Source organism: Cynocephalus volans, chromosome 2 (assembly GCF_027409185.1).
Source record: "Cynocephalus volans isolate mCynVol1 chromosome 2, mCynVol1.pri, whole genome shotgun sequence".
In the NCBI taxonomy this organism is placed as follows: domain Eukaryota; kingdom Metazoa; phylum Chordata; class Mammalia; order Dermoptera; family Cynocephalidae; genus Cynocephalus; species Cynocephalus volans.
The window spans coordinates 38,944,049-39,079,278 of NC_084461.1; the positions used below are offsets into that span (position 1 = coordinate 38,944,049).

The following is a 135,230-nucleotide window of genomic DNA, read 5'->3' on the forward strand; positions in this document are numbered from 1 at the left end:
CGCAGGTTGAGACCGCTGCATGTGGAGCGGTGACAGCGCCGCTCTGTCGCATTCCCGGGGTTGCGTTCAAACGGCCTTTTCAAGCGGCAGCAACCACTACTTGGGGACGCGTTCTTCAGTGGCCGCTCTGTCCCTTGCACCCTGTCCTCGGCTCCTCATCAGCACTTTGCGATCAGCGTCGACTTGACAGTTTTCTGGCTGCGTCCATCGCTGGTTGTGGCAAGAGCAAAGTTCCGCGGTCCCTCCATGCGGTTGCTTTCTCAGTCCTAGGACCCCTAGTGCCGTTTTGACATTTGCAGAACCTGGTTTGTTCCGTTTTGGTCTAGGGCCAGCATCCCAAACCGGCACACTTCTCTGTCATCGCACGTATGTACACCGAGTCTCTCACTGTTCCTGAGTGTCTCGATTTTCTCCGACTCTGCCCAAACGGGTGTGCGTTGTTAGCGATACCGCTAGTGGCCGCCACTTGCAGGATCCCTGTACTTTCGTTTTCCCGGAATCCCGTCGTCTCCGCGACCGCACATCCCGCTGTTGGGCGTCCACATTGGCGCATCGGCAGCACCACGGATCGCACCGATCTGGCCGTTCCGAACCTGCAGCTCCAGACTCCCCGGGTGCGCTGAGCACCGTGTTCCTGGGGGGCAGCACCGCTGCGAGGGTCGCCCCGCCGCTTCTCGGGAGCGTTGGGCATAGAGCTGAGCCAGCCAGGTGGCACTTTTTCTTTCCCTGCGTCCACAGCCATCCGGATCGTCTCTGTCTTGTCCTGACAAACGAGTCTCGTTGCCTGGGCGGGTCGCGTCTCTGTCGCAGGACCCCGCGCTCTCACCGAGTTTCGGAGTCTACCTCCCAGCACGTTTTCATTTCGCCCTGCCTGCGATGTCTTCTTAGTCTCAGGAAGTCACCGCTTAACCCTAACGAGTCAGGGACTGGCCGTGCGACGGTGACGTTTACACGGAGCACGTCCAGCTTTAGGGACGTCTTCGTGTAGGAAACCGGCATTGATTCCCCGCCGCGGTTTCTAACCTTAACTCCGAGTCCCGCGGTGCGTGTGGTTCTTAGTCACGGAAGTTTGTCTTCACACTCGAGGAGTCCCCCGTCACTTATGCTGGTGACTTTTAAACTCCCCTCGAGGTCAGGATGTGCAGGCCCACGTGTCTCCCGAACTGTCGTTTGGACAAATCCGGCGAACGTGATGTTTTGTCATTTGGGTGCACGGGAAGGTGTTCCACCTGCCCCTCTTAGTGGCGGCTCCTGTTCCCTCCCCCGCCCTTTTCCCCGTTGTGATCTTCAGCCCTAATGACATCGATCTTCTGATCATCGTTGGCTAATAGGCCCTCCCCCCAGAAAAGTAAAATGGCGGTAAAGACCCAGATACACAAAACGGCGCCTGAGAAAGTTTCCCGGAAACCCCCACGCAGAAGAGTCCCCGAGCCGCCACTCAACTTCCCCCGCGCGCGCGATTTTGCAGCCAATGAGAAGGTCCCAGCTCAGCTTCAACCCCGCTCGCTCCCCGCCCCTTCCTCCTTAGCCAGTAGGAACCGTCCAGCTCAGCCTAACTGGATATAAAAGGCCACCCCGAGTCCCCCTGCGGCTGCTCCCACGTTCCCGAGGGCACCCGCTTGTTCATCTTGCCTGCCTAATACACTTCGGTTGAGTCCCTGTCCCCTGGTGTGTCTTATTTTGCGCTCGGGCCAAGGTTTTAATTTTCAATCCTCGCAGCTGTCTGTGGAGTCACATCTCCCCAGTCCCGTGTCCACGTTTGACTGTCGTGGTTCACGTGGAGCCAGGTTTTGTGGACACTTGATGGAGCTCAGTGGACCCATCATTGCCGTCTTTCCTTAGACACTATTTCGTTCCTTAGGAAGACCTGCAATACCAAACGTTGTAATAAAAGCCATTTGTCCACGTTTTCTACGAGTCATTCATGGTTCCAGTCATGCAGTCCGCGGCCTCCCGAGCCCCGCAGACGCTTCGGAGTCTGCCCTGGGAGCCCGGGACCCGCTGCAGCAGCCACGTGGGGAGACTCTGCGGGGCAGGGCGGCCTGGTCTACTGGCCGGCGTCCCAGGAGAAGTTGTCCACGTCCCCTCGTCCGGAGCTCGGCGTCCACGCAGGAGTCGCGTTGGGAGTGTGTGTGACCCCGAAGGGGGTCGGCGGGCAGGTGTGCAGGCCGAGAAACGCGATGCGAGGTGGGGGAGGCTGGGCGGGGCGGTCGGGCCGCCTCTCACCGGGAGATCCAGCTCCTCCTGCTGACGTTCGCTCCGGCTCTGGGGCTCCCCCTGGCGACCGCTTTCGTGTCGTTCTCGTGTTCGGAGCCTCGGTGGGGGGAGGACAGCGAAGGCACCGGACGTGGCCCCAGTGCCAGAGGAACAGTCTCAGGAGGCTTCAGCACTAGCAGGACTGTCCTGGGTGCACCAGGGCATCCTCGCGTGCTCGGCCTCCTCGGAGATTAAACGTGCAGGGATGGGGGTGGCGAGACTGTCGCTGCGCTCCCGGGCTCACGCGAGGTGTGCGGGTGTGTCCGTGCGGGTCAACCGGCACGCTCCGGGCGTTTCCGTCCGCGGGCACCGACCGCGGACGAGGCAAGTGAAAGGGAGAGGGTGTCCTGCGGCCGTACGCGGTCCCTCTGGTGGCCCAGACGTCGCCTTCAACTTTTCCTTTCATTTTACCGACTCGGCCTCCGGAGGTGGGGACCAGCCTCGAACGCAAAAGGAGCAGGGAGGGGATGCAGGGCTCGACCGGGGTCCGCGTGCACCCGGTCGTCCAGGCGGCTGCCGGGAGATTTTCACCAAGTCTCAGTCCTGAGCCCGCACACACGCCTAAGCCTGCGGATGGCGGGAGGGCTACGTTTACCTTATAAAACGTAAGGGATGTGACACGAGAGTAAATGAAAACAAACGACGCATACATCAGAAAACACAACAGGAAGAAAAACAGTAAGAAACCAATTGTACTTTAAAATCAATTTGGGAAAATTCTAAAATCATAAATTACAATTCTGAAAGCTCGAAAGCGTACAAAGACAATTATTAGGATCACATTTTGAAATGAAGATGAATGCCTAGAAAACTTGCAAGTGGTAAGAGACCTGGAAAACTCAAGGAGGAAACAGTCCGGAGAATAGGCAAGGAACACGGAACGTCCGTTTTAATGCACTTTTATTTGCCACGTGGACACGTTTTGAAAATGAGAATCTTCTTCAGATAGGAAGATCCCAAAAGGCTCCTGCTGCTGCTAATAGTCTCTAGTGCCAAAGATGAAAGGGCAGCACCCCCATGACATCATGGAGACGAGGGCGCCAGCAATGTGACGAATCCACTCCAGACCTCCTGCCAGAAGTGCGTGGCTGCTCCACCGGTAGGGGGCGGGAGGTCGGCGACACTCCACAAGGGGCACGCTGTCAGAGGCCCCGGGGTCCTGCTGTGTGTCCCCAGGGTGGGGCGTGCCTGCCCAAGGAGGCTGCTGGATGGCCTGTCTGTCGACTTCCTCTACACGGTCCACCGCTCCTATCGGACCTCCTGGCTTGTCGTGTGTCCCAGTCCGAGGAAACGCAGTGGGCTGGGCTCTGCTGGTTTCCGAAGTGCTCCGGACCGTGGGACCGAGCCCGTCTGGCAGGCCGACCCAGCGAAGGCGCCAAGGACTGGAAAGCAGATTCCCACAGCCATCACCGCTGTCGCACGAGAGCTCTACTAGAACAGGGTACACGGGGACAGGCCACGGACCGCGATCTTCTGAGCTCAGGATCGTCGGAGGCTGGGACTCTGACGTCACCTCTGGGCAATCCCAATCCTGCTTCAGACAGCCGGGGAAGTGCCGCTCCATGGCTTCAGCCTCAGACCAGCAGGACGCTGCGAGCGGGGGCGCTGATGGACCAGGCACAATGGTCAGCAGGACACCAGCCTCGCTATTTATGCTCTCCAGGGCTCGGGGCGGAGCCGAGGCAAAGATGACAGACCAAGGGAAAACGAAAGTTTGAGAGACTCCGTAAGACCCAGACATTTCGAATAGAAAAACGTAGCTGAGAAATCAAACGGAAATGAAATAAATGTACAACAACAGCAAGTTCTGAGAACCAGCCATACAGACTCCGCAAAACGGAGTTTTTTCCATATGCTACGATTAAGAGACCGCTGAGAACTAAGCTGGTACGTGTAACGCTTCGGCTCCATTTTCTCAGGCCAGAAGAACCATTTAAAACGCTCCCAAGTACCCGACCGTCCATGGACTTCTAGGTGAGTCAGAAATCACGTCCGCGTGGGTCGCGCTGCGCGCCGAGCGTCCCTCTGTCCCGTGGTCGAAACCCTTCCCGCGGCACCGCGCGCTCAGGGTACGGTCCGCGACTCCAGAGAGGCACTTGGGAACAGTTCCTGCCAGCGTCTGCGGCAAACGGACACCCTAAGGCAACGTGAAAGACAGGGCGCACCCTCATTGTCTGTTTTATGGCCACTCGAACCGGTCCCCGTCTCCACATGTGGATTTGGACAAAATTTCTGACGGACACGCGCGCGGACCCGCGGCCCGGCGTGAACGGTTTCACAGCCCCACCACATCCTCAGCGGACGCGTCATATATGACTCCAGAGGGCATCGTGGTAACAGCTGTGGCGGGCTACAGAAAAAACAGAAAGACCGTGTACGCCGTTCACGGCCACACACACACCGAAAACAATACGGAATCGGGAACGGCACGTTGGAAAAAACACCGGCAGGCGCCCGCTAATGCGAATGGAAAAACGGCACTAGCGGGCCGAGGACGGAAACGTGTGCCGGGAGGGGCGCTGGCCCCAGACCAAAACGGAGCACGCCACATACTGCGAATGGAAAAACGGCACTAGCGCGCCTCGGGCTGAAAAGTGTGCGGGGAGTGGCGCTGGCCCCAGACCAAAAACGGAAGACGCCCCATAGTACGAATGGAAAAACGGCACTAGCGGGCCTCGGAGGGAAAAGTGTGCCGGGAGGGGCGCTGGCCCCAGACCAAAACGGAGCACGCCACATACTGCGAATGGAAAAACGGCACTAGCGGGCCGAGGATGGAAAAGTGTGCCGGGAGGGGCGATGGCCCCAGACCAAAACGGAAGACGCCCCATAGCGCGAATGGAAAAACGGAACTAGCGGGCCTCGGAGGGAAAAGTGTGCCGGGAGGGGCGCTGGCCCGACCAAAACGGAGCACGCCACATCCTGCGAATGGAAAAACGGAACTAGCGGGCCGAGGATGGAAAAGTGTGCCGGGAGGGGCGCTGGCCCCAGACCAAAACGGAAGACACCCCATAGTACGAATGGAAAAAAGGCACTAGCGCGCCTCGGGCTGAAAAGTGTGCCGGGAGGGGCGCTGGCCCCAGACCAAAACGGAGCACGCCACATACTGCGAATGGAAAAACGGCACTAGAGCGCCTCGGGTGGAAAAGTGTGCCGGGAGGGGCGCTGGCCCCAGACCAAAACGGAAGACGCCCCATAGTGCGAATGGAAAAAGGGCACTAGCGCGCCTCGGGTGGAAAAGTGTGCCGGGAGGTGCACTGGCCCCAGACCAAAACGGAAGACGCCCCATAGTGCGAATGGAAAAACGGAAATACCGGGCCTCGGAGGGAAAAGTGTGCCGGGAGGGGCGCTGGCCCGACCAAAACGGAGCACGCCACATCCTGCGAATGGAAAAACGACACTAGCGGGCCTAGGATGGAAAAGTGTGCCGGGAGGGGCGCTGGCCCCAGACCAAAACGGAAGACGCCCCATAGTGCGAATGGAAAAACGGCACTAGCGCGCCTCGGGCGGAAAAGTGTGCCGAGAGGGGTGCTGGCCCCAGACCAAAACAGAAGACGCCCCATAGTGCGAATGGAAAAACGGAACTAGCGGGCCTCGGAGGGAAAAGTGAGCCGCGAGGGGCGCTGGCTCCAGACCAAAACGGAGCACGCCACATCCTGCGAATGGAAAAACGGAACTAGCGGGCCGAGGATGGAAAAGTGTGCCGGGAGGGACGCTGGCCCCAGACTAAAACGTAACCCGCCCCATACTGCGAATGGAAAAACGGCAACTCCGTATTTCCTTTAGGAAATGGGTGTTTAGTGTCAGTTTGGCAAAAAGGGGCGAGGGGAAGGCTCAAGCCCTGGAAAGTTCTCCCGCGGTGCATCCAAGCACTTTTCTTTTAAGGCACGTTTGATGGGTCGCAGAGCTGCTGGTTTCCTCGTGCGGACTGTGTCTCACACTCAGTGTCGCTCATTTCTCCCGGCAGACGGAAAGTCCGTGGCAGGAATACCGATTGCTCCAAAGGGCCCTTTGCCTTGGCACCAGCACTGCCCTTGGCCGGGTGCCAGCGCCGCTCGATTCTCCAATGGGCGGGTCCCGCGCGCAGCGGCCACAGGCGAACCGCGCCGGGGGACTTGCCTTGGCCCTGTGCCAGGAGCGCCCGGCGCAGCTGGTGCCGTTCGCGATCGCCACGATGGGTTCCCCGAGTCGGGTGTTTCTCGGTACCTGCACCGCTCTATGCTCCCTGCTGACCCAGGCTGGTCCCGGCTCCGTTAGGGGCTCCGCGAAGGCGTTTTGTCAGCCGTGGGTACAATAGGGGCACGGGCCGTTGTTTTTGGTTGCAGTTTCTAGTCCAGCTGGACTAGCGGTTTGTAGGTCGCTGCACGCAGGTTGAGACCGCTGCATGTGGAGCGGTGACAGCGCCGCTCTGTCGCATTCCCGGGGTTGCGTTCAAACGGCCTTTTCAAGCGGCAGCAACCACTACTTGGGGACGCGTTCTTCAGTGGCCGCTCTGTCCCTTGCACCCTGTCCTCGGCTCCTCATCAGCACTTTGCGATCAGCGTCGACTTGACAGTTTTCTGGCTGCGTCCATCGCTGGTTGTGGCAAGAGCAAAGTTCCGCGGTCCCTCCATGCGGTTGCTTTCTCAGTCCTAGGACCCCTAGTGCCGTTTTGACATTTGCAGAACCTGGTTTGTTCCGTTTTGGTCTAGGGCCAGCATCCCAAACCGGCACACTTCTCTGTCATCGCACGTATGTACACCGAGTCTCTCACTGTTCCTGAGTGTCTCCGACTCTGCCCAAACGGGTGTGCGTTGTTAGCGATACCGCTAGTGGCCGCCACTTGCAGGATCCCTGTACTTTCGTTTTCCCGGAATCCCGTCGTCTCCGCGACCGCACATCCCGCTGTTGGGCGTCCACATTGGCGCATCGGCAGCACCACGGATCGCACCGATCTGGCCGTTCCGAACCTGCAGCTCCAGACTCCCCGGGTGCGCTGAGCACCGTGTTCCTGGGGGGCAGCACCGCTGCGAGGGTCGCCCCGCCGCTTCTCGGGAGCGTTGGGCATAGAGCTGAGCCAGCCAGGTGGCACTTTTTCTTTCCCTGCGTCCACAGCCATCCGGATCGTCTCTGTCTTGTCCTGACAAACGAGTCTCGTTGCCTGGGCGGGTCGCGTCTCTGTCGCAGGACCCCGCGCTCTCACCGAGTTTCGGAGTCTACCTCCCAGCACGTTTTCATTTCGCCCTGCCTGCGATGTCTTCTTAGTCTCAGGAAGTCACCGCTTAACCCTAACGAGTCAGGGACTGGCCGTGCGACGGTGACGTTTACACGGAGCACGTCCAGCTTTAGCGACGTCTTCGTGTAGGAAACCGGCATTGATTCCCCGCCGCGGTTTCTAACCTTAACTCCGAGTCCCGCGGTGCGTGTGGTTCTTAGTCACGGAAGTTTGTCTTCACACTCGAGGAGTCCCCCGTCACTTATGCTGGTGACTTTTAAACTCCCCTCGAGGTCAGGATGTGCAGGCCCACGTGTCTCCCGAACTGTCGTTTGGACAAATCCGGCGAACGTGATGTTTTGTCATTTGGGTGCACGGGAAGGTGTTCCACCTGCCCCTCTTAGTGGCGGCTCCTGTTCCCTCCCCCGCCCTTTTCCCCGTTGTGATCTTCAGCCCTAATGACATCGATCTTCTGATCATCGTTGGCTAATAGGCCCTCCCCCCAGAAAAGTAAAATGGCGGTAAAGACCCAGATACACAAAACGGCGCCTGAGAAAGTTTCCCGGAAACCCCTACGCAGAAGAGTCCCCGAGCCGCCACTCAACTTCCCCCGCGCGCGCGATTTTGCAGCCAATGAGAAGGTCCCAGCTCAGCTTCAACCCCGCTCGCTCCCCGCCCCTTCCTCCTTAGCCAGTAGGAACCGTCCAGCTCAGCCTAACTGGATATAAAAGGCCACCCCGAGTCCCCCTGCGGCTGCTCCCACGTTCCCGAGGGCACCCGCTTGTTCATCTTGCCTGCCTAATACACTTCGGTTGAGTCCCTGTCCCCTGGTGTGTCTTATTTTGCGCTCGGGCCAAGGTTTTAATTTTCAATCCTCGCAGCTGTCTGTGGAGTCACATCTCCCCAGTCCCGTGTCCACGTTTGACTGTCGTGGTTCACGTGGAGCCAGGTTTTGTGGACACTTGATGGAGCTCAGTGGACCCATCATTGCCGTCTTTCCTTAGACACTATTTCGTTCCTTAGGAAGACCTGCAATACCAAACGTTGTAATAAAAGCCATTTGTCCACGTTTTCTACGAGTCATTCATGGTTCCAGTCATGCAGTCCGCGGCCTCCCGAGCCCCGCAGACGCTTCGGAGTCTGCCCTGGGAGCCCGGGACCCGCTGCAGCAGCCACGTGGGGAGACTCTGCGGGGCAGGGCGGCCTGGTCTACTGGCCGGCGTCCCAGGAGAAGTTGTCCACGTCCCCTCGTCCGGAGCTCGGCGTCCACGCAGGAGTCGCGTTGGGAGTGTGTGTGACCCCGAAGGGGGTCGGCGGGCAGGTGTGCAGGCCGAGAAACGCGATGCGAGGTGGGGGAGGCTGGGCGGGGCGGTCGGGCCGCCTCTCACCGGGAGATCCAGCTCCTCCTGCTGACGTTCGCTCCGGCTCTGGGGCTCCCCCTGGCGACCGCTTTCGTGTCGTTCTCGTGTTCGGAGCCTCGGTGGGGGGAGGACAGCGAAGGCACCGGACGTGGCCCCAGTGCCAGAGGAACAGTCCCAGGAGGCTTCAGCACTAGCAGGACTGTCCTGGGTGCACCAGGGCATCCTCGCGTGCTCGGCCTCCTCGGAGATTAAACGTGCAGGGATGGGGGTGGCGAGACTGTCGCTGCGCTCCCGGGCTCACGCGAGGTGTGCGGGTGTGTCCGTGCGGGTCAACCGGCACGCTCCGGGCGTTTCCGTCCGCGGGCACCGACCGGGGACGAGGCAAGTGAAAGGGAGAGGGTGTCCTGCGGCCGTACGCGGTCCCTCTGGTGGCCCAGACGTCGCCTTCAACTTTTCCTTTCATTTTACCGACTCGGCCTCCGGAGGTGGGGACCGGCCTCGAACGCAAAAGGAGCAGGGAGGGGATGCAGGGCTCGACCGGGGTCCGCGTGCACCCGGTCGTCCAGGCGGCTGCCGGGAGATTTTCACCAAGTCTCAGTCCTGAGCCCGCACACACGCCTAAGCCTGCGGATGGCGGGAGGGCTACGTTTACCTTATAAAACGTAAGGGATGTGACACGAGAGTAAATGAAAACAAACGACGCATACATCAGAAAACACAACAGGAAGAAAAACAGTAAGAAACCAATTGTACTTTAAAATCAATTTGGGAAAATTCTAAAATCATAAATTACAATTCTGAAAGCTCGAAAGCGTACAAAGACAATTATTAGGATCACATTTTGAAATGAAGATGAATGCCTAGAAAACTTGCAAGTGGTAAGAGACCTGGAAAACTCAAGGAGGAAACAGTCCGGAGAATAGGCAAGGAACACGGAACGTCCGTTTTAATGCACTTTTATTTGCCACGTGGACACGTTTTGAAAATGAGAATCTTCTTCAGATAGGAAGATCCCAAAAGGCTCCTGCTGCTGCTAATAGTCTCTAGTGCCAAAGATGAAAGGGCAGCACCCCCATGACATCATGGAGACGAGGGCGCCAGCAATGTGACGAATCCACTCCAGACCTCCTGCCAGAAGTGCGTGGCTGCTCCACCGGTAGGGGGCGGGAGGTCGGCGACACTCCACAAGGGGCACGCTGTCAGAGGCCCCGGGGTCCTGCTGTGTGTCCCCAGGGTGGGGCGTGCCTGCCCAAGGAGGCTGCTGGATGGCCTGTCTGTCGACTTCCTCTACACGGTCCACCGCTCCTATCGGACCTCCTGGCTTGTCGTGTGTCCCAGTCCGAGGAAACGCAGTGGGCTGGGCTCTGCTGGTTTCCGAAGTGCTCCGGACCGTGGGACCGAGCCCGTCTGGCAGGCCGACCCAGCGAAGGCGCCAAGGACTGGAAAGCAGATTCCCACAGCCATCACCGCTGTCGCACGAGAGCTCTACTAGAACAGGGTACACGGGGACAGGCCACGGACCGCGATCTTCTGAGCTCAGGATCGTCGGAGGCTGGGACTCTGACGTCACCTCTGGGCAATCCCAACCCTGCTTCAGACAGCCGGGGAAGTGCCGCTCCATGGCTTCAGCCTCAGACCAGCAGGACGCTGCGAGCGGGGGCGCTGATGGACCAGGCACAATGGTCAGCAGGACACCAGCCTCGCTATTTATGCTCTCCAGGGCTCGGGGCGGAGCCGAGGCAAAGATGACAGACCAAGGGAAAACGAAAGTTTGAGAGACTCCGTAAGACCCAGACATTTCGAATAGAAAAACGTAGCTGAGAAATCAAACGGAAATGAAATAAATGTACAACAACAGCAAGTTCTGAGAACCAGCCATACAGACTCCGCAAAACGGAGTTTTTTCCATATGCTACGATTAAGAGACCGCTGAGAACTAAGCTGGTACGTGTAACGCTTCGGCTCCATTTTCTCAGGCCAGAAGAACCATTTAAAACGCTCCCAAGTACCCGACCGTCCATGGACTTCTAGGTGAGTCAGAAATCACGTCCGCGTGGGTCGCGCTGCGCGCCGAGCGTCCCTCTGTCCCGTGGTCGAAACCCTTCCCGCGGCACCGCGCGCTCAGGGTACGGTCCGCGACTCCAGAGAGGCACTTGGGAACAGTTCCTGCCAGCGTCTGCGGCAAACGGACACCCTAAGGCAACGTGAAAGACAGGGCGCACCCTCATTGTCTGTTTTATGGCCACTCGAACCGGTCCCCGTCTCCACATGTGGATTTGGACAAAATTTCTGACGGACACGCGCGCGGACCCGCGGCCCGGCGTGAACGGTTTCCCAGCCCCACCACATCCTCAGCGGACGCGTCATATATGACTCCAGAGGGCATCGTGGTAACAGCTGTGGCGGGCTACAGAAAAAACAGAAAGACCGTGTACGCCGTTCACGGCCACACACACACCGAAAACAATACGGAATCGGGAACGGCACGTTGGAAAAAACACCGGCAGGCGCCCGCTAATGCGAATGGAAAAACGGCACTAGCGGGCCGAGGACGGAAACGTGTGCCGGGAGGGGCGCTGGCCCCAGACCAAAACGGAGCACGCCACATACTGCGAATGGAAAAACGGCACTAGCGCGCCTCGGGCTGAAAAGTGTGCGGGGAGTGGCGCTGGCCCCAGACCAAAAACGGAAGACGCCCCATAGTACGAATGGAAAAACGGCACTAGCGGGCCTCGGAGGGAAAAGTGTGCCGGGAGGGGCGCTGGCCCCAGACCAAAACGGAGCACGCCACATACTGCGAATGGAAAAGCGGCACTAGCGGGCCGAGGATGGAAAAGTGTGCCGGGAGGGGCGATGGCCCCAGACCAAAACGGAAGACGCCCCATAGCGCGAATGGAAAAACGGAACTAGCGGGCCTCGGAGGGAAAAGTGTGCCGGGAGGGGCGCTGGCCCGACCAAAACGGAGCACGCCACATCCTGCGAAGGGAAAAACGGAACTAGCGGGCCGAGGATGGAAAAGTGTGCCGGGAGGGGCGCTGGCCCCAGACCAAAACGGAAGACACCCCATAGTACGAATGGAAAAAAGGCACTAGCGCGCCTCGGGCTGAAAAGTGTGCCGGGAGGGGCGCTGGCCCCAGACCAAAACGGAGCACGCCACATACTGCGAATGGAAAAACGGCACTAGAGCGCCTCGGGTGGAAAAGTGTGCCGGGAGGGGCGCTGGCCCCAGACCAAAACGGAAGACGCCCCATAGTGCGAATGGAAAAACGGCACTAGCGCGCCTCGGGTGGAAAAGTGTGCCGGGAGGTGCACTGGCCCCAGACCAAAACGGAAGACGCCCCATAGTGCGAATGGAAAAACGGAAATACCGGGCCTCGGAGGGAAAAGTGTGCCGGGAGGGGCGCTGGCCCGACCAAAACGGAGCACGCCACATCCTGCGAATGGAAAAACGACACTAGCGGGCCTAGGATGGAAAAGTGTGCCGGGAGGGGCGCTGGCCCCAGACCAAAACGGAAGACGCCCCATAGTGCGAATGGAAAAACGGCACTAGCGCGCCTCGGGCGGAAAAGTGTGCCGAGAGGGGTGCTGGCCCCAGACCAAAACAGAAGACGCCCCATAGTGCGAATGGAAAAACGGCACTAGCGGGCCTCGGAGGGAAAAGTGAGCCGCGAGGGGCGCTGGCTCCAGACCAAAACGGAGCACGCCACATCCTGCGAATGGAAAAACGGAACTAGCGGGCCGAGGATGGAAAAGTGTGCCGGGAGGGACGCTGGCCCCAGACTAAAACGTAACCCGCCCCATACTGCGAATGGAAAAACGGCAACTCCGTATTTCCTTTAGGAAATGGGTGTTTAGTGTCAGTTTGGCAAAAAGGGGCGAGGGGAAGGCTCAAGCCCTGGAAAGTTCTCCCGCGGTGCATCCAAGCACTTTTCTTTTAAGGCACGTTTGATGGGTCGCAGAGCTGCTGGTTTCCTCGTGCGGACTGTGTCTCACACTCAGTGTCGCTCATTTCTCCCGGCAGACGGAAAGTCCGTGGCAGGAATACCGATTGCTCCAAAGGGCCCTTTGCCTTGGCACCAGCACTGCCCTTGGCCGGGTGCCAGCGCCGCTCGATTCTCCAATGGGCGGGTCCCGCGCGCAGCGGCCACAGGCGAACCGCGCCGGGGGACTTGCCTTGGCCCTGTGCCAGGAGCGCCCGGCGCAGCTGGTGCCGTTCGCGATCGCCACGATGGGTTCCCCGAGTCGGGTGTTTCTCGGTACCTGCACCGCTCTATGCTCCCTGCTGACCCAGGCTGGTCCCGGCTCCGTTAGGGGCTCCGCGAAGGCGTTTTGTCAGCCGTGGGTACAATAGGGGCACGGGCCGTTGTTTTTGGTTGCAGTTTCTAGTCCAGCTGGACTAGCGGTTTGTAGGTCGCTGCACGCAGGTTGAGACCGCTGCATGTGGAGCGGTGACAGCGCCGCTCTGTCGCATTCCCGGGGTTGCGTTCAAACGGCCTTTTCAAGCGGCAGCAACCACTACTTGGGGACGCGTTCTTCAGTGGCCGCTCTGTCCCTTGCACCCTGTCCTCGGCTCCTCATCAGCACTTTGCGATCAGCGTCGACTTGACAGTTTTCTGGCTGCGTCCATCGCTGGTTGTGGCAAGAGCAAAGTTCCGCGGTCCCTCCATGCGGTTGCTTTCTCAGTCCTAGGACCCCTAGTGCCGTTTTGACATTTGCAGAACCTGGTTTGTTCCGTTTTGGTCTAGGGCCAGCATCCCAAACCGGCACACTTCTCTGTCATCGCACGTATGTACACCGAGTCTCTCACTGTTCCTGAGTGTCTCGATTTTCTCCGACTCTGCCCAAACGGGTGTGCGTTGTTAGCGATACCGCTAGTGGCCGCCACTTGCAGGATCCCTGTACTTTCGTTTTCCCGGAATCCCGTCGTCTCCGCGACCGCACATCCCGCTGTTGGGCGTCCACATTGGCGCATCGGCAGCACCACGGATCGCACCGATCTGGCCGTTCCGAACCTGCAGCTCCAGACTCCCCGGGTGCGCTGAGCACCGTGTTCCTGGGGGGCAGCACCGCTGCGAGGGTCGCCCCGCCGCTTCTCGGGAGCGTTGGGCATAGAGCTGAGCCAGCCAGATGGCACTTTTTCTTTCCCTGCGTCCACAGCCATCCGGATCGTCTCTGTCTTGTCCTGACAAACGAGTCTTGTTGCCTGTGCGGGTCGCGTCTCTGTCGCAGGACCCCGCGCTCTCACCGAGTTTCGGAGTCTACCTCCCAGCACGTTTTCATTTCGCCCTGCCTGCGATGTCTTCTTAGTCTCAGGAAGTCACCGCTTAACCCTAACGAGTCAGGGACTGGCCGTGCGACGGTGACGTTTACACGGAGCACGTCCAGCTTTAGCGACGTCTTCGTGTAGGAAACCGGCATTGATTCCCCGCCGCGGTTTCTAACCTTAACTCCGAGTCCCGCGGTGCGTGTGGTTCTTAGTCACGGAAGTTTGTCTTCACACTCGAGGAGTCCCCCGTCACTTATGCTGGTGACTTTTAAACTCCCCTCGAGGTCAGGATGTGCAGGCCCACGTGTCTCCCGAACTGTCGTTTGGACAAATCCGGCGAACGTGATGTTTTGTCATTTGGGTGCACGGGAAGGTGTTCCACCTGCCCCTCTTAGTGGCGGCTCCTGTTCCCTCCCCCGCCCTTTTCCCCGTTGTGATCTTCAGCCCTAATGACATCGATCTTCTGATCATCGTTGGCTAATAGGCCCTCCCCCCAGAAAAGTAAAATGGCGGTAAAGACCCAGATACACAAAACGGCGCCTGAGAAAGTTTCCCGGAAACCCCCACGCAGAAGAGTCCCCGAGCCGCCACTCAACTTCCCCCGCGCGCGCGATTTTGCAGCCAATGAGAAGGTCCCAGCTCAGCTTCAACCCCGCTCGCTCCCCGCCCCTTCCTCCTTAGCCAGTAGGAACCGTCCAGCTCAGCCTAACTGGATATAAAAGGCCACCCCGAGTCCCCCTGCGGCTGCTCCCACGTTCCCGAGGGCACCCGCTTGTTCATCTTGCCTGCCTAATACACTTCGGTTGAGTCCCTGTCCCCTGGTGTGTCTTATTTTGCGCTCGGGCCAAGGTTTTAATTTTCAATCCTCGCAGCTGTCTGTGGAGTCACATCTCCCCAGTCCCGTGTCCACGTTTGACTGTCGTGGTTCACGTGGAGCCAGGTTTTGTGGACACTTGATGGAGCTCAGTGGACCCATCATTGCCGTCTTTCCTTAGACACTATTTCGTTCCTTAGGAAGACCTGCAATACCAAACGTTGTAATAAAAGCCATTTGTCCACGTTTTCTACGAGTCATTCATGGTTCCAGTCATGCAGTCCGCGGCCTCCCGAGCCCCGCAGACGCTTCGGAGTCTGCCCTGGGAGCCCGGGACCCGCTGCAGCAGCCACGTGGGGAGACTCTGCGGGGCAGGGCGGCCTGGTCTACTGGCCGGCGTCCCAGGAGAAGTTGTCCACGTCCCCTCGTCCGGAGCTCGGCGTCCACGCAGGAGTCGCGTTGGGAGTGTGTGTGACCCCGAAGGGGGTCGGCGGGCAGGTGTGCAGGCCGAGAAACGCGATGCGAGGTGGGGGAGGCTGGGCGGGGCGGTCGGGCCGCCTCTCACCGGGAGATCCAGCTCCTCCTGCTGACGTTCGCTCCGGCTCTGGGGCTCCCCCTGGCGACCGCTTTCGTGTCGTTCTCGTGTTCGGAGCCTCGGTGGGGGGAGGACAGCGAAGGCACCGGACGTGGCCCCAGTGCCAGAGGAACAGTCCCAGGAGGCTTCAGCACTAGCAGGACTGTCCTGGGTGCACCAGGGCATCCTCGCGTGCTCGGCCTCCTCGGAGATTAAACGTGCAGGGATGGGGGTGGCGAGACTGTCGCTGCGCTCCCGGGCTCACGCGAGGTGTGCGGGTGTGTCCGTGCGGGTCAACCGGCACGCTCCGGGCGTTTCCGTCCGTGGGCACCGACCGGGGACGAGGCAAGTGAAAGGGAGAGGGTGTCCTGCGGCCGTACGCGGTCCCTCTGGTGGCCCAGACGTCGCCTTCAACTTTTCCTTTCATTTTACCGACTCGGCCTCCGGAGGTGGGGACCGGCCTCGAACGCAAAAGGAGCAGGGAGGGGATGCAGGGCTCGACCGGGGTCCGCGTGCACCCGGTCGTCCAGGCGGCTGCCGGGAGATTTTCACCAAGTCTCAGTCCTGAGCCCGCACACACGCCTAAGCCTGCGGATGGCGGGAGGGCTACGTTTACCTTATAAAACGTAAGGGATGTGACACGAGAGTAAATGAAAACAAACGACGCATACATCAGAAAACACAACAGGAAGAAAAACAGTAAGAAACCAATTGTACTTTAAAATCAATTTGGGAAAATTCTAAAATCATAAATTACAATTCTGAAAGCTCGAAAGCGTACAAAGACAATTATTAGGATCACATTTTGAAATGAAGATGAATGCCTAGAAAACTTGCAAGTGGTAAGAGACCTGGAAAACTCAAGGAGGAAACAGTCCGGAGAATAGGCAAGGAACACGGAACGTCCGTTTTAATGCACTTTTATTTGCCACGTGGACACGTTTTGAAAATGAGAATCTTCTTCAGATAGGAAGATCCCAAAAGGCTCCTGCTGCTGCTAATAGTCTCTAGTGCCAAAGATGAAAGGGCAGCACCCCCATGACATCATGGAGACGAGGGCGCCAGCAATGTGACGAATCCACTCCAGACCTCCTGCCAGAAGTGCGTGGCTGCTCCACCGGTAGGGGGCGGGAGGTCGGCGACACTCCACAAGGGGCACGCTGTCAGAGGCCCCGGGGTCCTGCTGTGTGTCCCCAGGGTGGGGCGTGCCTGCCCAAGGAGGCTGCTGGATGGCCTGTCTGTCGACTTCCTCTACACGGTCCACCGCTCCTATCGGACCTCCTGGCTTGTCGTGTGTCCCAGTCCGAGGAAACGCAGTGGGCTGGGCTCTGCTGGTTTCCGAAGTGCTCCGGACCGTGGGACCGAGCCCGTCTGGCAGGCCGACCCAGCGAAGGCGCCAAGGACTGGAAAGCAGATTCCCACAGCCATCACCGCTGTCGCACGAGAGCTCTACTAGAACAGGGTACACGGGGACAGGCCACGGACCGCGATCTTCTGAGCTCAGGATCGTCGGAGGCTGGGACTCTGACGTCACCTCTGGGCAATCCCAATCCTGCTTCAGACAGCCGGGGAAGTGCCGCTCCATGGCTTCAGCCTCAGACCAGCAGGACGCTGCGAGCGGGGGCGCTGATGGACCAGGCACAATGGTCAGCAGGACACCAGCCTCGCTATTTATGCTCTCCAGGGCTCGGGGCGGAGCCGAGGCAAAGATGACAGACCAAGGGAAAACGAAAGTTTGAGAGACTCCGTAAGACCCAGACATTTCGAATAGAAAAACGTAGCTGAGAAATCAAACGGAAATGAAATAAATGTACAACAACAGCAAGTTCTGAGAACCAGCCATACAGACTCCGCAAAACGGAGTTTTTTCCATATGCTACGATTAAGAGACCGCTGAGAACTAAGCTGGTACGTGTAACGCTTCGGCTCCATTTTCTCAGGCCAGAAGAACCATTTAAAACGCTCCCAAGTACCCGACCGTCCATGGACTTCTAGGTGAGTCAGAAATCACGTCCGCGTGGGTCGCGCTGCGCGCCGAGCGTCCCTCTGTCCCGTGGTCGAAACCCTTCCCGCGGCACCGCGCGCTCAGGGTACGGTCCGCGACTCCAGAGAGGCACTTGGGAACAGTTCCTGCCAGCGTCTGCGGCAAACGGACACCCTAAGGCAACGTGAAAGACAGGGCGCACCCTCATTGTCTGTTTTATGGCCACTCGAACCGGTCCCCGTCTCCACATGTGGATTTGGACAAAATTTCTGACGGACACGCGCGCGGACCCGCGGCCCGGCGTGAACGGTTTCCCAGCCCCACCACATCCTCAGCGGACGCGTCATATATGACTCCAGAGGGCATCGTGGTAACAGCTGTGGCGGGCTACAGAAAAAACAGAAAGACCGTGTACGCCGTTCACGGCCACACACACACCGAAAACAATACGGAATCGGGAACGGCACGTTGGAAAAAACACCGGCAGGCGCCCGCTAATGCGAATGGAAAAACGGCACTAGCGGGCCGAGGACGGAAACGTGTGCCGGGAGGGGCGCTGGCCCCAGACCAAAACGGAGCACGCCACATACTGCGAATGGAAAAACGGCACTAGCGCGCCTCGGGCTGAAAAGTGTGCGGGGAGTGGCGCTGGCCCCAGACCAAAAACGGAAGACGCCCCATAGTACGAATGGAAAAACGGCACTAGCGGGCCTCGGAGGGAAAAGTGTGCCGGGAGGGGCGCTGGCCCCAGACCAAAACGGAGCACGCCACATACTGCGAATGGAAAAGCGGCACTAGCGGGCCGAGGATGGAAAAGTGTGCCGGGAGGGGCGATGGCCCCAGACCAAAACGGAAGACGCCCCATAGCGCGAATGGAAAAACGGAACTAGCGGGCCTCGGAGGGAAAAGTGTGCCGGGAGGGGCGCTGGCCCGACCAAAACGGAGCACGCCACATCCTGCGAAGGGAAAAACGGAACTAGCGGGCCGAGGATGGAAAAGTGTGCCGGGAGGGGCGCTGGCCCCAGACCAAAACGGAAGACACCCCATAGTACGAATGGAAAAAAGGCACTAGCGCGCCTCGGGCTGAAAAGTGTGCCGGGAGGGGCGCTGGCCCCAGACCAAAACGGAGCACGCCACATACTGCGAATGGAAAAACGGCACTAGAGCGCCTCGGGTGGAAAAGTGTGCCGGGAGGGGCGCTGGCCCCAGACCAAAACGGAAGACGCCCCATAGTGCGAATGGAAAAACGGCACTAGCGCGCCTCGGGTGGAAAAGTGTGCCGGGAGGTGCACTGGCCCCAGACCAAAACGGAAGACGCCCCATAGTGCGAATGGAAAAACGGCACTAGCGGGCCTCGGAGGGAAAAGTGTGCCGGGAGGGGCGCTGGCCCGACCAAAACGGAGCACGCCACATCCTGCGAATGGAAAAACGACACTAGCGGGCCTAGGATGGAAAAGTGTGCCGGGAGGGGCGCTGGCCCCAGACCAAAACGGAAGACGCCCCATAGTGCGAATGGAAAAACGGCACTAGCGCGCCTCGGGCGGAAAAGTGTGCCGAGAGGGGTGCTGGCCCCAGACCAAAACAGAAGACGCCCCATAGTGCGAATGGAAAAACGGCACTAGCGGGCCTCGGAGGGAAAAGTGAGCCGCGAGGGGCGCTGGCTCCAGACCAAAACGGAGCACGCCACATCCTGCGAATGGAAAAACGGAACTAGCGGGCCGAGGATGGAAAAGTGTGCCGGGAGGGACGCTGGCCCCAGACTAAAACGTAACCCGCCCCATACTGCGAATGGAAAAACGGCAACTCCGTATTTCCTTTAGGAAATGGGTGTTTAGTGTCAGTTTGGCAAAAAGGGGCGAGGGGAAGGCTCAAGCCCTGGAAAGTTCTCCCGCGGTGCATCCAAGCACTTTTCTTTTAAGGCACGTTTGATGGGTCGCAGAGCTGCTGGTTTCCTCGTGCGGACTGTGTCTCACACTCAGTGTCGCTCATTTCTCCCGGCAGACGGAAAGTCCGTGGCAGGAATACCGATTGCTCCAAAGGGCCCTTTGCCTTGGCACCAGCACTGCCCTTGGCCGGGTGCCAGCGCCGCTCGATTCTCCAATGGGCGGGTCCCGCGCGCAGCGGCCACAGGCGAACCGCGCCGGGGGACTTGCCTTGGCCCTGTGCCAGGAGCGCCCGGCGCAGCTGGTGCCGTTCGCGATCGCCACGATGGGTTCCCCGAGTCGGGTGTTTCTCGGTACCTGCACCGCTCTATGCTCCCTGCTGACCCAGGCTGGTCCCGGCTCCGTTAGGGGCTCCGCGAAGGCGTTTTGTCAGCCGTGGGTACAATAGGGGCACGGGCCGTTGTTTTTGGTTGCAGTTTCTAGTCCAGCTGGACTAGCGGTTTGTAGGTCGCTGCACGCAGGTTGAGACCGCTGCATGTGGAGCGGTGACAGCGCCGCTCTGTCGCATTCCCGGGGTTGCGTTCAAACGGCCTTTTCAAGCGGCAGCAACCACTACTTGGGGACGCGTTCTTCAGTGGCCGCTCTGTCCCTTGCACCCTGTCCTCGGCTCCTCATCAGCACTTTGCGATCAGCGTCGACTTGACAGTTTTCTGGCTGCGTCCATCGCTGGTTGTGGCAAGAGCAAAGTTCCGCGGTCCCTCCATGCGGTTGCTTTCTCAGTCCTAGGACCCCTAGTGCCGTTTTGACATTTGCAGAACCTGGTTTGTTCCGTTTTGGTCTAGGGCCAGCATCCCAAACCGGCACACTTCTCTGTCATCGCACGTATGTACACCGAGTCTCTCACTGTTCCTGAGTGTCTCGATTTTCTCCGACTCTGCCCAAACGGGTGTGCGTTGTTAGCGATACCGCTAGTGGCCGCCACTTGCAGGATCCCTGTACTTTCGTTTTCCCGGAATCCCGTCGTCTCCGCGACCGCACATCCCGCTGTTGGGCGTCCACATTGGCGCATCGGCAGCACCACGGATCGCACCGATCTGGCCGTTCCGAACCTGCAGCTCCAGACTCCCCGGGTGCGCTGAGCACCGTGTTCCTGGGGGGCAGCACCGCTGCGAGGGTCGCCCCGCCGCTTCTCGGGAGCGTTGGGCATAGAGCTGAGCCAGCCAGGTGGCACTTTTTCTTTCCCTGCGTCCACAGCCATCCGGATCGTCTCTGTCTTGTCCTGACAAACGAGTCTCGTTGCCTGGGCGGGTCGCGTCTCTGTCGCAGGACCCCGCGCTCTCACCGAGTTTCGGAGTCTACCTCCCAGCACGTTTTCATTTCGCCCTGCCTGCGATGTCTTCTTAGTCTCAGGAAGTCACCGCTTAACCCTAACGAGTCAGGGACTGGCCGTGCGACGGTGACGTTTACACGGAGCACGTCCAGCTTTAGGGACGTCTTCGTGTAGGAAACCGGCATTGATTCCCCGCCGCGGTTTCTAACCTTAACTCCGAGTCCCACGGTGCGTGTGGTTCTTAGTCACGGAAGTTTGTCTTCACACTCGAGGAGTCCCCCGTCACTTATGCTGGTGACTTTTAAACTCCCCTCGAGGTCAGGATGTGCAGGCCCACGTGTCTCCCGAACTGTCGTTTGGACAAATCCGGCGAACGTGATGTTTTGTCATTTGGGTGCACGGGAAGGTGTTCCACCTGCCCCTCTTAGTGGCGGCTCCTGTTCCCTCCCCCGCCCTTTTCCCCGTTGTGATCTTCAGCCCTAATGACATCGATCTTCTGATCATCGTTGGCTAATAGGCCCTCCCCCCAGAAAAGTAAAATGGCGGTAAAGACCCAGATACACAAAACGGCGCCTGAGAAAGTTTCCCGGAAACCCCCACGCAGAAGAGTCCCCGAGCCGCCACTCAACTTCCCCCGCGCGCGCGATTTTGCAGCCAATGAGAAGGTCCCAGCTCAGCTTCAACCCCGCTCGCTCCCCGCCCCTTCCTCCTTAGCCAGTAGGAACCGTCCAGCTCAGCCTAACTGGATATAAAAGGCCACCCCGAGTCCCCCTGCGGCTGCTCCCACGTTCCCGAGGGCACCCGCTTGTTCATCTTGCCTGCCTAATACACTTCGGTTGAGTCCCTGTCCCCTGGTGTGTCTTATTTTGCGCTCGGGCCAAGGTTTTAATTTTCAATCCTCGCAGCTGTCTGTGGAGTCACATCTCCCCAGTCCCGTGTCCACGTTTGACTGTCGTGGTTCACGTGGAGCCAGGTTTTGTGGACACTTGATGGAGCTCAGTGGACCCATCATTGCCGTCTTTCCTTAGACACTATTTCGTTCCTTAGGAAGACCTGCAATACCAAACGTTGTAATAAAAGCCATTTGTCCACGTTTTCTACGAGTCATTCATGGTTCCAGTCATGCAGTCCGCGGCCTCCCGAGCCCCGCAGACGCTTCGGAGTCTGCCCTGGGAGCCCGGGACCCGCTGCAGCAGCCACGTGGGGAGACTCTGCGGGGCAGGGCGGCCTGGTCTACTGGCCGGCGTCCCAGGAGAAGTTGTCCACGTCCCCTCGTCCGGAGCTCGGCGTCCACGCAGGAGTCGCGTTGGGAGTGTGTGTGACCCCGAAGGGGGTCGGCGGGCAGGTGTGCAGGCCGAGAAACGCGATGCGAGGTGGGGGAGGCTGGGCGGGGCGGTCGGGCCGCCTCTCACCGGGAGATCCAGCTCCTCCTGCTGACGTTCGCTCCGGCTCTGGGGCTCCCCCTGGCGACCGCTTTCGTGTCGTTCTCGTGTTCGGAGCCTCGGTGGGGGGAGGACAGCGAAGGCACCGGACGTGGCCCCAGTGCCAGAGGAACAGTCCCAGGAGGCTTCAGCACTAGCAGGACTGTCCTGGGTGCACCAGGGCATCCTCGCGTGCTCGGCCTCCTCGGAGATTAAACGTGCAGGGATGGGGGTGGCGAGACTGTCGCTGCGCTCCCGGGCTCACGCGAGGTGTGCGGGTGTGTCCGTGCGGGTCAACCGGCACGCTCCGGGCGTTTCCGTCCGCGGGCACCGACCGGGGACGAGGCAAGTGAAAGGGAGAGGGTGTCCTGCGGCCGTACGCGGTCCCTCTGGTGGCCCAGACGTCGCCTTCAACTTTTCCTTTCATTTTACCGACTCGGCCTCCGGAGGTGGGGACCGGCCTCGAACGCAAAAGGAGCAGGGAGGGGATGCAGGGCTCGACCGGGGTCCGCGTGCACCCGGTCGTCCAGGCGGCTGCCGGGAGATTTTCACCAAGTCTCAGTCCTGAGCCCGCACACACGCCTAAGCCTGCGGATGGCGGGAGGGCTACGTTTACCTTATAAAACGTAAGGGATGTGACACGAGAGTAAATGAAAACAAACGACGCATACATCAGAAAACACAACAGGAAGAAAAACAGTAAGAAACCAATTGTACTTTAAAATCAATTTGGGAAAATTCTAAAATCATAAATTACAATTCTGAAAGCTCGAAAGCGTACAAAGACAATTATTAGGATCACATTTTGAAATGAAGATGAATGCCTAGAAAACTTGCAAGTGGTAAGAGACCTGGAAAACTCAAGGAGGAAACAGTCCGGAGAATAGGCAAGGAACACGGAACGTCCGTTTTAATGCACTTTTATTTGCCACGTGGACACGTTTTGAAAATGAGAATCTTCTTCAGATAGGAAGATCCCAAAAGGCTCCTGCTGCTGCTAATAGTCTCTAGTGCCAAAGATGAAAGGGCAGCACCCCCATGACATCATGGAGACGAGGGCGCCAGCAATGTGACGAATCCACTCCAGACCTCCTGCCAGAAGTGCGTGGCTGCTCCACCGGTAGGGGGCGGGAGGTCGGCGACACTCCACAAGGGGCACGCTGTCAGAGGCCCCGGGGTCCTGCTGTGTGTCCCCAGGGTGGGGCGTGCCTGCCCAAGGAGGCTGCTGGATGGCCTGTCTGTCGACTTCCTCTACACGGTCCACCGCTCCTATCGGACCTCCTGGCTTGTCGTGTGTCCCAGTCCGAGGAAACGCAGTGGGCTGGGCTCTGCTGGTTTCCGAAGTGCTCCGGACCGTGGGACCGAGCCCGTCTGGCAGGCCGACCCAGCGAAGGCGCCAAGGACTGGAAAGCAGATTCCCACAGCCATCACCGCTGTCGCACGAGAGCTCTACTAGAACAGGGTACACGGGGACAGGCCACGGACCGCGATCTTCTGAGCTCAGGATCGTCGGAGGCTGGGACTCTGACGTCACCTCTGGGCAATCCCAATCCTGCTTCAGACAGCCGGGGAAGTGCCGCTCCATGGCTTCAGCCTCAGACCAGCAGGACGCTGCGAGCGGGGGCGCTGATGGACCAGGCACAATGGTCAGCAGGACACCAGCCTCGCTATTTATGCTCTCCAGGGCTCGGGGCGGAGCCGAGGCAAAGATGACAGACCAAGGGAAAACGAAAGTTTGAGAGACTCCGTAAGACCCAGACATTTCGAATAGAAAAACGTAGCTGAGAAATCAAACGGAAATGAAATAAATGTACAACAACAGCAAGTTCTGAGAACCAGCCATACAGACTCCGCAAAACGGAGTTTTTTCCATATGCTACGATTAAGAGACCGCTGAGAACTAAGCTGGTACGTGTAACGCTTCGGCTCCATTTTCTCAGGCCAGAAGAACCATTTAAAACGCTCCCAAGTACCCGACCGTCCATGGACTTCTAGGTGAGTCAGAAATCACGTCCGCGTGGGTCGCGCTGCGCGCCGAGCGTCCCTCTGTCCCGTGGTCGAAACCCTTCCCGCGGCACCGCGCGCTCAGGGTACGGTCCGCGACTCCAGAGAGGCACTTGGGAACAGTTCCTGCCAGCGTCTGCGGCAAACGGACACCCTAAGGCAACGTGAAAGACAGGGCGCACCCTCATTGTCTGTTTTATGGCCACTCGAACCGGTCCCCGTCTCCACATGTGGATTTGGACAAAATTTCTGACGGACACGCGCGCGGACCCGCGGCCCGGCGTGAACGGTTTCCCAGCCCCACCACATCCTCAGCGGACGCGTCATATATGACTCCAGAGGGCATCGTGGTAACAGCTGTGGCGGGCTACAGAAAAAACAGAAAGACCGTGTACGCCGTTCACGGCCACACACACACCGAAAACAATACGGAATCGGGAACGGCACGTTGGAAAAAACACCGGCAGGCGCCCGCTAATGCGAATGGAAAAACGGCACTAGCGGGCCGAGGACGGAAACGTGTGCCGGGAGGGGCGCTGGCCCCAGACCAAAACGGAGCACGCCACATACTGCGAATGGAAAAACGGCACTAGCGCGCCTCGGGCTGAAAAGTGTGCGGGGAGTGGCGCTGGCCCCAGACCAAAAACGGAAGACGCCCCATAGTACGAATGGAAAAACGGCACTAGCGGGCCTCGGAGGGAAAAGTGTGCCGGGAGGGGCGCTGGCCCCAGACCAAAACGGAGCACGCCACATACTGCGAATGGAAAAGCGGCACTAGCGGGCCGAGGATGGAAAAGTGTGCCGGGAGGGGCGATGGCCCCAGACCAAAACGGAAGACGCCCCATAGCGCGAATGGAAAAACGGAACTAGCGGGCCTCGGAGGGAAAAGTGTGCCGAGAGGGGCGCTGGCCCCAGACCAAAACGGAGCACGCCACATACTGCGAATGGAAAAACGGCACTAGCGGGCCGAGGATGGAAAAGTGTGCCGGGAGGGGCGATGGCCCCAGACCAAAACGGAAGACGCCCCATAGCGCGAATGGAAAAACGGAACTAGCGGGCCTCGGAGGGAAAAGTGTGCCGGGAGGGGCGCTGGCCCGACCAAAACGGAGCACGCCACATCCTGCGAAGGGAAAAACGGAACTAGCGGGCCGAGGATGGAAAAGTGTGCCGGGAGGGGCGCTGGCCCCAGACCAAAACGGAAGACACCCCATAGTACGAATGGAAAAAAGGCACTAGCGCGCCTCGGGCTGAAAAGTGTGCCGGGAGGGGCGCTGGCCCCAGACCAAAACGGAGCACGCCACATACTGCGAATGGAAAAACGGCACTAGAGCGCCTCGGGTGGAAAAGTGTGCCGGGAGGGGCGCTGGCCCCAGACCAAAACGGAAGACGCCCCATAGTGCGAATGGAAAAACGGCACTAGCGCGCCTCGGGTGGAAAAGTGTGCCGGGAGGTGCACTGGCCCCAGACCAAAACGGAAGACGCCCCATAGTGCGAATGGAAAAACGGAAATACCGGGCCTCGGAGGGAAAAGTGTGCCGGGAGGGGCGCTGGCCCGACCAAAACGGAGCACGCCACATCCTGCGAATGGAAAAACGACACTAGCGGGCCTAGGATGGAAAAGTGTGCCGGGAGGGGCGCTGGCCCCAGACCAAAACGGAAGACGCCCCATAGTGCGAATGGAAAAACGGCACTAGCGCGCCTCGGGCGGAAAAGTGTGCCGAGAGGGGTGCTGGCCCCAGACCAAAACAGAAGACGCCCCATAGTGCGAATGGAAAAACGGCACTAGCGGGCCTCGGAGGGAAAAGTGAGCCGCGAGGGGCGCTGGCTCCAGACCAAAACGGAGCACGCCACATCCTGCGAATGGAAAAACGGAACTAGCGGGCCGAGGATGGAAAAGTGTGCCGGGAGGGACGCTGGCCCCAGACTAAAACGTAACCCGCCCCATACTGCGAATGGAAAAACGGCAACTCCGTATTTCCTTTAGGAAATGGGTGTTTAGTGTCAGTTTGGCAAAAAGGGGCGAGGGGAAGGCTCAAGCCCTGGAAAGTTCTCCCGCGGTGCATCCAAGCACTTTTCTTTTAAGGCACGTTTGATGGGTCGCAGAGCTGCTGGTTTCCTCGTGCGGACTGTGTCTCACACTCAGTGTCGCTCATTTCTCCCGGCAGACGGAAAGTCCGTGGCAGGAATACCGATTGCTCCAAAGGGCCCTTTGCCTTGGCACCAGCACTGCCCTTGGCCGGGTGCCAGCGCCGCTCGATTCTCCAATGGGCGGGTCCCGCGCGCAGCGGCCACAGGCGAACCGCGCCGGGGGACTTGCCTTGGCCCTGTGCCAGGAGCGCCCGGCGCAGCTGGTGCCGTTCGCGATCGCCACGATGGGTTCCCCGAGTCGGGTGTTTCTCGGTACCTGCACCGCTCTATGCTCCCTGCTGACCCAGGCTGGTCCCGGCTCCGTTAGGGGCTCCGCGAAGGCGTTTTGTCAGCCGTGGGTACAATAGGGGCACGGGCCGTTGTTTTTGGTTGCAGTTTCTAGTCCAGCTGGACTAGCGGTTTGTAGGTCGCTGCACGCAGGTTGAGACCGCTGCATGTGGAGCGGTGACAGCGCCGCTCTGTCGCATTCCCGGGGTTGCGTTCAAACGGCCTTTTCAAGCGGCAGCAACCACTACTTGGGGACGCGTTCTTCAGTGGCCGCTCTGTCCCTTGCACCCTGTCCTCGGCTCCTCATCAGCACTTTGCGATCAGCGTCGACTTGACAGTTTTCTGGCTGCGTCCATCGCTGGTTGTGGCAAGAGCAAAGTTCCGCGGTCCCTCCATGCGGTTGCTTTCTCAGTCCTAGGACCCCTAGTGCCGTTTTGACATTTGCAGAACCTGGTTTGTTCCGTTTTGGTCTAGGGCCAGCATCCCAAACCGGCACACTTCTCTGTCATCGCACGTATGTACACCGAGTCTCTCACTGTTCCTGAGTGTCTCGATTTTCTCCGACTCTGCCCAAACGGGTGTGCGTTGTTAGCGATACCGCTAGTGGCCGCCACTTGCAGGATCCCTGTACTTTCGTTTTCCCGGAATCCCGTCGTCTCCGCGACCGCACATCCCGCTGTTGGGCGTCCACATTGGCGCATCGGCAGCACCACGGATCGCACCGATCTGGCCGTTCCGAACCTGCAGCTCCAGACTCCCCGGGTGCGCTGAGCACCGTGTTCCTGGGGGGCAGCACCGCTGCGAGGGTCGCCCCGCCGCTTCTCGGGAGCGTTGGGCATAGAGCTGAGCCAGCCAGATGGCACTTTTTCTTTCCCTGCGTCCACAGCCATCCGGATCGTCTCTGTCTTGTCCTGACAAACGAGTCTTGTTGCCTGTGCGGGTCGCGTCTCTGTCGCAGGACCCCGCGCTCTCACCGAGTTTCGGAGTCTACCTCCCAGCACGTTTTCATTTCGCCCTGCCTGCGATGTCTTCTTAGTCTCAGGAAGTCACCGCTTAACCCTAACGAGTCAGGGACTGGCCGTGCGACGGTGACGTTTACACGGAGCACGTCCAGCTTTAGCGACGTCTTCGTGTAGGAAACCGGCATTGATTCCCCGCCGCGGTTTCTAACCTTAACTCCGAGTCCCGCGGTGCGTGTGGTTCTTAGTCACGGAAGTTTGTCTTCACACTCGAGGAGTCCCCCGTCACTTATGCTGGTGACTTTTAAACTCCCCTCGAGGTCAGGATGTGCAGGCCCACGTGTCTCCCGAACTGTCGTTTGGACAAATCCGGCGAACGTGATGTTTTGTCATTTGGGTGCACGGGAAGGTGTTCCACCTGCCCCTCTTAGTGGCGGCTCCTGTTCCCTCCCCCGCCCTTTTCCCCGTTGTGATCTTCAGCCCTAATGACATCGATCTTCTGATCATCGTTGGCTAATAGGCCCTCCCCCCAGAAAAGTAAAATGGCGGTAAAGACCCAGATACACAAAACGGCGCCTGAGAAAGTTTCCCGGAAACCCCCACGCAGAAGAGTCCCCGAGCCGCCACTCAACTTCCCCCGCGCGCGCGATTTTGCAGCCAATGAGAAGGTCCCAGCTCAGCTTCAACCCCGCTCGCTCCCCGCCCCTTCCTCCTTAGCCAGTAGGAACCGTCCAGCTCAGCCTAACTGGATATAAAAGGCCACCCCGAGTCCCCCTGCGGCTGCTCCCACGTTCCCGAGGGCACCCGCTTGTTCATCTTGCCTGCCTAATACACTTCGGTTGAGTCCCTGTCCCCTGGTGTGTCTTATTTTGCGCTCGGGCCAAGGTTTTAATTTTCAATCCTCGCAGCTGTCTGTGGAGTCACATCTCCCCAGTCCCGTGTCCACGTTTGACTGTCGTGGTTCACGTGGAGCCAGGTTTTGTGGACACTTGATGGAGCTCAGTGGACCCATCATTGCCGTCTTTCCTTAGACACTATTTCGTTCCTTAGGAAGACCTGCAATACCAAACGTTGTAATAAAAGCCATTTGTCCACGTTTTCTACGAGTCATTCATGGTTCCAGTCATGCAGTCCGCGGCCTCCCGAGCCCCGCAGACGCTTCGGAGTCTGCCCTGGGAGCCCGGGACCCGCTGCAGCAGCCACGTGGGGAGACTCTGCGGGGCAGGGCGGCCTGGTCTACTGGCCGGCGTCCCAGGAGAAGTTGTCCACGTCCCCTCGTCCGGAGCTCGGCGTCCACGCAGGAGTCGCGTTGGGAGTGTGTGTGACCCCGAAGGGGGTCGGCGGGCAGGTGTGCAGGCCGAGAAACGCGATGCGAGGTGGGGGAGGCTGGGCGGGGCGGTCGGGCCGCCTCTCACCGGGAGATCCAGCTCCTCCTGCTGACGTTCGCTCCGGCTCTGGGGCTCCCCCTGGCGACCGCTTTCGTGTCGTTCTCGTGTTCGGAGCCTCGGTGGGGGGAGGACAGCGAAGGCACCGGACGTGGCCCCAGTGCCAGAGGAACAGTCCCAGGAGGCTTCAGCACTAGCAGGACTGTCCTGGGTGCACCAGGGCATCCTCGCGTGCTCGGCCTCCTCGGAGATTAAACGTGCAGGGATGGGGGTGGCGAGACTGTCGCTGCGCTCCCGGGCTCACGCGAGGTGTGCGGGTGTGTCCGTGCGGGTCAACCGGCACGCTCCGGGCGTTTCCGTCCGTGGGCACCGACCGGGGACGAGGCAAGTGAAAGGGAGAGGGTGTCCTGCGGCCGTACGCGGTCCCTCTGGTGGCCCAGACGTCGCCTTCAACTTTTCCTTTCATTTTACCGACTCGGCCTCCGGAGGTGGGGACCGGCCTCGAACGCAAAAGGAGCAGGGAGGGGATGCAGGGCTCGACCGGGGTCCGCGTGCACCCGGTCGTCCAGGCGGCTGCCGGGAGATTTTCACCAAGTCTCAGTCCTGAGCCCGCACACACGCCTAAGCCTGCGGATGGCGGGAGGGCTACGTTTACCTTATAAAACGTAAGGGATGTGACACGAGAGTAAATGAAAACAAACGACGCATACATCAGAAAACACAACAGGAAGAAAAACAGTAAGAAACCAATTGTACTTTAAAATCAATTTGGGAAAATTCTAAAATCATAAATTACAATTCTGAAAGCTCGAAAGCGTACAAAGACAATTATTAGGATCACATTTTGAAATGAAGATGAATGCCTAGAAAACTTGCAAGTGGTAAGAGACCTGGAAAACTCAAGGAGGAAACAGTCCGGAGAATAGGCAAGGAACACGGAACGTCCGTTTTAATGCACTTTTATTTGCCACGTGGACACGTTTTGAAAATGAGAATCTTCTTCAGATAGGAAGATCCCAAAAGGCTCCTGCTGCTGCTAATAGTCTCTAGTGCCAAAGATGAAAGGGCAGCACCCCCATGACATCATGGAGACGAGGGCGCCAGCAATGTGACGAATCCACTCCAGACCTCCTGCCAGAAGTGCGTGGCTGCTCCACCGGTAGGGGGCGGGAGGTCGGCGACACTCCACAAGGGGCACGCTGTCAGAGGCCCCGGGGTCCTGCTGTGTGTCCCCAGGGTGGGGCGTGCCTGCCCAAGGAGGCTGCTGGATGGCCTGTCTGTCGACTTCCTCTACACGGTCCACCGCTCCTATCGGACCTCCTGGCTTGTCGTGTGTCCCAGTCCGAGGAAACGCAGTGGGCTGGGCTCTGCTGGTTTCCGAAGTGCTCCGGACCGTGGGACCGAGCCCGTCTGGCAGGCCGACCCAGCGAAGGCGCCAAGGACTGGAAAGCAGATTCCCACAGCCATCACCGCTGTCGCACGAGAGCTCTACTAGAACAGGGTACACGGGGACAGGCCACGGACCGCGATCTTCTGAGCTCAGGATCGTCGGAGGCTGGGACTCTGACGTCACCTCTGGGCAATCCCAATCCTGCTTCAGACAGCCGGGGAAGTGCCGCTCCATGGCTTCAGCCTCAGACCAGCAGGACGCTGCGAGCGGGGGCGCTGATGGACCAGGCACAATGGTCAGCAGGACACCAGCCTCGCTATTTATGCTCTCCAGGGCTCGGGGCGGAGCCGAGGCAAAGATGACAGACCAAGGGAAAACGAAAGTTTGAGAGACTCCGTAAGACCCAGACATTTCGAATAGAAAAACGTAGCTGAGAAATCAAACGGAAATGAAATAAATGTACAACAACAGCAAGTTCTGAGAACCAGCCATACAGACTCCGCAAAACGGAGTTTTTTCCATATGCTACGATTAAGAGACCGCTGAGAACTAAGCTGGTACGTGTAACGCTTCGGCTCCATTTTCTCAGGCCAGAAGAACCATTTAAAACGCTCCCAAGTACCCGACCGTCCATGGACTTCTAGGTGAGTCAGAAATCACGTCCGCGTGGGTCGCGCTGCGCGCCGAGCGTCCCTCTGTCCCGTGGTCGAAACCCTTCCCGCGGCACCGCGCGCTCAGGGTACGGTCCGCGACTCCAGAGAGGCACTTGGGAACAGTTCCTGCCAGCGTCTGCGGCAAACGGACACCCTAAGGCAACGTGAAAGACAGGGCGCACCCTCATTGTCTGTTTTATGGCCACTCGAACCGGTCCCCGTCTCCACATGTGGATTTGGACAAAATTTCTGACGGACACGCGCGCGGACCCGCGGCCCGGCGTGAACGGTTTCCCAGCCCCACCACATCCTCAGCGGACGCGTCATATATGACTCCAGAGGGCATCGTGGTAACAGCTGTGGCGGGCTACAGAAAAAACAGAAAGACCGTGTACGCCGTTCACGGCCACACACACACCGAAAACAATACGGAATCGGGAACGGCACGTTGGAAAAAACACCGGCAGGCGCCCGCTAATGCGAATGGAAAAACGGCACTAGCGGGCCGAGGACGGAAACGTGTGCCGGGAGGGGCGCTGGCCCCAGACCAAAACGGAGCACGCCACATACTGCGAATGGAAAAACGGCACTAGCGCGCCTCGGGCTGAAAAGTGTGCGGGGAGTGGCGCTGGCCCCAGACCAAAAACGGAAGACGCCCCATAGTACGAATGGAAAAACGGCACTAGCGGGCCTCGGAGGGAAAAGTGTGCCGGGAGGGGCGCTGGCCCCAGACCAAAACGGAGCACGCCACATACTGCGAATGGAAAAGCGGCACTAGCGGGCCGAGGATGGAAAAGTGTGCCGGGAGGGGCGATGGCCCCAGACCAAAACGGAAGACGCCCCATAGCGCGAATGGAAAAACGGAACTAGCGGGCCTCGGAGGGAAAAGTGTGCCGGGAGGGGCGCTGGCCCGACCAAAACGGAGCACGCCACATCCTGCGAAGGGAAAAACGGAACTAGCGGGCCGAGGATGGAAAAGTGTGCCGGGAGGGGCGCTGGCCCCAGACCAAAACGGAAGACACCCCATAGTACGAATGGAAAAAAGGCACTAGCGCGCCTCGGGCTGAAAAGTGTGCCGGGAGGGGCGCTGGCCCCAGACCAAAACGGAGCACGCCACATACTGCGAATGGAAAAACGGCACTAGAGCGCCTCGGGTGGAAAAGTGTGCCGGGAGGGGCGCTGGCCCCAGACCAAAACGGAAGAAGCCCCATAGTGCGAATGGAAAAACGGCACTAGCGCGCCTCGGGTGGAAAAGTGTGCCGGGAGGTGCACTGGCCCCAGACCAAAACGGAAGACGCCCCATAGTGCGAATGGAAAAACGGCACTAGCGGGCCTCGGAGGGAAAAGTGTGCCGGGAGGGGCGCTGGCCCGACCAAAACGGAGCACGCCACATCCTGCGAATGGAAAAACGACACTAGCGGGCCTAGGATGGAAAAGTGTGCCGGGAGGGGCGCTGGCCCCAGACCAAAACGGAAGACGCCCCATAGTGCGAATGGAAAAACGGCACTAGCGCGCCTCGGGCGGAAAAGTGTGCCGAGAGGGGTGCTGGCCCCAGACCAAAACAGAAGACGCCCCATAGTGCGAATGGAAAAACGGCACTAGCGGGCCTCGGAGGGAAAAGTGAGCCGCGAGGGGCGCTGGCTCCAGACCAAAACGGAGCACGCCACATCCTGCGAATGGAAAAACGGAACTAGCGGGCCGAGGATGGAAAAGTGTGCCGGGAGGGACGCTGGCCCCAGACTAAAACGTAACCCGCCCCATACTGCGAATGGAAAAACGGCAACTCCGTATTTCCTTTAGGAAATGGGTGTTTAGTGTCAGTTTGGCAAAAAGGGGCGAGGGGAAGGCTCAAGCCCTGGAAAGTTCTCCCGCGGTGCATCCAAGCACTTTTCTTTTAAGGCACGTTTGATGGGTCGCAGAGCTGCTGGTTTCCTCGTGCGGACTGTGTCTCACACTCAGTGTCGCTCATTTCTCCCGGCAGACGGAAAGTCCGTGGCAGGAATACCGATTGCTCCAAAGGGCCCTTTGCCTTGGCACCAGCACTGCCCTTGGCCGGGTGCCAGCGCCGCTCGATTCTCCAATGGGCGGGTCCCGCGCGCAGCGGCCACAGGCGAACCGCGCCGGGGGACTTGCCTTGGCCCTGTGCCAGGAGCGCCCGGCGCAGCTGGTGCCGTTCGCGATCGCCACGATGGGTTCCCCGAGTCGGGTGTTTCTCGGTACCTGCACCGCTCTATGCTCCCTGCTGACCCAGGCTGGTCCCGGCTCCGTTAGGGGCTCCGCGAAGGCGTTTTGTCAGCCGTGGGTACAATAGGGGCACGGGCCGTTGTTTTTGGTTGCAGTTTCTAGTCCAGCTGGACTAGCGGTTTGTAGGTCGCTGCACGCAGGTTGAGACCGCTGCATGTGGAGCGGTGACAGCGCCGCTCTGTCGCATTCCCGGGGTTGCGTTCAAACGGCCTTTTCAAGCGGCAGCAACCACTACTTGGGGACGCGTTCTTCAGTGGCCGCTCTGTCCCTTGCACCCTGTCCTCGGCTCCTCATCAGCACTTTGCGATCAGCGTCGACTTGACAGTTTTCTGGCTGCGTCCATCGCTGGTTGTGGCAAGAGCAAAGTTCCGCGGTCCCTCCATGCGGTTGCTTTCTCAGTCCTAGGACCCCTAGTGCCGTTTTGACATTTGCAGAACCTGGTTTGTTCCGTTTTGGTCTAGGGCCAGCATCCCAAACCGGCACACTTCTCTGTCATCGCACGTATGTACACCGAGTCTCTCACTGTTCCTGAGTGTCTCGATTTTCTCCGACTCTGCCCAAACGGGTGTGCGTTGTTAGCGATACCGCTAGTGGCCGCCACTTGCAGGATCCCTGTACTTTCGTTTTCCCGGAATCCCGTCGTCTCCGCGACCGCACATCCCGCTGTTGGGCGTCCACATTGGCGCATCGGCAGCACCACGGATCGCACCGATCTGGCCGTTCCGAACCTGCAGCTCCAGACTCCCCGGGTGCGCTGAGCACCGTGTTCCTGGGGGGCAGCACCGCTGCGAGGGTCGCCCCGCCGCTTCTCGGGAGCGTTGGGCATAGAGCTGAGCCAGCCAGGTGGCACTTTTTCTTTCCCTGCGTCCACAGCCATCCGGATCGTCTCTGTCTTGTCCTGACAAACGAGTCTCGTTGCCTGGGCGGGTCGCGTCTCTGTCGCAGGACCCCGCGCTCTCACCGAGTTTCGGAGTCTACCTCCCAGCACGTTTTCATTTCGCCCTGCCTGCGATGTCTTCTTAGTCTCAGGAAGTCACCGCTTAACCCTAACGAGTCAGGGACTGGCCGTGCGACGGTGACGTTTACACGGAGCACGTCCAGCTTTAGCGACGTCTTCGTGTAGGAAACCGGCATTGATTCCCCGCCGCGGTTTCTAACCTTAACTCCGAGTCCCGCGGTGCGTGTGGTTCTTAGTCACGGAAGTTTGTCTTCACACTCGAGGAGTCCCCCGTCACTTATGCTGGTGACTTTTAAACTCCCCTCGAGGTCAGGATGTGCAGGCCCACGTGTCTCCCGAACTGTCGTTTGGACAAATCCGGCGAACGTGATGTTTTGTCATTTGGGTGCACGGGAAGGTGTTCCACCTGCCCCTCTTAGTGGCGGCTCCTGTTCCCTCCCCCGCCCTTTTCCCCGTTGTGATCTTCAGCCCTAATGACATCGATCTTCTGATCATCGTTGGCTAATAGGCCCTCCCCCCAGAAAAGTAAAATGGCGGTAAAGACCCAGATACACAAAACGGCGCCTGAGAAAGTTTCCCGGAAACCCCTACGCAGAAGAGTCCCCGAGCCGCCACTCAACTTCCCCCGCGCGCGCGATTTTGCAGCCAATGAGAAGGTCCCAGCTCAGCTTCAACCCCGCTCGCTCCCCGCCCCTTCCTCCTTAGCCAGTAGGAACCGTCCAGCTCAGCCTAACTGGATATAAAAGGCCACCCCGAGTCCCCCTGCGGCTGCTCCCACGTTCCCGAGGGCACCCGCTTGTTCATCTTGCCTGCCTAATACACTTCGGTTGAGTCCCTGTCCCCTGGTGTGTCTTATTTTGCGCTCGGGCCAAGGTTTTAATTTTCAATCCTCGCAGCTGTCTGTGGAGTCACATCTCCCCAGTCCCGTGTCCACGTTTGACTGTCGTGGTTCACGTGGAGCCAGGTTTTGTGGACACTTGATGGAGCTCAGTGGACCCATCATTGCCGTCTTTCCTTAGACACTATTTCGTTCCTTAGGAAGACCTGCAATACCAAACGTTGTAATAAAAGCCATTTGTCCACGTTTTCTACGAGTCATTCATGGTTCCAGTCATGCAGTCCGCGGCCTCCCGAGCCCCGCAGACGCTTCGGAGTCTGCCCTGGGAGCCCGGGACCCGCTGCAGCAGCCACGTGGGGAGACTCTGCGGGGCAGGGCGGCCTGGTCTACTGGCCGGCGTCCCAGGAGAAGTTGTCCACGTCCCCTCGTCCGGAGCTCGGCGTCCACGCAGGAGTCGCGTTGGGAGTGTGTGTGACCCCGAAGGGGGTCGGCGGGCAGGTGTGCAGGCCGAGAAACGCGATGCGAGGTGGGGGAGGCTGGGCGGGGCGGTCGGGCCGCCTCTCACCGGGAGATCCAGCTCCTCCTGCTGACGTTCGCTCCGGCTCTGGGGCTCCCCCTGGCGACCGCTTTCGTGTCGTTCTCGTGTTCGGAGCCTCGGTGGGGGGAGGACAGCGAAGGCACCGGACGTGGCCCCAGTGCCAGAGGAACAGTCCCAGGAGGCTTCAGCACTAGCAGGACTGTCCTGGGTGCACCAGGGCATCCTCGCGTGCTCGGCCTCCTCGGAGATTAAACGTGCAGGGATGGGGGTGGCGAGACTGTCGCTGCGCTCCCGGGCTCACGCGAGGTGTGCGGGTGTGTCCGTGCGGGTCAACCGGCACGCTCCGGGCGTTTCCGTCCGCGGGCACCGACCGGGGACGAGGCAAGTGAAAGGGAGAGGGTGTCCTGCGGCCGTACGCGGTCCCTCTGGTGGCCCAGACGTCGCCTTCAACTTTTCCTTTCATTTTACCGACTCGGCCTCCGGAGGTGGGGACCGGCCTCGAACGCAAAAGGAGCAGGGAGGGGATGCAGGGCTCGACCGGGGTCCGCGTGCACCCGGTCGTCCAGGCGGCTGCCGGGAGATTTTCACCAAGTCTCAGTCCTGAGCCCGCACACACGCCTAAGCCTGCGGATGGCGGGAGGGCTACGTTTACCTTATAAAACGTAAGGGATGTGACACGAGAGTAAATGAAAACAAACGACGCATACATCAGAAAACACAACAGGAAGAAAAACAGTAAGAAACCAATTGTACTTTAAAATCAATTTGGGAAAATTCTAAAATCATAAATTACAATTCTGAAAGCTCGAAAGCGTACAAAGACAATTATTAGGATCACATTTTGAAATGAAGATGAATGCCTAGAAAACTTGCAAGTGGTAAGAGACCTGGAAAACTCAAGGAGGAAACAGTCCGGAGAATAGGCAAGGAACACGGAACGTCCGTTTTAATGCACTTTTATTTGCCACGTGGACACGTTTTGAAAATGAGAATCTTCTTCAGATAGGAAGATCCCAAAAGGCTCCTGCTGCTGCTAATAGTCTCTAGTGCCAAAGATGAAAGGGCAGCACCCCCATGACATCATGGAGACGAGGGCGCCAGCAATGTGACGAATCCACTCCAGACCTCCTGCCAGAAGTGCGTGGCTGCTCCACCGGTAGGGGGCGGGAGGTCGGCGACACTCCACAAGGGGCACGCTGTCAGAGGCCCCGGGGTCCTGCTGTGTGTCCCCAGGGTGGGGCGTGCCTGCCCAAGGAGGCTGCTGGATGGCCTGTCTGTCGACTTCCTCTACACGGTCCACCGCTCCTATCGGACCTCCTGGCTTGTCGTGTGTCCCAGTCCGAGGAAACGCAGTGGGCTGGGCTCTGCTGGTTTCCGAAGTGCTCCGGACCGTGGGACCGAGCCCGTCTGGCAGGCCGACCCAGCGAAGGCGCCAAGGACTGGAAAGCAGATTCCCACAGCCATCACCGCTGTCGCACGAGAGCTCTACTAGAACAGGGTACACGGGGACAGGCCACGGACCGCGATCTTCTGAGCTCAGGATCGTCGGAGGCTGGGACTCTGACGTCACCTCTGGGCAATCCCAATCCTGCTTCAGACAGCCGGGGAAGTGCCGCTCCATGGCTTCAGCCTCAGACCAGCAGGACGCTGCGAGCGGGGGCGCTGATGGACCAGGCACAATGGTCAGCAGGACACCAGCCTCGCTATTTATGCTCTCCAGGGCTCGGGGCGGAGCCGAGGCAAAGATGACAGACCAAGGGAAAACGAAAGTTTGAGAGACTCCGTAAGACCCAGACATTTCGAATAGAAAAACGTAGCTGAGAAATCAAACGGAAATGAAATAAATGTACAACAACAGCAAGTTCTGAGAACCAGCCATACAGACTCCGCAAAACGGAGTTTTTTCCATATGCTACGATTAAGAGACCGCTGAGAACTAAGCTGGTACGTGTAACGCTTCGGCTCCATTTTCTCAGGCCAGAAGAACCATTTAAAACGCTCCCAAGTACCCGACCGTCCATGGACTTCTAGGTGAGTCAGAAATCACGTCCGCGTGGGTCGCGCTGCGCGCCGAGCGTCCCTCTGTCCCGTGGTCGAAACCCTTCCCGCGGCACCGCGCGCTCAGGGTACGGTCCGCGACTCCAGAGAGGCACTTGGGAACAGTTCCTGCCAGCGTCTGCGGCAAACGGACACCCTAAGGCAACGTGAAAGACAGGGCGCACCCTCATTGTCTGTTTTATGGCCACTCGAACCGGTCCCCGTCTCCACATGTGGATTTGGACAAAATTTCTGACGGACACGCGCGCGGACCCGCGGCCCGGCGTGAACGGTTTCCCAGCCCCACCACATCCTCAGCGGACGCGTCATATATGACTCCAGAGGGCATCGTGGTAACAGCTGTGGCGGGCTACAGAAAAAACAGAAAGACCGTGTACGCCGTTCACGGCCACACACACACCGAAAACAATACGGAATCGGGAACGGCACGTTGGAAAAAACACCGGCAGGCGCCCGCTAATGCGAATGGAAAAACGGCACTAGCGGGCCGAGGACGGAAACGTGTGCCGGGAGGGGCGCTGGCCCCAGACCAAAACGGAGCACGCCACATACTGCGAATGGAAAAACGACACTAGCGCGCCTCGGGCTGAAAAGTGTGCCGCGAGGGGCGCTGGCCCCAGACCAAAACGGAAGACGCCCCATAGTACGAATGGAAAAACGGCACTAGCGGGCCTCGGAGGGAAAAGTGTGCCGGGAGGGGCGCTGGCCCCAGACCAAAACGGAGCACGCCACATACTGCGAATGGAAAAGCGGCACTAGCGGGCCGAGGATGGAAAAGTGTGCCGGGAGGGGCGATGGCCCCAGACCAAAACGGAAGACGCCCCATAGCGCGAATGGAAAAACGGAACTAGCGGGCCTCGGAGGGAAAAGTGTGCCGAGAGGGGCGCTGGCCCCAGACCAAAACGGAGCACGCCACATACTGCGAATGGAAAAGCGGCACTAGCGGGCCGAGGATGGAAAAGTGTGCCGGGAGGGGCGATGGCCCCAGACCAAAACGGAAGACGCCCCATAGCGCGAATGGAAAAACGGAACTAGCGGGCCTCGGAGGGAAAAGTGTGCCGGGAGGGGCGCTGGCCCCAGACCAAAACGGAGCACGCCACATACTGCGAATGGAAAAACGGCACTAGCGGGCCGAGGATGGAAAAGTGTGCCGGGAGGGGCGATGGCCCCAGACCAAAACGGAAGACGCCCCATAGCGCGAATGGAAAAACGGAACTAGCGGGCCTCGGAGGGAAAAGTGTGCCGGGAGGGGCGCTGGCCCGACCAAAACGGAGCACGCCACATCCTGCGAAGGGAAAAACGGAACTAGCGGGCCGAGGATGGAAAAGTGTGCCGGGAGGGGCGCTGGCCCCAGACCAAAACGGAAGACACCCCATAGTACGAATGGAAAAAAGGCACTAGCGCGCCTCGGGCTGAAAAGTGTGCCGGGAGGGGCGCTGGCCCCAGACCAAAACGGAGCACGCCACATACTGCGAATGGAAAAACGGCACTAGAGCGCCTCGGGTGGAAAAGTGTGCCGGGAGGGGCGCTGGCCCCAGACCAAAACGGAAGACGCCCCATAGTGCGAATGGAAAAACGGCACTAGCGCGCCTCGGGTGGAAAAGTGTGCCGGGAGGTGCACTGGCCCCAGACCAAAACGGAAGACGCCCCATAGTGCGAATGGAAAAACGGAAATACCGGGCCTCGGAGGGAAAAGTGTGCCGGGAGGGGCGCTGGCCCGACCAAAACGGAGCACGCCACATCCTGCGAATGGAAAAACGACACTAGCGGGCCTAGGATGGAAAAGTGTGCCGGGAGGGGCGCTGGCCCCAGACCAAAACGGAAGACGCCCCATAGTGCGAATGGAAAAACGGCACTAGCGCGCCTCGGGCGGAAAAGTGTGCCGAGAGGGGTGCTGGCCCCAGACCAAAACAGAAGACGCCCCATAGTGCGAATGGAAAAACGGCACTAGCGGGCCTCGGAGGGAAAAGTGAGCCGCGAGGGGCGCTGGCTCCAGACCAAAACGGAGCACGCCACATCCTGCGAATGGAAAAACGGAACTAGCGGGCCGAGGATGGAAAAGTGTGCCGGGAGGGACGCTGGCCCCAGACTAAAACGTAACCCGCCCCATACTGCGAATGGAAAAACGGCAACTCCGTATTTCCTTTAGGAAATGGGTGTTTAGTGTCAGTTTGGCAAAAAGGGGCGAGGGGAAGGCTCAAGCCCTGGAAAGTTCTCCCGCGGTGCATCCAAGCACTTTTCTTTTAAGGCACGTTTGATGGGTCGCAGAGCTGCTGGTTTCCTCGTGCGGACTGTGTCTCACACTCAGTGTCGCTCATTTCTCCCGGCAGACGGAAAGTCCGTGGCAGGAATACCGATTGCTCCAAAGGGCCCTTTGCCTTGGCACCAGCACTGCCCTTGGCCGGGTGCCAGCGCCGCTCGATTCTCCAATGGGCGGGTCCCGCGCGCAGCGGCCACAGGCGAACCGCGCCGGGGGACTTGCCTTGGCCCTGTGCCAGGAGCGCCCGGCGCAGCTGGTGCCGTTCGCGATCGCCACGATGGGTTCCCCGAGTCGGGTGTTTCTCGGTACCTGCACCGCTCTATGCTCCCTGCTGACCCAGGCTGGTCCCGGCTCCGTTAGGGGCTCCGCGAAGGCGTTTTGTCAGCCGTGGGTACAATAGGGGCACGGGCCGTTGTTTTTGGTTGCAGTTTCTAGTCCAGCTGGACTAGCGGTTTGTAGGTCGCTGCACGCAGGTTGAGACCGCTGCATGTGGAGCGGTGACAGCGCCGCTCTGTCGCATTCCCGGGGTTGCGTTCAAACGGCCTTTTCAAGCGGCAGCAACCACTACTTGGGGACGCGTTCTTCAGTGGCCGCTCTGTCCCTTGCACCCTGTCCTCGGCTCCTCATCAGCACTTTGCGATCAGCGTCGACTTGACAGTTTTCTGGCTGCGTCCATCGCTGGTTGTGGCAAGAGCAAAGTTCCGCGGTCCCTCCATGCGGTTGCTTTCTCAGTCCTAGGACCCCTAGTGCCGTTTTGACATTTGCAGAACCTGGTTTGTTCCGTTTTGGTCTAGGGCCAGCATCCCAAACCGGCACACTTCTCTGTCATCGCACGTATGTACACCGAGTCTCTCACTGTTCCTGAGTGTCTCGATTTTCTCCGACTCTGCCCAAACGGGTGTGCGTTGTTAGCGATACCGCTAGTGGCCGCCACTTGCAGGATCCCTGTACTTTCGTTTTCCCGGAATCCCGTCGTCTCCGCGACCGCACATCCCGCTGTTGGGCGTCCACATTGGCGCATCGGCAGCACCACGGATCGCACCGATCTGGCCGTTCCGAACCTGCAGCTCCAGACTCCCCGGGTGCGCTGAGCACCGTGTTCCTGGGGGGCAGCACCGCTGCGAGGGTCGCCCCGCCGCTTCTCGGGAGCGTTGGGCATAGAGCTGAGCCAGCCAGATGGCACTTTTTCTTTCCCTGCGTCCACAGCCATCCGGATCGTCTCTGTCTTGTCCTGACAAACGAGTCTTGTTGCCTGTGCGGGTCGCGTCTCTGTCGCAGGACCCCGCGCTCTCACCGAGTTTCGGAGTCTACCTCCCAGCACGTTTTCATTTCGCCCTGCCTGCGATGTCTTCTTAGTCTCAGGAAGTCACCGCTTAACCCTAACGAGTCAGGGACTGGCCGTGCGACGGTGACGTTTACACGGAGCACGTCCAGCTTTAGCGACGTCTTCGTGTAGGAAACCGGCATTGATTCCCCGCCGCGGTTTCTAACCTTAACTCCGAGTCCCGCGGTGCGTGTGGTTCTTAGTCACGGAAGTTTGTCTTCACACTCGAGGAGTCCCCCGTCACTTATGCTGGTGACTTTTAAACTCCCCTCGAGGTCAGGATGTGCAGGCCCACGTGTCTCCCGAACTGTCGTTTGGACAAATCCGGCGAACGTGATGTTTTGTCATTTGGGTGCACGGGAAGGTGTTCCACCTGCCCCTCTTAGTGGCGGCTCCTGTTCCCTCCCCCGCCCTTTTCCCCGTTGTGATCTTCAGCCCTAATGACATCGATCTTCTGATCATCGTTGGCTAATAGGCCCTCCCCCCAGAAAAGTAAAATGGCGGTAAAGACCCAGATACACAAAACGGCGCCTGAGAAAGTTTCCCGGAAACCCCCACGCAGAAGAGTCCCCGAGCCGCCACTCAACTTCCCCCGCGCGCGCGATTTTGCAGCCAATGAGAAGGTCCCAGCTCAGCTTCAACCCCGCTCGCTCCCCGCCCCTTCCTCCTTAGCCAGTAGGAACCGTCCAGCTCAGCCTAACTGGATATAAAAGGCCACCCCGAGTCCCCCTGCGGCTGCTCCCACGTTCCCGAGGGCACCCGCTTGTTCATCTTGCCTGCCTAATACACTTCGGTTGAGTCCCTGTCCCCTGGTGTGTCTTATTTTGCGCTCGGGCCAAGGTTTTAATTTTCAATCCTCGCAGCTGTCTGTGGAGTCACATCTCCCCAGTCCCGTGTCCACGTTTGACTGTCGTGGTTCACGTGGAGCCAGGTTTTGTGGACACTTGATGGAGCTCAGTGGACCCATCATTGCCGTCTTTCCTTAGACACTATTTCGTTCCTTAGGAAGACCTGCAATACCAAACGTTGTAATAAAAGCCATTTGTCCACGTTTTCTACGAGTCATTCATGGTTCCAGTCATGCAGTCCGCGGCCTCCCGAGCCCCGCAGACGCTTCGGAGTCTGCCCTGGGAGCCCGGGACCCGCTGCAGCAGCCACGTGGGGAGACTCTGCGGGGCAGGGCGGCCTGGTCTACTGGCCGGCGTCCCAGGAGAAGTTGTCCACGTCCCCTCGTCCGGAGCTCGGCGTCCACGCAGGAGTCGCGTTGGGAGTGTGTGTGACCCCGAAGGGGGTCGGCGGGCAGGTGTGCAGGCCGAGAAACGCGATGCGAGGTGGGGGAGGCTGGGCGGGGCGGTCGGGCCGCCTCTCACCGGGAGATCCAGCTCCTCCTGCTGACGTTCGCTCCGGCTCTGGGGCTCCCCCTGGCGACCGCTTTCGTGTCGTTCTCGTGTTCGGAGCCTCGGTGGGGGGAGGACAGCGAAGGCACCGGACGTGGCCCCAGTGCCAGAGGAACAGTCCCAGGAGGCTTCAGCACTAGCAGGACTGTCCTGGGTGCACCAGGGCATCCTCGCGTGCTCGGCCTCCTCGGAGATTAAACGTGCAGGGATGGGGGTGGCGAGACTGTCGCTGCGCTCCCGGGCTCACGCGAGGTGTGCGGGTGTGTCCGTGCGGGTCAACCGGCACGCTCCGGGCGTTTCCGTCCGTGGGCACCGACCGGGGACGAGGCAAGTGAAAGGGAGAGGGTGTCCTGCGGCCGTACGCGGTCCCTCTGGTGGCCCAGACGTCGCCTTCAACTTTTCCTTTCATTTTACCGACTCGGCCTCCGGAGGTGGGGACCGGCCTCGAACGCAAAAGGAGCAGGGAGGGGATGCAGGGCTCGACCGGGGTCCGCGTGCACCCGGTCGTCCAGGCGGCTGCCGGGAGATTTTCACCAAGTCTCAGTCCTGAGCCCGCACACACGCCTAAGCCTGCGGATGGCGGGAGGGCTACGTTTACCTTATAAAACGTAAGGGATGTGACACGAGAGTAAATGAAAACAAACGACGCATACATCAGAAAACACAACAGGAAGAAAAACAGTAAGAAACCAATTGTACTTTAAAATCAATTTGGGAAAATTCTAAAATCATAAATTACAATTCTGAAAGCTCGAAAGCGTACAAAGACAATTATTAGGATCACATTTTGAAATGAAGATGAATGCCTAGAAAACTTGCAAGTGGTAAGAGACCTGGAAAACTCAAGGAGGAAACAGTCCGGAGAATAGGCAAGGAACACGGAACGTCCGTTTTAATGCACTTTTATTTGCCACGTGGACACGTTTTGAAAATGAGAATCTTCTTCAGATAGGAAGATCCCAAAAGGCTCCTGCTGCTGCTAATAGTCTCTAGTGCCAAAGATGAAAGGGCAGCACCCCCATGACATCATGGAGACGAGGGCGCCAGCAATGTGACGAATCCACTCCAGACCTCCTGCCAGAAGTGCGTGGCTGCTCCACCGGTAGGGGGCGGGAGGTCGGCGACACTCCACAAGGGGCACGCTGTCAGAGGCCCCGGGGTCCTGCTGTGTGTCCCCAGGGTGGGGCGTGCCTGCCCAAGGAGGCTGCTGGATGGCCTGTCTGTCGACTTCCTCTACACGGTCCACCGCTCCTATCGGACCTCCTGGCTTGTCGTGTGTCCCAGTCCGAGGAAACGCAGTGGGCTGGGCTCTGCTGGTTTCCGAAGTGCTCCGGACCGTGGGACCGAGCCCGTCTGGCAGGCCGACCCAGCGAAGGCGCCAAGGACTGGAAAGCAGATTCCCACAGCCATCACCGCTGTCGCACGAGAGCTCTACTAGAACAGGGTACACGGGGACAGGCCACGGACCGCGATCTTCTGAGCTCAGGATCGTCGGAGGCTGGGACTCTGACGTCACCTCTGGGCAATCCCAATCCTGCTTCAGACAGCCGGGGAAGTGCCGCTCCATGGCTTCAGCCTCAGACCAGCAGGACGCTGCGAGCGGGGGCGCTGATGGACCAGGCACAATGGTCAGCAGGACACCAGCCTCGCTATTTATGCTCTCCAGGGCTCGGGGCGGAGCCGAGGCAAAGATGACAGACCAAGGGAAAACGAAAGTTTGAGAGACTCCGTAAGACCCAGACATTTCGAATAGAAAAACGTAGCTGAGAAATCAAACGGAAATGAAATAAATGTACAACAACAGCAAGTTCTGAGAACCAGCCATACAGACTCCGCAAAACGGAGTTTTTTCCATATGCTACGATTAAGAGACCGCTGAGAACTAAGCTGGTACGTGTAACGCTTCGGCTCCATTTTCTCAGGCCAGAAGAACCATTTAAAACGCTCCCAAGTACCCGACCGTCCATGGACTTCTAGGTGAGTCAGAAATCACGTCCGCGTGGGTCGCGCTGCGCGCCGAGCGTCCCTCTGTCCCGTGGTCGAAACCCTTCCCGCGGCACCGCGCGCTCAGGGTACGGTCCGCGACTCCAGAGAGGCACTTGGGAACAGTTCCTGCCAGCGTCTGCGGCAAACGGACACCCTAAGGCAACGTGAAAGACAGGGCGCACCCTCATTGTCTGTTTTATGGCCACTCGAACCGGTCCCCGTCTCCACATGTGGATTTGGACAAAATTTCTGACGGACACGCGCGCGGACCCGCGGCCCGGCGTGAACGGTTTCCCAGCCCCACCACATCCTCAGCGGACGCGTCATATATGACTCCAGAGGGCATCGTGGTAACAGCTGTGGCGGGCTACAGAAAAAACAGAAAGACCGTGTACGCCGTTCACGGCCACACACACACCGAAAACAATACGGAATCGGGAACGGCACGTTGGAAAAAACACCGGCAGGCGCCCGCTAATGCGAATGGAAAAACGGCACTAGCGGGCCGAGGACGGAAACGTGTGCCGGGAGGGGCGCTGGCCCCAGACCAAAACGGAGCACGCCACATACTGCGAATGGAAAAACGGCACTAGCGCGCCTCGGGCTGAAAAGTGTGCCGCGAGGGGCGCTGGCCCCAGACCAAAACGGAAGACGCCCCATAGTGCGAATGGAAAAACGGAACTAGCGGGCCTCGGAGGGAAAAGTGTGCCTGTGCCGGGAGGGGCGCTGGCCCGACCAAAACGGAGCACGCCACATCCTGCGAATGGAAAAACGGAACTAGCGGGCCGAGGATGGAAAAGTGTGCCGGGAGGGGCGCTGGCCCCAGACCAAAAACGGAAGACGCCCCATAGTACGAATGGAAAAACGGCACTAGCGGGCCTCGGAGGGAAAAGTGTGCCGGGAGGGGCGCTGGCCCCAGACCAAAACGGAGCACGCCACATACTGCGAATGGAAAAACGGCACTAGCGGGCCGAGGATGGAAAAGTGTGCCGGGAGGGGCGATGGCCCCAGACCAAAACGGAAGACGCCCCATAGCGCGAATGGAAAAACGGAACTAGCGGGCCTCGGAGGGAAAAGTGTGCCGGGAGGGGCGCTGGCCCGACCAAAACGGAGCACGCCACATCATGCGAATGGAAAAACGACACTAGCGGGCCTAGGATGGAAAAGTGTGCCGGGAGGGGCGCTGGCCCCAGACCAAAACGGAAGACGCCCCATAGTGCGAATGGAAAAACGGCACTAGCGCGCCTCGGGCGGAAAAGTGTGCCCAGAGGTGTGCTGGCCCCAGACCAAAACAGAAGACGCCCCATAGTGCGAATGGAAAAACGGCACTAGCGGGCCTCGGAGGGAAAAGTGTGCCGGGAGGGGCGCTGGCCCGACCAAAACGGAGCACGCCACATCCTGCGAATGGAAAAACGGAACTAGCTGGCCGAGGATGGAAATGTGTGCCGGGAGGGACGCTGGCCCCAGACTAAAACGTAACCCGCCCCATACTGCGAATGGAAAAAACGGCAACTCCGTATTTCCTTTAGGAAATGGGTGTTTAGTGTCAGTTTGGCAAAAAGGGGCGAGGGGAAGGCTCAAGCCCTGGAAAGTTCTCCCGCGGTGCATCCAAGCACTTTTCTTTTAAGGCACGTTTGATGGGTCGCAGAGCTGCTGGTTTCCTCGTGCGGACTGTGTCTCACACTCAGTGTCGCTCATTTCTCCCGGCAGACGGAAAGTCCGTGGCAGGAATACCGATTGCTCCAAAGGGCCCTTTGCCTTGGCACCAGCACTGCCCTTGGCCGGGTGCCAGCGCCGCTCGATTCTCCAATGGGCGGGTCCCGCGCGCAGCGGCCACAGGCGAACCGCGCCGGGGGACTTGCCTTGGCCCTGTGCCAGGAGCGCCCGGCGCAGCTGGTGCCGTTCGCGATCGCCACGATGGGTTCCCCGAGTCGGGTGTTTCTCGGTACCTGCACCGCTCTATGCTCCCTGCTGACCCAGGCTGGTCCCGGCTCCGTTAGGGGCTCCGCGAAGGCGTTTTGTCAGCCGTGGGTACAATAGGGGCACGGGCCGTTGTTTTTGGTTGCAGTTTCTAGTCCAGCTGGACTAGCGGTTTGTAGGTCGCTGCACGCAGGTTGAGACCGCTGCATGTGGAGCGGTGACAGCGCCGCTCTGTCGCATTCCCGGGGTTGCGTTCAAACGGCCTTTTCAAGCGGCAGCAACCACTACTTGGGGACGCGTTCTTCAGTGGCCGCTCTGTCCCTTGCACCCTGTCCTCGGCTCCTCATCAGCACTTTGCGATCAGCGTCGACTTGACAGTTTTCTGGCTGCGTCCATCGCTGGTTGTGGCAAGAGCAAAGTTCCGCGGTCCCTCCATGCGGTTGCTTTCTCAGTCCTAGGACCCCTAGTGCCGTTTTGACATTTGCAGAACCTGGTTTGTTCCGTTTTGGTCTAGGGCCAGCATCCCAAACCGGCACACTTCTCTGTCATCGCACGTATGTACACCGAGTCTCTCACTGTTCCTGAGTGTCTCGATTTTCTCCGACTCTGCCCAAACGGGTGTGCGTTGTTAGCGATACCGCTAGTGGCCGCCACTTGCAGGATCCCTGTACTTTCGTTTTCCCGGAATCCCGTCGTCTCCGCGACCGCACATCCCGCTGTTGGGCGTCCACATTGGCGCATCGGCAGCACCACGGATCGCACCGATCTGGCCGTTCCGAACCTGCAGCTCCAGACTCCCCGGGTGCGCTGAGCACCGTGTTCCTGGGGGGCAGCACCGCTGCGAGGGTCGCCCCGCCGCTTCTCGGGAGCGTTGGGCATAGAGCTGAGCCAGCCAGGTGGCACTTTTTCTTTCCCTGCGTCCACAGCCATCCGGATCGTCTCTGTCTTGTCCTGACAAACGAGTCTCGTTGCCTGGGCGGGTCGCGTCTCTGTCGCAGGACCCCGCGCTCTCACCGAGTTTCGGAGTCTACCTCCCAGCACGTTTTCATTTCGCCCTGCCTGCGATGTCTTCTTAGTCTCAGGAAGTCACCGCTTAACCCTAACGAGTCAGGGACTGGCCGTGCGACGGTGACGTTTACACGGAGCACGTCCAGCTTTAGCGACGTCTTCGTGTAGGAAACCGGCATTGATTCCCCGCCGCGGTTTCTAACCTTAACTCCGAGTCCCGCGGTGCGTGTGGTTCTTAGTCACGGAAGTTTGTCTTCACACTCGAGGAGTCCCCCGTCACTTATGCTGGTGACTTTTAAACTCCCCTCGAGGTCAGGATGTGCAGGCCCACGTGTCTCCCGAACTGTCGTTTGGACAAATCCGGCGAACGTGATGTTTTGTCATTTGGGTGCACGGGAAGGTGTTCCACCTGCCCCTCTTAGTGGCGGCTCCTGTTCCCTCCCCCGCCCTTTTCCCCGTTGTGATCTTCAGCCCTAATGACATCGATCTTCTGATCATCGTTGGCTAATAGGCCCTCCCCCCAGAAAAGTAAAATGGCGGTAAAGACCCAGATACACAAAACGGCGCCTGAGAAAGTTTCCCGGAAACCCCTACGCAGAAGAGTCCCCGAGCCGCCACTCAACTTCCCCCGCGCGCGCGATTTTGCAGCCAATGAGAAGGTCCCAGCTCAGCTTCAACCCCGCTCGCTCCCCGCCCCTTCCTCCTTAGCCAGTAGGAACCGTCCAGCTCAGCCTAACTGGATATAAAAGGCCACCCCGAGTCCCCCTGCGGCTGCTCCCACGTTCCCGAGGGCACCCGCTTGTTCATCTTGCCTGCCTAATACACTTCGGTTGAGTCCCTGTCCCCTGGTGTGTCTTATTTTGCGCTCGGGCCAAGGTTTTAATTTTCAATCCTCGCAGCTGTCTGTGGAGTCACATCTCCCCAGTCCCGTGTCCACGTTTGACTGTCGTGGTTCACGTGGAGCCAGGTTTTGTGGACACTTGATGGAGCTCAGTGGACCCATCATTGCCGTCTTTCCTTAGACACTATTTCGTTCCTTAGGAAGACCTGCAATACCAAACGTTGTAATAAAAGCCATTTGTCCACGTTTTCTACGAGTCATTCATGGTTCCAGTCATGCAGTCCGCGGCCTCCCGAGCCCCGCAGACGCTTCGGAGTCTGCCCTGGGAGCCCGGGACCCGCTGCAGCAGCCACGTGGGGAGACTCTGCGGGGCAGGGCGGCCTGGTCTACTGGCCGGCGTCCCAGGAGAAGTTGTCCACGTCCCCTCGTCCGGAGCTCGGCGTCCACGCAGGAGTCGCGTTGGGAGTGTGTGTGACCCCGAAGGGGGTCGGCGGGCAGGTGTGCAGGCCGAGAAACGCGATGCGAGGTGGGGGAGGCTGGGCGGGGCGGTCGGGCCGCCTCTCACCGGGAGATCCAGCTCCTCCTGCTGACGTTCGCTCCGGCTCTGGGGCTCCCCCTGGCGACCGCTTTCGTGTCGTTCTCGTGTTCGGAGCCTCGGTGGGGGGAGGACAGCGAAGGCACCGGACGTGGCCCCAGTGCCAGAGGAACAGTCCCAGGAGGCTTCAGCACTAGCAGGACTGTCCTGGGTGCACCAGGGCATCCTCGCGTGCTCGGCCTCCTCGGAGATTAAACGTGCAGGGATGGGGGTGGCGAGACTGTCGCTGCGCTCCCGGGCTCACGCGAGGTGTGCGGGTGTGTCCGTGCGGGTCAACCGGCACGCTCCGGGCGTTTCCGTCCGCGGGCACCGACCGGGGACGAGGCAAGTGAAAGGGAGAGGGTGTCCTGCGGCCGTACGCGGTCCCTCTGGTGGCCCAGACGTCGCCTTCAACTTTTCCTTTCATTTTACCGACTCGGCCTCCGGAGGTGGGGACCGGCCTCGAACGCAAAAGGAGCAGGGAGGGGATGCAGGGCTCGACCGGGGTCCGCGTGCACCCGGTCGTCCAGGCGGCTGCCGGGAGATTTTCACCAAGTCTCAGTCCTGAGCCCGCACACACGCCTAAGCCTGCGGATGGCGGGAGGGCTACGTTTACCTTATAAAACGTAAGGGATGTGACACGAGAGTAAATGAAAACAAACGACGCATACATCAGAAAACACAACAGGAAGAAAAACAGTAAGAAACCAATTGTACTTTAAAATCAATTTGGGAAAATTCTAAAATCATAAATTACAATTCTGAAAGCTCGAAAGCGTACAAAGACAATTATTAGGATCACATTTTGAAATGAAGATGAATGCCTAGAAAACTTGCAAGTGGTAAGAGACCTGGAAAACTCAAGGAGGAAACAGTCCGGAGAATAGGCAAGGAACACGGAACGTCCGTTTTAATGCACTTTTATTTGCCACGTGGACACGTTTTGAAAATGAGAATCTTCTTCAGATAGGAAGATCCCAAAAGGCTCCTGCTGCTGCTAATAGTCTCTAGTGCCAAAGATGAAAGGGCAGCACCCCCATGACATCATGGAGACGAGGGCGCCAGCAATGTGACGAATCCACTCCAGACCTCCTGCCAGAAGTGCGTGGCTGCTCCACCGGTAGGGGGCGGGAGGTCGGCGACACTCCACAAGGGGCACGCTGTCAGAGGCCCCGGGGTCCTGCTGTGTGTCCCCAGGGTGGGGCGTGCCTGCCCAAGGAGGCTGCTGGATGGCCTGTCTGTCGACTTCCTCTACACGGTCCACCGCTCCTATCGGACCTCCTGGCTTGTCGTGTGTCCCAGTCCGAGGAAACGCAGTGGGCTGGGCTCTGCTGGTTTCCGAAGTGCTCCGGACCGTGGGACCGAGCCCGTCTGGCAGGCCGACCCAGCGAAGGCGCCAAGGACTGGAAAGCAGATTCCCACAGCCATCACCGCTGTCGCACGAGAGCTCTACTAGAACAGGGTACACGGGGACAGGCCACGGACCGCGATCTTCTGAGCTCAGGATCGTCGGAGGCTGGGACTCTGACGTCACCTCTGGGCAATCCCAATCCTGCTTCAGACAGCCGGGGAAGTGCCGCTCCATGGCTTCAGCCTCAGACCAGCAGGACGCTGCGAGCGGGGGCGCTGATGGACCAGGCACAATGGTCAGCAGGACACCAGCCTCGCTATTTATGCTCTCCAGGGCTCGGGGCGGAGCCGAGGCAAAGATGACAGACCAAGGGAAAACGAAAGTTTGAGAGACTCCGTAAGACCCAGACATTTCGAATAGAAAAACGTAGCTGAGAAATCAAACGGAAATGAAATAAATGTACAACAACAGCAAGTTCTGAGAACCAGCCATACAGACTCCGCAAAACGGAGTTTTTTCCATATGCTACGATTAAGAGACCGCTGAGAACTAAGCTGGTACGTGTAACGCTTCGGCTCCATTTTCTCAGGCCAGAAGAACCATTTAAAACGCTCCCAAGTACCCGACCGTCCATGGACTTCTAGGTGAGTCAGAAATCACGTCCGCGTGGGTCGCGCTGCGCGCCGAGCGTCCCTCTGTCCCGTGGTCGAAACCCTTCCCGCGGCACCGCGCGCTCAGGGTACGGTCCGCGACTCCAGAGAGGCACTTGGGAACAGTTCCTGCCAGCGTCTGCGGCAAACGGACACCCGAAGGCAACGTGAAAGACAGGGCGCACCCTCATTGTCTGTTTTATGGCCACTCGAACCGGTCCCCGTCTCCACATGTGGATTTGGACAAAATTCCTGCAGGGGCCTCTGGCGACGGACACGCGCGCGGACCCGCGGCCCGGCGTGAACGGCTTCCCAGCCCCACCACATCCTCAGCGGACGCGTCATATATGACTCCAGAGGGCATCGTGGTAACAGCTGTGGCGGGCTACAGAAAAAACAGAAAGACCGTGTACGCCGTTCACGGCCACACACACACCGAAAACAATACGGAATCGGGAACGGCACGTTGGAAAAAACACCGGCAGGCGCCCGCTAATGCGAATGGAAAAACGGCACTAGCGGGCCGAGGACGGAAACGTGTGCCGGGAGGGGCGCTGGCCCCAGACCAAACCGGAGCACGCCACATACTGCGAATGGGAAAACGGCAATAGCGGGCCTCGGATGGAAAAGTGTCCCGGGAGGGGCGCTGGCCCAAGACCAAAACGGAAGACACCCCATAGTACGACTGGAAAAACGGCACTAGCGCGCCTCGGGTGGAAAAGTGTGCCGGGAGGGGCGCTGGCCCCAGACCAAAACGGAAGACGCCCCATAGTGCGAATGGAAAAACGGCACTAGCGCGCCTCGGGCGGAAAAGTGTGCCGGGAGGGGCGCTGGCCCCAGACCAAAACGGAAGACGCCCCATAGTGCGAATGGAAAAACGGAACTAGCGGGCCTCGGAGGGAAAAGTGTGCCTGTGCCAGGAGGGGCGCTGGCCCGACCAAAACGGAGCACGCCACATCCTGCGAATGGAAAAACGGAACTAGCGGGCCGAGGATGGAAAAGTGTGCCGGGAGGGGCGCTGGCCCCAGACCAAAACGGAAGACGCCCCATAGTGCGAATGGAAAAACGGAACTAGCGGGCCTGGGAGGGAAAAGTGTGCCGCGAGGGGCGCTGGCCCCAGACCAAAACGGAGCACGCCACATCCTGCGAATGGAAAAACGGAACTAGCGGGCCTAGGATGGAAAAGTGTGCCGGGAGGGACGCTGGCCCCAGACCAAAACGTAACCCGCCCCATACTGCGAATGGAAAAACGGCAACTCCGTATTTCCTTTAGGAAATGGGTGTTTAGTGTCAGTTTGGCAAAAAGGGGCGAGGGGAAGGCTCAAGCCCTGGTAAGTTCTCCCGCGGTGCATCCAAGCACTTTTCTTTTAAGGCACGTTTGATGGGTCGCAGAGCCGCTGGTTTCCTCGTGCGGACTGTGTCTCACACTCAGTGTCGCTCATTTCTCCCGGCAGACGGAAAGTCCGTGGCAGGAATACCGATTGCTCCAAAGGGCCCTTTGCCTTGGCACCAGCACTGCCCTTGGCCGGGTGCCAGCGCCGCTCGATTCTCCAATGGGCGGGTCCCGCGCGCAGGGGCCACAGGCGAACCGCGCCGGGGGACTTGCCTTGGCCCTGTGCCAGGAGCGCCCGGCGCAGCTGGTGCCGTTCGCGATCGCCACGATGGGTTCCCCGAGTCGGGTGTTTCTCGGTACCTGCACCGCTCTATGCTCCCTGCTGACCCAGGCTGCTCCCGGCTCCGTTAGGGGCTCCGCGAAGGTGTTTTGTCAGCCGTGGGTACGATAGGGGCACGGGCCGTTGTTTTTGGTCGCAGTTTCTAGTCCAGCCGGACTAGCGGTTTGTAGGTCGCTGCACGCAGGTTGAGCCCGCTGCATGTGGAGCGGTGACAGCGCCGCTCTGTCGCATTCCCGGGGTTGCGTTCAAACGGCCTTTTCAAGCGGCAGCAACCACTACTTGGGGACGCGTTCTTCAGTGGCCGCTCTGTCCCTTGCACCCTGTCCTCGGCTCCGCATCAGCACTTTGCGATCAGCGTCGACTTGACAGTTTTTTGGCTGCGTCCATCGCTGGTTGTGGCAAGAGCAAAGTTCCGCGGTCCCTCCATGCGGTTGCTTTCTCAGTCCTAGGACCCCTAGTGCCGTTCTGACATTTGCAGAACCTGGTTTGTTCCGTTTTGGTCTAGGGCCATCATCCCAAACCGGCACACTTTTCTGTCATCGCACGTATTTACACCGAGTCTCTCACTGTTCCTGAGTGTCTCGATTTTCTCCGACTCTGCCCAAACGGGTGTGCGTTGTTAGCGATACCGCTAGTGGCCGCCACTTGCAGGATCCCTGTACTTTCGTTTTCCCGGAATCCCGTCGTCTCCGCGACCGCACATCCCGCTGTTGGGCGTCCACATTGGCGCATCGGCAGCACCACGGATCGCACCGATCTGGCCGTTCCGAACCTGCAGCTCCAGACTCCCCGGGTGCGCTGAGCACCGTGTTCCTGGGGGGCAGCACCGCTGCGAGGGTCGCCCCGCCGCTTCTCGGGAGCGTTGGGCATAGAGCTGAGCCAGCCAGGTGGCACTTTTTCTTTCCCTGCGTCCACAGCCATCCGGATCGTCTCTGTCTTGTCCTGACAAACGAGTCTCGTTGCCTGGGCGGGTCGCGTCTCTGTCGCAGGACCCCGCGCTCTCACCGAGTTTCGGAGTCTACCTCCCAGCACGTTTTCATTTCGCCCTGCCTGCGATGTCTTCTTAGTCTCAGGAAGTCACCGCTTAACCCTAACGAGTCAGGGACTGGCCGTGCGACGGTGACGTTTACACGGAGCACGTCCAGCTTTAGCGACGTCTTCGTGTAGGAAACCGGCATTGATTCCCCGCCGCGGTTTCTAACCTTAACTCCGAGTCCCGCGGTGCGTGTGGTTCTTAGTCACGGAAGTTTGTCTTCACACTCGAGGAGTCCCCCGTCACTTATGCTGGTGACTTTTAAACTCCCCTCGAGGTCAGGATGTGCAGGCCCACGTGTCTCCCGAACTGTCGTTTGGACAAATCCGGCGAACGTGATGTTTTGTCATTTGGGTGCACGGGAAGGTGTTCCACCTGCCCCTCTTAGTGGCGGCTCCTGTTCCCTCCCCCGCCCTTTTCCCCGTTGTGATCTTCGGCCCTAATGACATCGATCATCTGATCATCGTTGGCTAATAGGCCCTCCCCCCAGAAAAGTAAAATGGCGGTAAAGACCCAGATACACAAAACGGCGCCTGAGAAAGTTTCCCGGAAACCCCCACGCAGAAGAGTCCCCGCGCCGCCACTCAACTTCCCCCGCGCGCGCGATTTTGCAGCCAATGAGAAGGTCCCAGCTCAGCTTCAACCCCGCTCGCTCCCCGCCCCTTCCTCCTTAGCCAGTAGGAACCGTCCAGCTCAGCCTAACTGGATATAAAAGGCCACCCCGAGTCCCCCTGCGGCTGCTCCCACGTTCCCGAGGGCACCCGCTTGTTCATCTTGCCTGCCTAATACACTTCGGTTGAGTCCCTGTCCCCTGGTGTGTCTTATTTTGCGCTCGGGCCAAGGTTTTAACTTTCAATCCTCGCAGCTGTCTGTGGAGTCACATCTCCCCAGTCCCGTGTCCACGTTTGACTGTCGTGGTTCACGTGGAGCCAGGTTTTGTGGACACTTGATGGAGCTCAGTGGACCCATCATTGCCGTCATTCCTTAGACACTATTTCGTTCCTTAGGAAGACCTGCAATACCAAACGTTGTAATAAAAGCCATTTGTCCACGTTTTCCACGAGTCATTCATGGTTCCAGTCATGCAGTCCGCGGCCTCCCGAGCCCCGCAGACGCTTCGGAGTCTGCCCTGGGAGCCCGGGACCCGCTGCAGCAGCCACGTGGGGAGACTCTGCGGGGCAGGGCGGCCTGGTCTACTGGCCGGCGTCCCAGGAGAAGTTGTCCACGTCCCCTCGTCCGGAGCTCGGCGTCCACGCAGGAGTCGCGTTGGGAGTGTGTGTGACCCCGAAGGGGGTCGGCGGGCAGGTGTGCAGGCCGAGAAACGCGATGCGAGGTGGGGGAGGCTGGGCGGGGCGGTCGGGCCGCCTCTCACCGGGAGATCCAGCTCCTCCTGCTGACGTTCGCTCCGGCTCTGGGGCTCCCCCTGGCGACCGCTTTCGTGTCGTTCTCGTGTTCGGAGCCTCGGTGGGGGGAGGACAGCGAAGGCACCGGACGTGGCCCCAGTGCCAGAGGAACAGTCCCAGGAGGCTTCAGCACTAGCAGGACTGTCCTGGGTGCACCAGGGCATCCTCGCGTGCTCGGCCTCCTCGGAGATTAAACGTGCAGGGATGGGGGTGGCGAGACTGTCGCTGCGCTCCCGGGCTCACGCGAGGTGTGCGGGTGTGTCCGTGCGGGTCAACCGGCACGCTCCGGGCGTTTCCGTCCGCGGGCACCGACCGCGGACGAGGCAAGTGAAAGGGAGAGGGTGTCCTGCGGCCGTACGCGGTCCCTCTGGTGGCCCAGACGTCGCCTTCAACTTTTCCTTTCATTTTACCGACTCGGCCTCCGGAGGTGGGGACCGGCCTCGAACGCAAAAGGAGCAGGGAGGGGATGCAGGGCTCGACCGGGGTCCGCGTGCACCCGGTCGTCCAGGCGGCTGCCGGGAGATTTTCACCAAGTCTCAGTCCTGAGCCCGCACACACGCCTAAGCCTGCGGATGGCGGGAGGGCTACGTTTACCTTATAAAACGTAAGGGATGTGACACGAGAGTAAATGAAAACAAACGACGCATACATCAGAAAACACAACAGGAAGAAAAACAGTAAGAAACCAATTGTACTTTAAAATCAATTTGGGAAAATTCTAAAATCATAAATTACAATTCTGAAAGCTCGAAAGCGTACAAAGACAATTATTAGGATCACATTTTGAAATGAAGATGAATGCCTAGAAAACTTGCAAGTGGTAAGAGACCTGGAAAACTCAAGGAGGAAACAGTCCGGAGAATAGGCAAGGAACACGGAACGTCCGTTTTAATGCACTTTTATTTGCCACGTGGACACGTTTTGAAAATGAGAATCTTCTTCAGATAGGAAGATCCCAAAAGGCTCCTGCTGCTGCTAATAGTCTCTAGTGCCAAAGATGAAAGGGCAGCACCCCCATGACATCATGGAGACGAGGGCGCCAGCAATGTGACGAATCCACTCCAGACCTCCTGCCAGAAGTGCGTGGCTGCTCCACCGGTAGGGGGCGGGAGGTCGGCGACACTCCACAAGGGGCACGCTGTCAGAGGCCCCGGGGTCCTGCTGTGTGTCCCCAGGGTGGGGCGTGCCTGCCCAAGGAGGCTGCTGGATGGCCTGTCTGTCGACTTCCTCTACACGGTCCACCGCTCCTATCGGACCTCCTGGCTTGTCGTGTGTCCCAGTCCGAGGAAACGCAGTGGGCTGGGCTCTGCTGGTTTCCGAAGTGCTCCGGACCGTGGGACCGAGCCCGTCTGGCAGGCCGACCCAGCGAAGGCGCCAAGGACTGGAAAGCAGATTCCCACAGCCATCACCGCTGTCGCACGAGAGCTCTACTAGAACAGGGTACACGGGGACAGGCCACGGACCGCGATCTTCTGAGCTCAGGATCGTCGGAGGCTGGGACTCTGACGTCACCTCTGGGCAATCCCAATCCTGCTTCAGACAGCCGGGGAAGTGCCGCTCCATGGCTTCAGCCTCAGACCAGCAGGACGCTGCGAGCGGGGGCGCTGATGGACCAGGCACAATGGTCAGCAGGACACCAGCCTCGCTATTTATGCTCTCCAGGGCTCGGGGCGGAGCCGAGGCAAAGATGACAGACCAAGGGAAAACGAAAGTTTGAGAGACTCCGTAAGACCCAGACATTTCGAATAGAAAAACGTAGCTGAGAAATCAAACGGAAATGAAATAAATGTACAACAACAGCAAGTTCTGAGAACCAGCCATACAGACTCCGCAAAACGGAGTTTTTTCCATATGCTACGATTAAGAGACCGCTGAGAACTAAGCTGGTACGTGTAACGCTTCGGCTCCATTTTCTCAGGCCAGAAGAACCATTTAAAACGCTCCCAAGTACCCGACCGTCCATGGACTTCTAGGTGAGTCAGAAATCACGTCCGCGTGGGTCGCGCTGCGCGCCGAGCGTCCCTCTGTCCCGTGGTCGAAACCCTTCCCGCGGCACCGCGCGCTCAGGGTACGGTCCGCGACTCCAGAGAGGCACTTGGGAACAGTTCCTGCCAGCGTCTGCGGCAAACGGACACCCTAAGGCAACGTGAAAGACAGGGCGCACCCTCATTGTCTGTTTTATGGCCACTCGAACCGGTCCCCGTCTCCACATGTGGATTTGGACAAAATTTCTGACGGACACGCGCGCGGACCCGCGGCCCGGCGTGAACGGTTTCCCAGCCCCACCACATCCTCAGCGGACGCGTCATATATGACTCCAGAGGGCATCGTGGTAACAGCTGTGGCGGGCTACAGAAAAAACAGAAAGACCGTGTACGCCGTTCACGGCCACACACACACCGAAAACAATACGGAATCGGGAACGGCACGTTGGAAAAAACACCGGCAGGCGCCCGCTAATGCGAATGGAAAAACGGCACTAGCGGGCCGAGGACGGAAACGTGTGCCGGGAGGGGCGCTGGCCCCAGACCAAAACGGAGCACGCCACATACTGCGAATGGAAAAACGGCACTAGCGCGCCTCGGGCTGAAAAGTGTGCGGGGAGTGGCGCTGGCCCCAGACCAAAAACGGAAGACGCCCCATAGTACGAATGGAAAAACGGCACTAGCGGGCCTCGGAGGGAAAAGTGTGCCGGGAGGGGCGCTGGCCCCAGACCAAAACGGAGCACGCCACATACTGCGAATGGAAAAGCGGCACTAGCGGGCCGAGGATGGAAAAGTGTGCCGGGAGGGGCGATGGCCCCAGACCAAAACGGAAGACGCCCCATAGCGCGAATGGAAAAACGGAACTAGCGGGCCTCGGAGGGAAAAGTGTGCCGGGAGGGGCGCTGGCCCGACCAAAACGGAGCACGCCACATCCTGCGAAGGGAAAAACGGAACTAGCGGGCCGAGGATGGAAAAGTGTGCCGGGAGGGGCGCTGGCCCCAGACCAAAACGGAAGACACCCCATAGTACGAATGGAAAAAAGGCACTAGCGCGCCTCGGGCTGAAAAGTGTGCCGGGAGGGGCGCTGGCCCCAGACCAAAACGGAGCACGCCACATACTGCGAATGGAAAAACGGCACTAGAGCGCCTCGGGTGGAAAAGTGTGCCGGGAGGGGCGCTGGCCCCAGACCAAAACGGAAGAAGCCCCATAGTGCGAATGGAAAAACGGCACTAGCGCGCCTCGGGTGGAAAAGTGTGCCGAGAGGGGTGCTGGCCCCAGACCAAAACGGAAGACGCCCCATAGTGCGAATGGAAAAACGGCACTAGCGGGCCTCGGAGGGAAAAGTGTGCCGGGAGGGGCGCTGGCCCGACCAAAACGGAGCACGCCACATCCTGCGAATGGAAAAACGACACTAGCGGGCCTAGGATGGAAAAGTGTGCCGGGAGGGGCGCTGGCCCCAGACCAAAACGGAAGACGCCCCATAGTGCGAATGGAAAAACGGCACTAGCGCGCCTCGGGCGGAAAAGTGTGCCGAGAGGGGTGCTGGCCCCAGACCAAAACAGAAGACGCCCCATAGTGCGAATGGAAAAACGGCACTAGCGGGCCTCGGAGGGAAAAGTGAGCCGCGAGGGGCGCTGGCTCCAGACCAAAACGGAGCACACCACATCCTGCGAATGGAAAAACGGAACTAGCGGGCCGAGGATGGAAAAGTGTGCCGGGAGGGACGCTGGCCCCAGACTAAAACGTAACCCGCCCCATACTGCGAATGGAAAAACGGCAACTCCGTATTTCCTTTAGGAAATGGGTGTTTAGTGTCAGTTTGGCAAAAAGGGGCGAGGGGAAGGCTCAAGCCCTGGAAAGTTCTCCCGCGGTGCATCCAAGCACTTTTCTTTTAAGGCACGTTTGATGGGTCGCAGAGCTGCTGGTTTCCTCGTGCGGACTGTGTCTCACACTCAGTGTCGCTCATTTCTCCCGGCAGACGGAAAGTCCGTGGCAGGAATACCGATTGCTCCAAAGGGCCCTTTGCCTTGGCACCAGCACTGCCCTTGGCCGGGTGCCAGCGCCGCTCGATTCTCCAATGGGCGGGTCCCGCGCGCAGCGGCCACAGGCGAACCGCGCCGGGGGACTTGCCTTGGCCCTGTGCCAGGAGCGCCCGGCGCAGCTGGTGCCGTTCGCGATCGCCACGATGGGTTCCCCGAGTCGGGTGTTTCTCGGTACCTGCACCGCTCTATGCTCCCTGCTGACCCAGGCTGGTCCCGGCTCCGTTAGGGGCTCCGCGAAGGCGTTTTGTCAGCCGTGGGTACAATAGGGGCACGGGCCATTGTTTTTGGTTGCAGTTTCTAGTCCAGCTGGACTAGCGGTTTGTAGGTCGCTGCACGCAGGTTGAGACCGCTGCATGTGGAGCGGTGACAGCGCCGCTCTGTCGCATTCCCGGGGTTGCGTTCAAACGGCCTTTTCAAGCGGCAGCAACCACTACTTGGGGACGCGTTCTTCAGTGGCCGCTCTGTCCCTTGCACCCTGTCCTCGGCTCCTCATCAGCACTTTGCGATCAGCGTCGACTTGACAGTTTTCTGGCTGCGTCCATCGCTGGTTGTGGCAAGAGCAAAGTTCCGCGGTCCCTCCATGCGGTTGCTTTCTCAGTCCTAGGACCCCTAGTGCCGTTTTGACATTTGCAGAACCTGGTTTGTTCCGTTTTGGTCTAGGGCCAGCATCCCAAACCGGCACACTTCTCTGTCATCGCACGTATGTACACCGAGTCTCTCACTGTTCCTGAGTGTCTCGATTTTCTCCGACTCTGCCCAAACGGGTGTGCGTTGTTAGCGATACCGCTAGTGGCCGCCACTTGCAGGATCCCTGTACTTTCGTTTTCCCGGAATCCCGTCGTCTCCGCGACCGCACATCCCGCTGTTGGGCGTCCACATTGGCGCATCGGCAGCACCACGGATCGCACCGATCTGGCCGTTCCGAACCTGCAGCTCCAGACTCCCCGGGTGCGCTGAGCACCGTGTTCCTGGGGGGCAGCACCGCTGCGAGGGTCGCCCCGCCGCTTCTCGGGAGCGTTGGGCATAGAGCTGAGCCAGCCAGGTGGCACTTTTTCTTTCCCTGCGTCCACAGCCATCCGGATCGTCTCTGTCTTGTCCTGACAAACGAGTCTCGTTGCCTGGGCGGGTCGCGTCTCTGTCGCAGGACCCCGCGCTCTCACCGAGTTTCGGAGTCTACCTCCCAGCACGTTTTCATTTCGCCCTGCCTGCGATGTCTTCTTAGTCTCAGGAAGTCACCGCTTAACCCTAACGAGTCAGGGACTGGCCGTGCGACGGTGACGTTTACACGGAGCACGTCCAGCTTTAGCGACGTCTTCGTGTAGGAAACCGGCATTGATTCCCCGCCGCGGTTTCTAACCTTAACTCCGAGTCCCGCGGTGCGTGTGGTTCTTAGTCACGGAAGTTTGTCTTCACACTCGAGGAGTCCCCCGTCACTTATGCTGGTGACTTTTAAACTCCCCTCGAGGTCAGGATGTGCAGGCCCACGTGTCTCCCGAACTGTCGTTTGGACAAATCCGGCGAACGTGATGTTTTGTCATTTGGGTGCACGGGAAGGTGTTCCACCTGCCCCTCTTAGTGGCGGCTCCTGTTCCCTCCCCCGCCCTTTTCCCCGTTGTGATCTTCAGCCCTAATGACATCGATCTTCTGATCATCGTTGGCTAATAGGCCCTCCCCCCAGAAAAGTAAAATGGCGGTAAAGACCCAGATACACAAAACGGCGCCTGAGAAAGTTTCCCGGAAACCCCTACGCAGAAGAGTCCCCGAGCCGCCACTCAACTTCCCCCGCGCGCGCGATTTTGCAGCCAATGAGAAGGTCCCAGCTCAGCTTCAACCCCGCTCGCTCCCCGCCCCTTCCTCCTTAGCCAGTAGGAACCGTCCAGCTCAGCCTAACTGGATATAAAAGGCCACCCCGAGTCCCCCTGCGGCTGCTCCCACGTTCCCGAGGGCACCCGCTTGTTCATCTTGCCTGCCTAATACACTTCGGTTGAGTCCCTGTCCCCTGGTGTGTCTTATTTTGCGCTCGGGCCAAGGTTTTAATTTTCAATCCTCGCAGCTGTCTGTGGAGTCACATCTCCCCAGTCCCGTGTCCACGTTTGACTGTCGTGGTTCACGTGGAGCCAGGTTTTGTGGACACTTGATGGAGCTCAGTGGACCCATCATTGCCGTCTTTCCTTAGACACTATTTCGTTCCTTAGGAAGACCTGCAATACCAAACGTTGTAATAAAAGCCATTTGTCCACGTTTTCTACGAGTCATTCATGGTTCCAGTCATGCAGTCCGCGGCCTCCCGAGCCCCGCAGACGCTTCGGAGTCTGCCCTGGGAGCCCGGGACCCGCTGCAGCAGCCACGTGGGGAGACTCTGCGGGGCAGGGCGGCCTGGTCTACTGGCCGGCGTCCCAGGAGAAGTTGTCCACGTCCCCTCGTCCGGAGCTCGGCGTCCACGCAGGAGTCGCGTTGGGAGTGTGTGTGACCCCGAAGGGGGTCGGCGGGCAGGTGTGCAGGCCGAGAAACGCGATGCGAGGTGGGGGAGGCTGGGCGGGGCGGTCGGGCCGCCTCTCACCGGGAGATCCAGCTCCTCCTGCTGACGTTCGCTCCGGCTCTGGGGCTCCCCCTGGCGACCGCTTTCGTGTCGTTCTCGTGTTCGGAGCCTCGGTGGGGGGAGGACAGCGAAGGCACCGGACGTGGCCCCAGTGCCAGAGGAACAGTCCCAGGAGGCTTCAGCACTAGCAGGACTGTCCTGGGTGCACCAGGGCATCCTCGCGTGCTCGGCCTCCTCGGAGATTAAACGTGCAGGGATGGGGGTGGCGAGACTGTCGCTGCGCTCCCGGGCTCACGCGAGGTGTGCGGGTGTGTCCGTGCGGGTCAACCGGCACGCTCCGGGCGTTTCCGTCCGCGGGCACCGACCGGGGACGAGGCAAGTGAAAGGGAGAGGGTGTCCTGCGGCCGTACGCGGTCCCTCTGGTGGCCCAGACGTCGCCTTCAACTTTTCCTTTCATTTTACCGACTCGGCCTCCGGAGGTGGGGACCGGCCTCGAACGCAAAAGGAGCAGGGAGGGGATGCAGGGCTCGACCGGGGTCCGCGTGCACCCGGTCGTCCAGGCGGCTGCCGGGAGATTTTCACCAAGTCTCAGTCCTGAGCCCGCACACACGCCTAAGCCTGCGGATGGCGGGAGGGCTACGTTTACCTTATAAAACGTAAGGGATGTGACACGAGAGTAAATGAAAACAAACGACGCATACATCAGAAAACACAACAGGAAGAAAAACAGTAAGAAACCAATTGTACTTTAAAATCAATTTGGGAAAATTCTAAAATCATAAATTACAATTCTGAAAGCTCGAAAGCGTACAAAGACAATTATTAGGATCACATTTTGAAATGAAGATGAATGCCTAGAAAACTTGCAAGTGGTAAGAGACCTGGAAAACTCAAGGAGGAAACAGTCCGGAGAATAGGCAAGGAACACGGAACGTCCGTTTTAATGCACTTTTATTTGCCACGTGGACACGTTTTGAAAATGAGAATCTTCTTCAGATAGGAAGATCCCAAAAGGCTCCTGCTGCTGCTAATAGTCTCTAGTGCCAAAGATGAAAGGGCAGCACCCCCATGACATCATGGAGACGAGGGCGCCAGCAATGTGACGAATCCACTCCAGACCTCCTGCCAGAAGTGCGTGGCTGCTCCACCGGTAGGGGGCGGGAGGTCGGCGACACTCCACAAGGGGCACGCTGTCAGAGGCCCCGGGGTCCTGCTGTGTGTCCCCAGGGTGGGGCGTGCCTGCCCAAGGAGGCTGCTGGATGGCCTGTCTGTCGACTTCCTCTACACGGTCCACCGCTCCTATCGGACCTCCTGGCTTGTCGTGTGTCCCAGTCCGAGGAAACGCAGTGGGCTGGGCTCTGCTGGTTTCCGAAGTGCTCCGGACCGTGGGACCGAGCCCGTCTGGCAGGCCGACCCAGCGAAGGCGCCAAGGACTGGAAAGCAGATTCCCACAGCCATCACCGCTGTCGCACGAGAGCTCTACTAGAACAGGGTACACGGGGACAGGCCACGGACCGCGATCTTCTGAGCTCAGGATCGTCGGAGGCTGGGACTCTGACGTCACCTCTGGGCAATCCCAATCCTGCTTCAGACAGCCGGGGAAGTGCCGCTCCATGGCTTCAGCCTCAGACCAGCAGGACGCTGCGAGCGGGGGCGCTGATGGACCAGGCACAATGGTCAGCAGGACACCAGCCTCGCTATTTATGCTCTCCAGGGCTCGGGGCGGAGCCGAGGCAAAGATGACAGACCAAGGGAAAACGAAAGTTTGAGAGACTCCGTAAGACCCAGACATTTCGAATAGAAAAACGTAGCTGAGAAATCAAACGGAAATGAAATAAATGTACAACAACAGCAAGTTCTGAGAACCAGCCATACAGACTCCGCAAAACGGAGTTTTTTCCATATGCTACGATTAAGAGACCGCTGAGAACTAAGCTGGTACGTGTAACGCTTCGGCTCCATTTTCTCAGGCCAGAAGAACCATTTAAAACGCTCCCAAGTACCCGACCGTCCATGGACTTCTAGGTGAGTCAGAAATCACGTCCGCGTGGGTCGCGCTGCGCGCCGAGCGTCCCTCTGTCCCGTGGTCGAAACCCTTCCCGCGGCACCGCGCGCTCAGGGTACGGTCCGCGACTCCAGAGAGGCACTTGGGAACAGTTCCTGCCAGCGTCTGCGGCAAACGGACACCCGAAGGCAACGTGAAAGACAGGGCGCACCCTCATTGTCTGTTTTATGGCCACTCGAACCGGTCCCCGTCTCCACATGTGGATTTGGACAAAATTTCTGACGGACATGCGCGCGGACCCGCGGCCCGGCGTGAACGGTTTCCCAGCCCCACCACATCCTCAGCGGACGCGTCATATATGACTCCAGAGGGCATCGTGGTAACAGCTGTGGCGGGCTACAGAAAAAACAGAAAGACCGTGTACGCCGTTCACGGCCACACACACACCGAAAACAATACGGAATCGGGAACGGCACGTTGGAAAAAACACCGGCAGGCGCCCGCTAATGCGAATGGAAAAACGGCACTAGCGGGCCGAGGACGGAAACGTGTGCCGGGAGGGGCGCTGGCCCCAGACCAAAACGGAGCACGCCACATACTGCGAATGGAAAAACGGCACTAGCGCGCCTCGGGCTGAAAAGTGTGCGGGGAGTGGCGCTGGCCCCAGACCAAAAACGGAAGACGCCCCATAGTACGAATGGAAAAACGGCACTAGCGGGCCTCGGAGGGAAAAGTGTGCCGGGAGGGGCGCTGGCCCCAGACCAAAACGGAGCACGCCACATACTGCGAATGGAAAAGCGGCACTAGCGGGCCGAGGATGGAAAAGTGTGCCGGGAGGGGCGATGGCCCCAGACCAAAACGGAAGACGCCCCATAGCGCGAATGGAAAAACGGAACTAGCGGGCCTCGGAGGGAAAAGTGTGCCGAGAGGGGCGCTGGCCCCAGACCAAAACGGAGCACGCCACATACTGCGAATGGAAAAGCGGCACTAGCGGGCCGAGGATGGAAAAGTGTGCCGGGAGGGGCGATGGCCCCAGACCAAAACGGAAGACGCCCCATAGCGCGAATGGAAAAACGGAACTAGCGGGCCTCGGAGGGAAAAGTGTGCCAGGAGGGGCGCTGGCCCCAGACCAAAACGGAGCACGCCACATACTGCGAATGGAAAAACGGCACTAGCGGGCCGAGGATGGAAAAGTGTGCCGGGAGGGGCGATGGCCCCAGACCAAAACGGAAGACGCCCCATAGCGCGAATGGAAAAACGGAACTAGCGGGCCTCGGAGGGAAAAGTGTGCCGGGAGGGGCGCTGGCCCGACCAAAACGGAGCACGCCACATCCTGCGAAGGGAAAAACGGAACTAGCGGGCCGAGGATGGAAAAGTGTGCCGGGAGGGGCGCTGGCCCCAGACCAAAACGGAAGACACCCCATAGTACGAATGGAAAAAAGGCACTAGCGCGCCTCGGGCTGAAAAGTGTGCCGGGAGGGGCGCTGGCCCCAGACCAAAACGGAGCACGCCACATACTGCGAATGGAAAAACGGCACTAGAGCGCCTCGGGTGGAAAAGTGTGCCGGGAGGGGCGCTGGCCCCAGACCAAAACGGAAGAAGCCCCATAGTGCGAATGGAAAAACGGCACTAGCGCGCCTCGGGTGGAAAAGTGTGCCGAGAGGGGTGCTGGCCCCAGACCAAAACGGAAGACGCCCCATAGTGCGAATGGAAAAACGGCACTAGCGGGCCTCGGAGGGAAAAGTGTGCCGGGAGGGGCGCTGGCCCGACCAAAACGGAGCACGCCACATCCTGCGAATGGAAAAACGACACTAGCGGGCCTAGGATGGAAAAGTGTGCCGGGAGGGGCGCTGGCCCCAGACCAAAACGGAAGACGCCCCATAGTGCGAATGGAAAAACGGCACTAGCGCGCCTCGGGCGGAAAAGTGTGCCGAGAGGGGTGCTGGCCCCAGACCAAAACAGAAGACGCCCCATAGTGCGAATGGAAAAACGGCACTAGCGGGCCTCGGAGGGAAAAGTGAGCCGCGAGGGGCGCTGGCTCCAGACCAAAACGGAGCACGCCACATCCTGCGAATGGAAAAACGGAACTAGCGGGCCGAGGATGGAAAAGTGTGCCGGGAGGGACGCTGGCCCCAGACTAAAACGTAACCCGCCCCATACTGCGAATGGAAAAACGGCAACTCCGTATTTCCTTTAGGAAATGGGTGTTTAGTGTCAGTTTGGCAAAAAGGGGCGAGGGGAAGGCTCAAGCCCTGGAAAGTTCTCCCGCGGTGCATCCAAGCACTTTTCTTTTAAGGCACGTTTGATGGGTCGCAGAGCTGCTGGTTTCCTCGTGCGGACTGTGTCTCACACTCAGTGTCGCTCATTTCTCCCGGCAGACGGAAAGTCCGTGGCAGGAATACCGATTGCTCCAAAGGGCCCTTTGCCTTGGCACCAGCACTGCCCTTGGCCGGGTGCCAGCGCCGCTCGATTCTCCAATGGGCGGGTCCCGCGCGCAGCGGCCACAGGCGAACCGCGCCGGGGGACTTGCCTTGGCCCTGTGCCAGGAGCGCCCGGCGCAGCTGGTGCCGTTCGCGATCGCCACGATGGGTTCCCCGAGTCGGGTGTTTCTCGGTACCTGCACCGCTCTATGCTCCCTGCTGACCCAGGCTGGTCCCGGCTCCGTTAGGGGCTCCGCGAAGGCGTTTTGTCAGCCGTGGGTACAATAGGGGCACGGGCCGTTGTTTTTGGTTGCAGTTTCTAGTCCAGCTGGACTAGCGGTTTGTAGGTCGCTGCACGCAGGTTGAGACCGCTGCATGTGGAGCGGTGACAGCGCCGCTCTGTCGCATTCCCGGGGTTGCGTTCAAACGGCCTTTTCAAGCGGCAGCAACCACTACTTGGGGACGCGTTCTTCAGTGGCCGCTCTGTCCCTTGCACCCTGTCCTCGGCTCCTCATCAGCACTTTGCGATCAGCGTCGACTTGACAGTTTTCTGGCTGCGTCCATCGCTGGTTGTGGCAAGAGCAAAGTTCCGCGGTCCCTCCATGCGGTTGCTTTCTCAGTCCTAGGACCCCTAGTGCCGTTTTGACATTTGCAGAACCTGGTTTGTTCCGTTTTGGTCTAGGGCCAGCATCCCAAACCGGCACACTTCTCTGTCATCGCACGTATGTACACCGAGTCTCTCACTGTTCCTGAGTGTCTCGATTTTCTCCGACTCTGCCCAAACGGGTGTGCGTTGTTAGCGATACCGCTAGTGGCCGCCACTTGCAGGATCCCTGTACTTTCGTTTTCCCGGAATCCCGTCGTCTCCGCGACCGCACATCCCGCTGTTGGGCGTCCACATTGGCGCATCGGCAGCACCACGGATCGCACCGATCTGGCCGTTCCGAACCTGCAGCTCCAGACTCCCCGGGTGCGCTGAGCACCGTGTTCCTGGGGGGCAGCACCGCTGCGAGGGTCGCCCCGCCGCTTCTCGGGAGCGTTGGGCATAGAGCTGAGCCAGCCAGGTGGCACTTTTTCTTTCCCTGCGTCCACAGCCATCCGGATCGTCTCTGTCTTGTCCTGACAAACGAGTCTCGTTGCCTGGGCGGGTCGCGTCTCTGTCGCAGGACCCCGCGCTCTCACCGAGTTTCGGAGTCTACCTCCCAGCACGTTTTCATTTCGCCCTGCCTGCGATGTCTTCTTAGTCTCAGGAAGTCACCGCTTAACCCTAACGAGTCAGGGACTGGCCGTGCGACGGTGACGTTTACACGGAGCACGTCCAGCTTTAGCGACGTCTTCGTGTAGGAAACCGGCATTGATTCCCCGCCGCGGTTTCTAACCTTAACTCCGAGTCCCGCGGTGCGTGTGGTTCTTAGTCACGGAAGTTTGTCTTCACACTCGAGGAGTCCCCCGTCACTTATGCTGGTGACTTTTAAACTCCCCTCGAGGTCAGGATGTGCAGGCCCACGTGTCTCCCGAACTGTCGTTTGGACAAATCCGGCGAACGTGATGTTTTGTCATTTGGGTGCACGGGAAGGTGTTCCACCTGCCCCTCTTAGTGGCGGCTCCTGTTCCCTCCCCCGCCCTTTTCCCCGTTGTGATCTTCAGCCCTAATGACATCGATCTTCTGATCATCGTTGGCTAATAGGCCCTCCCCCCAGAAAAGTAAAATGGCGGTAAAGACCCAGATACACAAAACGGCGCCTGAGAAAGTTTCCCGGAAACCCCTACGCAGAAGAGTCCCCGAGCCGCCACTCAACTTCCCCCGCGCGCGCGATTTTGCAGCCAATGAGAAGGTCCCAGCTCAGCTTCAACCCCGCTCGCTCCCCGCCCCTTCCTCCTTAGCCAGTAGGAACCGTCCAGCTCAGCCTAACTGGATATAAAAGGCCACCCCGAGTCCCCCTGCGGCTGCTCCCACGTTCCCGAGGGCACCCGCTTGTTCATCTTGCCTGCCTAATACACTTCGGTTGAGTCCCTGTCCCCTGGTGTGTCTTATTTTGCGCTCGGGCCAAGGTTTTAACTTTCAATCCTCGCAGCTGTCTGTGGAGTCACATCTCCCCAGTCCCGTGTCCACGTTTGACTGTCGTGGTTCACGTGGAGCCAGGTTTTGTGGACACTTGATGGAGCTCAGTGGACCCATCATTGCCGTCATTCCTTAGACACTATTTCGTTCCTTAGGAAGACCTGCAATACCAAACGTTGTAATAAAAGCCATTTGTCCACGTTTTCCACGAGTCATTCATGGTTCCAGTCATGCAGTCCGCGGCCTCCCGAGCCCCGCAGACGCTTCGGAGTCTGCCCTGGGAGCCCGGGACCCGCTGCAGCAGCCACGTGGGGAGACTCTGCGGGGCAGGGCGGCCTGGTCTACTGGCCGGCGTCCCAGGAGAAGTTGTCCACGTCCCCTCGTCCGGAGCTCGGCGTCCACGCAGGAGTCGCGTTGGGAGTGTGTGTGACCCCGAAGGGGGTCGGCGGGCAGGTGTGCAGGCCGAGAAACGCGATGCGAGGTGGGGGAGGCTGGGCGGGGCGGTCGGGCCGCCTCTCACCGGGAGATCCAGCTCCTCCTGCTGACGTTCGCTCCGGCTCTGGGGCTCCCCCTGGCGACCGCTTTCGTGTCGTTCTCGTGTTCGGAGCCTCGGTGGGGGGAGGACAGCGAAGGCACCGGACGTGGCCCCAGTGCCAGAGGAACAGTCCCAGGAGGCTTCAGCACTAGCAGGACTGTCCTGGGTGCACCAGGGCATCCTCGCGTGCTCGGCCTCCTCGGAGATTAAACGTGCAGGGATGGGGGTGGCGAGACTGTCGCTGCGCTCCCGGGCTCACGCGAGGTGTGCGGGTGTGTCCGTGCGGGTCAACCGGCACGCTCCGGGCGTTTCCGTCCGCGGGCACCGACCGGGGACGAGGCAAGTGAAAGGGAGAGGGTGTCCTGCGGCCGTACGCGGTCCCTCTGGTGGCCCAGACGTCGCCTTCAACTTTTCCTTTCATTTTACCGACTCGGCCTCCGGAGGTGGGGACCGGCCTCGAACGCAAAAGGAGCAGGGAGGGGATGCAGGGCTCGACCGGGGTCCGCGTGCACCCGGTCGTCCAGGCGGCTGCCGGGAGATTTTCACCAAGTCTCAGTCCTGAGCCCGCACACACGCCTAAGCCTGCGGATGGCGGGAGGGCTACGTTTACCTTATAAAACGTAAGGGATGTGACACGAGAGTAAATGAAAACAAACGACGCATACATCAGAAAACACAACAGGAAGAAAAACAGTAAGAAACCAATTGTACTTTAAAATCAATTTGGGAAAATTCTAAAATCATAAATTACAATTCTGAAAGCTCGAAAGCGTACAAAGACAATTATTAGGATCACATTTTGAAATGAAGATGAATGCCTAGAAAACTTGCAAGTGGTAAGAGACCTGGAAAACTCAAGGAGGAAACAGTCCGGAGAATAGGCAAGGAACACGGAACGTCCGTTTTAATGCACTTTTATTTGCCACGTGGACACGTTTTGAAAATGAGAATCTTCTTCAGATAGGAAGATCCCAAAAGGCTCCTGCTGCTGCTAATAGTCTCTAGTGCCAAAGATGAAAGGGCAGCACCCCCATGACATCATGGAGACGAGGGCGCCAGCAATGTGACGAATCCACTCCAGACCTCCTGCCAGAAGTGCGTGGCTGCTCCACCGGTAGGGGGCGGGAGGTCGGCGACACTCCACAAGGGGCACGCTGTCAGAGGCCCCGGGGTCCTGCTGTGTGTCCCCAGGGTGGGGCGTGCCTGCCCAAGGAGGCTGCTGGATGGCCTGTCTGTCGACTTCCTCTACACGGTCCACCGCTCCTATCGGACCTCCTGGCTTGTCGTGTGTCCCAGTCCGAGGAAACGCAGTGGGCTGGGCTCTGCTGGTTTCCGAAGTGCTCCGGACCGTGGGACCGAGCCCGTCTGGCAGGCCGACCCAGCGAAGGCGCCAAGGACTGGAAAGCAGATTCCCACAGCCATCACCGCTGTCGCACGAGAGCTCTACTAGAACAGGGTACACGGGGACAGGCCACGGACCGCGATCTTCTGAGCTCAGGATCGTCGGAGGCTGGGACTCTGACGTCACCTCTGGGCAATCCCAATCCTGCTTCAGACAGCCGGGGAAGTGCCGCTCCATGGCTTCAGCCTCAGACCAGCAGGACGCTGCGAGCGGGGGCGCTGATGGACCAGGCACAATGGTCAGCAGGACACCAGCCTCGCTATTTATGCTCTCCAGGGCTCGGGGCGGAGCCGAGGCAAAGATGACAGACCAAGGGAAAACGAAAGTTTGAGAGACTCCGTAAGACCCAGACATTTCGAATAGAAAAACGTAGCTGAGAAATCAAACGGAAATGAAATAAATGTACAACAACAGCAAGTTCTGAGAACCAGCCATACAGACTCCGCAAAACGGAGTTTTTTCCATATGCTACGATTAAGAGACCGCTGAGAACTAAGCTGGTACGTGTAACGCTTCGGCTCCATTTTCTCAGGCCAGAAGAACCATTTAAAACGCTCCCAAGTACCCGACCGTCCATGGACTTCTAGGTGAGTCAGAAATCACGTCCGCGTGGGTCGCGCTGCGCGCCGAGCGTCCCTCTGTCCCGTGGTCGAAACCCTTCCCGCGGCACCGCGCGCTCAGGGTACGGTCCGCGACTCCAGAGAGGCACTTGGGAACAGTTCCTGCCAGCGTCTGCGGCAAACGGACACCCTAAGGCAACGTGAAAGACAGGGCGCACCCTCATTGTCTGTTTTATGGCCACTCGAACCGGTCCCCGTCTCCACATGTGGATTTGGACAAAATTTCTGACGGACACGCGCGCGGACCCGCGGCCCGGCGTGAACGGTTTCCCAGCCCCACCACATCCTCAGCGGACGCGTCATATATGACTCCAGAGGGCATCGTGGTAACAGCTGTGGCGGGCTACAGAAAAAACAGAAAGACCGTGTACGCCGTTCACGGCCACACACACACCGAAAACAATACGGAATCGGGAACGGCACGTTGGAAAAAACACCGGCAGGCGCCCGCTAATGCGAATGGAAAAACGGCACTAGCGGGCCGAGGACGGAAACGTGTGCCGGGAGGGGCGCTGGCCCCAGACCAAAACGGAGCACGCCACATACTGCGAATGGAAAAACGGCACTAGCGCGCCTCGGGCTGAAAAGTGTGCGGGGAGTGGCGCTGGCCCCAGACCAAAAACGGAAGACGCCCCATAGTACGAATGGAAAAACGGCACTAGCGGGCCTCGGAGGGAAAAGTGTGCCGGGAGGGGCGCTGGCCCCAGACCAAAACGGAGCACGCCACATACTGCGAATGGAAAAGCGGCACTAGCGGGCCGAGGATGGAAAAGTGTGCCGGGAGGGGCGATGGCCCCAGACCAAAACGGAAGACGCCCCATAGCGCGAATGGAAAAACGGAACTAGCGGGCCTCGGAGGGAAAAGTGTGCCGAGAGGGGCGCTGGCCCCAGACCAAAACGGAGCACGCCACATACTGCGAATGGAAAAGCGGCACTAGCGGGCCGAGGATGGAAAAGTGTGCCGGGAGGGGCGATGGCCCCAGACCAAAACGGAAGACGCCCCATAGCGCGAATGGAAAAACGGAACTAGCGGGCCTCGGAGGGAAAAGTGTGCCGGGAGGGGCGCTGGCCCCAGACCAAAACGGAGCACGCCACATACTGCGAATGGAAAAACGGCACTAGCGGGCCGAGGATGGAAAAGTGTGCCGGGAGGGGCGATGGCCCCAGACCAAAACGGAAGACGCCCCATAGCGCGAATGGAAAAACGGAACTAGCGGGCCTCGGAGGGAAAAGTGTGCCGGGAGGGGCGCTGGCCCGACCAAAACGGAGCACGCCACATCCTGCGAAGGGAAAAACGGAACTAGCGGGCCGAGGATGGAAAAGTGTGCCGGGAGGGGCGCTGGCCCCAGACCAAAACGGAAGACACCCCATAGTACGAATGGAAAAAAGGCACTAGCGCGCCTCGGGCTGAAAAGTGTGCCGGGAGGGGCGCTGGCCCCAGACCAAAACGGAGCACGCCACATACTGCGAATGGAAAAACGGCACTAGAGCGCCTCGGGTGGAAAAGTGTGCCGGGAGGGGCGCTGGCCCCAGACCAAAACGGAAGACGCCCCATAGTGCGAATGGAAAAACGGCACTAGCGCGCCTCGGGTGGAAAAGTGTGCCGGGAGGTGCACTGGCCCCAGACCAAAACGGAAGACGCCCCATAGTGCGAATGGAAAAACGGAAATACCGGGCCTCGGAGGGAAAAGTGTGCCGGGAGGGGCGCTGGCCCGACCAAAACGGAGCACGCCACATCCTGCGAATGGAAAAACGACACTAGCGGGCCTAGGATGGAAAAGTGTGCCGGGAGGGGCGCTGGCCCCAGACCAAAACGGAAGACGCCCCATAGTGCGAATGGAAAAACGGCACTAGCGCGCCTCGGGCGGAAAAGTGTGCCGAGAGGGGTGCTGGCCCCAGACCAAAACAGAAGACGCCCCATAGTGCGAATGGAAAAACGGCACTAGCGGGCCTCGGAGGGAAAAGTGAGCCGCGAGGGGCGCTGGCTCCAGACCAAAACGGAGCACGCCACATCCTGCGAATGGAAAAACGGAACTAGCGGGCCGAGGATGGAAAAGTGTGCCGGGAGGGACGCTGGCCCCAGACTAAAACGTAACCCGCCCCATACTGCGAATGGAAAAACGGCAACTCCGTATTTCCTTTAGGAAATGGGTGTTTAGTGTCAGTTTGGCAAAAAGGGGCGAGGGGAAGGCTCAAGCCCTGGAAAGTTCTCCCGCGGTGCATCCAAGCACTTTTCTTTTAAGGCACGTTTGATGGGTCGCAGAGCTGCTGGTTTCCTCGTGCGGACTGTGTCTCACACTCAGTGTCGCTCATTTCTCCCGGCAGACAGAAAGTCCGTGGCAGGAATACCGATTGCTCCAAAGGGCCCTTTGCCTTGGCACCAGCACTGCCCTTGGCCGGGTGCCAGCGCCGCTCGATTCTCCAATGGGCGGGTCCCGCGCGCAGCGGCCACAGGCGAACCGCGCCGGGGGACTTGCCTTGGCCCTGTGCCAGGAGCGCCCGGCGCAGCTGGTGCCGTTCGCGATCGCCACGATGGGTTCCCCGAGTCGGGTGTTTCTCGGTACCTGCACCGCTCTATGCTCCCTGCTGACCCAGGCTGGTCCCGGCTCCGTTAGGGGCTCCGCGAAGGCGTTTTGTCAGCCGTGGGTACAATAGGGGCACGGGCCGTTGTTTTTGGTTGCAGTTTCTAGTCCAGCTGGACTAGCGGTTTGTAGGTCGCTGCACGCAGGTTGAGACCGCTGCATGTGGAGCGGTGACAGCGCCGCTCTGTCGCATTCCCGGGGTTGCGTTCAAACGGCCTTTTCAAGCGGCAGCAACCACTACTTGGGGACGCGTTCTTCAGTGGCCGCTCTGTCCCTTGCACCCTGTCCTCGGCTCCTCATCAGCACTTTGCGATCAGCGTCGACTTGACAGTTTTCTGGCTGCGTCCATCGCTGGTTGTGGCAAGAGCAAAGTTCCGCGGTCCCTCCATGCGGTTGCTTTCTCAGTCCTAGGACCCCTAGTGCCGTTTTGACATTTGCAGAACCTGGTTTGTTCCGTTTTGGTCTAGGGCCAGCATCCCAAACCGGCACACTTCTCTGTCATCGCACGTATGTACACCGAGTCTCTCACTGTTCCTGAGTGTCTCGATTTTCTCCGACTCTGCCCAAACGGGTGTGCGTTGTTAGCGATACCGCTAGTGGCCGCCACTTGCAGGATCCCTGTACTTTCGTTTTCCCGGAATCCCGTCGTCTCCGCGACCGCACATCCCGCTGTTGGGCGTCCACATTGGCGCATCGGCAGCACCACGGATCGCACCGATCTGGCCGTTCCGAACCTGCAGCTCCAGACTCCCCGGGTGCGCTGAGCACCGTGTTCCTGGGGGGCAGCACCGCTGCGAGGGTCGCCCCGCCGCTTCTCGGGAGCGTTGGGCATAGAGCTGAGCCAGCCAGATGGCACTTTTTCTTTCCCTGCGTCCACAGCCATCCGGATCGTCTCTGTCTTGTCCTGACAAACGAGTCTTGTTGCCTGTGCGGGTCGCGTCTCTGTCGCAGGACCCCGCGCTCTCACCGAGTTTCGGAGTCTACCTCCCAGCACGTTTTCATTTCGCCCTGCCTGCGATGTCTTCTTAGTCTCAGGAAGTCACCGCTTAACCCTAACGAGTCAGGGACTGGCCGTGCGACGGTGACGTTTACACGGAGCACGTCCAGCTTTAGCGACGTCTTCGTGTAGGAAACCGGCATTGATTCCCCGCCGCGGTTTCTAACCTTAACTCCGAGTCCCGCGGTGCGTGTGGTTCTTAGTCACGGAAGTTTGTCTTCACACTCGAGGAGTCCCCCGTCACTTATGCTGGTGACTTTTAAACTCCCCTCGAGGTCAGGATGTGCAGGCCCACGTGTCTCCCGAACTGTCGTTTGGACAAATCCGGCGAACGTGATGTTTTGTCATTTGGGTGCACGGGAAGGTGTTCCACCTGCCCCTCTTAGTGGCGGCTCCTGTTCCCTCCCCCGCCCTTTTCCCCGTTGTGATCTTCAGCCCTAATGACATCGATCTTCTGATCATCGTTGGCTAATAGGCCCTCCCCCCAGAAAAGTAAAATGGCGGTAAAGACCCAGATACACAAAACGGCGCCTGAGAAAGTTTCCCGGAAACCCCTACGCAGAAGAGTCCCCGAGCCGCCACTCAACTTCCCCCGCGCGCGCGATTTTGCAGCCAATGAGAAGGTCCCAGCTCAGCTTCAACCCCGCTCGCTCCCCGCCCCTTCCTCCTTAGCCAGTAGGAACCGTCCAGCTCAGCCTAACTGGATATAAAAGGCCACCCCGAGTCCCCCTGCGGCTGCTCCCACGTTCCCGAGGGCACCCGCTTGTTCATCTTGCCTGCCTAATACACTTCGGTTGAGTCCCTGTCCCCTGGTGTGTCTTATTTTGCGCTCGGGCCAAGGTTTTAACTTTCAATCCTCGCAGCTGTCTGTGGAGTCACATCTCCCCAGTCCCGTGTCCACGTTTGACTGTCGTGGTTCACGTGGAGCCAGGTTTTGTGGACACTTGATGGAGCTCAGTGGACCCATCATTGCCGTCATTCCTTAGACACTATTTCGTTCCTTAGGAAGACCTGCAATACCAAACGTTGTAATAAAAGCCATTTGTCCACGTTTTCCACGAGTCATTCATGGTTCCAGTCATGCAGTCCGCGGCCTCCCGAGCCCCGCAGACGCTTCGGAGTCTGCCCTGGGAGCCCGGGACCCGCTGCAGCAGCCACGTGGGGAGACTCTGCGGGGCAGGGCGGCCTGGTCTACTGGCCGGCGTCCCAGGAGAAGTTGTCCACGTCCCCTCGTCCGGAGCTCGGCGTCCACGCAGGAGTCGCGTTGGGAGTGTGTGTGACCCCGAAGGGGGTCGGCGGGCAGGTGTGCAGGCCGAGAAACGCGATGCGAGGTGGGGGAGGCTGGGCGGGGCGGTCGGGCCGCCTCTCACCGGGAGATCCAGCTCCTCCTGCTGACGTTCGCTCCGGCTCTGGGGCTCCCCCTGGCGACCGCTTTCGTGTCGTTCTCGTGTTCGGAGCCTCGGTGGGGGGAGGACAGCGAAGGCACCGGACGTGGCCCCAGTGCCAGAGGAACAGTCCCAGGAGGCTTCAGCACTAGCAGGACTGTCCTGGGTGCACCAGGGCATCCTCGCGTGCTCGGCCTCCTCGGAGATTAAACGTGCAGGGATGGGGGTGGCGAGACTGTCGCTGCGCTCCCGGGCTCACGCGAGGTGTGCGGGTGTGTCCGTGCGGGTCAACCGGCACGCTCCGGGCGTTTCCGTCCGCGGGCACCGACCGGGGACGAGGCAAGTGAAAGGGAGAGGGTGTCCTGCGGCCGTACGCGGTCCCTCTGGTGGCCCAGACGTCGCCTTCAACTTTTCCTTTCATTTTACCGACTCGGCCTCCGGAGGTGGGGACCGGCCTCGAACGCAAAAGGAGCAGGGAGGGGATGCAGGGCTCGACCGGGGTCCGCGTGCACCCGGTCGTCCAGGCGGCTGCCGGGAGATTTTCACCAAGTCTCAGTCCTGAGCCCGCACACACGCCTAAGCCTGCGGATGGCGGGAGGGCTACGTTTACCTTATAAAACGTAAGGGATGTGACACGAGAGTAAATGAAAACAAACGACGCATACATCAGAAAACACAACAGGAAGAAAAACAGTAAGAAACCAATTGTACTTTAAAATCAATTTGGGAAAATTCTAAAATCATAAATTACAATTCTGAAAGCTCGAAAGCGTACAAAGACAATTATTAGGATCACATTTTGAAATGAAGATGAATGCCTAGAAAACTTGCAAGTGGTAAGAGACCTGGAAAACTCAAGGAGGAAACAGTCCGGAGAATAGGCAAGGAACACGGAACGTCCGTTTTAATGCACTTTTATTTGCCACGTGGACACGTTTTGAAAATGAGAATCTTCTTCAGATAGGAAGATCCCAAAAGGCTCCTGCTGCTGCTAATAGTCTCTAGTGCCAAAGATGAAAGGGCAGCACCCCCATGACATCATGGAGACGAGGGCGCCAGCAATGTGACGAATCCACTCCAGACCTCCTGCCAGAAGTGCGTGGCTGCTCCACCGGTAGGGGGCGGGAGGTCGGCGACACTCCACAAGGGGCACGCTGTCAGAGGCCCCGGGGTCCTGCTGTGTGTCCCCAGGGTGGGGCGTGCCTGCCCAAGGAGGCTGCTGGATGGCCTGTCTGTCGACTTCCTCTACACGGTCCACCGCTCCTATCGGACCTCCTGGCTTGTCGTGTGTCCCAGTCCGAGGAAACGCAGTGGGCTGGGCTCTGCTGGTTTCCGAAGTGCTCCGGACCGTGGGACCGAGCCCGTCTGGCAGGCCGACCCAGCGAAGGCGCCAAGGACTGGAAAGCAGATTCCCACAGCCATCACCGCTGTCGCACGAGAGCTCTACTAGAACAGGGTACACGGGGACAGGCCACGGACCGCGATCTTCTGAGCTCAGGATCGTCGGAGGCTGGGACTCTGACGTCACCTCTGGGCAATCCCAATCCTGCTTCAGACAGCCGGGGAAGTGCCGCTCCATGGCTTCAGCCTCAGACCAGCAGGACGCTGCGAGCGGGGGCGCTGATGGACCAGGCACAATGGTCAGCAGGACACCAGCCTCGCTATTTATGCTCTCCAGGGCTCGGGGCGGAGCCGAGGCAAAGATGACAGACCAAGGGAAAACGAAAGTTTGAGAGACTCCGTAAGACCCAGACATTTCGAATAGAAAAACGTAGCTGAGAAATCAAACGGAAATGAAATAAATGTACAACAACAGCAAGTTCTGAGAACCAGCCATACAGACTCCGCAAAACGGAGTTTTTTCCATATGCTACGATTAAGAGACCGCTGAGAACTAAGCTGGTACGTGTAACGCTTCGGCTCCATTTTCTCAGGCCAGAAGAACCATTTAAAACGCTCCCAAGTACCCGACCGTCCATGGACTTCTAGGTGAGTCAGAAATCACGTCCGCGTGGGTCGCGCTGCGCGCCGAGCGTCCCTCTGTCCCGTGGTCGAAACCCTTCCCGCGGCACCGCGCGCTCAGGGTACGGTCCGCGACTCCAGAGAGGCACTTGGGAACAGTTCCTGCCAGCGTCTGCGGCAAACGGACACCCTAAGGCAACGTGAAAGACAGGGCGCACCCTCATTGTCTGTTTTATGGCCACTCGAACCGGTCCCCGTCTCCACATGTGGATTTGGACAAAATTCCTGACGGACACGCGCGCGGACCCGCGGCCCGGCGTGAACGGCTTCCCAGCCCCACCACATCCTCAGCGGACGCGTCATATATGACTCCAGAGGGCATCGTGGTAACAGCTGTGGCGGGCTACAGAAAAAACAGAAAGACCGTGTACGCCGTTCACGGCCACACACACACCGAAAACAATACGGAATCGGGAACGGCACGTTGGAAAAAACACCGGCAGGCGCCCGCTAATGCGAATGGAAAAACGGCACTAGCGGGCCGAGGACGGAAACGTGTGCCGGGAGGGGCGCTGGCCCCAGACCAAAACGGAGCACGCCACATACTGCGAATGGAAAAACGGCACTAGCGCGCCTCGGGCTGAAAAGTGTGCGGGGAGTGGCGCTGGCCCCAGACCAAAAACGGAAGACGCCCCATAGTACGAATGGAAAAACGGCACTAGCGGGCCTCGGAGGGAAAAGTGTGCCGGGAGGGGCGCTGGCCCCAGACCAAAACGGAGCACGCCACATACTGCGAATGGAAAAGCGGCACTAGCGGGCCGAGGATGGAAAAGTGTGCCGGGAGGGGCGATGGCCCCAGACCAAAACGGAAGACGCCCCATAGCGCGAATGGAAAAACGGAACTAGCGGGCCTCGGAGGGAAAAGTGTGCCGGGAGGGGCGCTGGCCCGACCAAAACGGAGCACGCCACATCCTGCGAAGGGAAAAACGGAACTAGCGGGCCGAGGATGGAAAAGTGTGCCGGGAGGGGCGCTGGCCCCAGACCAAAACGGAAGACACCCCATAGTACGAATGGAAAAAAGGCACTAGCGCGCCTCGGGCTGAAAAGTGTGCCGGGAGGGGCGCTGGCCCCAGACCAAAACGGAGCACGCCACATACTGCGAATGGAAAAACGGCACTAGAGCGCCTCGGGTGGAAAAGTGTGCCGGGAGGGGCGCTGGCCCCAGACCAAAACGGAAGACGCCCCATAGTGCGAATGGAAAAACGGCACTAGCGCGCCTCGGGTGGAAAAGTGTGCCGGGAGGTGCACTGGCCCCAGACCAAAACGGAAGACGCCCCATAGTGCGAATGGAAAAACGGAAATACCGGGCCTCGGAGGGAAAAGTGTGCCGGGAGGGGCGCTGGCCCGACCAAAACGGAGCACGCCACATCCTGCGAATGGAAAAACGACACTAGCGGGCCTAGGATGGAAAAGTGTGCCGGGAGGGGCGCTGGCCCCAGACCAAAACGGAAGACGCCCCATAGTGCGAATGGAAAAACGGCACTAGCGCGCCTCGGGCGGAAAAGTGTGCCGAGAGGGGTGCTGGCCCCAGACCAAAACAGAAGACGCCCCATAGTGCGAATGGAAAAACGGCACTAGCGGGCCTCGGAGGGAAAAGTGAGCCGCGAGGGGCGCTGGCTCCAGACCAAAACGGAGCACGCCACATCCTGCGAATGGAAAAACGGAACTAGCGGGCCGAGGATGGAAAAGTGTGCCGGGAGGGACGCTGGCCCCAGACTAAAACGTAACCCGCCCCATACTGCGAATGGAAAAACGGCAACTCCGTATTTCCTTTAGGAAATGGGTGTTTAGTGTCAGTTTGGCAAAAAGGGGCGAGGGGAAGGCTCAAGCCCTGGAAAGTTCTCCCGCGGTGCATCCAAGCACTTTTCTTTTAAGGCACGTTTGATGGGTCGCAGAGCTGCTGGTTTCCTCGTGCGGACTGTGTCTCACACTCAGTGTCGCTCATTTCTCCCGGCAGACGGAAAGTCCGTGGCAGGAATACCGATTGCTCCAAAGGGCCCTTTGCCTTGGCACCAGCACTGCCCTTGGCCGGGTGCCAGCGCCGCTCGATTCTCCAATGGGCGGGTCCCGCGCGCAGCGGCCACAGGCGAACCGCGCCGGGGGACTTGCCTTGGCCCTGTGCCAGGAGCGCCCGGCGCAGCTGGTGCCGTTCGCGATCGCCACGATGGGTTCCCCGAGTCGGGTGTTTCTCGGTACCTGCACCGCTCTATGCTCCCTGCTGACCCAGGCTGGTCCCGGCTCCGTTAGGGGCTCCGCGAAGGCGTTTTGTCAGCCGTGGGTACAATAGGGGCACGGGCCGTTGTTTTTGGTTGCAGTTTCTAGTCCAGCTGGACTAGCGGTTTGTAGGTCGCTGCACGCAGGTTGAGACCGCTGCATGTGGAGCGGTGACAGCGCCGCTCTGTCGCATTCCCGGGGTTGCGTTCAAACGGCCTTTTCAAGCGGCAGCAACCACTACTTGGGGACGCGTTCTTCAGTGGCCGCTCTGTCCCTTGCACCCTGTCCTCGGCTCCTCATCAGCACTTTGCGATCAGCGTCGACTTGACAGTTTTCTGGCTGCGTCCATCGCTGGTTGTGGCAAGAGCAAAGTTCCGCGGTCCCTCCATGCGGTTGCTTTCTCAGTCCTAGGACCCCTAGTGCCGTTTTGACATTTGCAGAACCTGGTTTGTTCCGTTTTGGTCTAGGGCCAGCATCCCAAACCGGCACACTTCTCTGTCATCGCACGTATGTACACCGAGTCTCTCACTGTTCCTGAGTGTCTCGATTTTCTCCGACTCTGCCCAAACGGGTGTGCGTTGTTAGCGATACCGCTAGTGGCCGCCACTTGCAGGATCCCTGTACTTTCGTTTTCCCGGAATCCCGTCGTCTCCGCGACCGCACATCCCGCTGTTGGGCGTCCACATTGGCGCATCGGCAGCACCACGGATCGCACCGATCTGGCCGTTCCGAACCTGCAGCTCCAGACTCCCCGGGTGCGCTGAGCACCGTGTTCCTGGGGGGCAGCACCGCTGCGAGGGTCGCCCCGCCGCTTCTCGGGAGCGTTGGGCATAGAGCTGAGCCAGCCAGGTGGCACTTTTTCTTTCCCTGCGTCCACAGCCATCCGGATCGTCTCTGTCTTGTCCTGACAAACGAGTCTCGTTGCCTGGGCGGGTCGCGTCTCTGTCGCAGGACCCCGCGCTCTCACCGAGTTTCGGAGTCTACCTCCCAGCACGTTTTCATTTCGCCCTGCCTGCGATGTCTTCTTAGTCTCAGGAAGTCACCGCTTAACCCTAACGAGTCAGGGACTGGCCGTGCGACGGTGACGTTTACACGGAGCACGTCCAGCTTTAGCGACGTCTTCGTGTAGGAAACCGGCATTGATTCCCCGCCGCGGTTTCTAACCTTAACTCCGAGTCCCGCGGTGCGTGTGGTTCTTAGTCACGGAAGTTTGTCTTCACACTCGAGGAGTCCCCCGTCACTTATGCTGGTGACTTTTAAACTCCCCTCGAGGTCAGGATGTGCAGGCCCACGTGTCTCCCGAACTGTCGTTTGGACAAATCCGGCGAACGTGATGTTTTGTCATTTGGGTGCACGGGAAGGTGTTCCACCTGCCCCTCTTAGTGGCGGCTCCTGTTCCCTCCCCCGCCCTTTTCCCCGTTGTGATCTTCAGCCCTAATGACATCGATCTTCTGATCATCGTTGGCTAATAGGCCCTCCCCCCAGAAAAGTAAAATGGCGGTAAAGACCCAGATACACAAAACGGCGCCTGAGAAAGTTTCCCGGAAACCCCTACGCAGAAGAGTCCCCGAGCCGCCACTCAACTTCCCCCGCGCGCGCGATTTTGCAGCCAATGAGAAGGTCCCAGCTCAGCTTCAACCCCGCTCGCTCCCCGCCCCTTCCTCCTTAGCCAGTAGGAACCGTCCAGCTCAGCCTAACTGGATATAAAAGGCCACCCCGAGTCCCCCTGCGGCTGCTCCCACGTTCCCGAGGGCACCCGCTTGTTCATCTTGCCTGCCTAATACACTTCGGTTGAGTCCCTGTCCCCTGGTGTGTCTTATTTTGCGCTCGGGCCAAGGTTTTAATTTTCAATCCTCGCAGCTGTCTGTGGAGTCACATCTCCCCAGTCCCGTGTCCACGTTTGACTGTCGTGGTTCACGTGGAGCCAGGTTTTGTGGACACTTGATGGAGCTCAGTGGACCCATCATTGCCGTCTTTCCTTAGACACTATTTCGTTCCTTAGGAAGACCTGCAATACCAAACGTTGTAATAAAAGCCATTTGTCCACGTTTTCTACGAGTCATTCATGGTTCCAGTCATGCAGTCCGCGGCCTCCCGAGCCCCGCAGACGCTTCGGAGTCTGCCCTGGGAGCCCGGGACCCGCTGCAGCAGCCACGTGGGGAGACTCTGCGGGGCAGGGCGGCCTGGTCTACTGGCCGGCGTCCCAGGAGAAGTTGTCCACGTCCCCTCGTCCGGAGCTCGGCGTCCACGCAGGAGTCGCGTTGGGAGTGTGTGTGACCCCGAAGGGGGTCGGCGGGCAGGTGTGCAGGCCGAGAAACGCGATGCGAGGTGGGGGAGGCTGGGCGGGGCGGTCGGGCCGCCTCTCACCGGGAGATCCAGCTCCTCCTGCTGACGTTCGCTCCGGCTCTGGGGCTCCCCCTGGCGACCGCTTTCGTGTCGTTCTCGTGTTCGGAGCCTCGGTGGGGGGAGGACAGCGAAGGCACCGGACGTGGCCCCAGTGCCAGAGGAACAGTCCCAGGAGGCTTCAGCACTAGCAGGACTGTCCTGGGTGCACCAGGGCATCCTCGCGTGCTCGGCCTCCTCGGAGATTAAACGTGCAGGGATGGGGGTGGCGAGACTGTCGCTGCGCTCCCGGGCTCACGCGAGGTGTGCGGGTGTGTCCGTGCGGGTCAACCGGCACGCTCCGGGCGTTTCCGTCCGCGGGCACCGACCGGGGACGAGGCAAGTGAAAGGGAGAGGGTGTCCTGCGGCCGTACGCGGTCCCTCTGGTGGCCCAGACGTCGCCTTCAACTTTTCCTTTCATTTTACCGACTCGGCCTCCGGAGGTGGGGACCGGCCTCGAACGCAAAAGGAGCAGGGAGGGGATGCAGGGCTCGACCGGGGTCCGCGTGCACCCGGTCGTCCAGGCGGCTGCCGGGAGATTTTCACCAAGTCTCAGTCCTGAGCCCGCACACACGCCTAAGCCTGCGGATGGCGGGAGGGCTACGTTTACCTTATAAAACGTAAGGGATGTGACACGAGAGTAAATGAAAACAAACGACGCATACATCAGAAAACACAACAGGAAGAAAAACAGTAAGAAACCAATTGTACTTTAAAATCAATTTGGGAAAATTCTAAAATCATAAATTACAATTCTGAAAGCTCGAAAGCGTACAAAGACAATTATTAGGATCACATTTTGAAATGAAGATGAATGCCTAGAAAACTTGCAAGTGGTAAGAGACCTGGAAAACTCAAGGAGGAAACAGTCCGGAGAATAGGCAAGGAACACGGAACGTCCGTTTTAATGCACTTTTATTTGCCACGTGGACACGTTTTGAAAATGAGAATCTTCTTCAGATAGGAAGATCCCAAAAGGCTCCTGCTGCTGCTAATAGTCTCTAGTGCCAAAGATGAAAGGGCAGCACCCCCATGACATCATGGAGACGAGGGCGCCAGCAATGTGACGAATCCACTCCAGACCTCCTGCCAGAAGTGCGTGGCTGCTCCACCGGTAGGGGGCGGGAGGTCGGCGACACTCCACAAGGGGCACGCTGTCAGAGGCCCCGGGGTCCTGCTGTGTGTCCCCAGGGTGGGGCGTGCCTGCCCAAGGAGGCTGCTGGATGGCCTGTCTGTCGACTTCCTCTACACGGTCCACCGCTCCTATCGGACCTCCTGGCTTGTCGTGTGTCCCAGTCCGAGGAAACGCAGTGGGCTGGGCTCTGCTGGTTTCCGAAGTGCTCCGGACCGTGGGACCGAGCCCGTCTGGCAGGCCGACCCAGCGAAGGCGCCAAGGACTGGAAAGCAGATTCCCACAGCCATCACCGCTGTCGCACGAGAGCTCTACTAGAACAGGGTACACGGGGACAGGCCACGGACCGCGATCTTCTGAGCTCAGGATCGTCGGAGGCTGGGACTCTGACGTCACCTCTGGGCAATCCCAATCCTGCTTCAGACAGCCGGGGAAGTGCCGCTCCATGGCTTCAGCCTCAGACCAGCAGGACGCTGCGAGCGGGGGCGCTGATGGACCAGGCACAATGGTCAGCAGGACACCAGCCTCGCTATTTATGCTCTCCAGGGCTCGGGGCGGAGCCGAGGCAAAGATGACAGACCAAGGGAAAACGAAAGTTTGAGAGACTCCGTAAGACCCAGACATTTCGAATAGAAAAACGTAGCTGAGAAATCAAACGGAAATGAAATAAATGTACAACAACAGCAAGTTCTGAGAACCAGCCATACAGACTCCGCAAAACGGAGTTTTTTCCATATGCTACGATTAAGAGACCGCTGAGAACTAAGCTGGTACGTGTAACGCTTCGGCTCCATTTTCTCAGGCCAGAAGAACCATTTAAAACGCTCCCAAGTACCCGACCGTCCATGGACTTCTAGGTGAGTCAGAAATCACGTCCGCGTGGGTCGCGCTGCGCGCCGAGCGTCCCTCTGTCCCGTGGTCGAAACCCTTCCCGCGGCACCGCGCGCTCAGGGTACGGTCCGCGACTCCAGAGAGGCACTTGGGAACAGTTCCTGCCAGCGTCTGCGGCAAACGGACACCCTAAGGCAACGTGAAAGACAGGGCGCACCCTCATTGTCTGTTTTATGGCCACTCGAACCGGTCCCCGTCTCCACATGTGGATTTGGACAAAATTTCTGACGGACACGCGCGCGGACCCGCGGCCCGGCGTGAACGGTTTCCCAGCCCCACCACATCCTCAGCGGACGCGTCATATATGACTCCAGAGGGCATCGTGGTAACAGCTGTGGCGGGCTACAGAAAAAACAGAAAGACCGTGTACGCCGTTCACGGCCACACACACACCGAAAACAATACGGAATCGGGAACGGCACGTTGGAAAAAACACCGGCAGGCGCCCGCTAATGCGAATGGAAAAACGGCACTAGCGGGCCGAGGACGGAAACGTGTGCCGGGAGGGGCGCTGGCCCCAGACCAAAACGGAGCACGCCACATACTGCGAATGGAAAAACGGCACTAGCGCGCCTCGGGCTGAAAAGTGTGCGGGGAGTGGCGCTGGCCCCAGACCAAAAACGGAAGACGCCCCATAGTACGAATGGAAAAACGGCACTAGCGGGCCTCGGAGGGAAAAGTGTGCCGGGAGGGGCGCTGGCCCCAGACCAAAACGGAGCACGCCACATACTGCGAATGGAAAAGCGGCACTAGCGGGCCGAGGATGGAAAAGTGTGCCGGGAGGGGCGATGGCCCCAGACCAAAACGGAAGACGCCCCATAGCGCGAATGGAAAAACGGAACTAGCGGGCCTCGGAGGGAAAAGTGTGCCGAGAGGGGCGCTGGCCCCAGACCAAAACGGAGCACGCCACATACTGCGAATGGAAAAGCGGCACTAGCGGGCCGAGGATGGAAAAGTGTGCCGGGAGGGGCGATGGCCCCAGACCAAAACGGAAGACGCCCCATAGCGCGAATGGAAAAACGGAACTAGCGGGCCTCGGAGGGAAAAGTGTGCCGGGAGGGGCGCTGGCCCCAGACCAAAACGGAGCACGCCACATACTGCGAATGGAAAAACGGCACTAGCGGGCCGAGGATGGAAAAGTGTGCCGGGAGGGGCGATGGCCCCAGACCAAAACGGAAGACGCCCCATAGCGCGAATGGAAAAACGGAACTAGCGGGCCTCGGAGGGAAAAGTGTGCCGGGAGGGGCGCTGGCCCGACCAAAACGGAGCACGCCACATCCTGCGAAGGGAAAAACGGAACTAGCGGGCCGAGGATGGAAAAGTGTGCCGGGAGGGGCGCTGGCCCCAGACCAAAACGGAAGACACCCCATAGTACGAATGGAAAAAAGGCACTAGCGCGCCTCGGGCTGAAAAGTGTGCCGGGAGGGGCGCTGGCCCCAGACCAAAACGGAGCACGCCACATACTGCGAATGGAAAAACGGCACTAGAGCGCCTCGGGTGGAAAAGTGTGCCGGGAGGGGCGCTGGCCCCAGACCAAAACGGAAGACGCCCCATAGTGCGAATGGAAAAACGGCACTAGCGCGCCTCGGGTGGAAAAGTGTGCCGGGAGGTGCACTGGCCCCAGACCAAAACGGAAGACGCCCCATAGTGCGAATGGAAAAACGGAAATACCGGGCCTCGGAGGGAAAAGTGTGCCGGGAGGGGCGCTGGCCCGACCAAAACGGAGCACGCCACATCCTGCGAATGGAAAAACGACACTAGCGGGCCTAGGATGGAAAAGTGTGCCGGGAGGGGCGCTGGCCCCAGACCAAAACGGAAGACGCCCCATAGTGCGAATGGAAAAACGGCACTAGCGCGCCTCGGGCGGAAAAGTGTGCCGAGAGGGGTGCTGGCCCCAGACCAAAACAGAAGACGCCCCATAGTGCGAATGGAAAAACGGCACTAGCGGGCCTCGGAGGGAAAAGTGAGCCGCGAGGGGCGCTGGCTCCAGACCAAAACGGAGCACGCCACATCCTGCGAATGGAAAAACGGAACTAGCGGGCCGAGGATGGAAAAGTGTGCCGGGAGGGACGCTGGCCCCAGACTAAAACGTAACCCGCCCCATACTGCGAATGGAAAAACGGCAACTCCGTATTTCCTTTAGGAAATGGGTGTTTAGTGTCAGTTTGGCAAAAAGGGGCGAGGGGAAGGCTCAAGCCCTGGAAAGTTCTCCCGCGGTGCATCCAAGCACTTTTCTTTTAAGGCACGTTTGATGGGTCGCAGAGCTGCTGGTTTCCTCGTGCGGACTGTGTCTCACACTCAGTGTCGCTCATTTCTCCCGGCAGACAGAAAGTCCGTGGCAGGAATACCGATTGCTCCAAAGGGCCCTTTGCCTTGGCACCAGCACTGCCCTTGGCCGGGTGCCAGCGCCGCTCGATTCTCCAATGGGCGGGTCCCGCGCGCAGCGGCCACAGGCGAACCGCGCCGGGGGACTTGCCTTGGCCCTGTGCCAGGAGCGCCCGGCGCAGCTGGTGCCGTTCGCGATCGCCACGATGGGTTCCCCGAGTCGGGTGTTTCTCGGTACCTGCACCGCTCTATGCTCCCTGCTGACCCAGGCTGGTCCCGGCTCCGTTAGGGGCTCCGCGAAGGCGTTTTGTCAGCCGTGGGTACAATAGGGGCACGGGCCGTTGTTTTTGGTTGCAGTTTCTAGTCCAGCTGGACTAGCGGTTTGTAGGTCGCTGCACGCAGGTTGAGACCGCTGCATGTGGAGCGGTGACAGCGCCGCTCTGTCGCATTCCCGGGGTTGCGTTCAAACGGCCTTTTCAAGCGGCAGCAACCACTACTTGGGGACGCGTTCTTCAGTGGCCGCTCTGTCCCTTGCACCCTGTCCTCGGCTCCTCATCAGCACTTTGCGATCAGCGTCGACTTGACAGTTTTCTGGCTGCGTCCATCGCTGGTTGTGGCAAGAGCAAAGTTCCGCGGTCCCTCCATGCGGTTGCTTTCTCAGTCCTAGGACCCCTAGTGCCGTTTTGACATTTGCAGAACCTGGTTTGTTCCGTTTTGGTCTAGGGCCAGCATCCCAAACCGGCACACTTCTCTGTCATCGCACGTATGTACACCGAGTCTCTCACTGTTCCTGAGTGTCTCGATTTTCTCCGACTCTGCCCAAACGGGTGTGCGTTGTTAGCGATACCGCTAGTGGCCGCCACTTGCAGGATCCCTGTACTTTCGTTTTCCCGGAATCCCGTCGTCTCCGCGACCGCACATCCCGCTGTTGGGCGTCCACATTGGCGCATCGGCAGCACCACGGATCGCACCGATCTGGCCGTTCCGAACCTGCAGCTCCAGACTCCCCGGGTGCGCTGAGCACCGTGTTCCTGGGGGGCAGCACCGCTGCGAGGGTCGCCCCGCCGCTTCTCGGGAGCGTTGGGCATAGAGCTGAGCCAGCCAGATGGCACTTTTTCTTTCCCTGCGTCCACAGCCATCCGGATCGTCTCTGTCTTGTCCTGACAAACGAGTCTTGTTGCCTGTGCGGGTCGCGTCTCTGTCGCAGGACCCCGCGCTCTCACCGAGTTTCGGAGTCTACCTCCCAGCACGTTTTCATTTCGCCCTGCCTGCGATGTCTTCTTAGTCTCAGGAAGTCACCGCTTAACCCTAACGAGTCAGGGACTGGCCGTGCGACGGTGACGTTTACACGGAGCACGTCCAGCTTTAGCGACGTCTTCGTGTAGGAAACCGGCATTGATTCCCCGCCGCGGTTTCTAACCTTAACTCCGAGTCCCGCGGTGCGTGTGGTTCTTAGTCACGGAAGTTTGTCTTCACACTCGAGGAGTCCCCCGTCACTTATGCTGGTGACTTTTAAACTCCCCTCGAGGTCAGGATGTGCAGGCCCACGTGTCTCCCGAACTGTCGTTTGGACAAATCCGGCGAACGTGATGTTTTGTCATTTGGGTGCACGGGAAGGTGTTCCACCTGCCCCTCTTAGTGGCGGCTCCTGTTCCCTCCCCCGCCCTTTTCCCCGTTGTGATCTTCAGCCCTAATGACATCGATCTTCTGATCATCGTTGGCTAATAGGCCCTCCCCCCAGAAAAGTAAAATGGCGGTAAAGACCCAGATACACAAAACGGCGCCTGAGAAAGTTTCCCGGAAACCCCCACGCAGAAGAGTCCCCGAGCCGCCACTCAACTTCCCCCGCGCGCGCGATTTTGCAGCCAATGAGAAGGTCCCAGCTCAGCTTCAACCCCGCTCGCTCCCCGCCCCTTCCTCCTTAGCCAGTAGGAACCGTCCAGCTCAGCCTAACTGGATATAAAAGGCCACCCCGAGTCCCCCTGCGGCTGCTCCCACGTTCCCGAGGGCACCCGCTTGTTCATCTTGCCTGCCTAATACACTTCGGTTGAGTCCCTGTCCCCTGGTGTGTCTTATTTTGCGCTCGGGCCAAGGTTTTAATTTTCAATCCTCGCAGCTGTCTGTGGAGTCACATCTCCCCAGTCCCGTGTCCACGTTTGACTGTCGTGGTTCACGTGGAGCCAGGTTTTGTGGACACTTGATGGAGCTCAGTGGACCCATCATTGCCGTCTTTCCTTAGACACTATTTCGTTCCTTAGGAAGACCTGCAATACCAAACGTTGTAATAAAAGCCATTTGTCCACGTTTTCTACGAGTCATTCATGGTTCCAGTCATGCAGTCCGCGGCCTCCCGAGCCCCGCAGACGCTTCGGAGTCTGCCCTGGGAGCCCGGGACCCGCTGCAGCAGCCACGTGGGGAGACTCTGCGGGGCAGGGCGGCCTGGTCTACTGGCCGGCGTCCCAGGAGAAGTTGTCCACGTCCCCTCGTCCGGAGCTCGGCGTCCACGCAGGAGTCGCGTTGGGAGTGTGTGTGACCCCGAAGGGGGTCGGCGGGCAGGTGTGCAGGCCGAGAAACGCGATGCGAGGTGGGGGAGGCTGGGCGGGGCGGTCGGGCCGCCTCTCACCGGGAGATCCAGCTCCTCCTGCTGACGTTCGCTCCGGCTCTGGGGCTCCCCCTGGCGACCGCTTTCGTGTCGTTCTCGTGTTCGGAGCCTCGGTGGGGGGAGGACAGCGAAGGCACCGGACGTGGCCCCAGTGCCAGAGGAACAGTCCCAGGAGGCTTCAGCACTAGCAGGACTGTCCTGGGTGCACCAGGGCATCCTCGCGTGCTCGGCCTCCTCGGAGATTAAACGTGCAGGGATGGGGGTGGCGAGACTGTCGCTGCGCTCCCGGGCTCACGCGAGGTGTGCGGGTGTGTCCGTGCGGGTCAACCGGCACGCTCCGGGCGTTTCCGTCCGTGGGCACCGACCGGGGACGAGGCAAGTGAAAGGGAGAGGGTGTCCTGCGGCCGTACGCGGTCCCTCTGGTGGCCCAGACGTCGCCTTCAACTTTTCCTTTCATTTTACCGACTCGGCCTCCGGAGGTGGGGACCGGCCTCGAACGCAAAAGGAGCAGGGAGGGGATGCAGGGCTCGACCGGGGTCCGCGTGCACCCGGTCGTCCAGGCGGCTGCCGGGAGATTTTCACCAAGTCTCAGTCCTGAGCCCGCACACACGCCTAAGCCTGCGGATGGCGGGAGGGCTACGTTTACCTTATAAAACGTAAGGGATGTGACACGAGAGTAAATGAAAACAAACGACGCATACATCAGAAAACACAACAGGAAGAAAAACAGTAAGAAACCAATTGTACTTTAAAATCAATTTGGGAAAATTCTAAAATCATAAATTACAATTCTGAAAGCTCGAAAGCGTACAAAGACAATTATTAGGATCACATTTTGAAATGAAGATGAATGCCTAGAAAACTTGCAAGTGGTAAGAGACCTGGAAAACTCAAGGAGGAAACAGTCCGGAGAATAGGCAAGGAACACGGAACGTCCGTTTTAATGCACTTTTATTTGCCACGTGGACACGTTTTGAAAATGAGAATCTTCTTCAGATAGGAAGATCCCAAAAGGCTCCTGCTGCTGCTAATAGTCTCTAGTGCCAAAGATGAAAGGGCAGCACCCCCATGACATCATGGAGACGAGGGCGCCAGCAATGTGACGAATCCACTCCAGACCTCCTGCCAGAAGTGCGTGGCTGCTCCACCGGTAGGGGGCGGGAGGTCGGCGACACTCCACAAGGGGCACGCTGTCAGAGGCCCCGGGGTCCTGCTGTGTGTCCCCAGGGTGGGGCGTGCCTGCCCAAGGAGGCTGCTGGATGGCCTGTCTGTCGACTTCCTCTACACGGTCCACCGCTCCTATCGGACCTCCTGGCTTGTCGTGTGTCCCAGTCCGAGGAAACGCAGTGGGCTGGGCTCTGCTGGTTTCCGAAGTGCTCCGGACCGTGGGACCGAGCCCGTCTGGCAGGCCGACCCAGCGAAGGCGCCAAGGACTGGAAAGCAGATTCCCACAGCCATCACCGCTGTCGCACGAGAGCTCTACTAGAACAGGGTACACGGGGACAGGCCACGGACCGCGATCTTCTGAGCTCAGGATCGTCGGAGGCTGGGACTCTGACGTCACCTCTGGGCAATCCCAATCCTGCTTCAGACAGCCGGGGAAGTGCCGCTCCATGGCTTCAGCCTCAGACCAGCAGGACGCTGCGAGCGGGGGCGCTGATGGACCAGGCACAATGGTCAGCAGGACACCAGCCTCGCTATTTATGCTCTCCAGGGCTCGGGGCGGAGCCGAGGCAAAGATGACAGACCAAGGGAAAACGAAAGTTTGAGAGACTCCGTAAGACCCAGACATTTCGAATAGAAAAACGTAGCTGAGAAATCAAACGGAAATGAAATAAATGTACAACAACAGCAAGTTCTGAGAACCAGCCATACAGACTCCGCAAAACGGAGTTTTTTCCATATGCTACGATTAAGAGACCGCTGAGAACTAAGCTGGTACGTGTAACGCTTCGGCTCCATTTTCTCAGGCCAGAAGAACCATTTAAAACGCTCCCAAGTACCCGACCGTCCATGGACTTCTAGGTGAGTCAGAAATCACGTCCGCGTGGGTCGCGCTGCGCGCCGAGCGTCCCTCTGTCCCGTGGTCGAAACCCTTCCCGCGGCACCGCGCGCTCAGGGTACGGTCCGCGACTCCAGAGAGGCACTTGGGAACAGTTCCTGCCAGCGTCTGCGGCAAACGGACACCCTAAGGCAACGTGAAAGACAGGGCGCACCCTCATTGTCTGTTTTATGGCCACTCGAACCGGTCCCCGTCTCCACATGTGGATTTGGACAAAATTCCTGACGGACACGCGCGCGGACCCGCGGCCCGGCGTGAACGGCTTCCCAGCCCCACCACATCCTCAGCGGACGCGTCATATATGACTCCAGAGGGCATCGTGGTAACAGCTGTGGCGGGCTACAGAAAAAACAGAAAGACCGTGTACGCCGTTCACGGCCACACACACACCGAAAACAATACGGAATCGGGAACGGCACGTTGGAAAAAACACCGGCAGGCGCCCGCTAATGCGAATGGAAAAACGGCACTAGCGGGCCGAGGACGGAAACGTGTGCCGGGAGGGGCGCTGGCCCCAGACCAAAACGGAGCACGCCACATACTGCGAATGGAAAAACGGCACTAGCGCGCCTCGGGCTGAAAAGTGTGCGGGGAGTGGCGCTGGCCCCAGACCAAAAACGGAAGACGCCCCATAGTACGAATGGAAAAACGGCACTAGCGGGCCTCGGAGGGAAAAGTGTGCCGGGAGGGGCGCTGGCCCCAGACCAAAACGGAGCACGCCACATACTGCGAATGGAAAAGCGGCACTAGCGGGCCGAGGATGGAAAAGTGTGCCGGGAGGGGCGATGGCCCCAGACCAAAACGGAAGACGCCCCATAGCGCGAATGGAAAAACGGAACTAGCGGGCCTCGGAGGGAAAAGTGTGCCGGGAGGGGCGCTGGCCCGACCAAAACGGAGCACGCCACATCCTGCGAAGGGAAAAACGGAACTAGCGGGCCGAGGATGGAAAAGTGTGCCGGGAGGGGCGCTGGCCCCAGACCAAAACGGAAGACACCCCATAGTACGAATGGAAAAAAGGCACTAGCGCGCCTCGGGCTGAAAAGTGTGCCGGGAGGGGCGCTGGCCCCAGACCAAAACGGAGCACGCCACATACTGCGAATGGAAAAACGGCACTAGAGCGCCTCGGGTGGAAAAGTGTGCCGGGAGGGGCGCTGGCCCCAGACCAAAACGGAAGACGCCCCATAGTGCGAATGGAAAAACGGCACTAGCGCGCCTCGGGTGGAAAAGTGTGCCGGGAGGTGCACTGGCCCCAGACCAAAACGGAAGACGCCCCATAGTGCGAATGGAAAAACGGAAATACCGGGCCTCGGAGGGAAAAGTGTGCCGGGAGGGGCGCTGGCCCGACCAAAACGGAGCACGCCACATCCTGCGAATGGAAAAACGACACTAGCGGGCCTAGGATGGAAAAGTGTGCCGGGAGGGGCGCTGGCCCCAGACCAAAACGGAAGACGCCCCATAGTGCGAATGGAAAAACGGCACTAGCGCGCCTCGGGCGGAAAAGTGTGCCGAGAGGGGTGCTGGCCCCAGACCAAAACAGAAGACGCCCCATAGTGCGAATGGAAAAACGGCACTAGCGGGCCTCGGAGGGAAAAGTGAGCCGCGAGGGGCGCTGGCTCCAGACCAAAACGGAGCACGCCACATCCTGCGAATGGAAAAACGGAACTAGCGGGCCGAGGATGGAAAAGTGTGCCGGGAGGGACGCTGGCCCCAGACTAAAACGTAACCCGCCCCATACTGCGAATGGAAAAACGGCAACTCCGTATTTCCTTTAGGAAATGGGTGTTTAGTGTCAGTTTGGCAAAAAGGGGCGAGGGGAAGGCTCAAGCCCTGGAAAGTTCTCCCGCGGTGCATCCAAGCACTTTTCTTTTAAGGCACGTTTGATGGGTCGCAGAGCTGCTGGTTTCCTCGTGCGGACTGTGTCTCACACTCAGTGTCGCTCATTTCTCCCGGCAGACGGAAAGTCCGTGGCAGGAATACCGATTGCTCCAAAGGGCCCTTTGCCTTGGCACCAGCACTGCCCTTGGCCGGGTGCCAGCGCCGCTCGATTCTCCAATGGGCGGGTCCCGCGCGCAGCGGCCACAGGCGAACCGCGCCGGGGGACTTGCCTTGGCCCTGTGCCAGGAGCGCCCGGCGCAGCTGGTGCCGTTCGCGATCGCCACGATGGGTTCCCCGAGTCGGGTGTTTCTCGGTACCTGCACCGCTCTATGCTCCCTGCTGACCCAGGCTGGTCCCGGCTCCGTTAGGGGCTCCGCGAAGGCGTTTTGTCAGCCGTGGGTACAATAGGGGCACGGGCCGTTGTTTTTGGTTGCAGTTTCTAGTCCAGCTGGACTAGCGGTTTGTAGGTCGCTGCACGCAGGTTGAGACCGCTGCATGTGGAGCGGTGACAGCGCCGCTCTGTCGCATTCCCGGGGTTGCGTTCAAACGGCCTTTTCAAGCGGCAGCAACCACTACTTGGGGACGCGTTCTTCAGTGGCCGCTCTGTCCCTTGCACCCTGTCCTCGGCTCCTCATCAGCACTTTGCGATCAGCGTCGACTTGACAGTTTTCTGGCTGCGTCCATCGCTGGTTGTGGCAAGAGCAAAGTTCCGCGGTCCCTCCATGCGGTTGCTTTCTCAGTCCTAGGACCCCTAGTGCCGTTTTGACATTTGCAGAACCTGGTTTGTTCCGTTTTGGTCTAGGGCCAGCATCCCAAACCGGCACACTTCTCTGTCATCGCACGTATGTACACCGAGTCTCTCACTGTTCCTGAGTGTCTCGATTTTCTCCGACTCTGCCCAAACGGGTGTGCGTTGTTAGCGATACCGCTAGTGGCCGCCACTTGCAGGATCCCTGTACTTTCGTTTTCCCGGAATCCCGTCGTCTCCGCGACCGCACATCCCGCTGTTGGGCGTCCACATTGGCGCATCGGCAGCACCACGGATCGCACCGATCTGGCCGTTCCGAACCTGCAGCTCCAGACTCCCCGGGTGCGCTGAGCACCGTGTTCCTGGGGGGCAGCACCGCTGCGAGGGTCGCCCCGCCGCTTCTCGGGAGCGTTGGGCATAGAGCTGAGCCAGCCAGGTGGCACTTTTTCTTTCCCTGCGTCCACAGCCATCCGGATCGTCTCTGTCTTGTCCTGACAAACGAGTCTCGTTGCCTGGGCGGGTCGCGTCTCTGTCGCAGGACCCCGCGCTCTCACCGAGTTTCGGAGTCTACCTCCCAGCACGTTTTCATTTCGCCCTGCCTGCGATGTCTTCTTAGTCTCAGGAAGTCACCGCTTAACCCTAACGAGTCAGGGACTGGCCGTGCGACGGTGACGTTTACACGGAGCACGTCCAGCTTTAGCGACGTCTTCGTGTAGGAAACCGGCATTGATTCCCCGCCGCGGTTTCTAACCTTAACTCCGAGTCCCGCGGTGCGTGTGGTTCTTAGTCACGGAAGTTTGTCTTCACACTCGAGGAGTCCCCCGTCACTTATGCTGGTGACTTTTAAACTCCCCTCGAGGTCAGGATGTGCAGGCCCACGTGTCTCCCGAACTGTCGTTTGGACAAATCCGGCGAACGTGATGTTTTGTCATTTGGGTGCACGGGAAGGTGTTCCACCTGCCCCTCTTAGTGGCGGCTCCTGTTCCCTCCCCCGCCCTTTTCCCCGTTGTGATCTTCAGCCCTAATGACATCGATCTTCTGATCATCGTTGGCTAATAGGCCCTCCCCCCAGAAAAGTAAAATGGCGGTAAAGACCCAGATACACAAAACGGCGCCTGAGAAAGTTTCCCGGAAACCCCCACGCAGAAGAGTCCCCGAGCCGCCACTCAACTTCCCCCGCGCGCGCGATTTTGCAGCCAATGAGAAGGTCCCAGCTCAGCTTCAACCCCGCTCGCTCCCCGCCCCTTCCTCCTTAGCCAGTAGGAACCGTCCAGCTCAGCCTAACTGGATATAAAAGGCCACCCCGAGTCCCCCTGCGGCTGCTCCCACGTTCCCGAGGGCACCCGCTTGTTCATCTTGCCTGCCTAATACACTTCGGTTGAGTCCCTGTCCCCTGGTGTGTCTTATTTTGCGCTCGGGCCAAGGTTTTAATTTTCAATCCTCGCAGCTGTCTGTGGAGTCACATCTCCCCAGTCCCGTGTCCACGTTTGACTGTCGTGGTTCACGTGGAGCCAGGTTTTGTGGACACTTGATGGAGCTCAGTGGACCCATCATTGCCGTCTTTCCTTAGACACTATTTCGTTCCTTAGGAAGACCTGCAATACCAAACGTTGTAATAAAAGCCATTTGTCCACGTTTTCTACGAGTCATTCATGGTTCCAGTCATGCAGTCCGCGGCCTCCCGAGCCCCGCAGACGCTTCGGAGTCTGCCCTGGGAGCCCGGGACCCGCTGCAGCAGCCACGTGGGGAGACTCTGCGGGGCAGGGCGGCCTGGTCTACTGGCCGGCGTCCCAGGAGAAGTTGTCCACGTCCCCTCGTCCGGAGCTCGGCGTCCACGCAGGAGTCGCGTTGGGAGTGTGTGTGACCCCGAAGGGGGTCGGCGGGCAGGTGTGCAGGCCGAGAAACGCGATGCGAGGTGGGGGAGGCTGGGCGGGGCGGTCGGGCCGCCTCTCACCGGGAGATCCAGCTCCTCCTGCTGACGTTCGCTCCGGCTCTGGGGCTCCCCCTGGCGACCGCTTTCGTGTCGTTCTCGTGTTCGGAGCCTCGGTGGGGGGAGGACAGCGAAGGCACCGGACGTGGCCCCAGTGCCAGAGGAACAGTCCCAGGAGGCTTCAGCACTAGCAGGACTGTCCTGGGTGCACCAGGGCATCCTCGCGTGCTCGGCCTCCTCGGAGATTAAACGTGCAGGGATGGGGGTGGCGAGACTGTCGCTGCGCTCCCGGGCTCACGCGAGGTGTGCGGGTGTGTCCGTGCGGGTCAACCGGCACGCTCCGGGCGTTTCCGTCCGTGGGCACCGACCGGGGACGAGGCAAGTGAAAGGGAGAGGGTGTCCTGCGGCCGTACGCGGTCCCTCTGGTGGCCCAGACGTCGCCTTCAACTTTTCCTTTCATTTTACCGACTCGGCCTCCGGAGGTGGGGACCGGCCTCGAACGCAAAAGGAGCAGGGAGGGGATGCAGGGCTCGACCGGGGTCCGCGTGCACCCGGTCGTCCAGGCGGCTGCCGGGAGATTTTCACCAAGTCTCAGTCCTGAGCCCGCACACACGCCTAAGCCTGCGGATGGCGGGAGGGCTACGTTTACCTTATAAAACGTAAGGGATGTGACACGAGAGTAAATGAAAACAAACGACGCATACATCAGAAAACACAACAGGAAGAAAAACAGTAAGAAACCAATTGTACTTTAAAATCAATTTGGGAAAATTCTAAAATCATAAATTACAATTCTGAAAGCTCGAAAGCGTACAAAGACAATTATTAGGATCACATTTTGAAATGAAGATGAATGCCTAGAAAACTTGCAAGTGGTAAGAGACCTGGAAAACTCAAGGAGGAAACAGTCCGGAGAATAGGCAAGGAACACGGAACGTCCGTTTTAATGCACTTTTATTTGCCACGTGGACACGTTTTGAAAATGAGAATCTTCTTCAGATAGGAAGATCCCAAAAGGCTCCTGCTGCTGCTAATAGTCTCTAGTGCCAAAGATGAAAGGGCAGCACCCCCATGACATCATGGAGACGAGGGCGCCAGCAATGTGACGAATCCACTCCAGACCTCCTGCCAGAAGTGCGTGGCTGCTCCACCGGTAGGGGGCGGGAGGTCGGCGACACTCCACAAGGGGCACGCTGTCAGAGGCCCCGGGGTCCTGCTGTGTGTCCCCAGGGTGGGGCGTGCCTGCCCAAGGAGGCTGCTGGATGGCCTGTCTGTCGACTTCCTCTACACGGTCCACCGCTCCTATCGGACCTCCTGGCTTGTCGTGTGTCCCAGTCCGAGGAAACGCAGTGGGCTGGGCTCTGCTGGTTTCCGAAGTGCTCCGGACCGTGGGACCGAGCCCGTCTGGCAGGCCGACCCAGCGAAGGCGCCAAGGACTGGAAAGCAGATTCCCACAGCCATCACCGCTGTCGCACGAGAGCTCTACTAGAACAGGGTACACGGGGACAGGCCACGGACCGCGATCTTCTGAGCTCAGGATCGTCGGAGGCTGGGACTCTGACGTCACCTCTGGGCAATCCCAATCCTGCTTCAGACAGCCGGGGAAGTGCCGCTCCATGGCTTCAGCCTCAGACCAGCAGGACGCTGCGAGCGGGGGCGCTGATGGACCAGGCACAATGGTCAGCAGGACACCAGCCTCGCTATTTATGCTCTCCAGGGCTCGGGGCGGAGCCGAGGCAAAGATGACAGACCAAGGGAAAACGAAAGTTTGAGAGACTCCGTAAGACCCAGACATTTCGAATAGAAAAACGTAGCTGAGAAATCAAACGGAAATGAAATAAATGTACAACAACAGCAAGTTCTGAGAACCAGCCATACAGACTCCGCAAAACGGAGTTTTTTCCATATGCTACGATTAAGAGACCGCTGAGAACTAAGCTGGTACGTGTAACGCTTCGGCTCCATTTTCTCAGGCCAGAAGAACCATTTAAAACGCTCCCAAGTACCCGACCGTCCATGGACTTCTAGGTGAGTCAGAAATCACGTCCGCGTGGGTCGCGCTGCGCGCCGAGCGTCCCTCTGTCCCGTGGTCGAAACCCTTCCCGCGGCACCGCGCGCTCAGGGTACGGTCCGCGACTCCAGAGAGGCACTTGGGAACAGTTCCTGCCAGCGTCTGCGGCAAACGGACACCCTAAGGCAACGTGAAAGACAGGGCGCACCCTCATTGTCTGTTTTATGGCCACTCGAACCGGTCCCTGTCTCCACATGTGGATTTGGACAAAATTTCTGACGGACACGCGCGCGGACCCGCGGCCCGGCGTGAACGGTTTCCCAGCCCCACCACATCCTCAGCGGACGCGTCATATATGACTCCAGAGGGCATCGTGGTAACAGCTGTGGCGGGCTACAGAAAAAACAGAAAGACCGTGTACGCCGTTCACGGCCACACACACACCGAAAACAATACGGAATCGGGAACGGCACGTTGGAAAAAACACCGGCAGGCGCCCGCTAATGCGAATGGAAAAACGGCACTAGCGGGCCGAGGACGGAAACGTGTGCCGGGAGGGGCGCTGGCCCCAGACCAAAACGGAGCACGCCACATACTGCGAATGGAAAAACGGCACTAGCGCGCCTCGGGCTGAAAAGTGTGCCGCGAGGGGCGCTGGCCCCAGACCAAAACGGAAGACGCCCCATAGTGCGAATGGAAAAACGGAACTAGCGGGCCTCGGAGGGAAAAGTGTGCCTGTGCCGGGAGGGGCGCTGGCCCGACCAAAACGGAGCACGCCACATCCTGCGAATGGAAAAACGGAACTAGCGGGCCGAGGATGGAAAAGTGTGCCGGGAGGGGCGCTGGCCCCAGACCAAAAACGGAAGACGCCCCATAGTACGAATGGAAAAACGGCACTAGCGGGCCTCGGAGGGAAAAGTGTGCCGGGAGGGGCGCTGGCCCCAGACCAAAACGGAGCACGCCACATACTGCGAATGGAAAAACGGCACTAGCGGGCCGAGGATGGAAAAGTGTGCCGGGAGGGGCGATGGCCCCAGACCAAAACGGAAGACGCCCCATAGCGCGAATGGAAAAACGGAACTAGCGGGCCTCGGAGGGAAAAGTGTGCCGGGAGGGGCGCTGGCCCGACTAAAACGGAGCACGCCACATCCTGCGAATGGAAAAAAGGAACTAGCGGGCCAAGGATGGAAAAGTGTGCCGGGAGGGGCGCTGGCCCCAGACCAAAACGGAAGACGCCCCATAGTGCGAATGGAAAAACGGCACTAGCGCGCCTCGGGTGGAAAAGTGTGCCGGGAGGTGCACTGGCCCCAGACCAAAACGGAAGACGCCCCATAGTGCGAATGGAAAAACGGCACTAGCGGGCCTCGGAGGGAAAAGTGTGCCGGGAGGGGCGCTGGCCCGACCAAAACGGAGCACGCCACATCATGCGAATGGAAAAACGACACTAGCGGGCCTAGGATGGAAAAGTGTGCCGGGAGGGGCGCTGGCCCCAGACCAAAACGGAAGACGCCCCATAGTGCGAATGGAAAAACGGCACTAGCGCGCCTCGGGCGGAAAAGTGTGCCCAGAGGTGTGCTGGCCCCAGACCAAAACAGAAGACGCCCCATAGTGCGAATGGAAAAACGGCACTAGCGGGCCTCGGAGGGAAAAGTGTGCCGGGAGGGGCGCTGGCCCGACCAAAACGGAGCACGCCACATCCTGCGAATGGAAAAACGGAACTAGCTGGCCGAGGATGGAAAAGTGTGCCGGGAGGGACGCTGGCCCCAGACTAAAACGTAACCCGCCCCATACTGCGAATGGAAAAAACGGCAACTCCGTATTTCCTTTAGGAAATGGGTGTTTAGTGTCAGTTTGGCAAAAAGGGGCGAGGGGAAGGCTCAAGCCCTGGAAAGTTCTCCCGCGGTGCATCCAAGCACTTTTCTTTTAAGGCACGTTTGATGGGTCGCAGAGCTGCTGGTTTCCTCGTGCGGACTGTGTCTCACACTCAGTGTCGCTCATTTCTCCCGGCAGACGGAAAGTCCGTGGCAGGAATACCGATTGCTCCAAAGGGCCCTTTGCCTTGGCACCAGCACTGCCCTTGGCCGGGTGCCAGCGCCGCTCGATTCTCCAATGGGCGGGTCCCGCGCGCAGCGGCCACAGGCGAACCGCGCCGGGGGACTTGCCTTGGCCCTGTGCCAGGAGCGCCCGGCGCAGCTGGTGCCGTTCGCGATCGCCACGATGGGTTCCCCGAGTCGGGTGTTTCTCGGTACCTGCACCGCTCTATGCTCCCTGCTGACCCAGGCTGGTCCCGGCTCCGTTAGGGGCTCCGCGAAGGCGTTTTGTCAGCCGTGGGTACAATAGGGGCACGGGCCGTTGTTTTTGGTTGCAGTTTCTAGTCCAGCTGGACTAGCGGTTTGTAGGTCGCTGCACGCAGGTTGAGACCGCTGCATGTGGAGCGGTGACAGCGCCGCTCTGTCGCATTCCCGGGGTTGCGTTCAAACGGCCTTTTCAAGCGGCAGCAACCACTACTTGGGGACGCGTTCTTCAGTGGCCGCTCTGTCCCTTGCACCCTGTCCTCGGCTCCTCATCAGCACTTTGCGATCAGCGTCGACTTGACAGTTTTCTGGCTGCGTCCATCGCTGGTTGTGGCAAGAGCAAAGTTCCGCGGTCCCTCCATGCGGTTGCTTTCTCAGTCCTAGGACCCCTAGTGCCGTTTTGACATTTGCAGAACCTGGTTTGTTCCGTTTTGGTCTAGGGCCAGCATCCCAAACCGGCACACTTCTCTGTCATCGCACGTATGTACACCGAGTCTCTCACTGTTCCTGAGTGTCTCGATTTTCTCCGACTCTGCCCAAACGGGTGTGCGTTGTTAGCGATACCGCTAGTGGCCGCCACTTGCAGGATCCCTGTACTTTCGTTTTCCCGGAATCCCGTCGTCTCCGCGACCGCACATCCCGCTGTTGGGCGTCCACATTGGCGCATCGGCAGCACCACGGATCGCACCGATCTGGCCGTTCCGAACCTGCAGCTCCAGACTCCCCGGGTGCGCTGAGCACCGTGTTCCTGGGGGGCAGCACCGCTGCGAGGGTCGCCCCGCCGCTTCTCGGGAGCGTTGGGCATAGAGCTGAGCCAGCCAGGTGGCACTTTTTCTTTCCCTGCGTCCACAGCCATCCGGATCGTCTCTGTCTTGTCCTGACAAACGAGTCTCGTTGCCTGGGCGGGTCGCGTCTCTGTCGCAGGACCCCGCGCTCTCACCGAGTTTCGGAGTCTACCTCCCAGCACGTTTTCATTTCGCCCTGCCTGCGATGTCTTCTTAGTCTCAGGAAGTCACCGCTTAACCCTAACGAGTCAGGGACTGGCCGTGCGACGGTGACGTTTACACGGAGCACGTCCAGCTTTAGGGACGTCTTCGTGTAGGAAACCGGCATTGATTCCCCGCCGCGGTTTCTAACCTTAACTCCGAGTCCCGCGGTGCGTGTGGTTCTTAGTCACGGAAGTTTGTCTTCACACTCGAGGAGTCCCCCGTCACTTATGCTGGTGACTTTTAAACTCCCCTCGAGGTCAGGATGTGCAGGCCCACGTGTCTCCCGAACTGTCGTTTGGACAAATCCGGCGAACGTGATGTTTTGTCATTTGGGTGCACGGGAAGGTGTTCCACCTGCCCCTCTTAGTGGCGGCTCCTGTTCCCTCCCCCGCCCTTTTCCCCGTTGTGATCTTCAGCCCTAATGACATCGATCTTCTGATCATCGTTGGCTAATAGGCCCTCCCCCCAGAAAAGTAAAATGGCGGTAAAGACCCAGATACACAAAACGGCGCCTGAGAAAGTTTCCCGGAAACCCCCACGCAGAAGAGTCCCCGAGCCGCCACTCAACTTCCCCCGCGCGCGCGATTTTGCAGCCAATGAGAAGGTCCCAGCTCAGCTTCAACCCCGCTCGCTCCCCGCCCCTTCCTCCTTAGCCAGTAGGAACCGTCCAGCTCAGCCTAACTGGATATAAAAGGCCACCCCGAGTCCCCCTGCGGCTGCTCCCACGTTCCCGAGGGCACCCGCTTGTTCATCTTGCCTGCCTAATACACTTCGGTTGAGTCCCTGTCCCCTGGTGTGTCTTATTTTGCGCTCGGGCCAAGGTTTTAATTTTCAATCCTCGCAGCTGTCTGTGGAGTCACATCTCCCCAGTCCCGTGTCCACGTTTGACTGTCGTGGTTCACGTGGAGCCAGGTTTTGTGGACACTTGATGGAGCTCAGTGGACCCATCATTGCCGTCTTTCCTTAGACACTATTTCGTTCCTTAGGAAGACCTGCAATACCAAACGTTGTAATAAAAGCCATTTGTCCACGTTTTCTACGAGTCATTCATGGTTCCAGTCATGCAGTCCGCGGCCTCCCGAGCCCCGCAGACGCTTCGGAGTCTGCCCTGGGAGCCCGGGACCCGCTGCAGCAGCCACGTGGGGAGACTCTGCGGGGCAGGGCGGCCTGGTCTACTGGCCGGCGTCCCAGGAGAAGTTGTCCACGTCCCCTCGTCCGGAGCTCGGCGTCCACGCAGGAGTCGCGTTGGGAGTGTGTGTGACCCCGAAGGGGGTCGGCGGGCAGGTGTGCAGGCCGAGAAACGCGATGCGAGGTGGGGGAGGCTGGGCGGGGCGGTCGGGCCGCCTCTCACCGGGAGATCCAGCTCCTCCTGCTGACGTTCGCTCCGGCTCTGGGGCTCCCCCTGGCGACCGCTTTCGTGTCGTTCTCGTGTTCGGAGCCTCGGTGGGGGGAGGACAGCGAAGGCACCGGACGTGGCCCCAGTGCCAGAGGAACAGTCCCAGGAGGCTTCAGCACTAGCAGGACTGTCCTGGGTGCACCAGGGCATCCTCGCGTGCTCGGCCTCCTCGGAGATTAAACGTGCAGGGATGGGGGTGGCGAGACTGTCGCTGCGCTCCCGGGCTCACGCGAGGTGTGCGGGTGTGTCCGTGCGGGTCAACCGGCACGCTCCGGGCGTTTCCGTCCGCGGGCACCGACCGGGGACGAGGCAAGTGAAAGGGAGAGGGTGTCCTGCGGCCGTACGCGGTCCCTCTGGTGGCCCAGACGTCGCCTTCAACTTTTCCTTTCATTTTACCGACTCGGCCTCCGGAGGTGGGGACCGGCCTCGAACGCAAAAGGAGCAGGGAGGGGATGCAGGGCTCGACCGGGGTCCGCGTGCACCCGGTCGTCCAGGCGGCTGCCGGGAGATTTTCACCAAGTCTCAGTCCTGAGCCCGCACACACGCCTAAGCCTGCGGATGGCGGGAGGGCTACGTTTACCTTATAAAACGTAAGGGATGTGACACGAGAGTAAATGAAAACAAACGACGCATACATCAGAAAACACAACAGGAAGAAAAACAGTAAGAAACCAATTGTACTTTAAAATCAATTTGGGAAAATTCTAAAATCATAAATTACAATTCTGAAAGCTCGAAAGCGTACAAAGACAATTATTAGGATCACATTTTGAAATGAAGATGAATGCCTAGAAAACTTGCAAGTGGTAAGAGACCTGGAAAACTCAAGGAGGAAACAGTCCGGAGAATAGGCAAGGAACACGGAACGTCCGTTTTAATGCACTTTTATTTGCCACGTGGACACGTTTTGAAAATGAGAATCTTCTTCAGATAGGAAGATCCCAAAAGGCTCCTGCTGCTGCTAATAGTCTCTAGTGCCAAAGATGAAAGGGCAGCACCCCCATGACATCATGGAGACGAGGGCGCCAGCAATGTGACGAATCCACTCCAGACCTCCTGCCAGAAGTGCGTGGCTGCTCCACCGGTAGGGGGCGGGAGGTCGGCGACACTCCACAAGGGGCACGCTGTCAGAGGCCCCGGGGTCCTGCTGTGTGTCCCCAGGGTGGGGCGTGCCTGCCCAAGGAGGCTGCTGGATGGCCTGTCTGTCGACTTCCTCTACACGGTCCACCGCTCCTATCGGACCTCCTGGCTTGTCGTGTGTCCCAGTCCGAGGAAACGCAGTGGGCTGGGCTCTGCTGGTTTCCGAAGTGCTCCGGACCGTGGGACCGAGCCCGTCTGGCAGGCCGACCCAGCGAAGGCGCCAAGGACTGGAAAGCAGATTCCCACAGCCATCACCGCTGTCGCACGAGAGCTCTACTAGAACAGGGTACACGGGGACAGGCCACGGACCGCGATCTTCTGAGCTCAGGATCGTCGGAGGCTGGGACTCTGACGTCACCTCTGGGCAATCCCAATCCTGCTTCAGACAGCCGGGGAAGTGCCGCTCCATGGCTTCAGCCTCAGACCAGCAGGACGCTGCGAGCGGGGGCGCTGATGGACCAGGCACAATGGTCAGCAGGACACCAGCCTCGCTATTTATGCTCTCCAGGGCTCGGGGCGGAGCCGAGGCAAAGATGACAGACCAAGGGAAAACGAAAGTTTGAGAGACTCCGTAAGACCCAGACATTTCGAATAGAAAAACGTAGCTGAGAAATCAAACGGAAATGAAATAAATGTACAACAACAGCAAGTTCTGAGAACCAGCCATACAGACTCCGCAAAACGGAGTTTTTTCCATATGCTACGATTAAGAGACCGCTGAGAACTAAGCTGGTACGTGTAACGCTTCGGCTCCATTTTCTCAGGCCAGAAGAACCATTTAAAACGCTCCCAAGTACCCGACCGTCCATGGACTTCTAGGTGAGTCAGAAATCACGTCCGCGTGGGTCGCGCTGCGCGCCGAGCGTCCCTCTGTCCCGTGGTCGAAACCCTTCCCGCGGCACCGCGCGCTCAGGGTACGGTCCGCGACTCCAGAGAGGCACTTGGGAACAGTTCCTGCCAGCGTCTGCGGCAAACGGACACCCTAAGGCAACGTGAAAGACAGGGCGCACCCTCATTGTCTGTTTTATGGCCACTCGAACCGGTCCCCGTCTCCACATGTGGATTTGGACAAAATTTCTGACGGACACGCGCGCGGACCCGCGGCCCGGCGTGAACGGTTTCCCAGCCCCACCACATCCTCAGCGGACGCGTCATATATGACTCCAGAGGGCATCGTGGTAACAGCTGTGGCGGGCTACAGAAAAAACAGAAAGACCGTGTACGCCGTTCACGGCCACACACACACCGAAAACAATACGGAATCGGGAACGGCACGTTGGAAAAAACACCGGCAGGCGCCCGCTAATGCGAATGGAAAAACGGCACTAGCGGGCCGAGGACGGAAACGTGTGCCGGGAGGGGCGCTGGCCCCAGACCAAAACGGAGCACGCCACATACTGCGAATGGAAAAACGGCACTAGCGCGCCTCGGGCTGAAAAGTGTGCGGGGAGTGGCGCTGGCCCCAGACCAAAAACGGAAGACGCCCCATAGTACGAATGGAAAAACGGCACTAGCGGGCCTCGGAGGGAAAAGTGTGCCGGGAGGGGCGCTGGCCCCAGACCAAAACGGAGCACGCCACATACTGCGAATGGAAAAGCGGCACTAGCGGGCCGAGGATGGAAAAGTGTGCCGGGAGGGGCGATGGCCCCAGACCAAAACGGAAGACGCCCCATAGCGCGAATGGAAAAACGGAACTAGCGGGCCTCGGAGGGAAAAGTGTGCCGAGAGGGGCGCTGGCCCCAGACCAAAACGGAGCACGCCACATACTGCGAATGGAAAAACGGCACTAGCGGGCCGAGGATGGAAAAGTGTGCCGGGAGGGGCGATGGCCCCAGACCAAAACGGAAGACGCCCCATAGCGCGAATGGAAAAACGGAACTAGCGGGCCTCGGAGGGAAAAGTGTGCCGGGAGGGGCGCTGGCCCGACCAAAACGGAGCACGCCACATCCTGCGAAGGGAAAAACGGAACTAGCGGGCCGAGGATGGAAAAGTGTGCCGGGAGGGGCGCTGGCCCCAGACCAAAACGGAAGACACCCCATAGTACGAATGGAAAAAAGGCACTAGCGCGCCTCGGGCTGAAAAGTGTGCCGGGAGGGGCGCTGGCCCCAGACCAAAACGGAGCACGCCACATACTGCGAATGGAAAAACGGCACTAGAGCGCCTCGGGTGGAAAAGTGTGCCGGGAGGGGCGCTGGCCCCAGACCAAAACGGAAGACGCCCCATAGTGCGAATGGAAAAACGGCACTAGCGCGCCTCGGGTGGAAAAGTGTGCCGGGAGGTGCACTGGCCCCAGACCAAAACGGAAGACGCCCCATAGTGCGAATGGAAAAACGGAAATACCGGGCCTCGGAGGGAAAAGTGTGCCGGGAGGGGCGCTGGCCCGACCAAAACGGAGCACGCCACATCCTGCGAATGGAAAAACGACACTAGCGGGCCTAGGATGGAAAAGTGTGCCGGGAGGGGCGCTGGCCCCAGACCAAAACGGAAGACGCCCCATAGTGCGAATGGAAAAACGGCACTAGCGCGCCTCGGGCGGAAAAGTGTGCCGAGAGGGGTGCTGGCCCCAGACCAAAACAGAAGACGCCCCATAGTGCGAATGGAAAAACGGCACTAGCGGGCCTCGGAGGGAAAAGTGAGCCGCGAGGGGCGCTGGCTCCAGACCAAAACGGAGCACGCCACATCCTGCGAATGGAAAAACGGAACTAGCGGGCCGAGGATGGAAAAGTGTGCCGGGAGGGACGCTGGCCCCAGACTAAAACGTAACCCGCCCCATACTGCGAATGGAAAAACGGCAACTCCGTATTTCCTTTAGGAAATGGGTGTTTAGTGTCAGTTTGGCAAAAAGGGGCGAGGGGAAGGCTCAAGCCCTGGAAAGTTCTCCCGCGGTGCATCCAAGCACTTTTCTTTTAAGGCACGTTTGATGGGTCGCAGAGCTGCTGGTTTCCTCGTGCGGACTGTGTCTCACACTCAGTGTCGCTCATTTCTCCCGGCAGACGGAAAGTCCGTGGCAGGAATACCGATTGCTCCAAAGGGCCCTTTGCCTTGGCACCAGCACTGCCCTTGGCCGGGTGCCAGCGCCGCTCGATTCTCCAATGGGCGGGTCCCGCGCGCAGCGGCCACAGGCGAACCGCGCCGGGGGACTTGCCTTGGCCCTGTGCCAGGAGCGCCCGGCGCAGCTGGTGCCGTTCGCGATCGCCACGATGGGTTCCCCGAGTCGGGTGTTTCTCGGTACCTGCACCGCTCTATGCTCCCTGCTGACCCAGGCTGGTCCCGGCTCCGTTAGGGGCTCCGCGAAGGCGTTTTGTCAGCCGTGGGTACAATAGGGGCACGGGCCGTTGTTTTTGGTTGCAGTTTCTAGTCCAGCTGGACTAGCGGTTTGTAGGTCGCTGCACGCAGGTTGAGACCGCTGCATGTGGAGCGGTGACAGCGCCGCTCTGTCGCATTCCCGGGGTTGCGTTCAAACGGCCTTTTCAAGCGGCAGCAACCACTACTTGGGGACGCGTTCTTCAGTGGCCGCTCTGTCCCTTGCACCCTGTCCTCGGCTCCTCATCAGCACTTTGCGATCAGCGTCGACTTGACAGTTTTCTGGCTGCGTCCATCGCTGGTTGTGGCAAGAGCAAAGTTCCGCGGTCCCTCCATGCGGTTGCTTTCTCAGTCCTAGGACCCCTAGTGCCGTTTTGACATTTGCAGAACCTGGTTTGTTCCGTTTTGGTCTAGGGCCAGCATCCCAAACCGGCACACTTCTCTGTCATCGCACGTATGTACACCGAGTCTCTCACTGTTCCTGAGTGTCTCGATTTTCTCCGACTCTGCCCAAACGGGTGTGCGTTGTTAGCGATACCGCTAGTGGCCGCCACTTGCAGGATCCCTGTACTTTCGTTTTCCCGGAATCCCGTCGTCTCCGCGACCGCACATCCCGCTGTTGGGCGTCCACATTGGCGCATCGGCAGCACCACGGATCGCACCGATCTGGCCGTTCCGAACCTGCAGCTCCAGACTCCCCGGGTGCGCTGAGCACCGTGTTCCTGGGGGGCAGCACCGCTGCGAGGGTCGCCCCGCCGCTTCTCGGGAGCGTTGGGCATAGAGCTGAGCCAGCCAGATGGCACTTTTTCTTTCCCTGCGTCCACAGCCATCCGGATCGTCTCTGTCTTGTCCTGACAAACGAGTCTTGTTGCCTGTGCGGGTCGCGTCTCTGTCGCAGGACCCCGCGCTCTCACCGAGTTTCGGAGTCTACCTCCCAGCACGTTTTCATTTCGCCCTGCCTGCGATGTCTTCTTAGTCTCAGGAAGTCACCGCTTAACCCTAACGAGTCAGGGACTGGCCGTGCGACGGTGACGTTTACACGGAGCACGTCCAGCTTTAGCGACGTCTTCGTGTAGGAAACCGGCATTGATTCCCCGCCGCGGTTTCTAACCTTAACTCCGAGTCCCGCGGTGCGTGTGGTTCTTAGTCACGGAAGTTTGTCTTCACACTCGAGGAGTCCCCCGTCACTTATGCTGGTGACTTTTAAACTCCCCTCGAGGTCAGGATGTGCAGGCCCACGTGTCTCCCGAACTGTCGTTTGGACAAATCCGGCGAACGTGATGTTTTGTCATTTGGGTGCACGGGAAGGTGTTCCACCTGCCCCTCTTAGTGGCGGCTCCTGTTCCCTCCCCCGCCCTTTTCCCCGTTGTGATCTTCAGCCCTAATGACATCGATCTTCTGATCATCGTTGGCTAATAGGCCCTCCCCCCAGAAAAGTAAAATGGCGGTAAAGACCCAGATACACAAAACGGCGCCTGAGAAAGTTTCCCGGAAACCCCCACGCAGAAGAGTCCCCGAGCCGCCACTCAACTTCCCCCGCGCGCGCGATTTTGCAGCCAATGAGAAGGTCCCAGCTCAGCTTCAACCCCGCTCGCTCCCCGCCCCTTCCTCCTTAGCCAGTAGGAACCGTCCAGCTCAGCCTAACTGGATATAAAAGGCCACCCCGAGTCCCCCTGCGGCTGCTCCCACGTTCCCGAGGGCACCCGCTTGTTCATCTTGCCTGCCTAATACACTTCGGTTGAGTCCCTGTCCCCTGGTGTGTCTTATTTTGCGCTCGGGCCAAGGTTTTAATTTTCAATCCTCGCAGCTGTCTGTGGAGTCACATCTCCCCAGTCCCGTGTCCACGTTTGACTGTCGTGGTTCACGTGGAGCCAGGTTTTGTGGACACTTGATGGAGCTCAGTGGACCCATCATTGCCGTCTTTCCTTAGACACTATTTCGTTCCTTAGGAAGACCTGCAATACCAAACGTTGTAATAAAAGCCATTTGTCCACGTTTTCTACGAGTCATTCATGGTTCCAGTCATGCAGTCCGCGGCCTCCCGAGCCCCGCAGACGCTTCGGAGTCTGCCCTGGGAGCCCGGGACCCGCTGCAGCAGCCACGTGGGGAGACTCTGCGGGGCAGGGCGGCCTGGTCTACTGGCCGGCGTCCCAGGAGAAGTTGTCCACGTCCCCTCGTCCGGAGCTCGGCGTCCACGCAGGAGTCGCGTTGGGAGTGTGTGTGACCCCGAAGGGGGTCGGCGGGCAGGTGTGCAGGCCGAGAAACGCGATGCGAGGTGGGGGAGGCTGGGCGGGGCGGTCGGGCCGCCTCTCACCGGGAGATCCAGCTCCTCCTGCTGACGTTCGCTCCGGCTCTGGGGCTCCCCCTGGCGACCGCTTTCGTGTCGTTCTCGTGTTCGGAGCCTCGGTGGGGGGAGGACAGCGAAGGCACCGGACGTGGCCCCAGTGCCAGAGGAACAGTCCCAGGAGGCTTCAGCACTAGCAGGACTGTCCTGGGTGCACCAGGGCATCCTCGCGTGCTCGGCCTCCTCGGAGATTAAACGTGCAGGGATGGGGGTGGCGAGACTGTCGCTGCGCTCCCGGGCTCACGCGAGGTGTGCGGGTGTGTCCGTGCGGGTCAACCGGCACGCTCCGGGCGTTTCCGTCCGTGGGCACCGACCGGGGACGAGGCAAGTGAAAGGGAGAGGGTGTCCTGCGGCCGTACGCGGTCCCTCTGGTGGCCCAGACGTCGCCTTCAACTTTTCCTTTCATTTTACCGACTCGGCCTCCGGAGGTGGGGACCGGCCTCGAACGCAAAAGGAGCAGGGAGGGGATGCAGGGCTCGACCGGGGTCCGCGTGCACCCGGTCGTCCAGGCGGCTGCCGGGAGATTTTCACCAAGTCTCAGTCCTGAGCCCGCACACACGCCTAAGCCTGCGGATGGCGGGAGGGCTACGTTTACCTTATAAAACGTAAGGGATGTGACACGAGAGTAAATGAAAACAAACGACGCATACATCAGAAAACACAACAGGAAGAAAAACAGTAAGAAACCAATTGTACTTTAAAATCAATTTGGGAAAATTCTAAAATCATAAATTACAATTCTGAAAGCTCGAAAGCGTACAAAGACAATTATTAGGATCACATTTTGAAATGAAGATGAATGCCTAGAAAACTTGCAAGTGGTAAGAGACCTGGAAAACTCAAGGAGGAAACAGTCCGGAGAATAGGCAAGGAACACGGAACGTCCGTTTTAATGCACTTTTATTTGCCACGTGGACACGTTTTGAAAATGAGAATCTTCTTCAGATAGGAAGATCCCAAAAGGCTCCTGCTGCTGCTAATAGTCTCTAGTGCCAAAGATGAAAGGGCAGCACCCCCATGACATCATGGAGACGAGGGCGCCAGCAATGTGACGAATCCACTCCAGACCTCCTGCCAGAAGTGCGTGGCTGCTCCACCGGTAGGGGGCGGGAGGTCGGCGACACTCCACAAGGGGCACGCTGTCAGAGGCCCCGGGGTCCTGCTGTGTGTCCCCAGGGTGGGGCGTGCCTGCCCAAGGAGGCTGCTGGATGGCCTGTCTGTCGACTTCCTCTACACGGTCCACCGCTCCTATCGGACCTCCTGGCTTGTCGTGTGTCCCAGTCCGAGGAAACGCAGTGGGCTGGGCTCTGCTGGTTTCCGAAGTGCTCCGGACCGTGGGACCGAGCCCGTCTGGCAGGCCGACCCAGCGAAGGCGCCAAGGACTGGAAAGCAGATTCCCACAGCCATCACCGCTGTCGCACGAGAGCTCTACTAGAACAGGGTACACGGGGACAGGCCACGGACCGCGATCTTCTGAGCTCAGGATCGTCGGAGGCTGGGACTCTGACGTCACCTCTGGGCAATCCCAATCCTGCTTCAGACAGCCGGGGAAGTGCCGCTCCATGGCTTCAGCCTCAGACCAGCAGGACGCTGCGAGCGGGGGCGCTGATGGACCAGGCACAATGGTCAGCAGGACACCAGCCTCGCTATTTATGCTCTCCAGGGCTCGGGGCGGAGCCGAGGCAAAGATGACAGACCAAGGGAAAACGAAAGTTTGAGAGACTCCGTAAGACCCAGACATTTCGAATAGAAAAACGTAGCTGAGAAATCAAACGGAAATGAAATAAATGTACAACAACAGCAAGTTCTGAGAACCAGCCATACAGACTCCGCAAAACGGAGTTTTTTCCATATGCTACGATTAAGAGACCGCTGAGAACTAAGCTGGTACGTGTAACGCTTCGGCTCCATTTTCTCAGGCCAGAAGAACCATTTAAAACGCTCCCAAGTACCCGACCGTCCATGGACTTCTAGGTGAGTCAGAAATCACGTCCGCGTGGGTCGCGCTGCGCGCCGAGCGTCCCTCTGTCCCGTGGTCGAAACCCTTCCCGCGGCACCGCGCGCTCAGGGTACGGTCCGCGACTCCAGAGAGGCACTTGGGAACAGTTCCTGCCAGCGTCTGCGGCAAACGGACACCCTAAGGCAACGTGAAAGACAGGGCGCACCCTCATTGTCTGTTTTATGGCCACTCGAACCGGTCCCCGTCTCCACATGTGGATTTGGACAAAATTTCTGACGGACACGCGCGCGGACCCGCGGCCCGGCGTGAACGGTTTCCCAGCCCCACCACATCCTCAGCGGACGCGTCATATATGACTCCAGAGGGCATCGTGGTAACAGCTGTGGCGGGCTACAGAAAAAACAGAAAGACCGTGTACGCCGTTCACGGCCACACACACACCGAAAACAATACGGAATCGGGAACGGCACGTTGGAAAAAACACCGGCAGGCGCCCGCTAATGCGAATGGAAAAACGGCACTAGCGGGCCGAGGACGGAAACGTGTGCCGGGAGGGGCGCTGGCCCCAGACCAAAACGGAGCACGCCACATACTGCGAATGGAAAAACGGCACTAGCGCGCCTCGGGCTGAAAAGTGTGCGGGGAGTGGCGCTGGCCCCAGACCAAAAACGGAAGACGCCCCATAGTACGAATGGAAAAACGGCACTAGCGGGCCTCGGAGGGAAAAGTGTGCCGGGAGGGGCGCTGGCCCCAGACCAAAACGGAGCACGCCACATACTGCGAATGGAAAAGCGGCACTAGCGGGCCGAGGATGGAAAAGTGTGCCGGGAGGGGCGATGGCCCCAGACCAAAACGGAAGACGCCCCATAGCGCGAATGGAAAAACGGAACTAGCGGGCCTCGGAGGGAAAAGTGTGCCGGGAGGGGCGCTGGCCCGACCAAAACGGAGCACGCCACATCCTGCGAAGGGAAAAACGGAACTAGCGGGCCGAGGATGGAAAAGTGTGCCGGGAGGGGCGCTGGCCCCAGACCAAAACGGAAGACACCCCATAGTACGAATGGAAAAAAGGCACTAGCGCGCCTCGGGCTGAAAAGTGTGCCGGGAGGGGCGCTGGCCCCAGACCAAAACGGAGCACGCCACATACTGCGAATGGAAAAACGGCACTAGAGCGCCTCGGGTGGAAAAGTGTGCCGGGAGGGGCGCTGGCCCCAGACCAAAACGGAAGAAGCCCCATAGTGCGAATGGAAAAACGGCACTAGCGCGCCTCGGGTGGAAAAGTGTGCCGGGAGGTGCACTGGCCCCAGACCAAAACGGAAGACGCCCCATAGTGCGAATGGAAAAACGGCACTAGCGGGCCTCGGAGGGAAAAGTGTGCCGGGAGGGGCGCTGGCCCGACCAAAACGGAGCACGCCACATCCTGCGAATGGAAAAACGACACTAGCGGGCCTAGGATGGAAAAGTGTGCCGGGAGGGGCGCTGGCCCCAGACCAAAACGGAAGACGCCCCATAGTGCGAATGGAAAAACGGCACTAGCGCGCCTCGGGCGGAAAAGTGTGCCGAGAGGGGTGCTGGCCCCAGACCAAAACAGAAGACGCCCCATAGTGCGAATGGAAAAACGGCACTAGCGGGCCTCGGAGGGAAAAGTGAGCCGCGAGGGGCGCTGGCTCCAGACCAAAACGGAGCACGCCACATCCTGCGAATGGAAAAACGGAACTAGCGGGCCGAGGATGGAAAAGTGTGCCGGGAGGGACGCTGGCCCCAGACTAAAACGTAACCCGCCCCATACTGCGAATGGAAAAACGGCAACTCCGTATTTCCTTTAGGAAATGGGTGTTTAGTGTCAGTTTGGCAAAAAGGGGCGAGGGGAAGGCTCAAGCCCTGGAAAGTTCTCCCGCGGTGCATCCAAGCACTTTTCTTTTAAGGCACGTTTGATGGGTCGCAGAGCTGCTGGTTTCCTCGTGCGGACTGTGTCTCACACTCAGTGTCGCTCATTTCTCCCGGCAGACGGAAAGTCCGTGGCAGGAATACCGATTGCTCCAAAGGGCCCTTTGCCTTGGCACCAGCACTGCCCTTGGCCGGGTGCCAGCGCCGCTCGATTCTCCAATGGGCGGGTCCCGCGCGCAGCGGCCACAGGCGAACCGCGCCGGGGGACTTGCCTTGGCCCTGTGCCAGGAGCGCCCGGCGCAGCTGGTGCCGTTCGCGATCGCCACGATGGGTTCCCCGAGTCGGGTGTTTCTCGGTACCTGCACCGCTCTATGCTCCCTGCTGACCCAGGCTGGTCCCGGCTCCGTTAGGGGCTCCGCGAAGGCGTTTTGTCAGCCGTGGGTACAATAGGGGCACGGGCCGTTGTTTTTGGTTGCAGTTTCTAGTCCAGCTGGACTAGCGGTTTGTAGGTCGCTGCACGCAGGTTGAGACCGCTGCATGTGGAGCGGTGACAGCGCCGCTCTGTCGCATTCCCGGGGTTGCGTTCAAACGGCCTTTTCAAGCGGCAGCAACCACTACTTGGGGACGCGTTCTTCAGTGGCCGCTCTGTCCCTTGCACCCTGTCCTCGGCTCCTCATCAGCACTTTGCGATCAGCGTCGACTTGACAGTTTTCTGGCTGCGTCCATCGCTGGTTGTGGCAAGAGCAAAGTTCCGCGGTCCCTCCATGCGGTTGCTTTCTCAGTCCTAGGACCCCTAGTGCCGTTTTGACATTTGCAGAACCTGGTTTGTTCCGTTTTGGTCTAGGGCCAGCATCCCAAACCGGCACACTTCTCTGTCATCGCACGTATGTACACCGAGTCTCTCACTGTTCCTGAGTGTCTCGATTTTCTCCGACTCTGCCCAAACGGGTGTGCGTTGTTAGCGATACCGCTAGTGGCCGCCACTTGCAGGATCCCTGTACTTTCGTTTTCCCGGAATCCCGTCGTCTCCGCGACCGCACATCCCGCTGTTGGGCGTCCACATTGGCGCATCGGCAGCACCACGGATCGCACCGATCTGGCCGTTCCGAACCTGCAGCTCCAGACTCCCCGGGTGCGCTGAGCACCGTGTTCCTGGGGGGCAGCACCGCTGCGAGGGTCGCCCCGCCGCTTCTCGGGAGCGTTGGGCATAGAGCTGAGCCAGCCAGGTGGCACTTTTTCTTTCCCTGCGTCCACAGCCATCCGGATCGTCTCTGTCTTGTCCTGACAAACGAGTCTCGTTGCCTGGGCGGGTCGCGTCTCTGTCGCAGGACCCCGCGCTCTCACCGAGTTTCGGAGTCTACCTCCCAGCACGTTTTCATTTCGCCCTGCCTGCGATGTCTTCTTAGTCTCAGGAAGTCACCGCTTAACCCTAACGAGTCAGGGACTGGCCGTGCGACGGTGACGTTTACACGGAGCACGTCCAGCTTTAGCGACGTCTTCGTGTAGGAAACCGGCATTGATTCCCCGCCGCGGTTTCTAACCTTAACTCCGAGTCCCGCGGTGCGTGTGGTTCTTAGTCACGGAAGTTTGTCTTCACACTCGAGGAGTCCCCCGTCACTTATGCTGGTGACTTTTAAACTCCCCTCGAGGTCAGGATGTGCAGGCCCACGTGTCTCCCGAACTGTCGTTTGGACAAATCCGGCGAACGTGATGTTTTGTCATTTGGGTGCACGGGAAGGTGTTCCACCTGCCCCTCTTAGTGGCGGCTCCTGTTCCCTCCCCCGCCCTTTTCCCCGTTGTGATCTTCAGCCCTAATGACATCGATCTTCTGATCATCGTTGGCTAATAGGCCCTCCCCCCAGAAAAGTAAAATGGCGGTAAAGACCCAGATACACAAAACGGCGCCTGAGAAAGTTTCCCGGAAACCCCTACGCAGAAGAGTCCCCGAGCCGCCACTCAACTTCCCCCGCGCGCGCGATTTTGCAGCCAATGAGAAGGTCCCAGCTCAGCTTCAACCCCGCTCGCTCCCCGCCCCTTCCTCCTTAGCCAGTAGGAACCGTCCAGCTCAGCCTAACTGGATATAAAAGGCCACCCCGAGTCCCCCTGCGGCTGCTCCCACGTTCCCGAGGGCACCCGCTTGTTCATCTTGCCTGCCTAATACACTTCGGTTGAGTCCCTGTCCCCTGGTGTGTCTTATTTTGCGCTCGGGCCAAGGTTTTAATTTTCAATCCTCGCAGCTGTCTGTGGAGTCACATCTCCCCAGTCCCGTGTCCACGTTTGACTGTCGTGGTTCACGTGGAGCCAGGTTTTGTGGACACTTGATGGAGCTCAGTGGACCCATCATTGCCGTCTTTCCTTAGACACTATTTCGTTCCTTAGGAAGACCTGCAATACCAAACGTTGTAATAAAAGCCATTTGTCCACGTTTTCTACGAGTCATTCATGGTTCCAGTCATGCAGTCCGCGGCCTCCCGAGCCCCGCAGACGCTTCGGAGTCTGCCCTGGGAGCCCGGGACCCGCTGCAGCAGCCACGTGGGGAGACTCTGCGGGGCAGGGCGGCCTGGTCTACTGGCCGGCGTCCCAGGAGAAGTTGTCCACGTCCCCTCGTCCGGAGCTCGGCGTCCACGCAGGAGTCGCGTTGGGAGTGTGTGTGACCCCGAAGGGGGTCGGCGGGCAGGTGTGCAGGCCGAGAAACGCGATGCGAGGTGGGGGAGGCTGGGCGGGGCGGTCGGGCCGCCTCTCACCGGGAGATCCAGCTCCTCCTGCTGACGTTCGCTCCGGCTCTGGGGCTCCCCCTGGCGACCGCTTTCGTGTCGTTCTCGTGTTCGGAGCCTCGGTGGGGGGAGGACAGCGAAGGCACCGGACGTGGCCCCAGTGCCAGAGGAACAGTCCCAGGAGGCTTCAGCACTAGCAGGACTGTCCTGGGTGCACCAGGGCATCCTCGCGTGCTCGGCCTCCTCGGAGATTAAACGTGCAGGGATGGGGGTGGCGAGACTGTCGCTGCGCTCCCGGGCTCACGCGAGGTGTGCGGGTGTGTCCGTGCGGGTCAACCGGCACGCTCCGGGCGTTTCCGTCCGCGGGCACCGACCGGGGACGAGGCAAGTGAAAGGGAGAGGGTGTCCTGCGGCCGTACGCGGTCCCTCTGGTGGCCCAGACGTCGCCTTCAACTTTTCCTTTCATTTTACCGACTCGGCCTCCGGAGGTGGGGACCGGCCTCGAACGCAAAAGGAGCAGGGAGGGGATGCAGGGCTCGACCGGGGTCCGCGTGCACCCGGTCGTCCAGGCGGCTGCCGGGAGATTTTCACCAAGTCTCAGTCCTGAGCCCGCACACACGCCTAAGCCTGCGGATGGCGGGAGGGCTACGTTTACCTTATAAAACGTAAGGGATGTGACACGAGAGTAAATGAAAACAAACGACGCATACATCAGAAAACACAACAGGAAGAAAAACAGTAAGAAACCAATTGTACTTTAAAATCAATTTGGGAAAATTCTAAAATCATAAATTACAATTCTGAAAGCTCGAAAGCGTACAAAGACAATTATTAGGATCACATTTTGAAATGAAGATGAATGCCTAGAAAACTTGCAAGTGGTAAGAGACCTGGAAAACTCAAGGAGGAAACAGTCCGGAGAATAGGCAAGGAACACGGAACGTCCGTTTTAATGCACTTTTATTTGCCACGTGGACACGTTTTGAAAATGAGAATCTTCTTCAGATAGGAAGATCCCAAAAGGCTCCTGCTGCTGCTAATAGTCTCTAGTGCCAAAGATGAAAGGGCAGCACCCCCATGACATCATGGAGACGAGGGCGCCAGCAATGTGACGAATCCACTCCAGACCTCCTGCCAGAAGTGCGTGGCTGCTCCACCGGTAGGGGGCGGGAGGTCGGCGACACTCCACAAGGGGCACGCTGTCAGAGGCCCCGGGGTCCTGCTGTGTGTCCCCAGGGTGGGGCGTGCCTGCCCAAGGAGGCTGCTGGATGGCCTGTCTGTCGACTTCCTCTACACGGTCCACCGCTCCTATCGGACCTCCTGGCTTGTCGTGTGTCCCAGTCCGAGGAAACGCAGTGGGCTGGGCTCTGCTGGTTTCCGAAGTGCTCCGGACCGTGGGACCGAGCCCGTCTGGCAGGCCGACCCAGCGAAGGCGCCAAGGACTGGAAAGCAGATTCCCACAGCCATCACCGCTGTCGCACGAGAGCTCTACTAGAACAGGGTACACGGGGACAGGCCACGGACCGCGATCTTCTGAGCTCAGGATCGTCGGAGGCTGGGACTCTGACGTCACCTCTGGGCAATCCCAATCCTGCTTCAGACAGCCGGGGAAGTGCCGCTCCATGGCTTCAGCCTCAGACCAGCAGGACGCTGCGAGCGGGGGCGCTGATGGACCAGGCACAATGGTCAGCAGGACACCAGCCTCGCTATTTATGCTCTCCAGGGCTCGGGGCGGAGCCGAGGCAAAGATGACAGACCAAGGGAAAACGAAAGTTTGAGAGACTCCGTAAGACCCAGACATTTCGAATAGAAAAACGTAGCTGAGAAATCAAACGGAAATGAAATAAATGTACAACAACAGCAAGTTCTGAGAACCAGCCATACAGACTCCGCAAAACGGAGTTTTTTCCATATGCTACGATTAAGAGACCGCTGAGAACTAAGCTGGTACGTGTAACGCTTCGGCTCCATTTTCTCAGGCCAGAAGAACCATTTAAAACGCTCCCAAGTACCCGACCGTCCATGGACTTCTAGGTGAGTCAGAAATCACGTCCGCGTGGGTCGCGCTGCGCGCCGAGCGTCCCTCTGTCCCGTGGTCGAAACCCTTCCCGCGGCACCGCGCGCTCAGGGTACGGTCCGCGACTCCAGAGAGGCACTTGGGAACAGTTCCTGCCAGCGTCTGCGGCAAACGGACACCCTAAGGCAACGTGAAAGACAGGGCGCACCCTCATTGTCTGTTTTATGGCCACTCGAACCGGTCCCCGTCTCCACATGTGGATTTGGACAAAATTTCTGACGGACACGCGCGCGGACCCGCGGCCCGGCGTGAACGGTTTCCCAGCCCCACCACATCCTCAGCGGACGCGTCATATATGACTCCAGAGGGCATCGTGGTAACAGCTGTGGCGGGCTACAGAAAAAACAGAAAGACCGTGTACGCCGTTCACGGCCACACACACACCGAAAACAATACGGAATCGGGAACGGCACGTTGGAAAAAACACCGGCAGGCGCCCGCTAATGCGAATGGAAAAACGGCACTAGCGGGCCGAGGACGGAAACGTGTGCCGGGAGGGGCGCTGGCCCCAGACCAAAACGGAGCACGCCACATACTGCGAATGGAAAAACGACACTAGCGCGCCTCGGGCTGAAAAGTGTGCCGCGAGGGGCGCTGGCCCCAGACCAAAACGGAAGACGCCCCATAGTACGAATGGAAAAACGGCACTAGCGGGCCTCGGAGGGAAAAGTGTGCCGGGAGGGGCGCTGGCCCCAGACCAAAACGGAGCACGCCACATACTGCGAATGGAAAAGCGGCACTAGCGGGCCGAGGATGGAAAAGTGTGCCGGGAGGGGCGATGGCCCCAGACCAAAACGGAAGACGCCCCATAGCGCGAATGGAAAAACGGAACTAGCGGGCCTCGGAGGGAAAAGTGTGCCGAGAGGGGCGCTGGCCCCAGACCAAAACGGAGCACGCCACATACTGCGAATGGAAAAGCGGCACTAGCGGGCCGAGGATGGAAAAGTGTGCCGGGAGGGGCGATGGCCCCAGACCAAAACGGAAGACGCCCCATAGCGCGAATGGAAAAACGGAACTAGCGGGCCTCGGAGGGAAAAGTGTGCCGGGAGGGGCGCTGGCCCCAGACCAAAACGGAGCACGCCACATACTGCGAATGGAAAAACGGCACTAGCGGGCCGAGGATGGAAAAGTGTGCCGGGAGGGGCGATGGCCCCAGACCAAAACGGAAGACGCCCCATAGCGCGAATGGAAAAACGGAACTAGCGGGCCTCGGAGGGAAAAGTGTGCCGGGAGGGGCGCTGGCCCGACCAAAACGGAGCACGCCACATCCTGCGAAGGGAAAAACGGAACTAGCGGGCCGAGGATGGAAAAGTGTGCCGGGAGGGGCGCTGGCCCCAGACCAAAACGGAAGACACCCCATAGTACGAATGGAAAAAAGGCACTAGCGCGCCTCGGGCTGAAAAGTGTGCCGGGAGGGGCGCTGGCCCCAGACCAAAACGGAGCACGCCACATACTGCGAATGGAAAAACGGCACTAGAGCGCCTCGGGTGGAAAAGTGTGCCGGGAGGGGCGCTGGCCCCAGACCAAAACGGAAGACGCCCCATAGTGCGAATGGAAAAACGGCACTAGCGCGCCTCGGGTGGAAAAGTGTGCCGGGAGGTGCACTGGCCCCAGACCAAAACGGAAGACGCCCCATAGTGCGAATGGAAAAACGGAAATACCGGGCCTCGGAGGGAAAAGTGTGCCGGGAGGGGCGCTGGCCCGACCAAAACGGAGCACGCCACATCCTGCGAATGGAAAAACGACACTAGCGGGCCTAGGATGGAAAAGTGTGCCGGGAGGGGCGCTGGCCCCAGACCAAAACGGAAGACGCCCCATAGTGCGAATGGAAAAACGGCACTAGCGCGCCTCGGGCGGAAAAGTGTGCCGAGAGGGGTGCTGGCCCCAGACCAAAACAGAAGACGCCCCATAGTGCGAATGGAAAAACGGCACTAGCGGGCCTCGGAGGGAAAAGTGAGCCGCGAGGGGCGCTGGCTCCAGACCAAAACGGAGCACGCCACATCCTGCGAATGGAAAAACGGAACTAGCGGGCCGAGGATGGAAAAGTGTGCCGGGAGGGACGCTGGCCCCAGACTAAAACGTAACCCGCCCCATACTGCGAATGGAAAAACGGCAACTCCGTATTTCCTTTAGGAAATGGGTGTTTAGTGTCAGTTTGGCAAAAAGGGGCGAGGGGAAGGCTCAAGCCCTGGAAAGTTCTCCCGCGGTGCATCCAAGCACTTTTCTTTTAAGGCACGTTTGATGGGTCGCAGAGCTGCTGGTTTCCTCGTGCGGACTGTGTCTCACACTCAGTGTCGCTCATTTCTCCCGGCAGACGGAAAGTCCGTGGCAGGAATACCGATTGCTCCAAAGGGCCCTTTGCCTTGGCACCAGCACTGCCCTTGGCCGGGTGCCAGCGCCGCTCGATTCTCCAATGGGCGGGTCCCGCGCGCAGCGGCCACAGGCGAACCGCGCCGGGGGACTTGCCTTGGCCCTGTGCCAGGAGCGCCCGGCGCAGCTGGTGCCGTTCGCGATCGCCACGATGGGTTCCCCGAGTCGGGTGTTTCTCGGTACCTGCACCGCTCTATGCTCCCTGCTGACCCAGGCTGGTCCCGGCTCCGTTAGGGGCTCCGCGAAGGCGTTTTGTCAGCCGTGGGTACAATAGGGGCACGGGCCGTTGTTTTTGGTTGCAGTTTCTAGTCCAGCTGGACTAGCGGTTTGTAGGTCGCTGCACGCAGGTTGAGACCGCTGCATGTGGAGCGGTGACAGCGCCGCTCTGTCGCATTCCCGGGGTTGCGTTCAAACGGCCTTTTCAAGCGGCAGCAACCACTACTTGGGGACGCGTTCTTCAGTGGCCGCTCTGTCCCTTGCACCCTGTCCTCGGCTCCTCATCAGCACTTTGCGATCAGCGTCGACTTGACAGTTTTCTGGCTGCGTCCATCGCTGGTTGTGGCAAGAGCAAAGTTCCGCGGTCCCTCCATGCGGTTGCTTTCTCAGTCCTAGGACCCCTAGTGCCGTTTTGACATTTGCAGAACCTGGTTTGTTCCGTTTTGGTCTAGGGCCAGCATCCCAAACCGGCACACTTCTCTGTCATCGCACGTATGTACACCGAGTCTCTCACTGTTCCTGAGTGTCTCGATTTTCTCCGACTCTGCCCAAACGGGTGTGCGTTGTTAGCGATACCGCTAGTGGCCGCCACTTGCAGGATCCCTGTACTTTCGTTTTCCCGGAATCCCGTCGTCTCCGCGACCGCACATCCCGCTGTTGGGCGTCCACATTGGCGCATCGGCAGCACCACGGATCGCACCGATCTGGCCGTTCCGAACCTGCAGCTCCAGACTCCCCGGGTGCGCTGAGCACCGTGTTCCTGGGGGGCAGCACCGCTGCGAGGGTCGCCCCGCCGCTTCTCGGGAGCGTTGGGCATAGAGCTGAGCCAGCCAGATGGCACTTTTTCTTTCCCTGCGTCCACAGCCATCCGGATCGTCTCTGTCTTGTCCTGACAAACGAGTCTTGTTGCCTGTGCGGGTCGCGTCTCTGTCGCAGGACCCCGCGCTCTCACCGAGTTTCGGAGTCTACCTCCCAGCACGTTTTCATTTCGCCCTGCCTGCGATGTCTTCTTAGTCTCAGGAAGTCACCGCTTAACCCTAACGAGTCAGGGACTGGCCGTGCGACGGTGACGTTTACACGGAGCACGTCCAGCTTTAGCGACGTCTTCGTGTAGGAAACCGGCATTGATTCCCCGCCGCGGTTTCTAACCTTAACTCCGAGTCCCGCGGTGCGTGTGGTTCTTAGTCACGGAAGTTTGTCTTCACACTCGAGGAGTCCCCCGTCACTTATGCTGGTGACTTTTAAACTCCCCTCGAGGTCAGGATGTGCAGGCCCACGTGTCTCCCGAACTGTCGTTTGGACAAATCCGGCGAACGTGATGTTTTGTCATTTGGGTGCACGGGAAGGTGTTCCACCTGCCCCTCTTAGTGGCGGCTCCTGTTCCCTCCCCCGCCCTTTTCCCCGTTGTGATCTTCAGCCCTAATGACATCGATCTTCTGATCATCGTTGGCTAATAGGCCCTCCCCCCAGAAAAGTAAAATGGCGGTAAAGACCCAGATACACAAAACGGCGCCTGAGAAAGTTTCCCGGAAACCCCCACGCAGAAGAGTCCCCGAGCCGCCACTCAACTTCCCCCGCGCGCGCGATTTTGCAGCCAATGAGAAGGTCCCAGCTCAGCTTCAACCCCGCTCGCTCCCCGCCCCTTCCTCCTTAGCCAGTAGGAACCGTCCAGCTCAGCCTAACTGGATATAAAAGGCCACCCCGAGTCCCCCTGCGGCTGCTCCCACGTTCCCGAGGGCACCCGCTTGTTCATCTTGCCTGCCTAATACACTTCGGTTGAGTCCCTGTCCCCTGGTGTGTCTTATTTTGCGCTCGGGCCAAGGTTTTAATTTTCAATCCTCGCAGCTGTCTGTGGAGTCACATCTCCCCAGTCCCGTGTCCACGTTTGACTGTCGTGGTTCACGTGGAGCCAGGTTTTGTGGACACTTGATGGAGCTCAGTGGACCCATCATTGCCGTCTTTCCTTAGACACTATTTCGTTCCTTAGGAAGACCTGCAATACCAAACGTTGTAATAAAAGCCATTTGTCCACGTTTTCTACGAGTCATTCATGGTTCCAGTCATGCAGTCCGCGGCCTCCCGAGCCCCGCAGACGCTTCGGAGTCTGCCCTGGGAGCCCGGGACCCGCTGCAGCAGCCACGTGGGGAGACTCTGCGGGGCAGGGCGGCCTGGTCTACTGGCCGGCGTCCCAGGAGAAGTTGTCCACGTCCCCTCGTCCGGAGCTCGGCGTCCACGCAGGAGTCGCGTTGGGAGTGTGTGTGACCCCGAAGGGGGTCGGCGGGCAGGTGTGCAGGCCGAGAAACGCGATGCGAGGTGGGGGAGGCTGGGCGGGGCGGTCGGGCCGCCTCTCACCGGGAGATCCAGCTCCTCCTGCTGACGTTCGCTCCGGCTCTGGGGCTCCCCCTGGCGACCGCTTTCGTGTCGTTCTCGTGTTCGGAGCCTCGGTGGGGGGAGGACAGCGAAGGCACCGGACGTGGCCCCAGTGCCAGAGGAACAGTCCCAGGAGGCTTCAGCACTAGCAGGACTGTCCTGGGTGCACCAGGGCATCCTCGCGTGCTCGGCCTCCTCGGAGATTAAACGTGCAGGGATGGGGGTGGCGAGACTGTCGCTGCGCTCCCGGGCTCACGCGAGGTGTGCGGGTGTGTCCGTGCGGGTCAACCGGCACGCTCCGGGCGTTTCCGTCCGTGGGCACCGACCGGGGACGAGGCAAGTGAAAGGGAGAGGGTGTCCTGCGGCCGTACGCGGTCCCTCTGGTGGCCCAGACGTCGCCTTCAACTTTTCCTTTCATTTTACCGACTCGGCCTCCGGAGGTGGGGACCGGCCTCGAACGCAAAAGGAGCAGGGAGGGGATGCAGGGCTCGACCGGGGTCCGCGTGCACCCGGTCGTCCAGGCGGCTGCCGGGAGATTTTCACCAAGTCTCAGTCCTGAGCCCGCACACACGCCTAAGCCTGCGGATGGCGGGAGGGCTACGTTTACCTTATAAAACGTAAGGGATGTGACACGAGAGTAAATGAAAACAAACGACGCATACATCAGAAAACACAACAGGAAGAAAAACAGTAAGAAACCAATTGTACTTTAAAATCAATTTGGGAAAATTCTAAAATCATAAATTACAATTCTGAAAGCTCGAAAGCGTACAAAGACAATTATTAGGATCACATTTTGAAATGAAGATGAATGCCTAGAAAACTTGCAAGTGGTAAGAGACCTGGAAAACTCAAGGAGGAAACAGTCCGGAGAATAGGCAAGGAACACGGAACGTCCGTTTTAATGCACTTTTATTTGCCACGTGGACACGTTTTGAAAATGAGAATCTTCTTCAGATAGGAAGATCCCAAAAGGCTCCTGCTGCTGCTAATAGTCTCTAGTGCCAAAGATGAAAGGGCAGCACCCCCATGACATCATGGAGACGAGGGCGCCAGCAATGTGACGAATCCACTCCAGACCTCCTGCCAGAAGTGCGTGGCTGCTCCACCGGTAGGGGGCGGGAGGTCGGCGACACTCCACAAGGGGCACGCTGTCAGAGGCCCCGGGGTCCTGCTGTGTGTCCCCAGGGTGGGGCGTGCCTGCCCAAGGAGGCTGCTGGATGGCCTGTCTGTCGACTTCCTCTACACGGTCCACCGCTCCTATCGGACCTCCTGGCTTGTCGTGTGTCCCAGTCCGAGGAAACGCAGTGGGCTGGGCTCTGCTGGTTTCCGAAGTGCTCCGGACCGTGGGACCGAGCCCGTCTGGCAGGCCGACCCAGCGAAGGCGCCAAGGACTGGAAAGCAGATTCCCACAGCCATCACCGCTGTCGCACGAGAGCTCTACTAGAACAGGGTACACGGGGACAGGCCACGGACCGCGATCTTCTGAGCTCAGGATCGTCGGAGGCTGGGACTCTGACGTCACCTCTGGGCAATCCCAATCCTGCTTCAGACAGCCGGGGAAGTGCCGCTCCATGGCTTCAGCCTCAGACCAGCAGGACGCTGCGAGCGGGGGCGCTGATGGACCAGGCACAATGGTCAGCAGGACACCAGCCTCGCTATTTATGCTCTCCAGGGCTCGGGGCGGAGCCGAGGCAAAGATGACAGACCAAGGGAAAACGAAAGTTTGAGAGACTCCGTAAGACCCAGACATTTCGAATAGAAAAACGTAGCTGAGAAATCAAACGGAAATGAAATAAATGTACAACAACAGCAAGTTCTGAGAACCAGCCATACAGACTCCGCAAAACGGAGTTTTTTCCATATGCTACGATTAAGAGACCGCTGAGAACTAAGCTGGTACGTGTAACGCTTCGGCTCCATTTTCTCAGGCCAGAAGAACCATTTAAAACGCTCCCAAGTACCCGACCGTCCATGGACTTCTAGGTGAGTCAGAAATCACGTCCGCGTGGGTCGCGCTGCGCGCCGAGCGTCCCTCTGTCCCGTGGTCGAAACCCTTCCCGCGGCACCGCGCGCTCAGGGTACGGTCCGCGACTCCAGAGAGGCACTTGGGAACAGTTCCTGCCAGCGTCTGCGGCAAACGGACACCCTAAGGCAACGTGAAAGACAGGGCGCACCCTCATTGTCTGTTTTATGGCCACTCGAACCGGTCCCCGTCTCCACATGTGGATTTGGACAAAATTTCTGACGGACACGCGCGCGGACCCGCGGCCCGGCGTGAACGGTTTCCCAGCCCCACCACATCCTCAGCGGACGCGTCATATATGACTCCAGAGGGCATCGTGGTAACAGCTGTGGCGGGCTACAGAAAAAACAGAAAGACCGTGTACGCCGTTCACGGCCACACACACACCGAAAACAATACGGAATCGGGAACGGCACGTTGGAAAAAACACCGGCAGGCGCCCGCTAATGCGAATGGAAAAACGGCACTAGCGGGCCGAGGACGGAAACGTGTGCCGGGAGGGGCGCTGGCCCCAGACCAAAACGGAGCACGCCACATACTGCGAATGGAAAAACGGCACTAGCGCGCCTCGGGCTGAAAAGTGTGCCGCGAGGGGCGCTGGCCCCAGACCAAAACGGAAGACGCCCCATAGTGCGAATGGAAAAACGGAACTAGCGGGCCTCGGAGGGAAAAGTGTGCCTGTGCCGGGAGGGGCGCTGGCCCGACCAAAACGGAGCACGCCACATCCTGCGAATGGAAAAACGGAACTAGCGGGCCGAGGATGGAAAAGTGTGCCGGGAGGGGCGCTGGCCCCAGACCAAAAACGGAAGACGCCCCATAGTACGAATGGAAAAACGGCACTAGCGGGCCTCGGAGGGAAAAGTGTGCCGGGAGGGGCGCTGGCCCCAGACCAAAACGGAGCACGCCACATACTGCGAATGGAAAAACGGCACTAGCGGGCCGAGGATGGAAAAGTGTGCCGGGAGGGGCGATGGCCCCAGACCAAAACGGAAGACGCCCCATAGCGCGAATGGAAAAACGGAACTAGCGGGCCTCGGAGGGAAAAGTGTGCCGGGAGGGGCGCTGGCCCGACCAAAACGGAGCACGCCACATCATGCGAATGGAAAAACGACACTAGCGGGCCTAGGATGGAAAAGTGTGCCGGGAGGGGCGCTGGCCCCAGACCAAAACGGAAGACGCCCCATAGTGCGAATGGAAAAACGGCACTAGCGCGCCTCGGGCGGAAAAGTGTGCCCAGAGGTGTGCTGGCCCCAGACCAAAACAGAAGACGCCCCATAGTGCGAATGGAAAAACGGCACTAGCGGGCCTCGGAGGGAAAAGTGTGCCGGGAGGGGCGCTGGCCCGACCAAAACGGAGCACGCCACATCCTGCGAATGGAAAAACGGAACTAGCTGGCCGAGGATGGAAATGTGTGCCGGGAGGGACGCTGGCCCCAGACTAAAACGTAACCCGCCCCATACTGCGAATGGAAAAAACGGCAACTCCGTATTTCCTTTAGGAAATGGGTGTTTAGTGTCAGTTTGGCAAAAAGGGGCGAGGGGAAGGCTCAAGCCCTGGAAAGTTCTCCCGCGGTGCATCCAAGCACTTTTCTTTTAAGGCACGTTTGATGGGTCGCAGAGCTGCTGGTTTCCTCGTGCGGACTGTGTCTCACACTCAGTGTCGCTCATTTCTCCCGGCAGACGGAAAGTCCGTGGCAGGAATACCGATTGCTCCAAAGGGCCCTTTGCCTTGGCACCAGCACTGCCCTTGGCCGGGTGCCAGCGCCGCTCGATTCTCCAATGGGCGGGTCCCGCGCGCAGCGGCCACAGGCGAACCGCGCCGGGGGACTTGCCTTGGCCCTGTGCCAGGAGCGCCCGGCGCAGCTGGTGCCGTTCGCGATCGCCACGATGGGTTCCCCGAGTCGGGTGTTTCTCGGTACCTGCACCGCTCTATGCTCCCTGCTGACCCAGGCTGGTCCCGGCTCCGTTAGGGGCTCCGCGAAGGCGTTTTGTCAGCCGTGGGTACAATAGGGGCACGGGCCGTTGTTTTTGGTTGCAGTTTCTAGTCCAGCTGGACTAGCGGTTTGTAGGTCGCTGCACGCAGGTTGAGACCGCTGCATGTGGAGCGGTGACAGCGCCGCTCTGTCGCATTCCCGGGGTTGCGTTCAAACGGCCTTTTCAAGCGGCAGCAACCACTACTTGGGGACGCGTTCTTCAGTGGCCGCTCTGTCCCTTGCACCCTGTCCTCGGCTCCTCATCAGCACTTTGCGATCAGCGTCGACTTGACAGTTTTCTGGCTGCGTCCATCGCTGGTTGTGGCAAGAGCAAAGTTCCGCGGTCCCTCCATGCGGTTGCTTTCTCAGTCCTAGGACCCCTAGTGCCGTTTTGACATTTGCAGAACCTGGTTTGTTCCGTTTTGGTCTAGGGCCAGCATCCCAAACCGGCACACTTCTCTGTCATCGCACGTATGTACACCGAGTCTCTCACTGTTCCTGAGTGTCTCGATTTTCTCCGACTCTGCCCAAACGGGTGTGCGTTGTTAGCGATACCGCTAGTGGCCGCCACTTGCAGGATCCCTGTACTTTCGTTTTCCCGGAATCCCGTCGTCTCCGCGACCGCACATCCCGCTGTTGGGCGTCCACATTGGCGCATCGGCAGCACCACGGATCGCACCGATCTGGCCGTTCCGAACCTGCAGCTCCAGACTCCCCGGGTGCGCTGAGCACCGTGTTCCTGGGGGGCAGCACCGCTGCGAGGGTCGCCCCGCCGCTTCTCGGGAGCGTTGGGCATAGAGCTGAGCCAGCCAGGTGGCACTTTTTCTTTCCCTGCGTCCACAGCCATCCGGATCGTCTCTGTCTTGTCCTGACAAACGAGTCTCGTTGCCTGGGCGGGTCGCGTCTCTGTCGCAGGACCCCGCGCTCTCACCGAGTTTCGGAGTCTACCTCCCAGCACGTTTTCATTTCGCCCTGCCTGCGATGTCTTCTTAGTCTCAGGAAGTCACCGCTTAACCCTAACGAGTCAGGGACTGGCCGTGCGACGGTGACGTTTACACGGAGCACGTCCAGCTTTAGCGACGTCTTCGTGTAGGAAACCGGCATTGATTCCCCGCCGCGGTTTCTAACCTTAACTCCGAGTCCCGCGGTGCGTGTGGTTCTTAGTCACGGAAGTTTGTCTTCACACTCGAGGAGTCCCCCGTCACTTATGCTGGTGACTTTTAAACTCCCCTCGAGGTCAGGATGTGCAGGCCCACGTGTCTCCCGAACTGTCGTTTGGACAAATCCGGCGAACGTGATGTTTTGTCATTTGGGTGCACGGGAAGGTGTTCCACCTGCCCCTCTTAGTGGCGGCTCCTGTTCCCTCCCCCGCCCTTTTCCCCGTTGTGATCTTCAGCCCTAATGACATCGATCTTCTGATCATCGTTGGCTAATAGGCCCTCCCCCCAGAAAAGTAAAATGGCGGTAAAGACCCAGATACACAAAACGGCGCCTGAGAAAGTTTCCCGGAAACCCCTACGCAGAAGAGTCCCCGAGCCGCCACTCAACTTCCCCCGCGCGCGCGATTTTGCAGCCAATGAGAAGGTCCCAGCTCAGCTTCAACCCCGCTCGCTCCCCGCCCCTTCCTCCTTAGCCAGTAGGAACCGTCCAGCTCAGCCTAACTGGATATAAAAGGCCACCCCGAGTCCCCCTGCGGCTGCTCCCACGTTCCCGAGGGCACCCGCTTGTTCATCTTGCCTGCCTAATACACTTCGGTTGAGTCCCTGTCCCCTGGTGTGTCTTATTTTGCGCTCGGGCCAAGGTTTTAATTTTCAATCCTCGCAGCTGTCTGTGGAGTCACATCTCCCCAGTCCCGTGTCCACGTTTGACTGTCGTGGTTCACGTGGAGCCAGGTTTTGTGGACACTTGATGGAGCTCAGTGGACCCATCATTGCCGTCTTTCCTTAGACACTATTTCGTTCCTTAGGAAGACCTGCAATACCAAACGTTGTAATAAAAGCCATTTGTCCACGTTTTCTACGAGTCATTCATGGTTCCAGTCATGCAGTCCGCGGCCTCCCGAGCCCCGCAGACGCTTCGGAGTCTGCCCTGGGAGCCCGGGACCCGCTGCAGCAGCCACGTGGGGAGACTCTGCGGGGCAGGGCGGCCTGGTCTACTGGCCGGCGTCCCAGGAGAAGTTGTCCACGTCCCCTCGTCCGGAGCTCGGCGTCCACGCAGGAGTCGCGTTGGGAGTGTGTGTGACCCCGAAGGGGGTCGGCGGGCAGGTGTGCAGGCCGAGAAACGCGATGCGAGGTGGGGGAGGCTGGGCGGGGCGGTCGGGCCGCCTCTCACCGGGAGATCCAGCTCCTCCTGCTGACGTTCGCTCCGGCTCTGGGGCTCCCCCTGGCGACCGCTTTCGTGTCGTTCTCGTGTTCGGAGCCTCGGTGGGGGGAGGACAGCGAAGGCACCGGACGTGGCCCCAGTGCCAGAGGAACAGTCCCAGGAGGCTTCAGCACTAGCAGGACTGTCCTGGGTGCACCAGGGCATCCTCGCGTGCTCGGCCTCCTCGGAGATTAAACGTGCAGGGATGGGGGTGGCGAGACTGTCGCTGCGCTCCCGGGCTCACGCGAGGTGTGCGGGTGTGTCCGTGCGGGTCAACCGGCACGCTCCGGGCGTTTCCGTCCGCGGGCACCGACCGGGGACGAGGCAAGTGAAAGGGAGAGGGTGTCCTGCGGCCGTACGCGGTCCCTCTGGTGGCCCAGACGTCGCCTTCAACTTTTCCTTTCATTTTACCGACTCGGCCTCCGGAGGTGGGGACCGGCCTCGAACGCAAAAGGAGCAGGGAGGGGATGCAGGGCTCGACCGGGGTCCGCGTGCACCCGGTCGTCCAGGCGGCTGCCGGGAGATTTTCACCAAGTCTCAGTCCTGAGCCCGCACACACGCCTAAGCCTGCGGATGGCGGGAGGGCTACGTTTACCTTATAAAACGTAAGGGATGTGACACGAGAGTAAATGAAAACAAACGACGCATACATCAGAAAACACAACAGGAAGAAAAACAGTAAGAAACCAATTGTACTTTAAAATCAATTTGGGAAAATTCTAAAATCATAAATTACAATTCTGAAAGCTCGAAAGCGTACAAAGACAATTATTAGGATCACATTTTGAAATGAAGATGAATGCCTAGAAAACTTGCAAGTGGTAAGAGACCTGGAAAACTCAAGGAGGAAACAGTCCGGAGAATAGGCAAGGAACACGGAACGTCCGTTTTAATGCACTTTTATTTGCCACGTGGACACGTTTTGAAAATGAGAATCTTCTTCAGATAGGAAGATCCCAAAAGGCTCCTGCTGCTGCTAATAGTCTCTAGTGCCAAAGATGAAAGGGCAGCACCCCCATGACATCATGGAGACGAGGGCGCCAGCAATGTGACGAATCCACTCCAGACCTCCTGCCAGAAGTGCGTGGCTGCTCCACCGGTAGGGGGCGGGAGGTCGGCGACACTCCACAAGGGGCACGCTGTCAGAGGCCCCGGGGTCCTGCTGTGTGTCCCCAGGGTGGGGCGTGCCTGCCCAAGGAGGCTGCTGGATGGCCTGTCTGTCGACTTCCTCTACACGGTCCACCGCTCCTATCGGACCTCCTGGCTTGTCGTGTGTCCCAGTCCGAGGAAACGCAGTGGGCTGGGCTCTGCTGGTTTCCGAAGTGCTCCGGACCGTGGGACCGAGCCCGTCTGGCAGGCCGACCCAGCGAAGGCGCCAAGGACTGGAAAGCAGATTCCCACAGCCATCACCGCTGTCGCACGAGAGCTCTACTAGAACAGGGTACACGGGGACAGGCCACGGACCGCGATCTTCTGAGCTCAGGATCGTCGGAGGCTGGGACTCTGACGTCACCTCTGGGCAATCCCAATCCTGCTTCAGACAGCCGGGGAAGTGCCGCTCCATGGCTTCAGCCTCAGACCAGCAGGACGCTGCGAGCGGGGGCGCTGATGGACCAGGCACAATGGTCAGCAGGACACCAGCCTCGCTATTTATGCTCTCCAGGGCTCGGGGCGGAGCCGAGGCAAAGATGACAGACCAAGGGAAAACGAAAGTTTGAGAGACTCCGTAAGACCCAGACATTTCGAATAGAAAAACGTAGCTGAGAAATCAAACGGAAATGAAATAAATGTACAACAACAGCAAGTTCTGAGAACCAGCCATACAGACTCCGCAAAACGGAGTTTTTTCCATATGCTACGATTAAGAGACCGCTGAGAACTAAGCTGGTACGTGTAACGCTTCGGCTCCATTTTCTCAGGCCAGAAGAACCATTTAAAACGCTCCCAAGTACCCGACCGTCCATGGACTTCTAGGTGAGTCAGAAATCACGTCCGCGTGGGTCGCGCTGCGCGCCGAGCGTCCCTCTGTCCCGTGGTCGAAACCCTTCCCGCGGCACCGCGCGCTCAGGGTACGGTCCGCGACTCCAGAGAGGCACTTGGGAACAGTTCCTGCCAGCGTCTGCGGCAAACGGACACCCGAAGGCAACGTGAAAGACAGGGCGCACCCTCATTGTCTGTTTTATGGCCACTCGAACCGGTCCCCGTCTCCACATGTGGATTTGGACAAAATTCCTGCAGGGGCCTCTGGCGACGGACACGCGCGCGGACCCGCGGCCCGGCGTGAACGGCTTCCCAGCCCCACCACATCCTCAGCGGACGCGTCATATATGACTCCAGAGGGCATCGTGGTAACAGCTGTGGCGGGCTACAGAAAAAACAGAAAGACCGTGTACGCCGTTCACGGCCACACACACACCGAAAACAATACGGAATCGGGAACGGCACGTTGGAAAAAACACCGGCAGGCGCCCGCTAATGCGAATGGAAAAACGGCACTAGCGGGCCGAGGACGGAAACGTGTGCCGGGAGGGGCGCTGGCCCCAGACCAAACCGGAGCACGCCACATACTGCGAATGGGAAAACGGCAATAGCGGGCCTCGGATGGAAAAGTGTCCCGGGAGGGGCGCTGGCCCAAGACCAAAACGGAAGACACCCCATAGTACGACTGGAAAAACGGCACTAGCGCGCCTCGGGTGGAAAAGTGTGCCGGGAGGGGCGCTGGCCCCAGACCAAAACGGAAGACGCCCCATAGTGCGAATGGAAAAACGGCACTAGCGCGCCTCGGGCGGAAAAGTGTGCCGGGAGGGGCGCTGGCCCCAGACCAAAACGGAAGACGCCCCATAGTGCGAATGGAAAAACGGAACTAGCGGGCCTCGGAGGGAAAAGTGTGCCTGTGCCAGGAGGGGCGCTGGCCCGACCAAAACGGAGCACGCCACATCCTGCGAATGGAAAAACGGAACTAGCGGGCCGAGGATGGAAAAGTGTGCCGGGAGGGGCGCTGGCCCCAGACCAAAACGGAAGACGCCCCATAGTGCGAATGGAAAAACGGAACTAGCGGGCCTGGGAGGGAAAAGTGTGCCGCGAGGGGCGCTGGCCCCAGACCAAAACGGAGCACGCCACATCCTGCGAATGGAAAAACGGAACTAGCGGGCCTAGGATGGAAAAGTGTGCCGGGAGGGACGCTGGCCCCAGACCAAAACGTAACCCGCCCCATACTGCGAATGGAAAAACGGCAACTCCGTATTTCCTTTAGGAAATGGGTGTTTAGTGTCAGTTTGGCAAAAAGGGGCGAGGGGAAGGCTCAAGCCCTGGTAAGTTCTCCCGCGGTGCATCCAAGCACTTTTCTTTTAAGGCACGTTTGATGGGTCGCAGAGCCGCTGGTTTCCTCGTGCGGACTGTGTCTCACACTCAGTGTCGCTCATTTCTCCCGGCAGACGGAAAGTCCGTGGCAGGAATACCGATTGCTCCAAAGGGCCCTTTGCCTTGGCACCAGCACTGCCCTTGGCCGGGTGCCAGCGCCGCTCGATTCTCCAATGGGCGGGTCCCGCGCGCAGGGGCCACAGGCGAACCGCGCCGGGGGACTTGCCTTGGCCCTGTGCCAGGAGCGCCCGGCGCAGCTGGTGCCGTTCGCGATCGCCACGATGGGTTCCCCGAGTCGGGTGTTTCTCGGTACCTGCACCGCTCTATGCTCCCTGCTGACCCAGGCTGCTCCCGGCTCCGTTAGGGGCTCCGCGAAGGTGTTTTGTCAGCCGTGGGTACGATAGGGGCACGGGCCGTTGTTTTTGGTCGCAGTTTCTAGTCCAGCCGGACTAGCGGTTTGTAGGTCGCTGCACGCAGGTTGAGCCCGCTGCATGTGGAGCGGTGACAGCGCCGCTCTGTCGCATTCCCGGGGTTGCGTTCAAACGGCCTTTTCAAGCGGCAGCAACCACTACTTGGGGACGCGTTCTTCAGTGGCCGCTCTGTCCCTTGCACCCTGTCCTCGGCTCCGCATCAGCACTTTGCGATCAGCGTCGACTTGACAGTTTTTTGGCTGCGTCCATCGCTGGTTGTGGCAAGAGCAAAGTTCCGCGGTCCCTCCATGCGGTTGCTTTCTCAGTCCTAGGACCCCTAGTGCCGTTCTGACATTTGCAGAACCTGGTTTGTTCCGTTTTGGTCTAGGGCCATCATCCCAAACCGGCACACTTTTCTGTCATCGCACGTATTTACACCGAGTCTCTCACTGTTCCTGAGTGTCTCGATTTTCTCCGACTCTGCCCAAACGGGTGTGCGTTGTTAGCGATACCGCTAGTGGCCGCCACTTGCAGGATCCCTGTACTTTCGTTTTCCCGGAATCCCGTCGTCTCCGCGACCGCACATCCCGCTGTTGGGCGTCCACATTGGCGCATCGGCAGCACCACGGATCGCACCGATCTGGCCGTTCCGAACCTGCAGCTCCAGACTCCCCGGGTGCGCTGAGCACCGTGTTCCTGGGGGGCAGCACCGCTGCGAGGGTCGCCCCGCCGCTTCTCGGGAGCGTTGGGCATAGAGCTGAGCCAGCCAGGTGGCACTTTTTCTTTCCCTGCGTCCACAGCCATCCGGATCGTCTCTGTCTTGTCCTGACAAACGAGTCTCGTTGCCTGGGCGGGTCGCGTCTCTGTCGCAGGACCCCGCGCTCTCACCGAGTTTCGGAGTCTACCTCCCAGCACGTTTTCATTTCGCCCTGCCTGCGATGTCTTCTTAGTCTCAGGAAGTCACCGCTTAACCCTAACGAGTCAGGGACTGGCCGTGCGACGGTGACGTTTACACGGAGCACGTCCAGCTTTAGCGACGTCTTCGTGTAGGAAACCGGCATTGATTCCCCGCCGCGGTTTCTAACCTTAACTCCGAGTCCCGCGGTGCGTGTGGTTCTTAGTCACGGAAGTTTGTCTTCACACTCGAGGAGTCCCCCGTCACTTATGCTGGTGACTTTTAAACTCCCCTCGAGGTCAGGATGTGCAGGCCCACGTGTCTCCCGAACTGTCGTTTGGACAAATCCGGCGAACGTGATGTTTTGTCATTTGGGTGCACGGGAAGGTGTTCCACCTGCCCCTCTTAGTGGCGGCTCCTGTTCCCTCCCCCGCCCTTTTCCCCGTTGTGATCTTCGGCCCTAATGACATCGATCATCTGATCATCGTTGGCTAATAGGCCCTCCCCCCAGAAAAGTAAAATGGCGGTAAAGACCCAGATACACAAAACGGCGCCTGAGAAAGTTTCCCGGAAACCCCCACGCAGAAGAGTCCCCGCGCCGCCACTCAACTTCCCCCGCGCGCGCGATTTTGCAGCCAATGAGAAGGTCCCAGCTCAGCTTCAACCCCGCTCGCTCCCCGCCCCTTCCTCCTTAGCCAGTAGGAACCGTCCAGCTCAGCCTAACTGGATATAAAAGGCCACCCCGAGTCCCCCTGCGGCTGCTCCCACGTTCCCGAGGGCACCCGCTTGTTCATCTTGCCTGCCTAATACACTTCGGTTGAGTCCCTGTCCCCTGGTGTGTCTTATTTTGCGCTCGGGCCAAGGTTTTAACTTTCAATCCTCGCAGCTGTCTGTGGAGTCACATCTCCCCAGTCCCGTGTCCACGTTTGACTGTCGTGGTTCACGTGGAGCCAGGTTTTGTGGACACTTGATGGAGCTCAGTGGACCCATCATTGCCGTCATTCCTTAGACACTATTTCGTTCCTTAGGAAGACCTGCAATACCAAACGTTGTAATAAAAGCCATTTGTCCACGTTTTCCACGAGTCATTCATGGTTCCAGTCATGCAGTCCGCGGCCTCCCGAGCCCCGCAGACGCTTCGGAGTCTGCCCTGGGAGCCCGGGACCCGCTGCAGCAGCCACGTGGGGAGACTCTGCGGGGCAGGGCGGCCTGGTCTACTGGCCGGCGTCCCAGGAGAAGTTGTCCACGTCCCCTCGTCCGGAGCTCGGCGTCCACGCAGGAGTCGCGTTGGGAGTGTGTGTGACCCCGAAGGGGGTCGGCGGGCAGGTGTGCAGGCCGAGAAACGCGATGCGAGGTGGGGGAGGCTGGGCGGGGCGGTCGGGCCGCCTCTCACCGGGAGATCCAGCTCCTCCTGCTGACGTTCGCTCCGGCTCTGGGGC

At 59.3% G+C, this 135,230-nt stretch overlaps 20 protein-coding genes across 20 annotated transcripts; all 20 read right to left on the bottom strand.

The window, feature by feature from the left end:
* Window positions 1-3,232: 3,232 nt before the first annotated feature.
* On the bottom strand, window positions 3,233-3,997 carry LOC134370447 (annexin-2 receptor-like). Its single transcript, XM_063087555.1, has one exon. The coding sequence runs from the start codon at window positions 3,995-3,997 to the stop codon at window positions 3,233-3,235; it is 765 nt and encodes a 254-aa protein (XP_062943625.1).
* Window positions 3,998-9,841: 5,844 nt separating this feature from the next.
* On the bottom strand, window positions 9,842-10,606 carry LOC134370448 (annexin-2 receptor-like). Its single transcript, XM_063087557.1, has one exon. The coding sequence runs from the start codon at window positions 10,604-10,606 to the stop codon at window positions 9,842-9,844; it is 765 nt and encodes a 254-aa protein (XP_062943627.1).
* Window positions 10,607-16,459: 5,853 nt separating this feature from the next.
* On the bottom strand, window positions 16,460-17,224 carry LOC134370449 (annexin-2 receptor-like). The gene has a single exon (XM_063087558.1). The coding sequence runs from the start codon at window positions 17,222-17,224 to the stop codon at window positions 16,460-16,462; it is 765 nt and encodes a 254-aa protein (XP_062943628.1).
* A 5,853-nt stretch (window positions 17,225-23,077) lies between these two features.
* Window positions 23,078-23,842, bottom strand: LOC134370450 (annexin-2 receptor-like). Its single transcript, XM_063087559.1, has one exon. The coding sequence runs from the start codon at window positions 23,840-23,842 to the stop codon at window positions 23,078-23,080; it is 765 nt and encodes a 254-aa protein (XP_062943629.1).
* A 6,037-nt stretch (window positions 23,843-29,879) lies between these two features.
* On the bottom strand, window positions 29,880-30,644 carry LOC134370451 (annexin-2 receptor-like). The gene has a single exon (XM_063087560.1). It carries the CDS (start codon window positions 30,642-30,644, stop codon window positions 29,880-29,882), a length of 765 nt encoding a protein of 254 aa, XP_062943630.1.
* Window positions 30,645-36,497: 5,853 nt separating this feature from the next.
* LOC134370452 (annexin-2 receptor-like) lies at window positions 36,498-37,262 on the bottom strand. Its single transcript, XM_063087561.1, has one exon. The coding sequence runs from the start codon at window positions 37,260-37,262 to the stop codon at window positions 36,498-36,500; it is 765 nt and encodes a 254-aa protein (XP_062943631.1).
* Window positions 37,263-43,482: 6,220 nt separating this feature from the next.
* LOC134370453 (annexin-2 receptor-like) lies at window positions 43,483-44,247 on the bottom strand. Its single transcript, XM_063087562.1, has one exon. It carries the CDS (start codon window positions 44,245-44,247, stop codon window positions 43,483-43,485), a length of 765 nt encoding a protein of 254 aa, XP_062943632.1.
* Window positions 44,248-49,829: 5,582 nt separating this feature from the next.
* On the bottom strand, window positions 49,830-50,594 carry LOC134370454 (annexin-2 receptor-like). Its single transcript, XM_063087563.1, has one exon. It carries the CDS (start codon window positions 50,592-50,594, stop codon window positions 49,830-49,832), a length of 765 nt encoding a protein of 254 aa, XP_062943633.1.
* A 5,323-nt stretch (window positions 50,595-55,917) lies between these two features.
* LOC134370456 (annexin-2 receptor-like) lies at window positions 55,918-56,682 on the bottom strand. The gene has a single exon (XM_063087564.1). It carries the CDS (start codon window positions 56,680-56,682, stop codon window positions 55,918-55,920), a length of 765 nt encoding a protein of 254 aa, XP_062943634.1.
* Window positions 56,683-62,535: 5,853 nt separating this feature from the next.
* On the bottom strand, window positions 62,536-63,300 carry LOC134370457 (annexin-2 receptor-like). Its single transcript, XM_063087565.1, has one exon. It carries the CDS (start codon window positions 63,298-63,300, stop codon window positions 62,536-62,538), a length of 765 nt encoding a protein of 254 aa, XP_062943635.1.
* Window positions 63,301-69,521: 6,221 nt separating this feature from the next.
* On the bottom strand, window positions 69,522-70,286 carry LOC134370458 (annexin-2 receptor-like). Its single transcript, XM_063087566.1, has one exon. It carries the CDS (start codon window positions 70,284-70,286, stop codon window positions 69,522-69,524), a length of 765 nt encoding a protein of 254 aa, XP_062943636.1.
* Window positions 70,287-76,507: 6,221 nt separating this feature from the next.
* LOC134370459 (annexin-2 receptor-like) lies at window positions 76,508-77,272 on the bottom strand. The gene has a single exon (XM_063087568.1). The coding sequence runs from the start codon at window positions 77,270-77,272 to the stop codon at window positions 76,508-76,510; it is 765 nt and encodes a 254-aa protein (XP_062943638.1).
* Window positions 77,273-83,125: 5,853 nt separating this feature from the next.
* On the bottom strand, window positions 83,126-83,890 carry LOC134370460 (annexin-2 receptor-like). The gene has a single exon (XM_063087569.1). It carries the CDS (start codon window positions 83,888-83,890, stop codon window positions 83,126-83,128), a length of 765 nt encoding a protein of 254 aa, XP_062943639.1.
* Window positions 83,891-90,111: 6,221 nt separating this feature from the next.
* Window positions 90,112-90,876, bottom strand: LOC134370461 (annexin-2 receptor-like). Its single transcript, XM_063087570.1, has one exon. It carries the CDS (start codon window positions 90,874-90,876, stop codon window positions 90,112-90,114), a length of 765 nt encoding a protein of 254 aa, XP_062943640.1.
* Window positions 90,877-96,729: 5,853 nt separating this feature from the next.
* On the bottom strand, window positions 96,730-97,494 carry LOC134370462 (annexin-2 receptor-like). The gene has a single exon (XM_063087571.1). It carries the CDS (start codon window positions 97,492-97,494, stop codon window positions 96,730-96,732), a length of 765 nt encoding a protein of 254 aa, XP_062943641.1.
* Window positions 97,495-103,350: 5,856 nt separating this feature from the next.
* Window positions 103,351-104,115, bottom strand: LOC134370463 (annexin-2 receptor-like). The gene has a single exon (XM_063087572.1). It carries the CDS (start codon window positions 104,113-104,115, stop codon window positions 103,351-103,353), a length of 765 nt encoding a protein of 254 aa, XP_062943642.1.
* Window positions 104,116-110,152: 6,037 nt separating this feature from the next.
* On the bottom strand, window positions 110,153-110,917 carry LOC134370464 (annexin-2 receptor-like). The gene has a single exon (XM_063087573.1). The coding sequence runs from the start codon at window positions 110,915-110,917 to the stop codon at window positions 110,153-110,155; it is 765 nt and encodes a 254-aa protein (XP_062943643.1).
* A 5,853-nt stretch (window positions 110,918-116,770) lies between these two features.
* LOC134370465 (annexin-2 receptor-like) lies at window positions 116,771-117,535 on the bottom strand. Its single transcript, XM_063087574.1, has one exon. It carries the CDS (start codon window positions 117,533-117,535, stop codon window positions 116,771-116,773), a length of 765 nt encoding a protein of 254 aa, XP_062943644.1.
* A 6,220-nt stretch (window positions 117,536-123,755) lies between these two features.
* Window positions 123,756-124,520, bottom strand: LOC134370467 (annexin-2 receptor-like). Its single transcript, XM_063087575.1, has one exon. It carries the CDS (start codon window positions 124,518-124,520, stop codon window positions 123,756-123,758), a length of 765 nt encoding a protein of 254 aa, XP_062943645.1.
* Window positions 124,521-130,102: 5,582 nt separating this feature from the next.
* On the bottom strand, window positions 130,103-130,867 carry LOC134370468 (annexin-2 receptor-like). Its single transcript, XM_063087576.1, has one exon. It carries the CDS (start codon window positions 130,865-130,867, stop codon window positions 130,103-130,105), a length of 765 nt encoding a protein of 254 aa, XP_062943646.1.
* Window positions 130,868-135,230: the final 4,363 nt, after the last annotated feature.

What these genes read in the sequence shown, in the direction of transcription:
- LOC134370461 (XM_063087570.1), bottom strand. Translation starts at nt 90,876, where the DNA reads ATGTCTGGGTCTTACGGAGTCTCTCAAACTTTCGTTTTCCCTTGGTCT.
- LOC134370468 (XM_063087576.1), bottom strand. Translation starts at nt 130,867, where the DNA reads ATGTCTGGGTCTTACGGAGTCTCTCAAACTTTCGTTTTCCCTTGGTCT.
- LOC134370465 (XM_063087574.1), bottom strand. Translation starts at nt 117,535, where the DNA reads ATGTCTGGGTCTTACGGAGTCTCTCAAACTTTCGTTTTCCCTTGGTCT.
- LOC134370456 (XM_063087564.1), bottom strand. Translation starts at nt 56,682, where the DNA reads ATGTCTGGGTCTTACGGAGTCTCTCAAACTTTCGTTTTCCCTTGGTCT.
- LOC134370464 (XM_063087573.1), bottom strand. Translation starts at nt 110,917, where the DNA reads ATGTCTGGGTCTTACGGAGTCTCTCAAACTTTCGTTTTCCCTTGGTCT.
- LOC134370467 (XM_063087575.1), bottom strand. Translation starts at nt 124,520, where the DNA reads ATGTCTGGGTCTTACGGAGTCTCTCAAACTTTCGTTTTCCCTTGGTCT.
- LOC134370457 (XM_063087565.1), bottom strand. Translation starts at nt 63,300, where the DNA reads ATGTCTGGGTCTTACGGAGTCTCTCAAACTTTCGTTTTCCCTTGGTCT.
- LOC134370448 (XM_063087557.1), bottom strand. Translation starts at nt 10,606, where the DNA reads ATGTCTGGGTCTTACGGAGTCTCTCAAACTTTCGTTTTCCCTTGGTCT.
- LOC134370463 (XM_063087572.1), bottom strand. Translation starts at nt 104,115, where the DNA reads ATGTCTGGGTCTTACGGAGTCTCTCAAACTTTCGTTTTCCCTTGGTCT.
- LOC134370459 (XM_063087568.1), bottom strand. Translation starts at nt 77,272, where the DNA reads ATGTCTGGGTCTTACGGAGTCTCTCAAACTTTCGTTTTCCCTTGGTCT.
- LOC134370460 (XM_063087569.1), bottom strand. Translation starts at nt 83,890, where the DNA reads ATGTCTGGGTCTTACGGAGTCTCTCAAACTTTCGTTTTCCCTTGGTCT.
- LOC134370447 (XM_063087555.1), bottom strand. Translation starts at nt 3,997, where the DNA reads ATGTCTGGGTCTTACGGAGTCTCTCAAACTTTCGTTTTCCCTTGGTCT.
- LOC134370454 (XM_063087563.1), bottom strand. Translation starts at nt 50,594, where the DNA reads ATGTCTGGGTCTTACGGAGTCTCTCAAACTTTCGTTTTCCCTTGGTCT.
- LOC134370458 (XM_063087566.1), bottom strand. Translation starts at nt 70,286, where the DNA reads ATGTCTGGGTCTTACGGAGTCTCTCAAACTTTCGTTTTCCCTTGGTCT.
- LOC134370452 (XM_063087561.1), bottom strand. Translation starts at nt 37,262, where the DNA reads ATGTCTGGGTCTTACGGAGTCTCTCAAACTTTCGTTTTCCCTTGGTCT.
- LOC134370462 (XM_063087571.1), bottom strand. Translation starts at nt 97,494, where the DNA reads ATGTCTGGGTCTTACGGAGTCTCTCAAACTTTCGTTTTCCCTTGGTCT.
- LOC134370451 (XM_063087560.1), bottom strand. Translation starts at nt 30,644, where the DNA reads ATGTCTGGGTCTTACGGAGTCTCTCAAACTTTCGTTTTCCCTTGGTCT.
- LOC134370450 (XM_063087559.1), bottom strand. Translation starts at nt 23,842, where the DNA reads ATGTCTGGGTCTTACGGAGTCTCTCAAACTTTCGTTTTCCCTTGGTCT.
- LOC134370453 (XM_063087562.1), bottom strand. Translation starts at nt 44,247, where the DNA reads ATGTCTGGGTCTTACGGAGTCTCTCAAACTTTCGTTTTCCCTTGGTCT.
- LOC134370449 (XM_063087558.1), bottom strand. Translation starts at nt 17,224, where the DNA reads ATGTCTGGGTCTTACGGAGTCTCTCAAACTTTCGTTTTCCCTTGGTCT.